The following is a 144,179-nucleotide window of genomic DNA, read 5'->3' on the forward strand; positions in this document are numbered from 1 at the left end:
CAATGGAGCCTTTGAATTGGGACAGCACTTGGCGCGCCACAATGACGTATGCACCCGACAAATCTGCCCTTCGGAGTCTGTAGACTCTGGATTGAGACACAACCAGGGAGCACAGAGCCCAGATCCAGGAAATGTGACTGCAAAGATGGCCGCCAGGGCAAAACTCTGATCAGCAAGAATGAAACTAAGGAAACTGATCACAAAATATATCCTGTCACAATACGGAAAAAGACAAAGACTTGAATTACAAAGAATTGCAGATAGTATGTTTAAATTTTGAAATTACTTCTCTATTATGTTAAATCTTTGTTCTCAAATTCTTAAATATAAAAAAAAGACCTGTAAACAAAAATATTTTTCAATTATTTTAATATAGTTTATGATTTCATTTTGATTTTGCTATTTGTTTTGTCTTTTATGCTTTTTACACCATATGTAATCCTTTTCATGTGTCGTGTAAAGCATTTTGAGTTTTCTTGTAAATGAAATGTGATAGACAAAAAAACTTGCCTTGCCTCTCCTTACTTGCAAAACTATTTGAAAAAAAAAAAAACGTTCAGATTTCTTTAAAAGTTTAGTTAAAAAGTAAAATAATTTCTCTAATTCCATAATAATTTACGCACTAACAAACTACATCTTTACATCTGGTTTTACGAAAGGAAAGAACAGCAGACCATAGTAAATCTTTCCACAGAAAAATACGCACAGTAGATACACTAAGTAGAAAAATTTGTTAGCTATCTAACTACTAGCTATCATTGTATGATATGCTTTTTGTAGTTACAAGATTTTTATTTTTATAATTACAAGCTGGAAATTTAACAGTTAAATGTACCATCCATATATAATATAATATAATATAATATAATATAATATAATATAATATAATATAATATAATATAATATAATATAATATAACTTTTTATTACATTACAATACATCATATAATATAACATTACATCATATTACATTATAATAAAGTACAAAACAAGATAATATAATATAAAAAAGATATTATACGCTGACATTTACTCCTACCTCTACCATGTAGAAAAACTTACATTTCTGTGGCTCATTGCATGGTTCAGGCTCTGAGTTATAAACAAACATCTGTGGTGCCTTTTTGTTAATTGGGCCTTAAATCAAAGGTCTTATAGCGAATAAAACTACAAATCTGGAGGGTGGCTAAGTAGAATGAATCAACAGCCAACGATATATAGATACCATAAAAGTGGCAGAGAACAGCGAGGCTCGAGCCGGTTTGAGTAATGAGAGTGACATGAGAACAGGGACTTTTGGAGTGAGCTGTCACAGTTCACACTTATTTTGCTTCAGAGCCTTGTATTTCAAAATGATTTTTTTTGGCAACCACTGACAGTTTTCTAATTTTGTTGTGAACATCTACGTCTGAATTAATGTGTGTATTTCCTCCAAACTGAGTCTGGCACTGCACACTCACTCTGAAAACACTAAAGAAAACTGGAATGAAGGCAGAAAGATCAATACTAGTCAAGCATTGTGGAGATTAAAAACAAAGTTGCAGTAAATTGAATTAAATTTTTTGTACAGTGTACACAGTCAATAGATGAGCTTGTTTTCATTAAAAGAGCTGATGAGAATAAAGGGGCTGGATTTTCAGTTCTGACACCTGAAAAGGCCAGCAGAGAAAAAAACATCCCAATTCTTAAGAGTTACAATTTGTGATATTTTTTAGGGGGGGAAAAAGAACAATTTATCAGCAGCTTTGCCTGTAAACACAGCTAATGAAGCATTTCTTATGGCCTTAATTGTAATGAGGATTTAGAACGTTCAGTACAAGCAGAACCGGCCTGACTCTAAGTATTTTTCTGGAAATATTCTCTGAACAATAACTTGCATGCTTGTTCCTTAAAAACTATCTTTATTGTAATCTGAATGAAGAGTTATTATAAGCTCTAGGTGTTCTGCTAACTGACCACAGACTGATTCATACGGAAAATAAATACACACAGTACTTTAAGTTTCTATCTTTTCACATTGTCACTCTGAAGTTGGGGAACTGCGGATCTTGATTTTGGATACTTTTATATGCAGTATGAGGAGTCCTACAAATAAATTGTGATAAATTAGATCACAATGTTGAGGCATCAGTTGGTTTTCATATACATCGAGGACTATGATGCTCAAAAGTTGCTCTTAGTGATTGTCTGCTTTCTAGTGTTTTTATTAAAAACCCCGAAAACCCTTCAATTGCAAATACCACAAAGACAAATTATGTCAAATAATGAAGCTGGTAAATGTGATTGTTTCCTTGATCACATTAAAAATCAGTTTAGATTTAAAATCAGTCATATTCTAGAAAGTAAAGAAAGGGATCATCTCACATCCTCAGATCATTCTGTATTTTAGAACAAAGGCCTGCAAAATGTTTTAACATTTCCTTCACTGAAGAAGGATGACTCGCTGCTGATGCTGGGGAGAGAAGTTGAAAAAAGTTGAAAAAAATCACATCTGATCTGGACATTTAAGGATTTCCTAAGGATACTTCATTAAATCAATTATGCCACCCAAGAAATCTTACACTCTTTTGGAGGTGGTCCAAGATTTGGCGCATTGGTGGATTGGAGAGATGAATTGATGATCTTGAACAATATACACGAATGGAGGACATAATTATGTCCAACGGATTGGAAACAAAACATCGAAGCTACACATGGATAGCTGCTGTTGGAACCGATGTTGGCTATTAGATTGATTAATATTGCACCTTATAACACAACTAGTTATTAACTATTTATTCAATCCAAATTTATGACGTTTCAGACTTGGTTGATTTCTATCCTACTAAATATATGTATCTAGTAAAACACAATCAAATTCCAAAATTGCTGCAGGCAAGTTTACAGAGAGGGAAACAAAATACAACTTAAGGGGAACTTTTACGTTTGATAGGCTAATAGAACTACGCTTAGGGAACATTGTTTATCTAATAAAGGGGTTATTTTGTGAAACAGTTGTTGTGATGGTTTAAAAAAAGCTACTTCCATGTTACAGTTTGAAAACATTTTCGAGAAGATAGTGATGGAAAAATATTTAATAGGTTAATAATTTTTTTTTTACCTCTTCTTAAGTGGAAAGTTTTGATCATGATGACAATTTTGTTGAATTTTTTTTTTTTTTTTTTTTTTTTTTTTTTTTAAAATATATATATGAATTATATATTGCAAACAAATCTCCAACCCATTCGGTACTTTAAATTTGGAGAGAATGGTAGGTATAATAAGCCTTGGCTTCTGCCTACACCTGGTCAAATGAGAATGAAACTTATGTTATTTTATGTAATTTAAATTTTGTTTGTGATGTAAATTCAACCAAACAACAATAAATAAATACAATACATAAATATCACCATGATTTCACCTGCTGTATAGAACTGAGTTTCCTTTCTTTTATTGTTTTATTGCATAATGTTCTATATGTGTATCAGCTCAGCATTGCAGGCAGGACAGTTTAGGACCCTGACCCTCGCATGAATATAGAGTGGGATTAGTTTAGTTGAACAAGCAGTGCTGCGCAGTTTTGTTTCTGTTGGGAGAAGCCTGGGCTACAGTTAAGGGAACAGTGCCAGATTAGGCTGATTACGTCAGGACCAAAAATGTATTTTTTGCTTTTTTTGTGCGTGTCAGACCATTAAAGCCAATCCTGACAACTTTTATATATACTTTCAGTTCAGCTCACAAAATGAAAGTAAGTGTGTCACCCACTTCAGACTTTACAGTTCTCAAAAAGACTTCCGCAGAAGTACACACTGGGGTATCCTTGTGATTCTTTAGCAAGCCTCCTCACTCTTCTCTGAATGAATACAGGCGTAACTGGCTGTGAACAATTTCCAGATCTCCAAGAGATCGAGGCAAAAAGAGGCGAAGAAACAAATTTAACAAATGAGATTAGCCATCTGACACTAATTTTGTGTGTGTGCTGTGAACTGTCCTATCAAATCAAACCAAAAAAAAAAAAAAAACATTCATTGCACTGAACTTGTGTGTGTGTTTGCCGTGTGTATGGGAAATAACTCTTAGTAACTGGGGCTTTACACAGAGGATTTCCCTTTGAAAGATGTCATTTGGGTGGTAACATATGTTGCGCAAAACTTTCATACTGTATATCACAAAGTATTGATAGTACTTTTACAGATTTGCTAGTTAATCCATGCCACGGACACTTCTATCCCCATATCTATGGCAGATGCTGGCTTCATGGTTGCAAACTGGTGGTCTCTCTGCTTTTGAGTAAGGAGAACAGAGCGTTTATGATTTCCCAAACAGACCACAGAAGAATTTTCCACCTCATATCATACTTGACGAAGCTTGGGAGAGAAGACCGCAGCATTTTTGGATTTCCTTTGTATTTTCAGAAGAGTCACTGAGCCCGTTCAGTGATCTACGCTGCAGAATCATATGATTAGAATGCAGCACTGCCTGAGAAACCAAAGATCATGGCCATTCTAGCTTTCAACTCTGCTTATGCCCCTTGCAATAACTGATTTCTCTGGATTATATCAATCTTTTTTGGTTGCCTACAACAGATGAGGCTATTCTTTGGAAATTTATATTTAGACATATTTTCAAATTGAGGAAAAATACCCAAACAGTCTTTTGCAAAGTGGGAAACCCTCAATTTCTGTATCCCACATCTGCCATTATGGTAATGTTGAATTTGTTCTTCCTGTCCCAAGAAGATTCATGTTCTATTCTACAGTCTTTAAAATCATGTAAGAAGTGATCAATTAACCATAGCAATTAACCTAACATGAATGTCATGTGGGCGGGAGAAAGCTGAAGTACTGGGAGAAAACCCACACAGAGAGAACATGCAAACTTTACACAGAAAAGTCACCGTTCAAACTTCCCCCAGCTGAGGCTCCACCAGTAACCTTCTTGCTGTGAGGCCGCAGTACTAACCACTACGCCGCCGTGCTAACCACTACGCCACCGTGCTAACCACTACGCCACCGTGCTAACCACTAGGCCGCCGTGCTAACCACTACGCCACCGTGCTAACCACTACGCCACCGTGCTAACCACTAGACCGTCGTGCTAACCACTAGGCCGCCGTGCTAACCACTAGGTCGCCGTGCTAACCACTATGCCACCGTGCTAACCACTATGCCACCGTGCTAACCACTAGGCCACCGTGCTAACCACTATGCCGCCGTGCTAACCACTACGCCGCCGTACTAACCACTAGACCGCCGTGCTAACCACTACGCCGCCGTGCTAACCACTAGACCGCCGTGCTAACCACTACGCCGCCGTGCTAACCACTAGACTGCCGTGCTAACCACTACGCCGCCGTGCTAACCACTAGGCCACCGTGTTAACCACTACGCCACCGTGCTGCATGTGTTTTTTAGTATCTCATTTAAACCAACTATCCACTCATCCTTCCACCAATTTTTATACTCACTTTACTTCGGTGTCCAAAGCGCCTAAAGGGATAGAACTGCATACTTAAACAAAAAAGGGTTAATTATAACCATTCAGAACTATTCAACTAATCTGAAATCCATGTATTTACACTGTGGGAGGAAATCACCGACTCCCACAAGTTCACACAATTCTGAAAACTCTACAAAGAAAACCTGATCTGGCCAGGAGTGTAAAAACCAGAAATTTCTCATGTTTACACTCTGTTTACCATTGCAACACATGTTGTCATTGTTGTAGGTATAGGTTTATATAGCAGATATAGATTTTTTTATTTTTTTATTTTGCAAAACTATACTTCAATGGTTTTGCTTTTAGTTAGTGTTTCTGTAACCTTTAAAAACCTGAGAAATCAAGACTTTTAACAAAAACAGCTTTCATTTATTGATTAAGTTTATGCACACGCTCAATAAGAATGTTTCTCCACACCTTCCTTCATTTTTTAAAGTGTTGGGGCTTTTACAATCTGCTATATTTTGCACTTCTGTTTTCTCATACTGTCAGCCTCATCTCATTGTTAAATCTTTTGTCACAGCTCTTGTCCACTGGTCTCTCCCCTCTGTTCTGTCATTTTCCCTCCAGGCTGACTTTTATGCAAACTTCTTTCCCCATTTCCATCTGTTTCATCTGATACCAGAGAAGCCTTGTCAGAAGTATCAGCCCCTTCCAGTCTCTGTTCATCCAACACCAGTGTCCTGAGCGCTGGAAGGTTGTATCGTGCCCCCAACATGTGTTTGTGTCACTGCTCCGTGAAGATTATCCTACATAGTCGAGTCCACAAAAATCCTCGAATTCAACTCTTGTAAAGTAATACATTTTGTGACAGTTTTTTCTTTGACTTCAATTTGCTGAACTAAGATTGGAAATGTTGAAATATCAAAGTACAGGTCCATCTCTTGTTTAAAATCACAAGTTTGGAGAGAAACCTGTCCTAATAATACTGGAGACAATTACAGTTGAGGAATTTTCATACAAATATTCAACTAGATAGATAGATAGATAGATAGATAGATAGATAGATAGATAGATAGATAGATAGATAGATAGATAGATAGATAGATCTTATTGTCTGATGAGTATAAAAGTTTGAGTTTTATTGTCATCAGTTTTTCAGACTAAAACTGAAAGGGATGAACTTGGGACTTTGGGAGCTTCAGGCACCATGTGAAGGTCTTCCCTTCCCTTTGTCTGATTGCTAATTCAGTCATGCAGGAATAAAATAAAATTCCATAGACTAATGACAGGATATGCAGCTCTCTACCATGCTTCAGGTGTTAAGGAAATGAATCTTCCCTGATGTCATTAAAAGCTCTATAAGTAAAAGTAGCAGGAGCGCTGCTCCACCTCAGGTGTTTAGCATATGATAAGCAGATAAAAAGGTGAAGAAAATGTGCTATTGCTACAACAAAAATGGCACACAAAAAAATACTGTACATAACGATGATAACTGCAGATTTTCTCACTGTAGATGGAAGAGTAAGGCACAATGGCAACTCAGCTCTGGCGCCTTTTTACTTTCCTTGATCAGGGACATTAAAAGTCTTGACACAATGATGTGGGCTACGTGTTACCATAGTTACAAGAGGACGTTTTATTGATGCTCAGGAAGAAAAGAAATGATTTGATGCAATGCATAGTAGCTTATGTTATGTTGATATACATGTTCTCATTCAAAGCTGCATCCTTCCTGGGTTTCCTGGTTTTCCTGCCAAACTGCAATTCCTGGTCAGGCTGGTTGTTTTCTTTATATCTGTCGTTGACAGCAAACTTTTACATCTGTTACATCCACAACTCAGCTACTCCGGGCAAATGTTTGACCTATTACTTTATCTTTTTTTTCACTATTTATTCTAAACTCTATTTTTTTTTCCAGAGGAATGCCACCAGTTTTACAAATTAGATGCAGCCATACACTCATAGGTCCACACCAAAACTACCATAGCACAGAGTCTTCACACCGAGCAGGCAGAGAATGAAAAACACTTCAAAATGCAACTTTCTTTAATGTTACAGCTCTTGACACTCATGTACAAAGCATATTTCACTACACACAGTACAAAAGAAAAGCTTTTTATTGCAGTATCTTCTCACTAAAGAAATAAACTTTTCTGGATACACACACACACACACACGCACACACACACACGCACACACGCACACACGCACACACACACACACACACACACACACACACACACACACACACACACACACAAATATCCAACCTGAAAAAAAATGGTGTGGATGCTAGTCTTGTTAGATTACAGAATGCAGATGTTGAAATGGAATATTTGATATTGATAATTTTAGTGTTTAGTGATCAACATTCCATTCATTATCCTAACTGCTTAGTCCGATTATCCCAGCAGTCTTTGGGCGAAAGGCGGGGTACCCCGGACAGCTAGCTAGTCAATCACAGAGCCAACACAAAGACAAACAACCACTCACACCTATGGGCAATTTTTAAAGTAACCAATCAACTGTATTTGGACGGTGGCAGGAAGCCAGAGTACCCAGAGAGAACACACGCATACACAGGGAGAACATGCAAACTCCACACAGAAAGGCCACTGTCTAAGCCTCACCCCAAACAAATGAGTTTTCTTTTAGTAATATGGTTTGTAAATGATGAATTCAGTATTTGTTAATGCTTAACTAATACTTCATAATTTGTAGTTATAAAGTTTTTCCAAAATATCTATTAAATTTATTTATAAAAAGGAAACAATTTTTTTTTAAAAATGTTATTACATGATAATATTTAATGGCCCATAAAAGAGGTAAAAACTAACAAATGCCAACACAGGAAATTAAACAACTAACTGATCTATTTAACTGACACAAGGGAAATGTTTTTATACAGCATAATAAACCAACATATTAAACTCCAACACTTTGACAAACAGGTCACCCTTCGTGCATCCAGACAGACAACCTTTTTGGCAAAACTTACTAACAAAATTCTAAATGTTTAGAGAAAGGGTTTAGTGTCTTTTTAAAGTGTTAATTATACATTTTTTAAAGACTGTTTAAAGAAAAGCGGACAATAATGGTTGCCAGTCCTTCATTCCGTGTGTGGTTGCTTACCTTACCATCACAGCTTTGTTGAAGTGTTGCAAAGGCACTTGTCTGCTGTAAAGACAGATGCTGTTTGCAAAGCCATGCGCACACAACGTGCAAATCTGTGTAAATGCATTTTGAAACCGTAATCTACACAGATGGTTTATCTATCTGCATGACTGATAAATTCAAGAGCATGTTAATAGATGATGAGTCCGGCTTAAACATAGATGGTAAATACAACATAGATATGTGCTGTCAGGCATGAAGAGGATTTTGTGTCTTAAAATGTGACAGACATCTCTTACTACAACACAAAAAGCATCTGATTGTATTCAAAGTCAATCATTTTTGTTTGATAAGTCACCAAGTTAAAATGTTTTTTTTTTTGTGAGAATAACCTTTGAATCGAATAGACATTATTGCTCAAAGAAAATGTTTTTTTTTTCCAATCAGCTTTCAAGGATCACTCTTCATGACCAACTAAATGTTCAAATTAGCTACAACAGAGGTGAATATGATGACTAAATGTTTCTGGTGCTTCAGAACAGGCGTTGACAAACCAGTGAGTGACATCATGATGACTCAGTTGATCTTTTATTGACAGTCTTGTGGAATTAGTTTTTTTTCTTTTTTTGGCTTAGTGAGCTCTGCATTTCTCATCAGTTACACTCTCCCTGTCAACATGTCAAACACCTCCATCGTTGTAGTAAGTTGCAAACACAGTGCACACACGGCAAAAAGCCTTGCTGATCTATAATGAAACACGTCTGTAAATTATTTAATTAACTGTGCAGACTTGAACAGGATGTGTCTGTCTGCTGTGTTGACTAATTATGCAAATGATATTTTCCGTTCATCAGAACTTCAGCGGTAGTTAACAGGGAAGGATGAGATAATTTGAGAAATCTCCACTTCATAATCCATTTGAATTTCATTTAAGGGTTCCAACAAGATCCATTTATTTCTCCCATAGCTGGATATTATTTCAATTTGCACTGGATTCAATGAGAACTTTTCCTGCTGCAGATCATCTGACATCTGTCACCATGCCTGACCTTTTGATATACTCATATTTAAATATTCTCACTACTATTGTTTCTTTATCTTTGTTCATTTTTCATATTCATAAATATGGATGGACATTTTAAGGCATATTATTCCAGGATGAAGGACAAATATGCATGATATGTTATATGTTGCATGTAATTTAAGGGGTTTTATATGGGAAATTACCATACTTACCATTTTTATGATTGACCACCCCATCTAGAAACAGTATCTTTCACAGGAGCTGGCATGTTTATAGCAGCTTTGTTTTGCAATTCGCAGCTTCACAATTCATTCATAAAGTATGTGCCTGTGTCTTGTCAGCAGCCTCTAAATTCAGGCTCTGTGCAGCTGTGTAATTTAAACAAATGGTGCTCGGCAGCATCAGCTGAGTATCATGGGGGCTTGAAAAGTCATGTATTTACCTCCATATTTCACTTTTCTGCTCCACTCAGTCAACCTTCTTGCTGTGGGAGAAACAGTGAGTGAGGAAAGTGAAGGTAAAAGCTGTTACATGTAAGAATCCCCACACCACTTCCTGATTTATTTTATTTGCTTTCCCTCAACTCCTCTCCCTGGCTTATTTCTCCTTTCCCGCTCACTCATTCGCCCTCTCTCGATGTCTTTCTCGTTCTCCCTTCACAATTATCTGTTATAGCCTGTGAGGTGATTAATGGGTTTCATTTGACGTCCTCTCTTACCCTTCGTAGAGCACCAACAAATAAAACCAGGGCCCAACGCACAAATTGTCCCTCAGAAGAGCAGTAAAACTGGGGAAAATACGGGGGTTGCAAAGACAATGAAGCAGGAAGATCTGGCCTTTGGAAAGAAAATATTTGCGGAGGAACGGCCTGGAACGATTTCCTCTGTAGCCTCTCTCCCCAGAGAAATCCCCCTACTGCTAATCTACAGTTATTGCTATTGCCAACGGCAGTCTCCAAATTAAAGAAGGGAGGAGGATAAAAACACTTAGACCTTATCATCGCTTTACTACTAGTTGTTACAAACACTTCTGAGTGTTTTGAGGCAAGCTTGCCAGCAGCCTTACTTCTTACATTACTGGTTTAAGATTCCTTAATGAGGAAAATCTAAATGTCATTACTAAATGGTTTTCTTTAGTCAAAGTGATCAAATGACAGTCTGCATCAGAAATCTATAACACTACAGACTTCAAATCTTGGCCCTCTATTTAATCTCAAAGACTTTGTGAAAGTCTTTTTCTCATAATTATTTAATTTTATTCTCTATTAACTAGTTGTAAGTGGAATAAACTACCAGTGGAGATTAAATTTGGAGATCAAATTCATCCTTTCTCATGCTCCTATGAAATCTGCACTGTACCTTTAAATATAGCTAGATGGTAGTTTGCCTCTAACCATTTTCATTTAGTTATTTCATATGATTTTTTTTTTTTTTTTTTGTTTTATGGTTTTTACACAAACTTTTAATTAGTCAAGTTTCAGAAAGAATTAAACAATGAGGAGCCGTGCATTACACGGTTGTAATGTACAACGCATAGTGGTGTTCTAGACTCCAGGTCATTTATTATAACTGTGTTTTACATGGATCCGAGTTGTTTAATCTGTTTTTACCATGGTCCCACATAGTAAACATTTTATTACATATGTTTAGTTCTTTTTTACTAAACTTTCTAAAGTATAGAAACTCTTTTATGTTGGTTTTGATGTACTTTTAATTCTAAATAACTGCTGTCTCATTCACCTGTCAAAAGCTAGCTGATCTGAATCAGTTGATTAAAGTGTTGCCATGGTGATGCCCACGATGGAGTGATATTACAGTGATTTAAGTCGACAAACTCGTGTGCGTATATAAAGAAATAATGCATACCAGTTGGCATTAGAATGCTCCCTGACCATGTTATTAATTCACCATATGTCAGTACATACGAAAAATCTAAATACATATTCTCTGAGGCCGTAGGGCCGTGCAAACATAAACCCAAGTTAACAGTAGTAAAAAGATAAAAATACAGCACAAAGTTTATAACAGAATAAAATCTGGACAGGTAATAATACACATGCCTTGCCTAAAAGAAGCTCAAAATGTTTCTTAAATGTTGTAAAACAGGAAATAAAAAAAAAAAAAAAACTTTATCCAAGAAGGAAAAATACTCAACGCAGCATTGGAGCCTTAAAGGTAACAAGCAGATGTAACATGATCTGCCTGTTAGCTTAACTGTTAGTTTTAACTCTACCGTCTGATCCCGCTCAAAGGAGAAAGCTCAGTATCTGACTTTGGATTGATGATAACCATTTGTGCCCATCAGAGCTTCACTCTTACACACTGTCATTATTGCTATGAGAAATCCTCCAATGGAAATTGCTTGTTCACACTTCTAAATGTGAACTACAAGGGGGTATAGCCTTCTGTAAAGCAATACCCCATGCAAACTGCTGGAGGGAAAGAGGTGAACAAACATCCCTCTTGCGTCTTTATGTAATTTTTTTTCAATCATAACAGTCACCTTTATGAATACAATTTTGATGGTTGCCTAGGTTACATGTGAAAAAACAAATTATGATAAAACGGTCACTTACTTGTAGTGTTTATGCAATAACGCCAACAGTGTGAAATGAGTTCAGTTTTGATCTTTTTTTAAAAACATGACAATCAGGAAATTGTTGTCATGACAACCAGATATCTCTTAACAATTATAGTTTAGCAGTTGAACAGACAAACACTGGACATCTATCTATCTATCTATCTATCTATCTATCTATCTATCTATCTATCTATATCTATCTTATGCCTATGCTAATGGATCAGTGTGTGGTATAATTATTGTACATTTCAACTATGTGTTCAAAACCTCAGGCCCTCATCCAGGTGCAGATTGTCAGAGCGAGGTTGATCTCTCTTTTCTTTTGAGGCCATATTCAGCAGTCTCATCCATGAACATGGGGGAAAATGCCAGCCAATGACATTCAGCTCTAGTAAAGGGTACATCATTCCATCTGCTTTGCAGTTCGCAGATGTCTGACCACTTACCAAACCCTGTCTGGCCATCATTACCGTATGCTTGCTGTCTTTACGATCAGTGTTCTCTATGTGAGACACATATAAAGAGAAAGCCTAAGGTCATCCAGGAGTGGGAGGACCAGTGAGGAAAAGGACACAACAAATGTAGCTGCCATGCTTACTATCCCTGCACTCAAGTATCTCAGCATACCCAAATAGTTCCTGTGCTTAATTAACTGTGACATTTCAGACATAACTGAAGGCTTTTCTTTAATCCCATGTCTTTTTGTTCCATGTGCAGATCATCATGTGGTCTTATTGTCCAAACAGGACAGTCCAGTAGTTCTCCTAATAACATAATGGAGATTTTCAAGAGAAAGTCATTCAGTTCTGTTTGAAGCAGCTGCTGTGCACACAAGCACAACATAGCATTACCGGCTTCCTGTTGAGAATGTATCTGCCTGGCTAGAAATAAGACGTAGAAACACCAAGCAGCATGTGATGCAAAATTAGACGGTAGAATCACTCTTTTCTTTTGCTTTCCTTTTTTTTTTTCTTTTTTTTTTTTTTACATACAAGATGAAGCTTGTTGTTGTGCAGACATCAGTATTGCGGATATCTGTACATTTAACAGTTGCTGAGAACCAACTGGTATTTGGTTCAGAAGAAAGGGTGAACTTAGTCACAAACACTCTGGAACATGTTGCTGATATTTTGTCTCACCTGAATAATCCTCCAGTCCAGCGTTTAGTGTTTCAGTGTGTTTTCAGTTTACATGCTGCTCACATGTGGAACAAACTCCCAGAAAGCTGCAGGCTTGTTGGAACTAAATGTTTTAAATCATGGTTAAAAAAAACTTTTCTGATTGCCACATCTTTTCAAAACAACTGTTTAATTCCTCAAACTGTAACTTTCTATTTAAGATTAGCCTTTTTGTTTTTGATCTAATTTCTTTTAGGTTTTAATTTTGTTTTTATTGCTTCTTGCACCCTAATGCGTTTAATAATTTTATGTAAAGCACTTTTAATTTTCTTTTAGGCTACATGAAATGTGGTAAACAAATAAACTTGCATTGCCTTAAGAGCAGCAATCCTTTATTTTGCTTCCCTGTAAGCTGTTTTCCATTTTGTTGGAATGAATATACATTGTATTGATGTCAGCTATAAAACAGTTATTATATTTGTTCAGTAAGGAACCTTCACCTTCTTCAAGATGATGTCTATAAAACCCTATAATTTCCACAGCAAACATTTTTTGTATCCTGTTCACTCCGGGAGGTGCCACTTCAGCAAATTTCTATTTGTTTGGATGCATCTGATGTGCAGAATCTCCTGCTGTCTAGAATAAACATGAACAGGCAGGAAGAGTCCAAACTTAATTCATCTAACATTGTCTTGTGTTTTTATATATAAAAAAACAACCATAAAAAAGGAGAAGAAAAGCTCTCACGGCTCTATAACTAACACTTTTCTCCTCATACGTTTTCCTCTTTTTAATAAAATCAACATTGAAAATGAAGCAGAACTTGGAAGTTTAACAATGTGATAATTTCAGACTTATTTTCACGCGGTGATGGAGCTCGATGCTGTGTAAATATTTTTATTTATTCGTCTGCTGATTTAAAATAATGATCCAGTCATGGTCTGTATGTTTTTGGTTTTGCATGTTGCTATTATTTGTTAAGTTCTGGTTGAGTTTTCTGTATAATGATTTGTTCTTCTGCGTATGGGTTAGTCATTTATCTTTATTTCTTGCTTTTGAAGATCACATTTACTGGTCCTGAATTATCTAATAGAACTTCAGTTATTGTTTTCTGTTCATTTTACTTCCTGTTCTTATTTTGGTGGATGGCTGAATTACCAGTTTTGCCTAGGAACCTTCCAAACTGAGTAATATATATGAGGTGCTATATTTGAAGTGCAGCCATGATGAGAGTTCCTAGATTTCTGCAAATACTGAGGAAATCAGCTTCCATGCTGTAATATATCTTTTAGCATAGGCAACACCAGACCATTTATAAAAGAAAGGAATTAACTCTGTCCCACAATTTAATTTGGCTGCAACTTTCAAAGTTATGTCACAGTAAAAGTGTGGTCAGATTTTCACAACAATGCAAGGGATTTATTTTAAAGGTACAGTTTGAAAAAAATACTGGCATCTAGTGGTGGAGATGAGCATAGAAATAACTTCAAATACAAAGCACAGCTGTTAATGGACAGTGACTGTTGTTGGCCAAAATCCTCCAGATCCAGGGACCACAAGTGCAGTGATGACTTTACTACAGGTAACTACTTCATTATGTACATGTATACAGCCTTCTTTTATGCTCCCTTTAAGGCGTTGCAAATCTGGTACAGCAGTTTTAAAATTTGAAGGTTTGCACTTCACACACAGTTGTTTGTTCATGCAGGCACACTGTAATGATGCCATGTACAGTATGTGGACCCACAGCAAGTAGGTATACATGACTCATTCTAGGAGAATTAAAAAAAATCACTTGCATCTTGTCATCATCTCCTTCAGTATTCATACGCCAGGGTTTCTTCTGTCCTTTGCCAAGTACTTGTCATTGTGTAGCCATGTTTTCAGTCCTTACTTTTTCAAGCTTATTCCTTGTCTTTGGTTTTCCTGTTTCTGGGTTTGCCATGCCACTGCCAGGATTTTGCCAAAGAGCTTATGTTTTCACAGAATGACTTTATGTATCACCAAACCAGAACAATAGGACATATCTCAGTAAATCCTCCACATATTCACTTGGTGGTAGTAGTTAGCAGATAGCTAGCTAGATAGATAGATAGATAGATAGATAGATAGATAGATCCATAAACCAGACTTGCAAATTCAGCACGAGTGGCTCTCCAATCAGGAAACTGTCAGCCATGATACAGTGTTTATCATTAACAAGAAACTTGAAGTTAATATAATAAGCAAAAATATAAATCATTCAAATCACCTAAAAGAAATTCATGGAGAAATGTGATAGGGAAGGTACCCATGGCATTATGGCAGGCAGGCAGGCCGAAACTAGAAGTTTCTAATAAAACATATCAGTAATTTTGAAAGCTTTGTCAGCGTTGTCCTGCTGTGCCTGCTGTGTTGAACTTTAATTGGTGCATGGGTATCATATTGAAGGCCACAGAGAGCAGAAGCAGTGAGCAAAGAAGAAAAAAACTGAGGGAATATTACGAGGTGATTAAAACTGTGTCACTGAATTGCAACGCTGGGAGGCTGACGCTGAAAGAGGATCGTGAGTGCACAAGAGAAAAGCAGAAGGTTATCTTTTAGCCCTGATTAGTTGAGAAAGCTTTTTTTTTTTCTTTTTTATAATGTGCAGACTTCAGCTTTTACATTTAAGCATTTGTAAGGCATACAATGAAAAGTGTTGTACATGCTGGAGGACTTATGTGTCAGCAAAATCATGACTGGTTTCTTTGAATGCAAGGCTGTAAAACTAAAGTTCTCCTCCATCTTTGACGAGCAAAAAGTGGTTGCTAAATGGTGCCTGTTTCCATGTATGTAAACTTTGTTTTTGTTGTGGCTTATGCTACACTCACTCTTAACCACAACAAGCTGTTCCAAAGTGTTTTCATTGTTCCATCTGGATCAGATGCTTCAAATTGAGAGGAAAACGTTTGGCTCCAGCCTAACACTGGATTAATCTAACCTTATTTAAGCCTTGGATGAATCTTATGGGATTTGTGATCCTCATCTTTCTACCTAAGCAACAACTGAGAGAGGCACAGGGGTTCTGAAGAGAAAAACAGGTGTACTGATGAGGGGCTACATGATAGTAGATAAATAACACAGCTTTAAATGCCCCACTTGAAATCCAGAATGACTAAATGTGAGCAAAATGACCCTCGAGATGGAATGTAGGCTTTAAGACAGAAAAGGGAATTTATTTTGTTTGTACTGTAAAATCCTTTGAATTGCAGATGAAAGCGAGTAAAACCCATTAACAGCATTATAATATGCTGATGGCACACAAGCCTTTATCTTAACACAGCATTATTCAGCCCGTAGGAGACAATAGGGTTAGAAGAGTATGTTACAAGCATGATTGCTGCTTTTGCTTCAAGGGTGGTGTTCTTTCCAAATGTCATATTTTGGTTAGCGTGAAAACAGAAAAATAAAGTTCATAGCCAGAGTGCCTTTAATCCATTGGTTGACATTTTTTATTGCTCAGCAGCAAAGTGATTTATACTATCCCAGCAGTGCAGCCTGAGAAATAATACCATCATTTTGCCCTAATTCAGTTTCAGTGACAAACCTCTCATGGTAAACCCATTCTCAGTGATCACTTCACTGTGAAAGTTGTAAGAGTCTTTAGCACAAACTTTAGGGTCTGCTCTCATCATGACAGTGTTTTCCTGGGTGAGATGTAACAATCAGAAGCTTTCCAAAGTCGAAGGCTATCTGTATGTATGTATAGTGTTATTCTCCCCATGTGTGCATGGCTCTCTCCAAAAACTGCATGTTTGGTTAATTATTACTATATTCACGTTTTTTTTTTTTAAAAACACCGTTTACTTGTGATTATAGGATAATTTATCTTCTGTTAAAACTCTAAAATAATCCGTTATCTTGAGAAAACAAACTTTGTTCCTCTCAAGATAACAGATTATTTAAATGCAGAATTGCTAGGAGGAAGGATATGTTGCTAGTTAACACAGAAACAACACAGAAAGACAAACATTCAGTCAGACCACACTCTGTCCAAGCGAGAATTTAGAGACTAAAATCAGTCTGACATATATGTCTTGGACTGGGGGAGGAAGCTGGGAAAGAACCACATCCATCCATACCACATTCCTCCAGAGACCAACTTGTTCTTAATATGTAACAATTATAAACAAAAGATTATGTACATGAATGAATTTATTGTGTTTTATTAGGAGTGTTTGTGGGGAGAAACTGGGGACAGTGCTGGTTTCCAGTCTAACTGCTACAGGAATCAAAGACCTGCAATAAGGCTCCTTCATACTTCAGATGCAGCAGTCTGTCATTGAAAAAGCTCTTCAGGGTTGTCATTGTTCAGGAGGGTAGGTGCTGACGTTCAACATGGACCACAGCTTAGCCATTATCTTTTCTCCCAACACCTCAACTGGTGGGTTCAAGGGGCATCCCAGTACAGACCTGTTCAATGGGATGCATCAGCCCAGTCACGCCAGCAACAGACACAAGCTGAAGTCAGGGAACAATGATCACTGATCGACACAATCGATTTACTTCTATCAAATCTGGCAAAAGCTGAAATTGTGAAGCTCTCACTTTGAAGTTTTACCAATCCTTTATTCACAGAATTTACCATATACACCATGACTATTGCCCCTTCCCAGCTGTCATGGGTCTATTTGGATCGAAATAGTAACTACTTCCTTTTGAGCCCATCCGTCACATTGTCTCGAGAAAATATTGTTTGCTTTCTTGAGATAACCTGATAAAATCTCCCGTTATCATGACAAAATGGTCCTTGTTATGTCGAGATAGCAAGAAAATTAACCTGTTATCTTCAGGTAACAATAGAAAAAGAATTATAGCCAAACACAGCATCTCTTGGCTTCCGTAGTTTTTAAATTCTCAGTAGGTGTATGTGTGATAATCAAATACAGCCATAAAACCTCTGAGCTTCCATAGTACTGTATTGTACTTTGACCAGACTCCTCTGAAAAAAGTTTGTTAGAAAGGTTAAGTCTGAGCAGTGCAGATTTGTGCCACCGCAGCAATGCATGAAAACCAGGCCTATAACCTGTTGGTATCAGAGCAGACATCTGGCATACCGCCCCTCAGCTTCATTTTCACATTCTTTCACACATAAAACAAGGAATATGACTCATTTTGAATTTGCATGTTTGCAATTGCAAGATTTATATTAAAAAAATGCATCTAACAAATAAAAATAGATGCATCCTCTTTGGTTTTAGTTGCAGAAATAAACAGAAAAACTGGGTGACCTTTTAAACCACTTGTACTTGACCTGTTTCAGTCAGTGCATAACAATTCCTGCACAGAGCCATGCTGCTCTTTCTGAATGATGAAGAGCACATATAGCTAGAAGGGAATAACTCATGTGGTGCTCACAATTATAATAAAACCATCCAGAAATCTTATATCAAACAAAACAAAGTGATGTAAAAATGGCCAAATCACCCTCATGGTTCTAAGGCCCAGGAACTGGAAAACTAAAACTACAAAACTTGGTTCATGTATGAACAAATTTAGGCATTTGATTTTTTTTCCTCTACATTACTTGCATATTATCCATGTATATAACTATTAATCTTCTTGCAGTACTTTAAAGACAAATATGTACAAAACATTATGGCAGATGTAAGATAGTTCAAATTTCTAACAATGTTCTCATGTGACCAGGAGAGTAGTGGTTTTCCGCTTCCCATGTCAAACTGTGAGTTATTATCACCAAGGTTTGTATGTAGGTCAGTATATGCACAGATTTTCCTTTGGTTATCATTGCAACAGGAAATGCCAAAAAAAAATAGTGACAGTGTTAACCATGTGTCAGGAATTTTTCCTATTTAGGCATAAATGTACAGTTTCTCTCGGACTATATGTGAAGAATGGGATGTGAGAATGTGCCAATAAGCTCTAATACATAACCAAATGCAGAGCGAGCGCCCAGTGTTGACATTTTCAGTTGAGACATAATTCAGTCTTGTGTAACAGCCTTGATAATTCATTGGTTGTTGCTGCAAAATGACAAGTTTTCTCTTTTTTTAATTTTTTTTTTTTTTTAATGAGATCACTTGTAAGTGTGGTGACAGAAGTTGCTGTGCATTGAACTATTAAGATGGCAGGGGGAGGTCATCAAAAGAGACACGCCTCCAGGTTGCAGATGGATAACTGGTGGTGGTGGTTGGCCAGTTTGCTATTACTTTGATTTATCACAATCCAGCAAAGTCTATTCTTTTTCCTGATGATTAAATGACAGAAACACAAACTACAAAGCATGGCAACCTGATAAACAACAGATAGTAATAATGCAACAGCTAGTCTTTTAACCACAGTTACAGAGCATGGAGATGTACTCATCAGGTTTAAAAGCAAGCACTTGGAAACATTTTGGTATTTATGGAAAGGGAAACAAACACTGCCTGGAGAAGATTGACTCTGAATGCAAAGTCTGTGTTACGTCCCCTGGGAACCTGGGAGGGGTTCAACCTGACAACCCCAGATGGAGACAAGACACATATAGAGGATTGTAGCATTTATTTGGACAGGAATTGGATGTGGCAGGATTATGGAAGCTGTGGGGAAGGATGGGACATGAGGTTGTGCCAAAATCAAGGAAAACAAAAAACAAGGCCTATCTCAGACTCTACCTGTAAACCAAAATCAAACCAATTAAAGTCCTACCTAACTACTCTAAGAAACAGAACTTAACCAAAACATATACAAGGGGTGGCGACAACCACAACTTTTTCTCTACATGTGGAAATGTAAAGCGCGCCATGACTCATCTGGTCCTCATGCCTCCCCACATACCTGTTCCACTATGCCATGAACAAACAAAGAAGGAAAACAGAAGCGAGTGACGGCCTCCAGGTGCTGCTCCTTTAAAGGCTGACCTCTAGTGCTGATTGGAGCACCTGAATTTGAAGCAGCCAATAAAACCCAGGGTAGGCAGATCTCCACTTTAGCTACTAGGAAACACCTGGGGAGATAAAAGGGATGACAAGTTTTTTCACAAGTGCAAGTGATGCATTTAACTACCTGCAAATGTGCAACAGCACCTTATGCGTGCCCACCCCATTTCAGGGGATTAGAAAAATGCCGCTGGTTGTTGTTCCCAACTATTGCTAGCACATTTTCCCTGTAGATTCCATCGGAAAAAAGAAACATGATATGAAAAATATGTTTTATATACGCTAGATTTATTTATATTTTAACATAAATAAAAGACAGTAGCCCTGCGATGGATTGGCGAGCTGTCCAGGCTGAACCTCGCCTTTCGCCCAAAAGACTGATGGTTAGGCTCCAACTTCCCCGCGACCCTTCATTAGGAAAATGAATGAATGATTGAATAAAAGATAATAGAAAAAAATCTGTTTTGTTACTTGAATTGAGTATAAAGACAGCCACAGAGAGAGGAAAAAAACCCTGAGTGAGGAAAAGAGATTAATTGAAAATATAAATTTACTAACTGAATCATAAATCATCATATCATCAATCAAATCATCAATCATCATAAATCCAAATCAACTGAACCTTGAGGTAAGATGGAGAACACCTAATAACTGGCAACAATGGAAGTTGCCAGGTCTCATGTCTCTTTATTCTCGTTTTACTCTAGTCTGTTAGAAATAACCTCACGCTTGTGCCATAGATAGTTGTTTCTGAACTGGCAGGAGCTTAAAAAGAAACAAATCCTCATGAACACTCACATTATTCTGGAAATAACCATTGTTGGCACTTCTTTAAAGAGCAGACCCAAAAAAGAGGGCGTATCCTCCAACACTGAGAAAGTTTCTTTGGTGCATTATCTTTACAGACAGGACAATTGTCTGTGAGTTCAAGCTTGTCCTTCATTTCAAAATGCCAACAACTGGCACTCTGTGCCTGTCCACTTTGGCTCCTTCTCTCCGTCTGTCCATATACATCCCATCCTACTTAATACTAAACCCAACCATGTGTGATATTGGCTGTGCTGGCTTTCTAGTGGCCGCAATCCATCCATGCCACTCAGGCAGCGTTTTGCTTCACCAGTAGTCCAGGGTTATGGTCAAATTTTCTTACAGGAGGACAGAAATTTTCAAGGGGAGAGGGGTGACTTGGAATAAATCGAATGACCCTTATGGTCATCCTGGTCATCATGCTCTGTTTCTCAATTGGAAGTGAGGAGCTTGTTTCTGGAACCTGTTTTTGCTTTACCAAAGCCTCCTTAAAATAACAAAAGAGCTCTTATTACTGCTTTATGTGATGTCTTTGTTTGGGATTTCATTTTTATTTATTAATTTTTATTCATATTTATTTTTTGCGTTTCCTTTTTGATCTTATTTTCTCTGCAGGATCCAGCTATAGCCCAGTAAAACTGGTGTTTCATGCTCAGAAGTGTTTTCATATCCCACAGACTACCATGACATGATCAGTTCATTAAGAGACACATCTGCCTGCACTGAATTTTCAGTGTGAATTCAGACCTCAGCTCGAAGCTGCTGTTCATCCCACTCTCACTTGTATGTGTTATCTCCTGAACAGTCGTTACCATTTGTTACAACAACTATTTTCTACTTAGAAAAAAAATGTGCTACAAATGTGCGACCTGAGAAAATGGGACAAGTTTTTTTTTTTTTTCTTTCTTTTGCACTTCCGTCAGTGATACTGAACAATCAATTATAGAATTCTTCCCTCCATGGTGCGATTTCTGCCTTAAGTAATGCCCTGTGTATGCTTCTGTTCTGGCACTGTTATGCTTGTTTCCATAGCAATGACTCCGTTGCTCCCACACACTCTACTTCCAGGTAGGCACTGCTGGGGTGACAGTGCTTCACTGAGGAATTTCTCATCATTACAGCTCCTCTGCTAGACTAAAGAGAGATATTATATCAGTAAGTCAATTGTCCTTGAGTATGCTCCAATAAATTTCCATTGAAATCTCATTGAAGGGCTCGGGCATTAACATTCAAAATACCAGAATGGATTTATACTTTCAGCTGCGTGCGTTAAGTTGACTAAGAAAGGGTGAAAACAGAACGGCACTGATCTATTTTTAAAAACTCTACATATGATAAATACCAAGGGAAATGAGAAGTTCTCCTTGAGCACAGCTCAGTATATTGCTTTTAATGAAACACATTCATTTTTTTCGACAAATTTAACATAATACTTAACCTGCAGGTATTGTGGCGTACTTAAGGCTTAGAAAATCTGATGCAATACCAGAATTTAGCCTTCATCTTCAACATAAAATGAACATTTATCCAAGGTCAACCCCAGACATTTTACATGACTGCACTGCCACTGTCCACAGCTCTGCTGATGTTGCTTAAATTCTGATTTATCTGGCTGCCTCTGAATGATTCAACGCAATGACAAAAAGTAAGACAGCAGCACGCAGCCCATGAAGACGGGACCAGTGCACTGCAACCTATAACAGTCTTCACAGCCTCCCACTATGATAATAACCTTTTGATATCATCTGTGTGATGGAGGATGCTTGCCTTTGTGCTTCAGTTTTTTTTTTTAGACAGTTGTTTCCATTCATGCATGGAAACAGTCTGCAGTCAGAATGCACATGGATAAGGGGTCGTGCAACCAGTCAATTAGCAAATCGAGCTTGATTTAATGTTTCTTCCACCATCTAATCATGTAATACACTTAAGAACGGCAGTGATTTATCATGTGCCAATCTTCTGCCTTTCTGGACAGGACTGCACAAGCAGGAAAATGGATAGTAAGTCCTTTTTATTTCCTCACTTTTTTTAGACATACACATGCACGGGCATCCCTGGACTCCAAATTAAACAAACTCAGCCTGTTTTACAAAGAAAGACATTCTAATGGATTTAAAACAATACTTATATGCATTGAATGGACAAGATTTACCCAAAGAGGCTGAAGGCTCTGGACTTTGTGGGCTTGCTTTAAGTTACATGCCTCTACAGTGTTGAAAGATAGTCTGGAACACAACCAGCAGAATGGGAGTTCAGGGTGGTGCTCCCAGTTTAGGTAGTTTAGATAGGTACACCACTCACGTCTCCACCTTTGAATCAGCTCTCTATTATAGTGACAAAACTGGGAAGTGGTCAGAATACTTTTCAGAAGAATGAAACCCGGGGTTGCTGGGCTCAGTCTCAGAGACAAGGTGAGCAGCTCAGAGTAGAGCTGCTGCTTCTCCACAAAAGAATCAGCTGAAGTGGATCAGGCATCTGCTCACAATGTTAGAAAGCCTCCTGGTTACATGCTTTGGAGTAAACCCAGCAGGGAAGGAACCTAAGGTTAGTTCAAAAACACACTACAGGTTTATAAATCCATTTTTACCTGAGAGCACATCAGGATTCCTCAGTAAGTCTTGGAGAGGGCTGCTGGGGAATGAAGGATGGATGGGTCTCCCTCCTGGACTTGTGTCAGTCATAACCTCGGCACAACTACGCAAAAGAAAATGTATGTGATGGATGAAAGTAACAGAAGCTTAAATCCGAGACATGCAGAGCTAGGATTTTACTATCAGCATCAAAGTTTAAACTCAATGGGTGACGGGAGATGAAAGTTCTGTATCAGGAAGACACTTGTTGTTACAGGTACACAGAACTTTCTCCTCCTCCTACTTCCATTCTGAGCAACCTGTCAAAAATAAAATTGCAAGTCTTTTTAAACTATCTTATCGCAAACAAAGCAAAACAAAGCAACAACAAACTAACAAAACAACCAGTTTTTTCTTTCACCACTAATGTAAATTAAAGGGTGAATTTTAGTCTTACTGGAAAAGAATCTGCTGCTTTCCTTTGAATTGAGAAGACATGACATTTCCCTGAAAATAGTTCTGTCCCCAGGTCTCAGCCCGCTACAATGACAGGATGTTTTTGTCTTTGTCTGTGCCTTTTTTGTGTGTGTGTGTGTGTCTGTATTTAATAAGCGACAGGATCAGACTCACTGTCCAACTTGACACTGGAGTCTTGCTGGGGAGTGTTGAGTATCACAGCCCTGGGTGGCAGGATATCACTGGAGATGGCTCATCCGCACACTCAAACAGCCGCCCTGCTCACACTTACTCATGCTTTTATCTCCTCACTCTCAAACCCTGCTAGCAAGAAGTTCCAGAAATAATGTCAAAGCAAGACTCAATCAGCTTAGACAAAGACTGCCGGGGGAAAATTGAGGAAGTTTTCAATATCATTTTGGAAAAAAGTAAAAATAAGTCAAGTATTTTGGTTTGATTTTTTTCTAAGATTTGTGAGTCAGGCTGTAACCTTCCTCTAGTGAAACACATTCAGCATCACAGGGTTTTAGACTGTGGACAGAGGAACAGTTTAATGCACTGACAGTTGGTTTTTGTCTGACAAAGGACACATACTGCTTTACAAACAAATTATATTACTTAAAAACAATCCTGTTCTGATCCATTTTTCCAGCACAATGATTCGGTGTCATTAAGTGCAGAAGGAGCCACGCTGAAATCTGATTCTGTTTGCAGCTTGTGTGAAACAAATAACTAAGTCGATTCTATATGTTTTGTAACTCATGTTCTGATTTATCATATCAGTGTTACAGCTTGCTGATCGTCCCACACTTTGTCCTATTATTGACTCCCCATTATAACCCAAATAAGCCCAGTGAGTAAAGAGCCTTTTACATAACTAAAAACTCAGTCAGCTGAGTCTGCCTGTTTTCTGGCATGAAATAAGCCCTGAGTCACACAGCTGTAGCTAACTGTCCATTAGCCTATTTAATGATGCACAGGAAGTTCAGAGGATAACATGATAACGGTTCCTCCACGCTATATTTATGTAAATCTCTGAAATCCAGAATTGCATAGCCTCTCCACCTGCTGAAAGTGTCAGACAACATCAGCCTTTTTGAAGTGGGAGGAACTGCTTCAGCCTTTTGGTTTGGCTCTAGTAACGTTTAACAGTTTCAGATACGCACTGTCATCTGAAGCTGTACTCACCAAATTAAAAGACCAGGTAACGACTGACTTATAAATTTACCTCTGTTAAGGAACTGGTGGAGGTTGTTGTTGCCTCTGTTTGTCTGCCTGTCCATTTGTCTGTGAGCATCTTTATGTAAAAACTACTGGATGAATTTTCATGAGTCTTTTTTTCTGACAATAGGTCTGTGTCTAACTTAGACTCCATCAATAGTCTAGAAATGACGGTACATGATTACAAGTTGAGATGTCAATCCAAGATGAGAAAAAGTCCCCCTGATTCTGGATTTTGATGTTGATTTCTCATGGCTCTAAAGCCAAGTAGGAGCTTGCCTAGTTCAGTGGTGAAAATGTGAAGTTTTTTTTTTTTTTTTTTTTTTTTTTTTATGTTTATAGGCTCTTGCAAGGTCTTGGTACTTTGCAAATCTTTTCATTTTTCATTCATTAATCTTTAATTTTCTATTCTTGTTTTAGTCCATTTAGAGTTACATGTAGCCAGAACCCAGCTATAACGTATCTATAGCAACTACCGGTAAGAAGTGTCCATCACAAGGCCAACACAGACAAACAAGGCAGAAAACCATGCACAATAAATATTTCACCTCCACGCGCTGAACAACAGATCCCCAGAATTCATGACTTAATAATACTTATAATGCCTTTTATTAAAAAGCACTTTTCAAGTCACTCAAGGACAATACACTGTACACTGTACAATAGAAACAGGCCTTAAAACAACAATAAAAAGCGATAAAATACAACATAAAACCATGGGACAGAGTGATTACAGAGACTATGCTTTCTTGAACAGGTGTGTTTTGAGGACGGATTTAAACAGACATGACATAAAACATAAACATGTAACATAAAAAAATGAATCTAGTCATGTTCTAAATAAACGATCTGTTCCTCTGCCAGGTTTGGAAACATTTCTTTGTGTTTTAAAGACTCAAAAATTGAAGTGTGAAATGCACCTCCAGGTTTTTTGGTTTCATATTAACACCTACCTTTTAGAGCAGAAAAATAATGTAGTTATGATCTGGATTAATGTCACTAACAGCAGAGCACAGAATGAAAAACTAAATATGTATCACGGAAACAAATCTCTTTAGGGAGATAATGAATGTAGGAAACTATTTCCTGTGAACTACTGCGTACAATGAGGACAATAACACAAATTTTATAGACATCTCTCAGCTTAAAAGACAACACTGATGCAGAATGCAATAAGTAAAGTAAATGTTCTCTTTAACAGCTTATTTAGCTCAGATACAGCTGTCCACACACTCACACCAGGGCAACGGTAAGCGAGGAGGCAACTATGATATAGATAGATGACTACGGTTGTATTATTTTACCTTCTCCTGTGGACATTTTCAATACTGGGTGGTTACCACATTGGAGAGATACTACCTTCAATTCAGCAGGGAAACATCTAAAACCTGTGGGACACTGGCCAAGGAGGTCTGGAGGTAGTCATCTATGCCTTACAGAATGTTGAGTTTTTCATTGTCGGGTTGGATCAGTTACGTTCAAACAGGACAGTTAGGTTTTGCAAAGTATCTCTATGTGGAAACATACTTATAGACACCATTAGAAGACAATAATTAATAAGTTCTGTTCTCCCTCACAAGACTGTAAGTAGGCTCCACTTGGTTCCTCTTTGTGAGTAGACCCTTATGGCCCTTTGAGTTATCCCAGCTATCCCAGCCACAGTAACAGAGTTGTTAATCGTGTGATATATGTAACTATCAGTTTCTCAATAAATAGGAAGGATAATACGCGAAAGATTCTGCATTGCTGCTGTGGTTCACCTGTGTATACCCCATGGTTTCAATCATCCATCCTGGTCCATTGTCATGTTTTGTCATGTTTCTGTCATGTTATTGTCAGTTTTATTTGTCTGGCTCTGTTTTGATGAAAACCCTTGTTCCTGCACCAGTCTGCCTCCTGACTTTTGAGCTTGCGTTTGGGTCCTCACAAATCCTGCACCATGACAGACTGTCAGGTTTCCATGAAGGATGTATGGTTACTATGGAAAAGAGCTGAATGTTGCTGAGGATTATATGACTTATAATCCAATATGAAGGACAGAAGTAAAAAAGGAACAAAAGGAAAAGATGTGGCACATTTAAAATGTGTTGACCCACAGAGTCAAGACACTGCTGTTGTGGGTGAGCTGCGTAAGACTTTGGATGAGACCTGTGACATTATGACGGGGAGATGAGGGGGAGGAGGATTGTGCTATGACAGTTTGAGAAAGAAAGACTGGAAAATTATGTGATTTCAAATAAGAGCAGTCATGCTGATTGACTCAAATAAAAGCTTAAAAGCTCAATGGAACAGATTTGAACAATCAATTAAGAATTGATGAAGTTTGACGGCATGAGAAAACATGTGGTGAAGAGAAGAAGAAGGCAAATAGAAAAACATAACTATCGGTTTGAATCAAACACACTGACCGATGGAAATAGGACATTTAAACTGGTTGAATCCCTGCTGATGTTGAAACTGTAAAAATGTAAAACATCCAGCACACAGACAGGATACATATGTGAGGGTCTAACACATTTAGAAATGTGTTAGACCCTCACATTTCTAAATTCCTTTTGAACAACCAGCGAGTATTAACCTAAAATACCAGAGGACCAAATCTGCCCAACTTCCATTACTATTTTGTAATCAACAGGTTTACTTGAAAATATTGCAAATCTCACACATCAGATGAACCATGGTCAGATCTAGAGCATGCACTTTGGGAGAATCTGGAAATGACAAACTTTCCTTTTATTAGCTAAAATATCAAACGTCAAAATATTTTAGCTCCTCTCTGACAGTCTGGTGGGAATTCCTTAAAATAAACAGGTCTTACACTTACATGGGAAGTAAGTGCAGGATGTCAACCCTGCAAAACAAAACAAACAAACAAAAGCCGAGCTTTACTCAATGGAACAACCAAGGACTTAGGTACTTGGATGGATACAATTGTAAACAAAACATTTATATAATTTGACATACTCACTGCACAATATGAAAGTAGCAGCAAAACATTTTGGGAAAATCCATTTCTCGGGGAGAAAGTTACTATTGTGCTCCTGCACCCCTGGAGCCTAGTGCCCCGGGGACTGTGTTTAATGGCTTCTGGGAGCCCTGGCTGAGTCTTTCCCTTGCCTCTTTCTGGGCAGATGTGTGGTCTTCCCTGTGGTGCACTGGCTGGAATATGTGCTCTGGGGTTGACCTCTCAGGCCTTGGGCCCCCCCTGGGAAACTGTAAAACACAGCTTTGATGAGTAAGCAGCCATTCTAATGGCCTTCTAGACAAATCTCCCTTAAAATACAATGTAGTAAATTGCATGAAACGAGAACTTGGGTCAGACGTTGTCAGTGACTATTCTTTTTTTCTGTGTATGTGGAGAAATCCATTGGTAAGCTGAATTATTCAAGCCTGGCAGAGTGAGAAGCATTAAGTGAACAATAGGTGGAACTTCACACTGCAGCTTTGAGTTAACTTTTTTGTAGTAAAAGCAGTAAAAATGTTTGAATAAGACATTTTTGTCTTTCAACCTCTGGTCTTACCGTTCATTTTGTAGTGTAAGGGCTCAGAACAATTTTTTGGATGTAAAAAAGTTGCTTGCAGGAATGCAGACTCCTGTAATACCTACTTTCTTTCTTTGTGCTTTAGAGAGAGACTGCCAGCTTTCTGATTGGCACCAAGTGGCATAAAGAGAAAGCTAAGAATTGCCACACTGCAGCCTTTGCAATATATATTTCATCTGTGCCTGAGATCAACTTAAAATTCCCAGAAGGCAAGACTTGGAAACATCAGTTATTTTGCATATATTGGTCAGACATTTAGCTTTGCCTGGGGTCTGAGAAGGACTTGCACTGCCTCATGAATTAAAAGTTAAAAAAATGTTTAATCTGCCTTGATCACCAGAGAACTGGAGGTTTAAAGGTCCTGAGCAGTGTTACACCTTTTCAAACTCACCTCTTCTAAACAAAACTGTCGCATTCATGGACTCACTTCTGACATCTCATTCCTCATTTGAGCTGCCTGTTTCTTTGGATATGGACCTGATTACTCTGGATGGATCTAGAATTTTTTATATGTGGTGGCAAGAGGTCTTGCTAGTTGGCATTGCACGTCCTGGACAGGATGCTTCTGTGCTTGATCACAAGCACACTATCAGTTCGATTTAGATGATTTATTCTCTTTGTTGCCCATTTGAAGTATTCTCAGACAGTAAAGATGTGATATGGTTTCATAGTGGAGCCTCATTGTTGTGATAATGATTGCTTCTCAGCTTTTTGCAGATGATGCAGACCAGTTTGCTTCATCCGGCCATGATTTTCAACTCTCACTGTGGTGGTTTATAACTGTGTAACTAGGATCAGGATCAACACTTCCATATCTGAGATCATGGTCCTCAGCTGGGCAAACAGTGATGTAGAGTTCTAGTATCTTAATATCTGGGTTATGTCTGTGGGAAGAATAGAGTGGAAGATTGACAACCAGACTGGTGCAACATGATGCATGCTCAGCATTGATCTGTCATGGTGAAGAAGTGTTATGTTTTTGCCACCCTGATCTCCTGGCGCTCATTGATTACTCGATCCACCCGCTGGCTTCCTAATTGCCTCTGCTACCTCATTCAGTTCACCTGGTTTCCTTTTCTCTCACTGCCTACTTAAGCTCCCTCCAATCCCTCCTTTTCTGCCAGATAATAATCAGACCTATGTCTAGTTTTGTTCCAGCGTTCTACGGATTGATCCTCAGTTGCTGACCTTCTGCTTTATGCCCCTGGATTACCCTCCTTGCCTTGCCCTCGACGGACACCGCAACTTTTCGGATCTTCTGGTTACCGACCCTGCCTGTCTTTGGATCTCTGAGCCTTGTCGTTGCCTGGACGAGTATTTTGCCATCCTGTTTACCTCCCAGCTGTTGCCTGGTTTCTTCTGCAGACCATTCCCCCGGACTGATCTTCTGTTCATACTCCTCCACCAATAAACTGGTCATTTGTCCAGAACTCCCTGTGTGTGGCTGAATTAAGGATCCTCAGGGTAACTCATTACAAGAAGGACTCTTGATTTACCAGTTGATATATGTCCATACTGTCACCTGTGGTCAGAAGCTGTGGTTAGTGACTGAAAGAAGGAGATTTTGGACACAAGCTGCTGAAAATGGTTTCTTCTGCAGAATTCAGGGCTATACCTTGGGTAAGTGTCAAGAGATGGATAGATAATAAGATTACTAAGCATCAACTATTTCTTTATCTTCTGATTATACATCCTGTAGAGGAGCTTGGTCTTCCGCAAAATTCTCTCTTTATCTTACTGCTGTATTTATTGGGTATACTTGTGATATTGCACATATTGCAGTATTGACATTTCTGCTATATTGATAGCTACATTACACAAATTAGTGTAGAATGAAAAACACCCACTTTTATTCTTCTCAAATATGTTTATTGATTTGAAGTTTTTTTTGTAAACAGCATAACAAATAAAAAACAAACAAAATGAATAAAAAGCACAGAAATATGTTCTGGGAACGCATGTCAGTTCTTTACAACAGAGTTGTTCCTTGCTAGCTGAGTATCAAACTAAATAAATAAACAAAATACAAGATATGAAAATGAAAATACAGATAACACTGATTCAACCAGGGTACAGAAAGGAACTCTACCAGCTGTTAATCTTCTGGATGTCCACTCTCAATTGAAAGAAACTGCATCTATTTCGTATGCTGTGTTATCTGTTCAGTAGTCTATAAAAGAATTTTAGCAGCTGTAATAAGGTTTTTTCACATTGTCTTAGCCTTGATGACGTTAGATTTGGATTTCTAGTGTCCTGTAGATAGCAATAAAATAAAACACTGCAGTATGTTTTAACCAACTCCTAACTAGATGGATAATAAATTGTCTGGTCTTCAAATAATAAATAGATACAGGTAAGATAAGGAGAAAGGCAAAAGAGACAGAAATGAATGGAAGACATCGAACTAGTTAAACATTACAAGCTTTGGAACGTCCAATCTCTTAAAGATTCTATCATCAATATTATTGTTTCAACAAGAGATTACAAGAGACAAGAAGAGATTTCACATAATTTAATATGTCATTTGTAGGAGTAAACATTATTTTGTTTTTTCTTTGTTGTTTCTTATAGATGCATCAGTTAATATTGGAAAACTCTTTTCACTTCTGAGAACTGAAAAGCTGTTTGATAAGAACTTAATTGTCCTCATTAAGAATCTCCATCAAATCCAGTTACTTTTTTTCCTATTAGACAATATACATTTATCTGGATGACCGAGCTCATGTGCATTGTTTCCTTTGTGCTCATGAACTCTATTTTCAGTCACAGAAAGCTACAGTCAAGCAGATGGTGTGTGTTTTAACTGCAACATGTGGCATAGTTTATGACATTCACACCTACTTGTACAATGCCTTTTCAAAACATGGAACTAGATAATTGTGTTTGTTTCATGTCCCTTAGGTAATGCACCTGTTTCACTTCATCTTAGCCTGGATAGTATTTATTGTTCTGCTAATTTCTCCTCACTTTTCTAGATTATGTCTTTGCCAGTTCAGAGTTGGCACAACAAGACAGTAACATATCAGTGACTTCAGGGCTTAGCTTCTGACAACACTACTTTGTCCATATAATGTTGTGCAGATTAGGTTGTGACAGGAGAAAAATATCAGCATTAAGTAGTCTGACAGCAAAATGAAAAAAAAGAATTGGTGCAATATTTCGTTTTATTCAGAAGTGCATAAATATGCCATTCTATGAATATCAAATCACTGGACATGGCCAAATTGACTAATAGTTCTTCTTGTTTTGTGTTCTTATTTTGGCATCTTCCAAAGTAAACAAAGGTCCTTTAACTGGACTCCAGTAATCTTGGAGGTAAGTACGATACTGTAACTAAAGTGTCATAAGGGGAAGTGTTGGAGTCAAAGAGCATGTGGGAAACTGGATAAGAAGAAAGAAGTTTATTGCTGTGCTGATGATGGTCCAGAGAGTGTTTGCTAAGCGGTGAGCAGGCAGACGGAGAGACTGAGTGCAGGTGTGCTGGCAAAGGCAGGTGTGGTGCAGACTGGAAATGTGGTGGTCATCCAAAAACAGTGGAAGGTAACAAGATCTAAACAGGACTTTCTGTAAAGGCAAAAACACTTATGTTTAACAGGTCTCCAAACTGGACAAAATCTAAAGATCACCAAGACCAGATACCACTAAACGGTGTGAACAATCTGGTGTCAACGGCAGGCTGAACTCAGGAAGATATACTGCTCGAGTAATGGCTTGATGAGTGGCAGCTGTGATGGGTTGATGGAAGACATCTTTGTCTGGGGATCTAGAATAAAACCATGGCTGTATACATACTCACACACATACATTCTGGGAAAAGGACAGACCAGGTCCTGAGACCCATGACATGAAGCAATTTTTATTCCACATTGACAAACTTTGAAACCATTATATAAATGTTTAAAGCCTGATAAAAATGGTATAAAACACAATACGAATTCAGCTTTCATATCAAGTGAATTCTTTGATGCTAAATCGAATGTGTTTGTATCAAACTTAAGTTGAAAGTCAAACAGTTTTCCAAGATAATTATTCTTACTTATAATTTGGATTTCCTCCCCATGTGTAATTCTAAGTTTGGGTTTAGCTGTTTTTCCCGTATTTGATGAAGTAATTAAACTGTTTCGAGCAGGTACCACCTGTGGCTGTGGTCGTGATTGCAAACACAACCATTTAACAAAGTGAGGTTGCTTCTTGCTAGTACAAGTATCAGGGTAGTAAAGTTTTACCTTGTATTGCTTTATTAACTTAAGTGTTTCACCAGCTGGAAATTGTTCAAGTTATCGAGTTGACATATGTGGCTGGCCCGGCTTGTGGCTTTAGCTGCTAGGAAGGTACAATAAGTCATACTTTGCTAGCAGATGAGTTAGAAGAGACCCACCTGGCCAGTTTTGAGTCAACAGCTGCGGTAACAAAATGACCGAAAATGTGCACGAATTTTGAATCAGGCTTTGCTTTGAGAACTTGTTTGGGAAAGTGTCAATACACAACAAAACCCTGATGCACAACATAAAACAAACAAAGAAACTGAAAACAGGTCTAAGTTTGCATTAAGGGCACATTCACATCAGCCTTTTTTAACTGAATTCTAGTCCGTTTGCTCGTAAAGTCCGCTTCATTTGGGGAAATGTGAATGCACCAAACGAATTCTGATTTGGATCAAAGAAGCAGACTCAGTCTATTTTCTTAAACGAACCAAATACAAGAAGTGGACTACAAAATAAAGACTTTTGGCGTGTTGCATTGTGGGTAATAATTGCGTTAAGGATCCTCTGCCTCGTCCGTTGTTCATTCTGAGTCCAGTGTTGCCGTGTATTTCTGCAGTATAAGACAAAATAAAAAACCCAAAACAGCGATAGTTTCATGCTCCATGTTTAGCTTACAAGGAGGACACTGAATTTTCCTCTTCACGCAGGTTTCTTCCTCTCTTTTGCTAAATACTAGTGCAGCGCCACCTTTGGTGAGAATGAGGATATTTTATTCTAATGGTTTGACTTGTTTGACTAAAGCGCAGAGTGAACACAAACTGGGTCCCCAGTCCCCAGTCCAACCGAGTCTGGCGGACTGTCCTGATGTGAATGCACCCTAAGTAAACTTCACACAGGAAGTAAACTACATAATAAAGTATAAAAAAAACGGAAGTTGCCCTGACTTAACCAATACACGAGCAAGATTTCTTGTTTGTTGTTTGTCTAGTCTTCTACCACAGTAATTCTTGATGCAGCATTGCCTCGGGCGAGGAGAGTAATACATTATTCAAAAAGTTTGGTTCATTTGACTGCAGTGTAGTGTGAAAACAAATGCAGACCATCTGAATGATGTAACTCTGAAATAAACAGGGTCTCCAATCATACTAAGTCTAGAGGATTGACTACATGGAAGAAGAACTTGTATCTCTCGGCTGAATCAGGAGTACCTATGTGCCATTTTGGCAGAGCTGGATAAAATAGCTGGGGAGATGGAGATTTGGACATTTTCCATCAGACTGGGTTCTGTTACATGATCCCAGATCAATTCTAGAAATAGATGGAATGGATAAATTATCTATATGTAGCACAGCTCATTTGATCATAACAAATCAAAGATCCTCTGACTGACAAAGTCATTTTAGTTTGTCTCTTGGCCGTCACTGCTTATGGCAATTTCAATTCCAAGACACCATAAGGAGTTTTTCACTCCAGGTTTTACAGAAGTGAAACATATTTTCCCAAGAACTAGTGAGCTCTTTCCTGGCGGGAGCAACTAGGTTCTTTGTCTATAACCTCAGCAAGACCACAGCCATTAACCGGCATCCAATCCACCCTGCACACATGACTGTTCCCAAAACTGCTTTTCAGAATGACTCAGTTTAGCAGAGACACTGCAATACTCTGATCGCTCTTCCTTTTAATGCACGCTCTCATGGCAGGGTGTTAATGGCTTATACAACAGATGTTTCTTATGCTGTGTTTAGATCCATGTGTGCCAAAGCCGCCTGCAGCTTTAGACATACATGACAACCTGTGACTCTGTCTCTGAGGCAGAATAAGCCTGTTCACACTTGCACTGGGTCATCGCATGAACATGGGCAAACATGTATGAGGACGGGGACACACACAAACATGAAACAGAATAAGACGACATGCAAAACCGTGAGTGTGAGAAATGGAGTGTGAATGAGAAGGGAACAGATGAAGGAAGTGCAAGAGAGAAAGAGAGCGATGACAGCTTCCATCTGCTGGAGAGCTGATGATCGCTTTCTCAGATAGAGACGTCCGTATGCATCAGCATGTATGTATACTCGGTAATGAAGTAATGAGGGTATTTAACAGAAGTATGTTTTATAGCAACAATTAGTGGGGGAGGAAAGTTGCCTCATCATGTATAGAGCAATTTTATGAAGAGCTGCATTTCTGACTAGACTACATACCCAACTGAGCTAAAGATCTGCACCGAAAGAAGAAAAAAAAAGCTTGCCTTTTTCCATTTTTAGAAATGGATGTTTTCATTTTCATTTTTGTGCACAGTCACACCAAATACTGTAACAATCTTTGTTTTGTTTTTTGTTTTTTTGTTTTTTTCCAGGAAACACTAGAGCATTTGCAAAGGCTAAAACAGGTATGATGTTTTCACTGGTTTGACACTTTGACCCTGAGGTGAACAAGAAAGGCTGCCCTTTTTTCTCTCTGTTTCTCACGCAAGACCTGATCTTGTCATGGATAATATTTTCACCTACCTGGCTACGCGGTCACATCAGTGCATTGATTCTAATGAAAAGGGATTTTGCCTCTCGCTAACTTCTTGTAGTACAGGTGTGTAAAGAGCCTCCAGGGTGACGGTTTAATGCTGCATTCATGTCAAACAGGAAAGAAGGTAGAAATGAGCCACACGCTAGAGAGTAGCTTTCACTTTGGATTCACCATCCAGCTTGCAAACATTACCAGAGAACATATTTCACCTCATCGCTATCAGTGCTCAAATGCTGACATCACCCATCAGTAATTTAGTACTGAATGCTTTTTTCTGAAAGAATGGCTTGAATGTTAGAAAAAGGGGCAAAATATAGAAGATGTTTCATGATTGATGACTTAAACTGTCAACTTAATTCTACTTTTCTTCTAGAAGTCATGTGTATTTTTGTGCCCATCAGATGGAATATAACATTCCATCTGTCCTTTCATTCATCCATCCATCCATCCATCCATCAATTTTCTGCCACTTATCCTGGGGCAGGTCGTGACGGAACAGCCTAAGCAGGGAAGTCTAGGCTTCCCTTTCCCTGGCCCTTTTTGCCAGCTCCTCAGGGGGAATCCCAAGGCGTTCCCATATCACCTGAGAGATATTATCCCCCCAGCATGTCCTGAGTCTTCTACGGGGTCTCCTCCTGCAGTAACATGGCCGAAACACTTCCCAAAAAAGGGGTCCAGGAGGCATCTTAACCAGATGCCCGAGCCACCTCAACTGGGTCGTCTTGATGCGGAAGAGCAGTGGTTATACTATGAGCTCCTTTCAGATGACCAAACTTCTCACCCTATCTCTACGGAAAAACCCGGCCACCATGCTGAGGAAATTCAGTTCATCCATTTGTATCTGCAGTCTAGTTCTTTCGGTCACTACCCACAGCTCGTGATAGGTGAGGATAGGAACATAAATCGACTGATAAATCAAGAGTTTTGCCTTCTTGCTTGACTCCTTCTTCACCATAACAGACCTGCGCAGAGTCTGCACCATCTTGTTCATAGTCACAAGACTCCAAGATACTTGAATTCCTTCACTTGCGGTAGGACCTCATTCCTGACCTGGAGAGGACACTCCGCCCTTTCCTGGCTGACGACCAAGGTCTCGGATTTGGAAGTGCTAATCCTTATAAAAAATAAAATACTAGCTCCCAATTTACATTGTGAACAAACTTGTATCAACTTTAAAACCCCAACAGACTAACTGTATGTGGAACTTGGCAGGAATAGTGCTGCTTGCGAAGACTGCCGAAATCAATCACAAATGACAAGCATTTGATGAGCCATTGTGTTCCATTGTGATTGAAAAGAGAGACAAAAATAGAGCTCACTTTGTGCTTTCTAGGCTTTTCAGTCATTTTTACGATCTTGTAGTTTGTATTTCAGGAGTAGGCAGACAGAATTTAAGCCACAGCTGAACAGTGGCGGTGTAGTTGGGCAGCCACCATGCATACAATGACACAAAGCAACACATATGTTCTTTAATTGGCTAAATTATGATGAAGTGAATAACTTTCTAATGCATTCATGGTGCAGTTCTTGAAAAGAAACAAAATGTTTCTTCATTCTTCAGCAGCAGGAAGAACGTTATATGGTTGCGTTGTCTCTGACAACATTCTGTCACAACCTTACCATGTGTGAGGGACCGAGCCGAAAAACCAGAAAAGCACAAGGAATGTTTTTAGAAAAATATGTCTACATTTATTTAACAAAAATAACAAAATAAATCTTTCAGTGCAATAACTTTGGGCCCATAAAAGCAGTCAAAGAAAACAAATGTCAATCTAGGTATTAACATAAGGAACTCAAACACTAACTGACCTACCTAACTGACGCACAAGGGACACATATGTACTGGCTGATCAAGCCATTTTGACACACGAGGGGGGAGACAATACAATACTATATACCAACTGTAACATAAACTTAACTTACCAAAAAGTGTTACATATAATCAGTTAAGACAATAAACTAAACAATCTGAAATACCTAAATAATGCAAATCAACTGACAAACAATCAATAGAAAAACCTAAATCCCTCCTATACTTCTCTCCTATAAAAAAAAAAAGATTGTTGTGCCCAATTAGGCCTCAGCCTGATTTAAGGAGCTCCAGTGGATCCAGGACTCTTCTTTGGCAGGGTTGGGAACACCAAGGAACTGGCAACTCAAAAGGAAAGTATATCAACTGAAAACAAAGCAAATTAATACAAAAAGGTGACAAAATAAACCAAATTAACAAGGTGACAATATAAGTTAACCAAATGTGTGCACCCAGTTAGTTAACCCCCTGTCAACCCAGCTAATAAAAATATGAAAATGATAAAGTATCTTTAAAGTGTTTACATAATTGAGAAAAAGAAAAAAGTTACCAGACCTTTACTGTGTGGCAGCTTATGCTGCCCTCACACCTTGTATGTTGAAGCTTGTGAAAGAAATGATCAGGCTGAAAGGGTGTTTTGTAGCCAAAATGCTTAAGCTCAGGACAGGACAGGACAGGTTTTGGTGTGATGAAAAGAAAATAAAGATGACGTTTATTCAATCAGAACTGAGACTTGAGTGCATGATGACTGTCACTGGTGGTTAGATGAGACAATAACTGCAGACGATGCAATCCAGCACTAACCCTTCCTCAGCTGATCTGACTGGTTGAGACCTACATTTGATGGACACATTTTATCAAATCAGAAAAAAGCATTCCTAATAGTTTTTTTTTTTTTTATTATTATTATTTTCCAGATCATTCTATGAGGAAAACCATCTAACAACCCTGGCTGATATTTTAAACAAATTGATATGACAGGATTTTCTGGTGGAGTGATGGTGAGGGATTTTGTCTTCATCTCTCAAAACTAGGCAAAGTTCTTCCAATGAGGGATATGGTATCTGCACGTAACATGAGCCATCCTCAACTGATAAATATGGCAGATGTAACATCATTTAAGAGAAAGAATGAGAAATAATTCTGAAAAAATATTCAAATGAATCTCCCTTATTTTTCAAAGTGCCATTTTCTCTGCCAACTTAAAAAACATATTTAATGTTAGAAAAAATAGTTAGAATTTTGACCCAGTAACCTACTTTGCTGCTTAATAAAACTCTGATTTTATGTGATATAAATATAAATAAATGTGAATATGTGAAACTTTGTGTTCAACTTTTAACATGTGGCAAAACAAAGCTGAGAACATCCCAATGTTAAAAGCCACAGGTGCTGTGCTTTCCCCACAGTGGTGGCAGCAGTTTACAATACTAAAGGTATGTTTTGCAGGTGGACAACGCATTTATTGACCCAGCAGCAAACCCCTTGCTAACCTGGCCGAGTTAAGACTAACTCTGTGGCATCACAATAAACTGTCAATGCAGATCTGGCCTGATTGACATTCAGTCTCTAAGTTATCTCTGTTCCTCTGGAGTTTGCTCAGTTGTAACATTATGTAGACTCATTTCATTTTGAGGTCTTTTTGCAGTTTTTAGATGTATTAACTGGGTTTGTCAGCTCACTTAAGGATTAAACACTGCTGGACTTGCAGGGGGAAAAAAAAAGGTCTGTTTAGTAAATGCATTCTAAATTTTTGCAACACTATCATTCACTGATGTGGTCACCCAGTTGTCAGATGCACCTCTGTGCAGCTCTGCGCTGTGCTGGACAGTGCAACGCCTTCCCCCACTTTGACAGACATGGCAGACATGAGCTGGCACCCATATGAAGTGAAACACTCCGGCACATGACATATTTGGCTTTAAAATGACGTCACGGCAGCGTGGGGCTCAGCAGGCAGGTCGTTCGTCAGTCTGAGAGAAGAGGAGCAGCAGGAGGAGACGGACCATCCTCCTCTCCTCTCTCTAATGACAAGCGCTCATCCTCCCCTCTCTCTAACTCCTCTGAAACAACCCTCTTCTTCCTCCAGGATTGTCCCTCTCCGCGTCCATCTCTTCCTTTTTTTCAGTTCCACCTATTTATTTGAAACTTTCCCCAACCCTTCACATCTCCAGATATGTAAGTAGATATGAGGAGCCCCTGCCATTGGTGACTTGAATCCTCCGAGAACCTCATCATCTTCCGCTCAGTTTTCTTTCAGATCTTTGCCCTTTTTTTTTTTTTTTACATTTATTTTCCTCCTAAATGTAGACGATGCTCTGTCATGTCAGCGACGAGGATGCCAACTACATGCTCTGTTTTTCCTCCCCGCATCTTGCCTCCCTGCCTCTCCAGCCGGGGGGATGGAAATGAACGATTTGCGTGAAGGCAAAGTTTGAGGACACCTCCTCTGGTTTCGCCCCTTGTGTTCACCTGTCCGCGTGCCCCCCGCCAGCCTTCACTGACAACAAGGGAGAGTGTCGCCAATAAAACAACTGATGGACAACTTCCTGAGAAAACTGATGTTGTTCTGATGTATCTTTAGGGGGATTTGGCAGCGATTCTTGGTAGAGCCTGATGTGCGCAATGGAGAAGGATATGGCTTAAACTATGTTTACATTGACAGCTGGAGTAAGATCCATAACTTGAGTGCTTTTAGAATCAGAATTAGTAGACTTTGGTGGAAACCCATCCAAATGGGAGGATACCTGGAGGACTGAGTCGGATTTGGCAGTCGAGAGAAAAATGTGGATAAAACGGAGTGTTGCGCGCAGGTAAGACGTTGTCATTTTAAATAACGAGCTGGTGATATATATGGATGGCAAATGCTTCTGCGAAATGAATCATGAAGATGTTTTCTGCTGTTTCACGTTTGACATCGATCTTCGACGACGTGTCTCAGTTTTTAAACCTACGCCACGGCAATTTATAAGAGTCTGCAGGGATTGATGATTGGATTAAATGTTAACAAAATGTTTGGAAAAAAAAAAAAGCTGCAAAATTACAAGAGTGTGGATCAAAATATTTCACAAAAATTGCCATTTTTTTGTTGCGTTGACAGTAATAAAGAGCGACGGCTGTGTGTAGATAGGCAATGTTTGGGGATTTTCTTGAGAAATATGACGATCAGTTCCCTACTTTGAACGCTAGGGGTCGCCAGCAGCTCGGTGCAAAGCCGCACGCTCAAGTCACAGACAGACGCGCGTGCTTCAAACACGCGCGTGCACAGCCTCAAGGTTAGATCTGTCAGCTCCTCCCCACTTGTGAAAACAAACAAATGCAACACGGACTTGAAAGGTAATTAGAAAGTGAAACTTTTGTTGGAAAAACAAAAAGTAAATTTAAGACGCTATTATTCTCGCTGGCCTTAAAATATAATTAAAATCCAATAAATTAAATGTGTAGTTTTTTGATTGGGGGGAGCGGGTGCTGCAGCCTGCAGCCTGAACCTGAGTTCATCCAGAGGAGATAGTGGAGAGAGCATGGCATGGGGCTGTTGGGGCAGAGAGGTAAGCTCGACCTGACTGAACTGCCATTCTGATAGAAATCTTAAGTATGGATATTTTTGATGGTGTCTCTGTAAGCTAAAGCAGTATGGAGAGCGGGTCACTGACTTCAGCTTTGCTGGGAAGCCTCCAAACAAAAGCTAAAATTCAGCACATTCATTTGCCTTCAAAGAGGTGCAGATGTAATGGCGTGGCATCAAATAAGCCCAAAACCTGCTGGCAGTTACAGTCGTTTGCCACCTGCTGGATCTCATTCCTGCCAGTATCTCTAATTCCTGCCCATTTGCAGCCGTGCATTGATTATGCATGACACACACTGTACATCTTATGCTGACCTCAGAGGGGTAATGGCAGTACAAGCCGTAGACAGAACAGTCGCGCAGGATGATGAAATGAAATGCTTTTAGGTCTCATATCTCTGGATGTATCAGTCTGAAGACCAGAGAAACCAATTTCCATCTGCAGGAATGTCCTCATCGCTTACTGACATGATGTGGAATGTCAAATAACTGCTGCTATTGATAGAAGCAGCTTGTTAATAGTTGTATTTCACAAATGTTAATTGTTTCCCATCACAGGATGAAATCTTGAATCATTGCTGCCAAGAGTTATCACTCAGTCATGCTTAATCTCAATGGTGACTCCTCCCTATGGTATAGTTTCTCCAGTATCTGTAGGGGAAAACATGTGTCTGTATGTGTGATATAAAAAGGGAGAAATGAACTCTGAGCATGTGCAGATAAATCTACTGTACCTGTTGGAACAGACAAAGAACAAACTGCCCACAGAAAACTGAAATGTGGGCGTATTTGCAACAGCACTGACTTTAGCGAGGCAGGAGAAAATCACTGATGGATAAATGAAGACACAACTGAAAACCAAGCTTTTGCAGATTCCAGCTGCCGTTACACATCGTGAATTCTGGGCAGACAGTATCATTAATGCAGCCTGTAAAATAGAGTTGGGCGATATTGCTTTATTATGATCATTATGGACTTTATAGGCTTGAACTAGAGCTATGTAATACTGCCACGCTGAAAATTTGTAATCTCGATTTTAGCCATTTAAAAACGAAGTCCAAATTAGGTTGAAAGTGATTTCATTCTGCAAGTTAATGCCATAAATATGAGTTTCAAATGAGTAATATTTAAACACAGTCAGCTCTAGATGTGAGTACATTAATAACAACAACAATGGTATAATCTGTGGAAACTGAAATATATTTTATAGTATAAGTAACTTCTCTATAATTATAATCTAGGAACCATTTTTGCTACTTGAATAAGAGTTTTCTGTATTGCACAAGTGGCTCATTTTCACAATAAATAAGATAAATTTGTTGTCCAAATTTTGGGAATGACTACATATTATTTATGTACTACAGTGTTTAAGTAAGTCAGTTGTTGAAACTTGTATATCTGAAACACTGAAATCTGTCCTTTGTTGCATAGAGTGCAGTGAAACACTCTGCAGCCTTGATCCTATTGCATAGGATGTAAGTAGAAAAATGTGTTTGTTAGTATATAAGGTTATATAAGGTAAATTCAGAATTTGTTCTGTAAGTGTAGAAGAAAAAAGCTCAAACCAGAGACTCTAACTTGTGGCCAGAATTCATCCCTGCTTCTACAAGCTCAATCTTTCATGGATGTCACACAGTTTTCGGTTCCCTGTGGTGAACTCTTGTCCCACCGAGGCAGAGGAGATGCTATCAGCCTTCAGTTTGCTGCTGCTGCTGCTGCCATTTCTGGCAGAGACATCAGTTTGTCTTTCACTAGCTCTTACCTAGAAGAAGATTGTGTGATGAAAGAAACTGGTTCTTCAGGTTTTTAGTTGTTTCTTTTTCTTATTTTTTGACTATATTCTAAAAATAAAAGAGTTGTGGGATGTTGTGTGTTCAGTAAATCAGCTTGAAATGCTGGTTTTATATGCAGAATATGCAGTGGACGTGCAGAGAGAGAGATATATGAGCAGCACAGCAAACAATATGTAGTCTATTCATATCAATATTTATGGAAATTGAGTATTCATGTTTAACACTGCATCAAAGAAACATGTTTGTTTCTGATTAATAGTATAAATGGATTTGATATAACAGGCTTAATGAACAGGGGTTTGTATGTGGATGACATGTTTAGCCAGAGAGAAGTTATTGCACAACATCAGCACTCCAGAGCTGACAGCGGTGTGATCAGCCGTCGCCCTCACAGCGAGTGTTTGTGAAAACTCCAGGGCTGAACATGGCATTACTGTGTTAGGGGACATCAGATATTCAGATATTCCTATGATTTAGGTGCCATCTTAATAGCTTCTATGAGGGTTATTAACTGGGCCTCTCTGGAGCGTGATTAACCTAATTTGCAGTGAAATAGGCTGTGTTGCTTCTCTGAGAGCCTTTCCTCTGGAGGCGTGTGTCTATGCAAGTGTGTCTGCGTGTGTGTTGTTAACACCCTGTGCTCAATAGTCTGTTAAATCCAGAAGGACCCGGACAGGTTGTCCCTGCGTAATGATGAAAGAGACAAAACAGACATGGCTGCTCGGTCGTCTGACCACTCTTGAAACAGAGAGATGAGAAAACATGGAAAAAAGATTTTTTGAAAAAAAAAAAAAAAATGTTGCAGTTTTTTTTAAAGACAGAGCTGAATTATAAATGACATTTCACTAAGTGGTATAGCATTGGCAGATTTGGATCATAAGCGCTATAGTGGCTCGCTTTCCCTCTATCACAGAAAACGGCATATTGGATGCTTGAAATGAGAGGTCTCCAGTTTTGTTCATATAGCCGGTGGGGAAACTAATAACAGTAAAATACTCAAAGTTAGACTCTGTGACCAAAGCAGAGAAGAACCAGTGGCTTGCATTATGTTTATATTGCATTTCTTTTATTACTCAGAAAACTCAGGAAATTGTCTTTGCAGTATAATGGGGCAGTGTTATAAACTAGAAGCTGGTGATTTTGGCCAACAGCCATAACAATTTAGTTTTGGGAGAAGAAACACAATTTTTTTTTCCTCTCCTAGTTGAACTTGTTTGATAACCTGATTCTGTGTATAAAGTCTCACTTCAACTTGAGGCTAAAGGCTCAACCTACAGATCTATGAATCCTGATTTCACTCGGATTGATTTACATTCTGCATCTTAACAAATGGGAAGAAATACAAAATTCTAGTCTAGATGCTTGTTCTTCAGTGGGGCTGGTCAAGGAATTTTTCTGATATGGCGAAGAATGAAGTAAAAGTAAGTAAAAATGCATTTATAGAACACCTTTTGCAATAAATATCGCAAAGCTCTGTATATAAAATGAGTAAAATAAAGCATCATAGTGATTACAGTACATGCAACAGAATAGCAACCACACCATTAACAAAAACCTTTATTAAATAAAATAAACGTCGGATGCTTCTTAAAAGAATGCACAGAGTCAGCCACACAGAGGGACAGAGGTAGGTCATTCCAGAGTTTGGGAGCTACCACCTGAAATGCTTGGTCTGCACGGGTTTTGAAACGAGTCTTTGGTACCTTCAAGAAGTTTGGACCAGAAGAACAAAGAATGCTCCCCGAAAAATAGGGATACAGTGGATCAGTAATACATGGACCTGGAAGAAACTATCATTTTAAAGTCAATATGAGATTTTACTGGTAGCCAATGCAGGCTAGCTAAAATAAGGTTGTTTTGGGTCTATCTATCGGTCTAGCAGCAGAGTTTGTACACACAGCAGCCTATTTAAAGTTGTCTTCTTTTGACAAGTGTACATAAAAAAAAAAAAAAAAAAGTATACACAGTTAATTTTAAATTGGATTATGCTGTGTTTTGACTTTAGAAATACTTTTCAAATAATAATTATTAAAAAAAAAAGAAAACATCAGTTGTTGGGAATGCCCTTCCAAAGACATTGCTTGGTCAAACACAACCCAAAGGTTTCTGGGGCTGGTTTGAACAGATGAGTCCAGACCACCACCATTTCTTTTTTTTTGATCACATGAATCTTTTTTTCTCAGGAGAAATGACCAGTTTCAGTTTTATAAGGCTTTTAACAGCAGCGATGGTATGACAGATGTTAGCAAAACTACTTTCACATCGAGCTAACACCAGTTAATCAGGTAAAGCTTTTCTTCTCTTTTTCTTTTTTTTTTTTTTTAATTAGGTGAATCTATAGACAGTTGCTATGGAAACATGAAATAAGGAATACATATGAAATATGTGTTGCTGCCTCTTGTCACAATCAAACTGCCATGATAATAATGTCTCAGATCAATGTGTGTTTATGTCACCTGGCAACCTTAAGCTGCAAGCTGGCTGCTGTTACACATGACAAAAGTTGGATGAGATCGTGTGGATGTCTTCATGAATACCACCCCGGGTTTCATTCAGCTGTAAAGCAGGAATGTCCAGTGTTGTCCTGCAGGTCTCAGATGTTTCCCTGCTCCATCTCACCTGATTCAAACTAACGGGATATCCTCAACAGTTTGTTGTAAAATTCTGCTGAAGCCTGTTAATGATTGTGTAATGAAGGAGGAAACATATAAAACTGGCAGGATGGTGGCCTTTGAGGGACAGAACTGGACATTCCTGCGATGTGGACAAATATTACATTGTTCAAAGGAGTCTTGTTAGAGACAACTGTTGCTATGATGGCAGTTGGTCTTATAATTAATCTAACTTTTATTTTCTTTCCTTAAATTACAAATGCATTTGGCTTTCACACTTTCCAATGCGCCTACAGTCCATGGTCCTAAGGACAGTCAAAGCCTCTATGATGCTGTGAAGGACTTCGTTTAAAGGATGTGAACAGAAGACTGTGTAACAAGACTGAACAGTTTGATTTATTTTTATGTTTACAGTTTTTTAAAGATTTTATTTATTAGTGCCACAATGGCAGAGATATCAGGAAAGTCACTTTTACAACATATAAAAAAAAGAAATAAAGACCACCATAACCATGAATCATATAATTTTCCAGTGTCTCTATCTCTGCTTTCAAAGTGCAGTCTTAAAGTCTGGAACTAATTACAGCATTTGCAACAATTACAGGCTTAAAGTCCCTTCAAAGATAGCTGCCTGCCACTGGTTCAGTCCTAAAGACTTAAAACATTTTCACCAAAATGCCATGTCTGCAGGTTTATTTATTTATTTATTATACTTATTATTTTCATGTGAATCAAGACCTTTTCCTCATTTAGCATCTGCCAGGAAAAGAATATGGCCAACGTCTACCTTAACCTGGCTGCTACTGCTTATCCTGCGCAAACACGTGACTTCAATATGACTGAAAAGGGGTAACAGTTTGTTGCCAAATGGGGGAAAAAAACTTGGATAGCTCTGACACGTCCCACCCTTCAAGTTCTTTTGACCTGATTATCTGAATATGTATTTTAGGGACTGTCATTTGTAAAGTTTCAAAATAAAACATTCACAGTTTAAAACTCATATATTTTCCAACTTATTTGAATCGTAAGGTGATGAAATCTCCAGCAAGGTAGTTTTGGTGGAATACATCTGTTAGAGGTAAAAGGAGAAGCCAACGTAGCAGCCAGTGTAAATACTGCCCATATAGTCAGAATCTACACAATCTGATTAAGATTCCCAACAATGCTTCTTTCGGCACGTCGATCCACTTCCCACCATGCTGTCTTTTGTTTACCAGATAAGTTCCTGCTCTGGTATGCATGGCGCATCCAGTGAGTGTCATCCTGTGTCACAAACAACTTGTGTGGAGAAAAAGCTTTTGCACATCGCTGTTATCTATTTCTTTAATTGGATCGTTGAAATTCCCAAATTTTCTCCGGATTTAACAGGAATTTTACATCTAACTTTCCATCGTACTTCCAGCAGCAGCTTTAACTCCCATCTTGTCCAGTCTGGGCAACATGTGAAGGCGCATCCATCTTATAAAGGAACTAAAGTTACAGCATGAAGCTCATACTTGATTCATGTAGTGAGCTTTTGCCAGATCAATACTGCCTCTACAAAGGATCAGATTTATCCATCATGGTGCTTGACACTAACTGGCTCAGCATGGGGGAATCTCACAGCATTCTTACATACTTCTTAATAAATCATTTATTTTGCTTTAGCTCCTCAGTGGTAATGTTACAGACTCTGGCTGAAGGCACAGTAAATATTCTGACAGGAAGGAGCTGTGATGATTGTCATGTTTTTTCTTTTTTTCTTTGTTTTTGTTTCAATTTTTCACCCTATTTCTTTACAACCCTGCTCATCTTTCTGAGCATGTGGGTCATGTACACCGCACTGGAGGACATTGTGCAGTGGGAGTAATTAATGGGATGATGCAACAGCCAAGGTTGTTGCGCCGTGAACCCCCTCTAACTACACACATGCACAGTTTTCCTCTTGAAGAGATGTTTCTTACGCTGCAGCCAAAGTAGAAACAACTGCAGCTAAGCCTTGAAGGTGTAGATGGAGTGAGTGTATGTGTGTGTGTGTGTGTGTGTTCATGCACACATGCATTTGTATGTTGCACACTACTGGGATATTTGGGAGGTTTCATACAATATTTGTGTCCCTGCGGACTGCTGCAGAGAAGCAATCCATAAATCTCTGGAACACCGAGGAATGCCGCTGTGCTGTTTATCTGCTAAATACTGGCCGTTTAATTAGGAAGGCTCATCTTCTCCACCTCTGTCAGGAGGTTTAATAGCTACATGCATGTGTTAATCATCAAACCAAACACAAGAAAAAGAACATATAAAAAGACAAAACCGATTAGAAGAGACGTTTATCTTGGAGATCAAATATAAGAAAACCATTGTGCAGCAGCACATCTGTAACCCCTGAAGTAAAATGTCACAACATATGATGTGCATTTACAAAGACACTACTTAGTATATCCATGCTGATGTTCTTGACTTGTTTAGTCCGAGTGTTTATTTGGATGGATGAAGCATCATTGGAGATGTCACACCAGAGTAATAGACGACATGATACTACAGTCTGTCTGTGTCCTGGGGACGGTGTTTCTCGCTTTGAGCAATAATCAGAGTTGCATCATTGCAGTTAATTGCTATCATTAATGTTTATGCTAAGAAGGAGTGTGATATGTCGGTGGGAACACTTTTCAGCGCTTCTCAACGTCATTTAAAAACAAGGATGTTTTACTTCTGCAGTTTTTACGCATGCACAGCTTTTCTAAAAAGAAATTCCAGGGTGTAAATACTAACAGCCCCCCCAGATGTGCTGTGAAGGTTTTCTTGCCAATCCCCTTGACAAATCCCCAGGAGACAGTCAAATGATATAAGATACACACTTGGCAGTTTTAGCCAACTAACAAGTTGACTGCAAAGCACACTGTGCAACCGGCATTTGCTGAATATGGCTGTATGATCATCATGTTTTATACATGCAGTGTACAATAACGATACCTGGGAGTCATTTTGAGCTGTGACTTGGAGGAGAAATGCAGGTTCCAAGCATCGCATAAATGTGAAGAAGGTTTTAATAGCTGACATACCGAAAAAAAAAAAAAAATGGCTGCGCTGTTCATTACAGTGTTTTTTACTGACCTAGGGAGAGTCCTTATTTCTTTCTTTTTAAGTTGTGCCTCTATGGTTTGAAGTTAAGGAAATATCTCCTTCAGATGCAACTTAACCTGATAATTCCACAAGTCAGCTTACATCTGCACTCTTTGGGTTTGTTGCGTTTGGTTTACGTTGCGTTTTTATACACAGTGACACATCCATACGTATTTTCCTTACATTCCTGTAGGTTGGTTGGGAAATGTAAGTCGCATGCAGAGAGATCCTAAATTCTGACACAGTCACATTTATTTATGTCAGGTTGCACCAGAGGTTTATGTCGTTCTTATTATTGAATGTATGACTTCTTTGTGTTTGAGACAATGACAGATGTAACCACAATTCTCTTACGTGAGAAAGCTGGCTCATACAGATTGCAGCTGCCTTCAGAAACCAAACTTTTCAAAAAGTGGAAACCTTTTGTTTGTAATGTTAGCACTAAATCAGTCTAGAAGGAGGCTCATAGTCCAAAAATTCCAGTTATTTTTAATGCATGTTCATGTGCATCATATGTTGCCTTATTTGCACTTTTACACTTCACACTCTTCCTCATATTTCTAGCTCAAGGAGCGCATCTACACCACATAATGTCCAGCTGGGAAGTACACGTGTGAACAGCAAGCACGAAAAAAGTCTTGTCTAAAACTGTCCACACACTGTCCTGAAAGATTCAGCTAAAAAGCTACAAAGCTTAAAATTTTCTGGTTTCTAAATTATTTAGTTATTATAATTAGGATAATAAAACAAACAAGATGGCCAGAACAGGTAATCAGGCCTCCGTGTAATTTTTTGAGCTTGCCTCGTGTTTGTGGTGCTTATGTGTGCATTTATGCTGGGTTATACTTGCTCATGCGTTAGTCTGAAAGCATGAGCACACATCTCATCTCACTTTCAATAAAGGCATGAATACATATTCAACAGGCTGAATAAAAAGAGGCTAAGCAGCTCTACCTTTAGGTGAATGCAGGGTAAATCTCCTCAGCTGTTAAATATTGCTCATAAAGTATCACGGTCACTGGAAAAACTGATATAATCCTTTTAGAACAGAGACTGACAGCGTTGATGTCGTTGTTAATTTTTCTCTGTAGCTTTGTATGTAATGCACTGAACTGTATAGTTGAAAATCTAATGTAAAAGTTGGCTTTCAGTTTAATACTTCGTAGTACCATGAGCAGTCCAAAAAATTCTAAATACCCCATATTGTAGTATTTACTCCTTTGTAACAATACATGGTTGCATTGCTCCCCTACGAGTGCATTATTTTTACTTGCAGGAACATTTGGTTGAACATGAACATCCAGAATATTGAAGATTTTTTCTCTTTAGGAAAAAAGCAGAAAAGCTTTTGTGTTTGTGTGTGTGTGTACGTGTGTTTGTGTCATGGTATTTTTGTATGCATATAATACGTATTGACAGTTGAGGTACTGCTAAAGCAAAATCTGGCTCTGAAAAATAGGAACATGAGAAATGATGCGCTCAGACATGAGGATCAAGCTGTTAACTTCTATAATCTGCCATCCTCTTGATCTTTTGTCAGAGATAACACAAGGAGAGTGTGTTGGGTCCTTGTCAGTGGAAAAGTGCTCTGCACAATAGCAAAGAATGGGAGGGATGGCCAGCAAAGGAATAAAATGAAGACTAAAACCAGATTAAAGTAACAATGAAGCATGCATTTTTATTGTTTTTATTATTATTATAAGTTAATTCTCTGCTGAGGTTGCAGTATTATACTGCATGAGAATTATGGTTGATAAGAAAGGTGCTAAAGAACTCCTGTGCATGTGCTGAAACAGATGTACCATATGCTCATTTGTTACCTCATTAACATATTAAAACTGGAGGATCACAGATAACTGTGCTTAGCTTTGAGTGCTTTTTTAAGTTTAAAGAATAACTTCAACAATGTGTTTAATGTCACCTTCACTGTGTGACAACAGACTGTATTATGTCCCCGCTTGCTCGGTTAAACCGAGTTTAAAATGGAACAATGAGGCAATCCTTGTGGCATTTTGCCTCATAAATTTCCAATAAGCAGTCGTCATTCATCACAGTTTCTTTTAGCATTTTGCATACCTTGTGACATTTTCAATTAGTTTTTTATCATGGAGAGTTTGAGTTTATTGAACTGGAAAGTCAGTTCAGACATTTCTATGAGATGTGCAGCGTTTTTAATGGCCGTATACTTTCTCAAATGACAGTTGGGCGTTTCCTTTAAACTGTTACGCACAATTAATTTCCTCATGGGGGTTTTTATTTCCAAATGAAAGAGGACATCATCTCGGTTCATTTTAGTTTTCCCTTTCAAGAATGACATGCAGCAATCTGGCCTGGACGTCGGATTTGTCTTGTTGGTTCTGATATATGCAGAAAAGCATAACATTATGCAGTGACCTCAGATCAATTCAGTTATCAGGAGATGTTTCTTGCTGTTTTGGATGAAGTAAAAATCAAAAGAAAAAATAGATTCCTGCAACTTTTGAACTGGGGTAGGTAATGTTTGGGAGCTAGCAAGATGTGAAAGTGGTGCCCTGTCTTGGCCCCTCCCCCTTTGTTTTTGCTCCTTGCGCGATCCAAGGCTTTTTTCTTACCTCTGCCAAGGAGATTATGTTTTTACCAACGTTAATCTGTTTGTGTTCAAGATAACTCTAAAGGTTATGGACGGATTTTAATTCAATTTTTAGGAATTGTTGGAAATGTAAAAAGAAAGAACAGATTTAATTTTGGTGGTGATTCGAATCACCGTTTGGATCCAGGAACTTTTTAAAAGCCGTGGCAGAGGTTTGCGCTCTCCGATTGCTTTTCTAGTTTGCCGCTTTTTCCACCATCGATTTTCTCGGCTGTTTAGCGTGGAGAGGCAAATAAACCGGGCCGGGTCAGAGAAATCCTTCCGGCATTTTCTCAGCCATGAAGAAGCTTACGAAATATAAGAAATGAACAACTTCAATTCGGCCCGAACGTTTTGATTGGTCAGAGTTTTTACAGATATTCAGTAAACTGAGGGGTCTAACTATATTTCTTATTGTTCATGATTAAAAATTGCACAGACTACTATCAGGACGAGGAACCACTTCACCCAGAGCCAAAAAATGTCTTCAAAATTTCAACACCAGGCCAACATAACCCACTACTTCCACTGACACAGAAAAGCTTGTACAGTATTGTGCATCCTCTGGGTCAATTTCCCAGGAGAGATGAAATACAATAAAAGTTTCAAATAATTCTTTTTCACTCATTGTTTCATTGTCTTTGTGTCCCCAGTGAGCAGAAAACCATGCCAGTGGTGAATAAACACCTAATCAACAGGTTTATTAATCCTCGAGAATGGCCACAGGGCACTTTTTGTGTTTTTGTTATATTTAAGTAAGTGTTTCTGGAGCCTGCTAAACTGAAGCTGCACATACTCTTACTCTTACCTTTAGGGGTTTGCAGTGTGCAAGCATTGCACAAAATACAATGTTACCATTTAATTTAGTCTGATATCATATGTCTGCAGTTGTATCATTTGTATCATGTAACAATCAGCCACCGTTGTCGAGTTATACTTTGGTTGCAAGCGGGTAACAACTGAAACACGTTTAAACAATAAGAGTTTTTTTTTTTCCTCATTTGCTATATTTGTAGATTTGTGATGACTTCAAGTTTTTGAAAATCACCTTTGCTAGTTTGTTTTTATACTTATAAATGGCATCCAGTTCATTGACTTTGACCCAAGCATATCTTTTAGTTTTGTAAGAGTGCAAGAAAGTGTAGTAAACTCTGGCAGCATTGGAGTAGTATATGATAATCCGTGTTTCTCTATGAGCGTATACTTCAATTTTCTGAATTACTTTAGAAATATAAAAGCAAAACTCATCAAAAATCTTTGCGGGTTGAATTGTACATCTTTGGAGAAAATAAAACAAACTCTAAATATGCCAAAATAAGCACTTTGTGAGTTTAAAAGTTAGTTGCAGAAGCTAGTGTAAACACAAAATTCACAGTATAGATCTGATGTAACAACTTTTATTTAACATGTTTAGCAAAAACTCCAATCCTTCTTGAGATGTTTTTACTTTTTGAAATACCATTGAAACCTTTTACCAAAATGTGCTTGAAGCTATTTTTCTTTAGAGACTGGACTACCGGTTCTGCCTTCAGCACAGGAGGAAATAAGGAAATGTGGATGTTATTGCTACATAAATGTCACTTTGTTTCTAATTCAGACCATTCATCTATAAGACATTTTGGCTATTTGCCGTCCAGAAGAACGATCTCTCTGTCAGAATCTGTGTGTAATGAGGCATCTCTTTTTATGTCACGCTGCAGTGCCGTGCAGCACACGACACCCTGCTTTCTGTGACAATAGCAGAGAGATCTAAACACTCAAAAAAAAAATGCGTGCTTGCTGTCAGAAATGCTGCTTCCTTTATGTTGCACGCCATCATTAGATACCTTAGAGTACATCACATGGCAGCAGAGAAGCAGCTATCCACTGCCCAGCTCCTAGATCCTCTCTGATAGCTCCTGATATCTTATGGATGCTAACAGCTCGAAGATGCGAGTTAATTATACAAATGTGGATTAATGAGTAAATCAGGCAGCCAGTCTTTTAGCTTTGAGCATATTTAGAAATTTATTCTGAAGAAGTGAGAACTTCAGCTGAACTGTAAAGAAAAGCATTTTTCCCACATGCTCAGAGGAAAGATGCTTGAGTTATTCCAACGCTGCCGGCAAACTAGATCTCGCTTTAGAGGAATCCTTTTCTCAATACCAATGTTCCTAAAGTAGAAAACTTTTAGCATGTTTACTAAGTAGTGATGTTCACGCTGCAGTGTAGATATACTTTCACTGACTGAGAGCTCAAAACAGAAAAATGATCCAATATTTACCAGTTTTCAGAACACAACTGCCAATATTTTCTTGCAACGGCTTCGCAACCATCCAATGTGCACACACACATGCATACATAAACTTTGTGTGTGCAGCTGAAATCAAAGCGCTCTCTTCAAGTTTAACAACTTCTCTAAAACATAACCAGGACTAAATGGGTTTTATATTTGTTGGGACAATTTTGTGCTACTGCTATGGAGAGGAAGCTGGAGATGGAGAATACGCCTAATGTTGGAGTAGAAGAAGAGTTTCTCTGTTGTGTTTTGACTGGGTACAAGCTGAGATTAAAGCTGGATCTTATGTTTAAGCCAGAAGTCATTATGGTTGTGAAACAAATGCGGTCAACAGTTAGGATGAGCTGATGATGAATTCAATGTTACACTATAATCCTGCAGACTGAAGCGCTCTTCATTTGACCGAGTTCACAAGGAGAAACACCAATGTACCTTAACTGCTAATTGATTGATGAAGAGTGAAATGTCACGGTACAGCCGAGTACGGTCCTCCACCAAGCAGCTCATTTCCACCCATGCTGTGATGTCCAGTCTATGTTATAGTCCTACATGCATTCTATGTGGATACACTATATGATTCCTAGATACACTGATAATGAATCCACAGTGCCTTGGCTATATTGTGGTGTTTGTTGTGTGTGTGTGTGTGTGTGTGTGTTTACGTTTTACTGTTTTAGATGGTAGTATCCAGAATTTTGCAGGATCCAGATCTATTTTTGATATCTTGTAAAACCTGTTGGGACCTTCTTTTGGATTTTCAGCTAAACACTGACAGTTTATTGTGGAGTTATATGCATGTATACTGAAAATGTCTCCATCTAGCAATGATAAAGAATCCTTTAAAAAAAAAAAAGTCCTTGATCTAGATCAGGGGTGTCAAACTCCAGTCCTCATGGGCCAGTATCCTGCATACTTTTGTTGTTTCTCTCCACCAACACAGCTGATTCAAATCAAATGGATCCAGCAGCTTCTCGTCAACCTATTTATGAGTGTTGGTTAGGTGTGTTGGAGGATGGAGACAACAAAAACCTGCAGGAAACCGGCCCTTGAGGACTGGAGTTTGACACCTGTGATCTAGATAGTGATCTGGATCACTCCCAACATGAAATTAGAGCAAAACCCATTAAAAAAATATAAATAAAGAAAAACAAAAAAATAAAAAATTTGTCCAATAGCTTTTGTGTAAAATTGCTACAAAACAAACAGACAGACAAATAAGCAGATAGATGCCAGCAAAAGCATAGTCAGCTCCTTTGCAGAGGAAACAAGGGAAGAGAAACAGAGCCATGATATCTAGCAGAGGAAGATTTGGGATGTGATGATTCTTCTGTTAATATTTAATTCTGTTAAGCTTCCATTTCACTCATTAGTTAGATCAAATATTCGGTTTTATTATGAATAAATGAAAACAGAGATAATGTTCAAGTTCCATTAATGGAAATATCGGCAATGTGAACATTTTGTTAAGAAGTAACTGAATAAATACTTTTCCGAGTAATTCCTTACTCTTATTATTGTTGTACTTTTTTCAAGAAGTAACTTGTACTTATAAAAAATCTAATTTTTAAAGTAGCATGGTAACCTTGCTTAGAGAGTCAGATGATTGACACAGTGATGGAAGTCATGTCTTCAGTAATTAACATTGCAAGTTAGATAACAGTATTAAATCAGGATTTTCAAGCTTTCAACAACCGTAATGAATTATGATGTTTTTATGTTAAGCACTTTAAATTGTTTTGTACATAAAATGTGCTATACAAATAAACTTGTCTTGCCTTGCCTTGCCTTGCACCAAGCGGCAACCTCCAGCAGTAGAAAGTGAAGCTTATGCGGAAGTGCATAAAATTGCAGTTCCCCCTTCATCCACTAGGGGCTACACAAACGAGCGAATCCCCATAGACTTCCGTGTTAAAAAGACCAACTTCATGGCAGAAATAAACATGTTTACAGCCTGGTTCAAAGAGCCATTTTCGGTTTAATAGGTCAGGTTTACCTTCATGACAACTGTGGAGGGAGTGAAATTTTTTCCAACTCGCTCGTTTAAAAGTAATTTAATCTCGAAATTTGGCATATTTAGGGGCGTGTCCTTTTTATTGACAGGTACCAATCTCCCCCTTCAAGTAAGAAGAACGTAGAACGTAGAACGTTTTTAGCCGGTTAACAACATGACTTAGCTTTAGCCCGCTTACCTTCGTTAGCTGGTTAGCTCCTGTTATCTCCGGGTTAGCTCGGTTAGCTCTTAGCTACAGGCAGCTTGGAATTCGCTCCATGTCAAGCATCCACCATGACACTCACAGCGCCCCTCTCAGCTCCACATCATTGCCCATAAGTGTATTTTCCGGGCAAGACAACACGCATGCCCCTGCCAAGATGGCAATGGAAGGAACTGCCCACCGAGCTTCAATTCAGCCCTTCAGAAACCTATGGGTGACATCACAGAGGCTCCGTCCATCTTTTTATATACAGTCTATGCCTTGCATATACCTACATGTTATTCCGTAGCGTGGTCCTCCAGCTCAAGTTCATAACCATCTTAAGAGCCTCCCAGAGCAGATTCAGGAAATTTATTAAAACAAATTCACATGAAACAACATCAGAACAGTCTAATAACAACACATAACCCAACCTGAGCGGTGATTTTCAGCTCTATGTGGCTTTTTTTCCCTTTCTTCTCTTTGCTAGACATGCTTTCTGATCAAAAGAATGAATCTGACTTCTGTTCTGCATACATTTATATGCAATGGACATAATGAGTTGCCTGTTGAGCAAGCTGAGCACAGGCTGGTAGAACACTGACCTGCTTTAATAGCATATACCGCTTTTTTAATTTTATTTTAGTGAACATGGAGCTAAAAGCATGTGCTGAATGAGGTGAGTTTAACGTGTTACATAAATTGGTTTTACTGTTTTAGTATTCATTCATTCATTATCCGAACTGTTTAATCCAGTCAAGGGTCGCGGGGTAGCTGGAGCCTATCGCAGCAGTCTCCGGGCAATTTAATTACTTTGACAAGACAGTGTTTGGGCTGAAAACTTTGTATGAGCAGATATTGACACCTCTCTCTGTGGCTGCTACTGCTTGTTGATGAAACTGATGTCTACACAGCAACATGTCACAATTTGACTCATTACTGAAAAACTACAATCACACAGTGACAGGATCAGCAGTAATGGCATGACGTTACTTTTGTTCAAGTTACCACAAGGGAATTAGAGGAGAACATTATTTGTCCACATGCAGGACATAAGGTCTGCACATGTTAACAGATGACGGACAAAACTGTGGTCAGAGCAACTAGAGTGTCACTTTAATGAAATACACTAACACCTGCATCAAGCTGAGTGATTGCCAGAAGAGAAAAAAAAAAAAAACGTTTTAGAGCAGATTTATGGTTCGCAAACTTAATTTAATTTCTCCCTCCAGATTTTGTGTTGACATGGGATTACGTGAGTGTGCATATTGTTGCTCAGATAGTGTTTCAGCAAACTTTTACATCTGTGCATTGTGTTTGTGTTGAATTTTAACTTTCTTTTTTTTTTTTTGTTGGAATTGATCTCTCTAATACTTTTTTATGACAGGTTTTGCCCACTTGCTTCTCTTTTTGTAATATCCATGTTGTTATAAAACAGCTTGTCATGTTGCTGTGGTGGTTGTCTTTTTGCATTTCCACGAGTCAGTGGTTTGAAAAACAAACTGCGAGAGATGCTTCTATCACAAGCATTTTGGCACAGCCCTTATTCACATCGCTTGGCTGTGAAAGCTCCACTTAGTTTCCTGTAATGTTAATGATGGGGAGGGCAGTATGCCATAGGCAGTGATTTCAAAATTTTATTTAAAAATGTGCATAATTTTACATTAAACTGGCTAATGTTTAATGGAAATCACGCTTCTTCTCCTTTGTCATTCTCTTCCTGATGCTACATTTCCTGCTTTGGTCTTCCGCTTGTAGACGGCAGTCGGTAAAAAGGTGTTCGCACTCAAAACTGATGTGAAGAACCAGCGGTGACAAAAGGCCAACTGCTGTGTTGCCTTACGTACATCTGGGCAAGAAGTAGCATTTGAACACCCTGCATAGATGACACCCAGCTGCTAACAACCAGGATGTATGCTCAAAGAGTGTGCAATTGGAAACAGCTCTCCAGGGCAGATACAAGCTGTAGTCTATACATAATTTAATACAACAAACCAGAATACTACACAGATAAACCCTTAGCAAATTAAGAAAGGCTCTCGCTCAGTTCAAGGGATTTAAATGCTTTTTGACAAACCAAAACGTTTCAGTTGAAATTTACAATAAAACTATAAAAGTTTAAAGTTTGTGCATGAAAAAAAATGCATGTGCATTAAGTTTTAGGTGCATGTTAAGAGCTGAATGTAGCGTAAACACTAAAATAAACAAAGGTAACAGACCGTTACCAATGTTTCCAGCAGCTGACTGATGACTTGGTGTGTCACAGCCTGAAGGTTTAGGACAGTCAGGCAGCGATTGGGGTACGAACTGATTTGATATCCTATTTCCTCTCAAAGTGCAGGTGATGAAAACAGCTAAAGCGTATCATGAGATCCTTTTCACAACCTTTGGTTCTATTTAGTTGTTGTACTTCCTGACCGGTAGATATGTTTGCGATCCTCCAAAGAAGTGATGGTTGGAGCATGAACCGTGTTTCTTTCTTCTGTTGAGCGAAGCATTAAACGCTTAACATTCAGGGGCGAATATTTGATTGAGTAAAACATTATGTAGTATTAGAAAATAAATAACTAAATATTGACAGTGGTTGCGCTATTTATATCCATAGCTGTCAGGTTAGTTTGATAGCGACTGGTTTGAAGTGAGAGCAATTGAAACACGCGGTTGGTTAGACCAGACCTTCTGTGTTTGAGGGCGTCCCAGCTTTACAGGCCATCTCTGCTGACCTCTCCTGAAAACGGTGATTATTCTGGGTCAGAGTCTTTTAAAGCTACATGGTGAAATTAATGGAACTGAGAAGGGCAAAGAAGGACTGTTATCATGCCCTCATTCTCACGATGCCCTGCAGCCGAAGGAGAAGAAAAAATCTTCACTAAACCGAGAGGTGTCTGAGGCATTTTCTGAATATATGAGTTTATGTTTTCAACGAGAAAGACTTGCACTTGTGGCTTTAAGGTTATATTAATATAACATGAATCCTCCCTGTTAATTAAAGACTTTTTTTTATTTAAGTTGGCATATGTGTGGTAGCATTTAAGCATGATTAAGCCATCAGTCTCAGCTAACCAAACATTGCTCTACAGAGCAGAAGGAGGACATGTTTTACTTCAAGTACAAATTGAAAGCTCACTTCGATGGAAATGAGTTCATGGGTTCAGCACTAACATCATGTTGCATCAGAAAACCTGCCTGCTTTACTTTAAGGAGAAACATCCCAGTATCAAAGCTACATTACAAGTTTGGATGGTTCAGACATGAAGAAAACATGAAATACTGAATCCAAAATGTAACGTGTAAATTTCTCGTCTTTTGTCTTTTTTGATGGAATCAAACCACCCAAAAAAAAACCAAAAACTAATGAGGTGATGTAATCGTCTAAAATCAGTTACCAGACTTAGTTATTTAAAATAAAAATTCAATTTTATATATAATTGAAACCTTATAAATGTGCTTTTTAACAACTTTAACAGTAATGACAGAATTATAGCCAAAAATAGCTCAAATTCTTAAGAAAATTACATTAGGTGGGATTATTTTAATGCCAGTTTTTATGTCGTTTTCATAAGCTAAGTAGCATACCTGCAAGCTTTTTAAAGCTCACAAAGTTTTCAGTTTACTGAAGCAAAGTTGCAGTAAGCATTATGATTATTTAATAATAATAATAATAATAATAATAATAATAATAATAATAATAATAATAATAATAATAAATTAATAATAATAATAATAATAATAATAATAAACTTCAGAAAATATGTTTAATTTGTTGGAAAAAAGAGAACATGACAAAACAAATCAATTTCTTTTTATGGCAGGCGCGATATCTCCATTGAGTATGAGAAAGAAATCTTGGATGTTATGTTGTAGTTTAGCATTTCATCAGAATCCTTTACAGCCATCATAGTTGGACGGACGGACGGACGGACGGACGGATAGATAGATAAAAATAAGAATAGGGCAAAACAGTATATATCTAAATAAGTAAACCAACAGAACAGCTTGATTTACATTAAGCATTTCAGCTCTTTTGAATTCAGGCTTGTACAAATAAATATACTGTAGACGGCTAGAAAACATCGTGTCATTGTTATAATCTGGTGAAGCATCAAATGCTGCTTGCTTTGCCACTGGGGTTTAATCTGCTCTTCAACATGTATCACAAGTGTCCTTGTTCTTCGGCCTGGACGTTAGAGTTTTGACCCCCCCAGAGGGGTGAGACGACCACACAGCTCCTCTGCTGTTCTCTCTTTTCTTTCTCCATCTCTGTCACTGTCTTTGGTAAATGCAAATGCAAACTCCCTGTCCTTGCATTTCTATTTTAAGACTTTCCTCCCCAGTGTGGACGTGCCATGCTCTGGGCTGGCAGATTCGGGGAAAGTGGAGTGAATGGAAACATGGTGGATGAAATCTCACCAGCATCCTACTGTCTTGGGTGTATTCTTAGTCCATGATCTTAAAAGGTGTTCAAGCAAGCAACATGGCTACTGGAGCTATAATCGTGGTCTCAAAGTGCTTGACTTAAAAAGAAAACGTAATCCACAAATCCCCTGAAGGCTGTTGAGGAAAGCCGTAACAGCGGCATGCTTTTTAGAAAACATGGCTATAAATAACATCCAATGCGAGGAGGCGCTGAATACCACAATGAGTGTTTCCAGTTGGAAAGGTATCTGATTGAAGAGGAAGCATTGCTAAAAAATATCTTATTCTTCTATACTGTACGTTTTCAAAACTATTTATCAGCATTTAATGACACATACTTTAAAAGCTACAGTTAATTAATCAATTTGTTTGTATATTGCTGTAAAACCTCTTGCTACAAAAGCTATATCCATTCTGGATTTTATGAAGCCAAACAGGTCCAAAGAGCTAGGCTGACATGGATACTTGTGCATAGAGACAACATACAATTTGTGACAGCATAGGAAATGTAAAATTTAATTAAAACCATCAAAAACTTGATCACTGCATGGCTTTCACACAGCTTACCTGCTTTAGATAATTCCAGTTTTTCTTGCCTCGGCAACGTTCATGTCGGTGATTACGGCGTCCACTGCCTCAAATCTTACTCACTTTTAGTGGGGCTCTGTCCTGTATTAGGGAATTGAATTCTCAGTCTGTTGTTTTGCTTTGCTACAAACATCTTGTGGTGGAAATTTAACAAATGTTTATTTGTGCTTAAAAAAATGTTCAGTCTACTGAATGTTGAGCTTTAGAACAAAATGTTATGTAAATCCTACATACCCCAGAAAAACAGGAAAATGTCTTCATTTTTCTTGAGGTGGATAGAAGAGGAACAAAGTTTGTTCCAGTTTGTTTCATACTAAAGGAGATGTCTCCTCCATGGTGTCAGGTGAGGGAGTTGGTGTTAACAAGGAGGCAAATGCCCATGTCTTTATTGACCTCACATAATGTTTGTACTTCCTTGCCGCCTTGTCCACCTGCTCCTCAAAACTATCCAGTCAAGCTTTGATTCTCATATGAGGCCAGACATAGGGTCTTGTGGGGTCCCATAAATGCACATAGCCTGCATAGAGCAAGAAATGGCTTTTTCCTGCAACTCTGTGAGACAAAAGAAATTTTTTCCCCATTGTTGCAGTATAAGTGATGGCTTTAAGTCTGATGATTATATTGTTTACATGTGTGTAATGAAGATCTAGTATCAATTTGCAAAATAATTGTTTCAATATTGATCACCAGCACACTGTTTGGTAAGTGATAAAAATCTGTTTAAAAATGTATTGACTTGTTATAAGTAATGTTGATGTTTGCTGAAAATGACTTGACCAGAGCTGGAGAGTTTGAGCAAAAACTATCACTAATATATATTACCCCTTAAATGATTTAGTTATCATTATTATAGACAAATTTGTTTAGTTACTATTGGACAAAAAACTTATATATCTGAAACTGAAACTTGTCAGGAAAATGAAGTTTCCAAAAGTAGCGACAACTTTGTTTTAATATTTGTTTCAGCTTTATTATGGGGCATGATATTGATATAATCACTTGTTAAACTGTCTAACTATGTATAAAGATGGAAAAAGCATAGGAAAGCTTTTGCCTTGATGATGTTATTGTAGTAAATTTTCCATTGACCATCAACAGAACATCTGCACGTCAGAAATAATCACAAACTTACATGTTACTGGGTTTGTTTATAGTAGCTATGCTGTGTTGAGTTTTAGTTTAAATAGAGTTTATGACAAAATGTTCCTATGTGAGATTAATTAAATACCAGGCCATTAATTACAGTTATTCATTCAATCATGCATAGACACAAAACTATCAGACTTTGTGTGCTAGAACTGAACTCCACTCAACAGATTTTGTTGGTCTTGCATAATAATAAGACATGTTATTATTTTAAATGAGACGCTCTTTACTTAAGAGCCTAATATATAACTTATAACTTATAGCTCTATAATTCAGTAGTTTACTGAAGCAACAATTGGGTATACTAAATGTCTTAAATAAATAAAACACTTAGGCAAAACAAACAAAAAAGATTTATTGATTAAAGGCTCACAGGGCTAATAAAATGCTTTGCAGACAATCCATAACATATCCAGAAGCTCCCTTCTTAATGCTTTTCATTGGATCGCTATGTTTAAACAACAGAAAAATGCAAATAATTATAAATAAAATTAAACAATGAAATATAGTCTAAATAAAAAGAGCTTCCTTCAGACATTTTCAGAAATGACTGCTACATTTGTGTAGAAAAGAATTGCTAACTTTCCAATATGGTCAACAAAAGTAGAATTTGTGTAAGACCGTAAGTCGTGGCAGGAAAATCACTAACTTACTCCTTGCTGGTATGTTTAATCTGTTAGAAAAACTCTTGTTTATCTGTTTCTGAACTCTGTTTAGTCATCAGCATGAACATGGCTGAGTCTTCATGTGGTAAAGCCTGCAGAAAGCTCCCACCAGCTCAGTGCAAGTGTTTGGTTAAGCTAAGTTGCTGAAGTATCTCCAAGTGGTGAAAATACAACTCTTCAGCTGCAGCGCAGAGCAAACCAAGCAATGAGCAGGTTCCTTATAGTTTGATCTTTCATTTGCAGGCAAGAAAATCTCTGGGTTAAAAGGAGAAAATGTTCTTGTCATGTTTCTCTTACTTGATGTGGTGGCGACAGCATCAACAGCACAGTGAAAACAGGCGGAAGAACAGTCGGCGGTTTGATTCCAGGCTTCCCTGACTACATACCAAACTATCCTTGGGCAAGACATTAAAGCCCACGTTCCCTTCCGATGTGTCTATTGGAATATGATTGTGTGTGATGGCGCAAAAAGCACTTAGTTTATAAAACATACAAGTGTGTGTGTGTGTGATAAGGTGAAAGTGACATGCAGTGTTCGAGTGCTTTGAGCGTTCCAGATGATTAGAAAAGCCCTATATAAGTACAGTCCATTTACCATGTCATGTTTAAACAGAATGATAAAAAAAAGAAGCTGATTTTTTGCTTATAATGTGTGTATCAATTTATTGCAGCATCATCGTTTTAGAATGTTTTGTAAAAAGCATCAAAATATGAATTAGCTGAAATGTTCAGACCATCTACTCTGGAAAAAAATTCTAAAAAACAATCTGAAAGGAACAGATTGCTCAGATAGTGAATGGAAATGATTGATTTTCTGCTTGACTGGGAGACAAGGCACATGTCTTTACTGTAGAAGTTTTATGAGAGGGTAAAGACCACCTTAAAGACCACCACCAGTGTCTCACATGGAGGCTGTAAAAGCAACAGCAACAACTCACAGATAAAAGGAAATGTGACAGATTGATTTTACCTTCTCCACCGCAGCCACAGCTCCCTCATAGTCCTGCAGTGATGGACTGAAGTCCAAGATCCAATCAGAAATAATGAACTATCTTTTGAGACATTTGTGCTCATCAGAAACAGTCGTCCACTCTGAAAGGTACAGTGTAATGCCACCTCTTCATCTTGTCATCAGAAACACTTAACCTGCAGGCGATGGTGATGGTGGTGGTGGTGGTGGTGGGGGGGGTATCAAAGCCTAACTGCACCGCTTTCAGCAAACACAATGTTACTACCTATAGATTTTGCAGTTACAGCCACATTTGATATTTTTCTGTCTTTCAAGGGCAAAAAAACTCTGACAGATAAAATCCTACAGTTAAAAGAAAAACGTCAAGTCAGTTGAAACAAGAGTGTTTCTGAGATGCAGTGCTCTAGTATGTACTCACAAAGTCTCATTTTAACCTCTTCCTGTGCCCATTTGGGCCCACGAGAGAAAACCACCCACTGCAGCCTGAAACTTTGTGACCTGTAGCTGGTAAACCTTTTCCCCAGTGAATCTTTTTTTTTTCTCTTCCAACCGCTGTTTTTAGAGGCGAGTGGGAGAGACACGGATAGCACGGTTCAGCCTGTAAATACTCACATCAATTGCCTGTGCTACCCTGAATAAATGGTTACTTTTTGTACTCTGAAACTGCTAATGCAAAGCTTGAATCACAGCAGCTTTCCAGGAACAGAAAAATCCTGCTGATAGTTTTATAATAAAAAAGAAAAAAAAAAGAAAAATCTCTGAGTTTGTCTTAATCCTGCCTGGCAGATAGTACTGAGCTTTTGCAGCTGAGGTGGAGTCACCTTCAAACAATGCTCCTTCTAATGACAGTGTTGGCTGGGAAATGATGTGTACTCAGTGTCAGGCCTGTTGAGACCACGCTGATAAAATTTCCACCGATGGCAGCCTGGGGACACAATATGAGGGGAACGTGGAAGGCATGCCTTTTTCACCTCCCTCAGGTGGGGGACCCATCTGCCGAGGCCTCACTTCTGCAAAGTCCCAACAAGTTCTAATTAAGACCTACTTTGCACAAGTGATCACAGTGTGATGATGACACAAGAAATGGGCCAGGGAAACTGTGCAGAGACAATAATTAGGTGCAATATCTGATTAGCTGCAGAGATAATAGTTTTGTTTTACTAGGTGTAATATGGTGCAAAAGATGAGCTCAGAGTCAGATAGTCCTTCATTAGCTCCCTTTATCCTCAGAACAATTAGTTATGTACACAAGAGGCATTTTAGCTGAAATGTAGGCTTTTTAAAAGCATCTCTGATGTGCAACTAAAACACAGTTTCAGTCATTCATTTTCTGAAACTCTTAGTCCAGTTAGGAGTCGCGGGGAAGCTGGAGCCTGTCCCAGCATTCACTGGGCGAGAGGCTGGGTACATCCTGGACAGGTTGCCAGTACATCACCAGCACAGAGAGACAACCATTCACGCTCACACTCACTTCTAAGGACAATTTAGATTAACCAATTAAACTTAGCATGCATGTCGTTGGACAGTGGGAGGATGCCGGAGTACCTGGAGAGAGCCCATGCATGCATGGGGAACATCCACACAGAAAGGCCACTGTTCGAGCCCACCCCCCAGTCGGGGTTCAAACCAGTGGCCTTCTAATTGTTAGACCATAGTTCTAACCATTAAGAGACCATGCCACACAGTTTGAAATATTATTTCACTCAACTGTTTTTTTTTCTTTCATTTTTTGATTTTTTTAAAAAACAACAACAACAATAATAATAATAATAATAATAATAATAATAATAATAATAATAATAATAATAATAATAATAAAAACTAAATGCTTTTTTTTTTAAATTAAGCTTGACTTATAATAAAGCTCTGTGAATGCTTTTTCTTTCTTTTGGCCTTATTCGCATAAACTGTGTCTTGTCCTTTGATTCTTTGTTTCTCTGTGTCCAACTGGAAAAGTGTTTGCAGAAGTGAGGTGCATGAAGGCCTGTGCTGCACCAAACCAGTTTGATCTTTTGTGGAGGAGGGGCAGAATCATCAGGCACCAGGCATTACTCGCTTCTTCTGTGATGCTTGACATGTTGCAAGCCTTTAGGATGTCATCACTTTCCTCTTTGATGATGCAAAAGACTGTTTGAAATTGATTAAAAAAGACTTTCACATTGAGTTCAGTGAGATTTTATATGTAGACATGGTTATTTGATCTGTATTAAATGCAAGTATTATACATGTCATAGTGCCATTAAGCTGTATTTTAGCCATACAGATGTAAAATATAGAAACATTAATATCAATAACAGATCATAGGTGTTTTATAATACATGGCTGAAGAAGATACCTTGCTGTAAGTTATGTTTTAGCTAAAATAGTAACTAATTAAGTAGCAACAATGTTTTATGTTTAATCTATAATGAGCATATAAATGATTTTTGTTTAATTTTTGCTTATTTTTTTTTAACTGGACATAGAAAGCACATAGAAGACATGAGCTTAGTGTGTTGATATGGATTTCTTATTGGCTACAGAACTGAGAGAGTAAATATCCAAGGAACACAGCTTGTCAGTACCCAGTGGTGTCAGTGAGCCATCAGGAAGATGATGATTAGGATTGGGATCATGGTAGGATTTTCCTTGCAGCAGACTTGTAACTGTTGAGCAGGCCTGAGGTAATTCATGCTCATTTAAGCATTTACTGTTTTTTGGTGGAGTGAGTCAGAGCTAAGAGTGCAGAGATGCTTTGAATAATGTGACAAATCTGACTTTAAGATAAGATCAGTTTAGACAGATCCAGAGTTGTGCTGTCACTGAGTGACATAAAGCTAACTTAAAGGTTGTGTTTGTGAAGCTTATTCAGAGATTTGTATTGAAACCAGTTATGCTTTTAGACAGCAGCTGCTTGAAACATCTTCAAAGATTCAGGCCTGTATTTTACAGAATTGTAGTGTCGGACTATTAAACAGATCTTCATCAGGTCTCTGATGATGGATTGTTGTAAAAATCAGACAGAGAGAAAGAGAGAGTGTACATAAAGTAAGAAAAAGTCACCACAGCCCTTGGAACATTATATTAACAGCTAAACAATTATTCTTCATTCATTTTGCAAATAAGACTTGTCTGGGTTCTAAAATTGTTTACTTAAACTACAGAAAAACAAAAATAAGAAGAAAATATTGGCTAATTTTGGGAAGAATGAAGACTTAGTGCAGAAACACTGATACCTGGCATCTGACACCTTTGAAAGTCAGGAAATACCGACCATCAGAATATCACTTTCACCAGTTACTGGTAAATTCATCCACTGTTGTGACCAACATATTCAATATCCTGAGTGTCTTTTTGCTTTAGTCAAAAGACTTGGATTTTGCTTGGAGGTGTGTGATAAACTCAAAGCATAATTATTATTATATGTCATTCATATCAGCACAGTTAATCTAAGTTAATGTTTAAGAGAAAACACCTAATCGAGGTTGTTATGCAGCTGATCACCAGAAACTTCATTCAGTGCTCATGCTGGACTCACAAAAAAACAAAAAAAAAAAACATGCAATAAACCCAGTGATCATATAAACTGTGGATGACTGCACATATCACCAGTCTGACATGCTGCCACATTTTACTTGCGCAGACCGACTCTTTTCTGATAGGACACAACACATTGTGATAGTTGGTTATCAACCACTCTTGCTCAAGCATTTCAGTCAGGATTATGTTGCAGATTTTTTCCCACATTAATTCTTATACTTTCCTTTCTTTGGATCTTTGGATTGAAATGTGAAAGTTCTGGTTTTCCAGCCCAGGTAAATGTTGCTAATATGCAATGGATATGTTCAACTAAAGGTTACATTGCACAAAAACACAAACAGTGAACAGGAATTAAATGGAAAATGCTGGAAAATGAGACAAATCTAATATTTTAATGAGCATACCAGTGTTGGTTTAGACAAACATTTTGTAAAAAAGCATTTCTTTTTAATTATTGACATCATGTTACTTATTATGATAATACTCAAAAATATAAATCAATCACATTGACAAGACAGGAAAACCTGGTTATGATCTTCAGGCGGCAGTTCTCCAGCCTGGGGATCACGTGTTTCATATGGTGTGTGTGTCAGGACAGACTAATCCAAACTGTCCTGACGGTGGCATTTGTAAGAAGCTGCAGAATAAGTTGGAAGTAGATTTACTGAATATAGTGCGGCTTAAACTGGCACAGAGAAAAGAGAGAAGTCAAGCTTGGTGAATCCTCCTCCACTGCTTTTTCATATTCGGGCTGGAAAGCATAATCTAAATATATTGCTCTGAAATCACATGTTACATATACTGTTACATCACCAGCTTTTCTGTTGCAGCTGAACATCGCTGCAGTTTGATGAACTGTAGCAGGTTGGATCCGGATCACACACTGTACATGATGATACTCTGACTACTGGATCAACAGGTCCAAAAACAAAGAAACAGTGAAGGAAAGCAATGCATGAACATATTGCGCTTTGTGCATGCATGATAATAGAGAACAAGTGTTGATGCTCAAAGATTCTGTTTGTCTTGATTTAACTGAGTCAAATCCAAGGTGTCTTTTTCATCTGCTGTCTGTCAAGTCCGGGTTATTTCATCATTCCAGTAAATCTTTATCTGACCTTCAAGCCCAAGTCCCCCAGGCCAACAGACATGCTAATTAACACTTTGCTCCATAACTTTACAAATGTATTTCATTCCCAGTATGTCTGGCTCAAGTATGGAATTGGCATAATGAGATCTAGGACTTGAAGGCAGCCCGTAAGGTCACTGAATAAAGGCTGAATAATGTATTTCAAGTAGTTTACAGGCAGTTTTAATCTCTATCAGTGCTGCACTAAACAGGCATATAAGGTTTGCCAATCCCAGCATATATTTTTTTTTAGATTAATGTGATTTTTCCATCCAAATAGAGAAAGAGAAAAAAAAAAAAAAAAACGTGTCTAACTCAAAAGGACAGAATGAACTATCACTTCCTGATGATATAAAAGGGCGAATGGAGCAGTGCAGGCTCAGAATAAGTAGCCACTGCAAACTTCTCTAAAGGGATTTCCTGCCATATTGTAAGGGCTTACCTATACTTTGAAGTTAGCAATGGCAGTATGATGTAGCATGTGCTCATAAAATAGGACACCAGACACACATTCCCACCAGAAAGCAATCTGGTTTGTTCACGCCGTCAATGCTGCGCCACTTCTGCCATCTGTGCAGTGTACTTCCAGATTATATTTTCATTATGAGGGATGTCGAAATCTGTTAGTGGGTCTTGAGTTATGAAAACTGGAGTTCTTAGAAAGTATTATTCACATTCAGGCCACTTTATCTTTAACATGTGACTGAACTTACATAGGTGGTTGTATTGTTGTATGTTGATACTATTTGAAGTAAAACTACTTTGTGTTACCATATAAAGTGAGTTTTACAGTATTCACCTCTGCTGTGTAGTTTTTTTATATTTAAAAAGTAATTTTGGAATAGCAATAGCATCAATTCACAGCCTGTAATCAACATTATTCTGCTCTAAATAACAACTTTGAATATATAAAGAACAATAGAGGCAGTGATTCAGAATGAAGTCTGTCTTTTCAGGAGAAAATTGCAGTTTGCTTGTGTTTGTATAATCTGCATTGCAATTTTCTGGTTGGTTATAAGCTATTTATAATGTATGTAGGCATGATAAAGTGGCAGGTGCCTCTCTTTGTATAGAAGAAAAACTTATTCCTCCAAGAATTTACTAAATACAACATTGGGTAAGTAAAATAAAAATAAAAAAACATCCTCACAAGATAAGAAAAGTAATATGGCTGAAAATTGTTTTCTTTATGTGATTTAAATTTCAACAATTCAGAGAAATTTTGTTAGATTTAAGTTATATTTGTTGTCCTGAGTGACTGATGGGATTTCCTTTTGAGATAACCTTTGATTTCAAACCTCCTGCTCTAGTCTTGATATTAATCTGTGTGTCTTGACATGATCACCTCGAACAGAAAGACCCACTCTGGGCAGACTGCTCTTATAAGGGGATCTGCGCTTGTGGCCAAAAACAGTGTAATAATATCAGCTGACCTTAGCAGATGGTCCTTCACTGTTTATCACAGGCCACATTGAGACAAGATGAAGGTGCTGAATTCACATGAATGACTGTTCTTAAAGCCCTTGAGTAAATTCACTTCAATTATTTGTATAAATTTTGTTTGATTATATATAGATATGTCAAATACAAGATGCACTGTTGGAATCAAAGTAATTAGGAACAAAAAAACATATAAAGACAATTTAATAACATGGCCTGCAGCTGCATTAGTCTTTCTGCAAATTGATCATTACAATTACAGCTAAAATATTTACATTCTTGTAGGCTGCAGATAAAAGCAGCAGTTTAATGAATTAAATTGTCTAAAATTAGTAATGAACAATGAGCAAAGCAATTTATCATGTCGACACATCATAGACGTATCATGTCTAAGAACGGTTTCATGAGAAAATACTAGAAAAACAAATCACTGCACAGCTTTATTTTGGTGCCTCCTGTCCATATTCACGTCTCCCCCAGCTAAGAATGAATAACTCATCTATTTTTTATAAATAGCAGTCGTTTCTGTTACATTTTCTTGCAATCTTCCCTCAGGCACAGGAGTAAAAGCTAAGTGTTCAACAAACACGCTCATTAAACATTTACAGGTCTACCTTTCCTGTTGTAAAACAATATTAATGATGAGCAACAACCGCTTTCCATATCGGATATTGCCATCATTTGGCCCGTGCTGTTAAAAACGAGCCACCCTGATTGTGCAGATTGGGCATGTGCCAAGATCTCAGTCCGAGGTCAGGGCCAAAACTTTCGCAAGACAAATTATCACCCATATTTTCACTTGTCAATAATATACTGACCATGCCACGGATCTTTCAGGATCACATTATTCACCATTTATAGCTCAATTAAATTGCCCTTCTAAATCACTTCTCAGTCAGTGCCTCGCTGGTCTCCACACCTCAGACGAGAGGCAGCAGAAGATGTAAAAAAAAAAAAAGGCTTTTTTAACTTCACACACCTTATGTCCACACATATGCACATTCACAAATCTTAAAACGCCTGTTTTCCTCATCCTTAGCCAGATTTCGCATATTATGATGCTAAACTTGAACAGTCAAGGTTTGATTATCATGTGTCCAACAGATGTCTCTGTGATGCCTCTCACAAATGATGAACCCATTCACACATTTCCATCCATCATCACCTCTGTGATGCTTCCAAAACAAGCCTTCCTTGTGGGCTTAAACTGGCCAAGGACAGCAAAGATGAAAGATAGCCCCATAATGAGCTTTCTCCCTCAGGAATCAATGTGTAGCTTTGTCCCAGGGGCCACTGAAGGTTGTCTTTAAAAACAGCCCACTGCCGGGTCACAGCCTGAATAAACAGCCATTCGATCAGCCCGCAACCAGAAGGGGAAGTTTTCACTCCTACAAAGACCGTGCATTGCTCTCCAATAAATTAATGCTCTATCTATATAATAAAAGATTTCTGCATTATACTTGTTATGCTGTATTGTCTGCTTTTATGGCATCATACCTCCATAAACATTGGTCTGCATAATGAAATTCCCCTTAGTGAGTCAGATGACTTTGTGTCTGGGGGAGATAATACTGAATATGATGATCAGCCAAAGCGGGCCTGACCTTGGGTGTTGTCGTAATCATCCCTGGATTGATATGAATCTGTTACATCGAGGATAAATCCTTATTGCTTGTGACAGCTCGGAGCAAAGAGCACAAATCCAAAATCTTTCTCTCGTTTTACAACATTTAGTTTGTGTCTGTCCTTTTTATTACAATTCAAGAGACGTGCTGCCAAACTAATTATTACGAAAGCTTAGGTGTTTGAGGCGTTAGAGTTTAACTTTTGTTTTCAACGAGATGATGAATACAGCTGCATTATTTTTACAGTAGACCAGTAACTTGAAGACTGGAAAAATATGATTCCAATGTCTTTTCTCACTTACACTCTGTGTTTTTCTCTGCAGTACGTCTGCTTGGCGACCAGACAGCTGTGTGGGGCACCGGGTGTGGATACTGCTGGCAATGACTCACCTCACCCTGGACTTCTCTGTGTGCAGCCCCCTCAGTCAGGGTCTGGGGATCAAGCTCACTGCTAAATTGGTGCCTCGCTCCCGTCCTCGCCTGCAGCCCCTTTGGGACATTCCCAACAAGGTTCACTGGAGAGCAGTGAGCCCGCTGGCTCGCCTCCTCCTCAACCCTATCCCTCCACCCCAAGATAACAGAGCAGGGATCGGACCAAAGGTCAAAGGTCAAAAGCATCAGAAGCCAGGACGTAGAGGACAAGCGGCATGTCAGGAGTGCTGGTTGAGATACTCGCATATAGACAGAGGCGATTCTTTGCCTGGAATAGCAGAAGCTCCAGCAGCTTTATCAAGCAGGAGGATTTTAATTAGAGCCAAGAGGCAGCTCAAATGGGACAGCTATGACAAGTCTCAGGAGGGCCGGACTACCACAGTGGCTGGATTTATTGACTGGGGACCTACAGGGACCGATAGTGTAGATGATGATGGCAAAGCGGCGCTCAATGTAACGCTGTCTACCAGGGCCTCTACTACCACAGAGGTTACAACCACTAGCACTACAACCAGGCTTTCCCAAAGGACGTTCACTGTGGTGACCACAACAGAGTCCAAGACCACCACCAAGGCCAGTAACGACAACACTGAGACTGTCAAACCATCAATACCAAAAGGGGGAACACCAGGTAAGACAAAAAGAAAAAGAACTTTTAAAGTAAGTGAGCTATTAGCCTCAGTTTCTTTTTCTTTTCGTTCACTTTGACACACTCAGGAAATAATTTCACTACTAACAATCAGTGTTGTAAATATGGCTCTTCAAAGTCAACAAAGTTCTTTTTTTTAAAGTAAAAGAAATGTCCAAATTTTCCAAAATTTCCTCAGTCGGATGATTTTCACAAAAACAATTCAAAGTCAACCTTTTAAAACAGAAAATGAGAAATGTATATATATATATATATATATATATATATATATATATATATATATATATATATATATATATATATATATATGTATACACATGCATGTTTAATAATATGGCCAGGTTGTTGTTTCATTTCCATAATTGTGCACATCTTGATCTTGTCTAAAATACTTTCTTGGCAGGTGAAAAAAGATCATCAGTAAAATGGGAATCAACAATATTCTTGTACATCACAAGCATAAAGTTGTCTTATACTTCATGAGTAATAATATTGAAACACAAACTCCTTATGTCCCTTTTATTAATAAAATATCACAACTTTGTGAAACACCCCCTAATTCATTGACTCTGACCTTGATCATGGTGTAGCACACACTCCTGAATTATACACAGGGCTGTGTTTAACTTTTAACGACGGCCCCTATGTGCTGCCAAAACTCTAACGTCTCAGCCAGCCATATCAGGATTAACGTTTCATTAGATTTATGAGGAACATGACTTCCTCATAAATCTAATGAAACATAAGTCGTGTTTAACATCTTATAAATGCAAACCAAGCTAAATGAAGTTTTCCCATTTGGAGCAATAAGAGAAATGTCAGAAAGGTACAGTTAGGATTATTAAAAGTGCTCTGTCATATCACACTTGTTTAAAATAAGTTCTCAGAGATCAGCTGCTGCACAACGTGTTGTGGAAAACGTTGATCAGCCATTAATCACTGACAAGCATCACTGCTCATCTCGTTGTATTGCAGTATTCTATAAAAAAAAAAAGAAAATGCTGCATCTGGAGATTCACATGGAGATAACTGGAGGTTTCCCATCAACACCAGTCTGCTATAGTAGCAGCCTCCCCTTGCAGGACTTATCAGGCCTGCTGAAAACAGTTGAGGAAGCACTCAAAGAACATGAGAGTCATGTTCACCTATTTTCTAAACTCTCCAGATACCGATCTGAAAGTATCTATGTGGGATAGAAGGTCTCCACTACCCACAGTAGAGCTTATTTCTCCCATCCTGGTATCAGACCAGCACACTCCAACATGTCTTTTATCCACATCTTTGCTGATCAGAGCTGTTTTAGCAGCACGTGGAGGACCTACTTAATTTTAGATGACTGGGTTTAAAGTTATGGCTCTTCAATGAATGTTGCAATACTTTAGTTTGATTTCCATGATGAATTAAACATTAAATTATATCATGATTGCAGATTTCTGCAGCAGAGACTAAACCAGGACAACAAATGCACCTGGATCTCATAGATTAATTTTCTTCTTGGTTCTGTTTATTTTTACAAAAAAAAAAATGAAAGACTCAGCTCTCAGAGGAACAGAGATGGCTTTGAAAAAAGGTTTTAATGTTAGAGGCATGAACTGCGAGCTGCGCTGTTGTGATTTAACTATATATTATGAATGTAAGACTGCGGGGCTTAATTGTCCTGTCAGTCTTGTTGTGATCTCTTAATTTTCTCTTGATTGGGAGGTGAGCGTGAGACCACCTGTGATTCGAATGACGGCTTGATATTGTATCCAGGAGGAAATCAGCGAGGGCCGCCACCTGAAAACTGGAAAAGAGAGAGTTTTCCAACTCGGTGCACATTATTGTTTAAATAAGCAGTTTGTTTGTCATTAAAGCAGATGAAGACAATCACTTTTCAAAGGAAAAACTGCGTGTTTAACTGCTGCAGAAGACTTGTTTTTGCCTTCACAACACATTAACCCATGTCCGCCTCAAATTAGCCCCAAGGCAAGATATAATTACCACACCAGCAGCACAGCATTGGATTGCTGATGAAATGAAACTATTGCAAAAGGAGAGATGCTTCGCTTCATATTTGTATCTTGTGCCCATTTCTTTGCCTTAGAGGACGTCTGAAGCGGCATTACATTCAACAGTGTGATGAATTCAATCTTAGATGCAGAAAAAACTTTAGCAAATATTCTAAATAAATTTGTCTTAATCTGAGGAAGGCCACAGTCAGAGTTCTTTTCACAAATTCAATTCACATCAATGTGTGTTCACTAAATTACAAAGAAAAAAAACACATCTCTGAAATTACAAAGTTAATTCAACTCGCTTTTCTTGAATTTTTATTTATATATTTTTTTTAGTTTATATGTCTAGGGAAATGTATTGCAATAGATACTTGGTGCAGTAAAGGATAATTATGATCCTTACGAACTAGGACACTAATTTTTTAAATTTGGGTTATAAGACAAGGTTTATTCTCTGACTGTGACAAAATGCATTTGTCCCAATTCGATTTGATTCAGATTTTTTAGGTGCCAATTCGATTGAAATTGCGATTCTCACAATTCTTCGATATGTCTGATTTTTGTAGATTAAAAACAAACAAACAAAAAAAAGTATAAAACTTTTTTGCTCATCATTTTTTTAAAAAAATTTCAATTAGAAAAAAACACAGTAGCCAGACCATCATTCTGCTGCTACAATGCCAAAGAAGACAAGTAAATAGAGCAATAAAATAAATAAAAATGACAAAAATTTTATCATGAATTATTTTTATTTATTTGAAAACATTGATTTTAAAATTGTGAAGCAAAAAATCCCAATAATTGATTTTTTTCGATTCGATTTTCCCACCCCTAGTTTATACACACCAAAGCTATTTCTAACATCAATGTCTCCTCACTGCAGCAGCTCCTCATGGCACACTTTCTGACACTCATTCAGTAAACATGGAAAGGTCAAAGGTTAAATGGAATCTGAATTAAAAATATTTTAAGACATTTAAATTTGCTTTTAGTCCACAATAACCTACAGATGAACGTTCAAGTTTCAGTACAATAAAACGCTGTGGCCTTTATGTTAAGTGCCTCATCCACGGGCTTGCATATTTAACTGCAGGCTCCTTTCTACTCTCTTTACATATGTAAATAGGTATGTCTGTGTCAAATGTTGTCAAACATCACCACTCACATACTCCCATTTGTCCTTTAGATTGGCCCTGTTGTTAGACAACACTTCAACGAGAGTTCACTTCACATCAGTTTCAGGCAACAGCAAGCGGTGCAGGATGGAGGAGGACATCGTGATGATGTTCATTCTCAGAAAGAGACAAATGGAGGCAACAGTACTCAGCGGTGGTCTGGGTAGCCAATAAATGCATCACGTAATGCTGCTTCTTCTTGGCTTGTTTTGACATTTACTCATTAGCAACAGTATTAGCCATAAGATTGAATGGCTAAGTGTGCCCAAACTTTTGGTAATGCTGTATTTCCTACATCTGAGGGACACATCCCCAAGTTCTCTGAAAATGGACTGAAAAAAGCACATAGTGAACTGAGCGTGGATTGAATGAGCGAATATTTAGTTATCAAGATTAACATGTAATAACTAATGCTTAACACAAAAATAATCACTGGCAATGCTTAAGTATTCCTGTTGGATCAGCCAGAACAAGTCTATTTCATGTTTAGGTTTAAATAGAAATATACCAACTTACATTATAGGTTGTTTTAAAACTGATTTACTTTCACACTTGGTCATAAACATTCGGTGGTTTTTAGAAAAAAACATTCCGACCACATGCGTTTTATTTCCTTTTTCTGAACAAAATTAGGAATTTTGAGATATGTGTGTGTTTGGTACCCAGCTGGTACCAACTGTATGTGTTTTTCTTTCATGAGATGTGATGACTATCTTAGGTGGATGATTCATAATTTAATTCGACACTGAAACTACAATCAGCACATTAGACTTTATGAACCTCCTGGAGATCTGTCCTCAGCTAGATTGTTATGAAGCTTTTCACTCTTTATTGTATTACATTTAACAACAAAAAAACAACATACACAGAACATTGGTAATTAGAGTAGCAAGTTCACATTGTGCCCTGCGATGGACGGGGGAGTTGTCCAGGATGTACCCTGACTTTCACCTGAAGACTGCTGGGATAGGCTCCAACTTCCCTAGGACCTTTCATTGGATTAAGCGGTTAGGATAGTGAATGAATGAATGAATGAATGAATTTCACACTGTCTTGCTGTTTGAGTAACTGCATGCAGTATTAGCTTTTCTCTTGTCCTGTGTTGGACAAAGACATCTCAGCTCAGAGAAGCCAACACCCCCAATAGTCTGACCATTGACTCTTAATAGGGCTTTAAATTGTATGGCTTCTAAAGATGTTTACTAACGTTTTTTTTTGTTTTTTTTTCTTTTTTAAAAAAATTATTTTAGAACCAGAAAACCAAAAAATTATTTTCTTTTACTTGCTCTTGATTTACATAAAACTTTTAGCTTTAAAAATGTATGAGTGCTCAGTCTTCCCTTTGCCAATAGGGGAAGGCAACTGCAGTAAATGGGATACAAGCATGGACTAATTTACTGTGACTCATGGATAATGTTGTTGTTGTCAGATGGTAGAAGCTCAAAGCAGGACACGGAAATAAACTTAAGGAAGGTTAAGAACAGCATATTGCTGAACTCACGGGAGAGAATGGAGGTAAGAGCAGGCAAAAGCATAAGCCCTGAGGGAAGCTGATTGTGCTGCAGTTTGGAGAGGCCGGCTGCAGAGAGAGCGGAGCTTGTGAATGAGCTGTGACCAGTCAGGCTGGAGCAAGGGGAGAAGGCAGTGGACTTAAAGCACAGGAGTAACTCAAACAGACAAAGTACTGAGAATAAAAAAAAACAAAAAAAAAAACAAAGCTATGAGGCTGTAGTTTTTGCAACACGACATCCTGAACAGTCTGGTGAACGGTGAACACATTACGCTACATTTTGCTTGACTTGAGACTTGAGTTTAGTTGTGGCTGTATTTATATTTACACTTCTAATTAATGAGTTGTTTCATCAAATGATTTTAAGAAGGAAAAACAACAGATGTTATGCTGCATAAGGAGTATTAAAGTTTATAAGCTTGATCATCAGATATGGTGGGCTTTAACATCATTTGTCATTGTCAAACTAACCACTTGCCGTCTAGTTTAAGTACTTAAATATCCGAATGAATTAAAGATGTTAACTCCAGTATGGCGGCCTGAGGTAATAGAGACCGTCCAAACCACTGCACAGTGATAGAATAACACTTTTACTTTTTATTTACTGTTTGTTCTGCTTGATTTGGAGATTAACATAAACTGTGGAAGAGATGCAACTATTGGTGATGTTTCCTTCGCTTTCTCTCAGTCAGAGGGAGAGAATTAGGAGCTCCCAATTTGCCTTAAAATAGAAACTAAACCCTTCAGAGCTGATGGGATAATGGGAGAAAAGCAGTCGGGAGGTGATGAGGAAAGGTAGAGACAGGACGATGAAAACAAGAAGCAAAGTAAAGGAAAAAATAGAAGGCAAGCCATGAGGGTCCCGTTCCCATGTGGCATGTGTGTAATATGACCATAACCATCTCTTGAGATCAATCTTAATGCAAGTTGTTGTGTATGTAAAGAAGCGTAATGCAAAATAGTGTAGAAAACCCCCCGAAGCCTTTAGATACTGACAACAGTCTGAATTTTTTAGTTTCTTGCTGTAATGTGGTCAAGTAAAATGAATATTTCATGAGATGATGAAACCTGTTACCCTTCTTTCCCCATGTGGTCTGGAAATAAACCAAGAAATGCAAGCTTCACAGCACATTGGAACAGTTGTCAAAGTCTCCCGTCTTCTGAAATAAAATGTCTCCAGGCGTGAACTCAGATGTTTCTGTTTCACAGTAAACACACACTGGTCAGATATAGACTGTATTTTTGTGCAGATTAAATACACTTTTTGTCTTGCAGAGGGATGACAGATAAAAGTCTGTGTTAATTCAGAAGGAAAGCGGCATGCGGCCTGATGTTAAAGTTGGACTCTGGTTACTGTGTACCCAAATAAACCCAGTGAGGGTGGTTTACTTTTGAGAATTTGGGAATACTACAAGACAACATGTAGAGCCACACATTGGAATGACCTGATTTGATAAAAAAAAAAAATAGTCAATATACTCTAGCGGGCTTTATGTTGCCATGCCCGCCATCAAATTAGATGACTTCTGCGTTTGTTTTATTTATTTGTCTTGTGGTATGACATTTTGGGAAACAGTTGGCTTTGGTTGGAAACCTGCTATGTAGTGACAAAGGAAAAGTACCCGACAGCTTGCCACAGCATGCATGAGTTGCACTTGTTGACTGTAAGCTATGTGTCTTTACTCCTACTCGGTGCTGGCAGGGATTGCACTGGACAACAACGACGACTCTTTCACTTTTTGCTGAAAATTCAACAAGAGATAGAAGTTGCTCTGCATCCATTCAAAAGCCTTTATTAAAGAGCTCATGCATGCTTTCTGCCTCATTAAACTTGTTTGAACTATTCTCCGACATGTCATCTGTCAGAACATCCGCTCAGGTCTAACGACTCACCGCCTGAGGTGACTGTAATTCTATAATTAGCTTCTGTCTTGCTGCAGGCCACAGCATGGGGGGAACGTATAGAACATAGCCGTGGTTGTTAATAACTGGAAGGTGATGTGTAATTTCATGCATTCAGACAGCGTGCCACCAGCGTACATAATCAGCATCTTGCATATCTCAATTAGTCTGGTGGGGGGTGCAGTGTGGATGCTACAGCTTTTAGTTGGCTGATCCTGTTCTCCTGGTGCTCTGGTCATCATACAGGTGGCGAGGGAGGAGGAAGAATGAGGGAGAGGTGGGCTTGGGCGTTTAGCTTTGCCGACTCCAGCTGCTCCACTTATTGTTCTCTGTGTTTGTGCCGCAAGTAACTCCGACCCCCCTCGACTCGAGGCAGATGGAGCTGTCAGCTCTATTATGGGTATGAAATTATTAAAACTCCAGTCTGGAAATCACTCCTGATAACTTGGGTCTTGTTAGCTGGTCTGAGGGATGTAAGACTGAATGTTACAGGTTTGTTTGGCGCATGTAAAAACAAAAAAGCACCTCACACACCTGAGCCGTATCTGTTGGACTTCTGCAACAGAAAGTGAAGGTTTTAAATAAAAGATTGCATTTAATCAAGAAACTAACAGGTGTATTAAACAACTACATCCATCTGGCAACAGTTTATTAGTGTAAATAAGTAAAACTGCACCCACTGCAGAGCAAAGTGAGCACATGTAGGATGTATGTTAAGTGTTTCACAAATCATTTTTTAAAGGCGTTAGCTCTGTGAACATTGTAATGCAGCGTTTCGACCTGTGGTAGACCTGTAGAGGCGTTCAGCACAGCCTCTTCATCAGGGAGAGACACACACACACACACACAAAGACAGAGAAGCCACTTTTTCCAGCAGTTACCATGGCAATCCAATAAAATTGCCATAGCTCACAGTATTGACTCACAATAAAGTGGGTAAAATGAATCTCTTTTTCTCCAGCGTTAAATCTGGACTTACAGACTGATGCCTGGTGACAGGCGTGCGGAGTCGAACCCTCTGTCCCTGATTTACAGACAACTCAGCCAAGAGGAGATGAGCAGGCGAGACTGAACAGATGCTGCTTCACTTTATTTTACTCTTGCTTTTTTTTTTTCCTTTCCTGGCTTGGTACATCTGCATTGAACGAAGAAAAGTACAGATGTTGACTGAGACAGTGTTCCGGATGTTCTGAAGTCGATTTTTATCCCAGCTCGTCTTCAGCATCTTCTGACAAATCACTCTGTCACCTTAATAACAGATAGTTAGATACTGAAACACTGCGAGTGTTTTCCCCTGCTGAAAAGAATCTGGTTTTTAAGGAAACATGTCGGTGCACAGACTTGGTGATGATCGTCTGAGCCGCTTCAGAGGCGATGCTACTTTCTGCCCACCTGAAAATTGCGGTCATTTTCATTTTTCAGTTGGCAGGATGAGCTTCTGAGTGCTCCCCGCTGTTTCTAATACAGACTCAAGATGAGCGTATCTTCCTTTATGGGCGGCTATCATTGAGGCAATATATGGTGGCTGCCCCATTTTTGGCTATTTTAGCATTTGCCGCCCAGACTGACTGAATTATGCAGCAATGCCTTTGACACTGAGTGAAAAGGCATTTAGAGTAATTGCGCCTGATTTTGTCCCGCTTCGACTTTCCTCTTCTCTCTGTCCTGCTCCTCTTGCTCTGCCTCTTCGGTAATAAGTGTTTTATATTGCTTGGTTACGCAGTGGAAATCAGCCTGGATTGACACTTTGACACCAACATTAATTGGCAATTCCTCGCTATCAGCAGGCGACCTTTGACGGAAGTCTTCTCCAAACATGCCCTGCTCAGGCTGCGGGAGAGGCAATCTCGGAAGGGTCATGCAACATATTAATGTGCGTTGAAATTGCCTGTAAAAATGCACTCAGTGGTTTGTGGGAGTGAAGAGGCTCAGGCTGTATGAACTGCAACTCTCATACAAATGTGGGGCCTTTCCCACATTTTTCAGAAGCTTTTAAGCAAACCCTGTGTGGGTGTACAAGCCATTAGCTCTAAATGGTTCTCTGCTAAGAATGACTGATTCTGCTTCATACGGTCGATTCAGCACGCGCATGCCCACACAATTACGCATACTTACATGTGATATAATTAAATAGCCACTCAATGAGGACATCATTTGTCCAGCTTTACCTGCTAGAGTTTTCTCTCTAGGAAGTCAAACTGTATCACATGCTTTACGTTCTAGCTGTAGATATCAAATTCCAGGATTTAGCACAATAAAAAAGAACAGCAGTTTCCTCCAATCAGAGTCTATCAAACACTGGAGGTTAAGATAAAGATATAGGCCTATTTGTCCCAAGATTTTCACATTTTCACAATGTTGGAAATGTGGTTATGATCAGCATGTAGCGCTGGTCACCGATTCCCAAACCATTGTTAGAGCGGTTGAAGCCACACAGAGGCTTACATTGCAGTTTCTCTGCCCTCTAAAGATCAAAACATGGCCTGGGACAGAATTTGACTAATTTATTGCAGTCATCTGAGAAGCTACTCATCAATGTATTTACTACTAAAACTTTCCATGAAGTAAATGTTATCGAGCCAAGGTTTCAAATGGGAATGGCTATTTCATTTATGCAGCACATTTCATTACATCTAAAGTTAATGTGCTTTACATTTAAACAATAAACATAAATACACAAGTACACAAGCATGTGAGTATAAAAATACACATAAAAAATAATCAAATTAGTGCATATTAACAAACAGACACTACAGTATTAAGTAAAATCCTGTGAGTATAGTAGAGTTTTAGAGTTTGGTATTAAATGTATAAATAGGTGATCGACTTCTGCTCAGCAGGCAGCTTGTTCTGGAGAGATGGACCACAATAATTGGAGGCAAATGGATCATCCAACAAACTTTTTTGTGATATTTATTATTAGTTTTGCACTTTTAAAAAATACTTCAAAATCTGTGGACAATACTGCATGTCCAGATAAGTTTAAATAAGGCTTAGCAGTCAGCTATGAAAATGTGGGAGTTACTTCTTGTCAGAGTTCAAGACCTCTGGAGGTCTGCTGTGCAATGGGTTGTTGGATGTTAGGTGTGATGTATTGATTTCTGTTGCATAGCTCCTTCTTTTGATGTTTGGTTTTCATTTGATCTGTGGTGTATTTGTGCATGTTGGGGCGTAACAGTTGTTCAAATCTACCCCATCAGGTAAATGATTCACAACTGGGAATAATAATTATAGTTTAGGGCACAGACAGATTTATTCCCCAGTGTTCACTTCATGGAAATATTTTCTAATGCATTAAAATTGAAGTACAAAGGCAGTATATTTGATTTAACTGCTACAGTTTTGACCCCAGTCAGTCAGAGCAAAATACATGTTTTTAAATAAACCTATTTATGCAATCCCATGGAAAGTCTTTATTATTTAATATTGAGAAAACATTGTTCAGTTCTCTCCAACGCTGAGTGCTGTGATGAAACAATGCTTTACTTATCTCCCATTCAGGCCTACGGCATTCTGTTTGCAAGGGTTTAGGTTTGATTTTGACATTGATAGAGATACTGGCAATGTGACTGCAAGCGCTTATCAGCGTGCTATTTAAAGATTTCACCTAAAAAATTGCAGCATAAAATGTAGAAACAACTTATATGTAAATGTTTACTTTTTATGATCATTTTTGCTAAAACGGGTTATGCAAAAAAAAAAAAAAACATGCTGTTTATTACAGAGTATTTGGGTTTAAGCGTTACTGCCTTAAGTTTCTTGATTACAACACTTCAAAATGAACTCCTCTTGAAGATATTTGTTAAAACCTAATTTCTTTTTATTTTAATGGCATAAATATGTTAGTTTACATGCTCAGATCGTCAATTTTGCCTGCTTTACCATGCGTATAAATGTGCCTCTCCTCTCAACTGACCGCTGGGCTGCCTCAACCTCTCACCCTCAATCCATTTCAAACGGCTTTGGCCTTTCAAGTTGACTATGTCAGCAAACAGCTAACAGTGTGTTTCAGTCCTATATAAGGCTTTTTTGTGGTTGTCAACTCTGATGTTCTTGCCTTAGTTGCTTGTGGGGATTGGTTCCTAAGTACACATGAGACTGGCTGTTTCTGAAAACCAGCTTGTTCAACAGTTTCACAATATTACTGGCTTATTTGCCCCCATCATAGGCCTCCTCCTGAAGTGGTAATTGATGTTGGGTCCAAAGATCGAGAACCCCAGAGTTCACAACGACTTTACAAGGCTTTAACTTAGGTTGTAATGTTAGAATTAGGTGTGAGGAAAATAAAACACATTTACCTGATTGAAATAAGTCTGTGTACAGTGGTATCAGCTGTTACAGGGTTGTGTTGATGGCTGCATAGACAACTGATTGTGATCATAGAATTGCTGTAAATGTAGAATGCATCTTTTATTTTTAATTATCCATGTGTGGAATCTGGAAGACAGAGTTGGAAAACAGAGAAAATAGGAACTATAATTTTCCTTGTAGGGTGAAAATGTTTGGTGGTGCAGTGTGTCCATCTTTATGCACAGATTTACACATGCTTATATTTTATGCTTGTATGTTTTGTCTCTCTTATTATTGCAAGGCCTGTCTTGTTATGCCAGATTTCCAGCGCATAGTCTGCGAATTCACAGTAGTAATCCATCCATCCATCCAATTTCTTAACTGCTTATTCCAGTTAATGATCATGGGGAAGCTGGAGTCTATCCCAGCAATCACTGGGTGAGAGGCAGGGTACACCAGTTTATCACAGGGCCAACACAGAGAAACAAACAGCCGCTCATAATCGCACTCACTCTTACGGATAATTTAGAGTAAAGGTTTAACCTAACATGCATGTCTTTGAACGGTGTCTTTTACTGTGCAGCCCCACATAAATCATGTTATCTTGATTTCTCCTAAGTGATTTTATGTGAAAAAAATGTTGTTGAATGTTTTAATTTGTTTAGCATATTATTAACTTGCAAAAGTGGAGAGTGGCAGAGGTGGTAATCGGTACAGTGTATAAAGCACACTTTAACACCCACAAGACTCAATCTTCAATACTATTAATAGTATTAAACTGTTTCAGCAATGAACTATTCAACAGGATCCATAAAACATCCACACAGTGGAGGTAACTATTTTTTAGTGCATGTAGTGTCTCCCTTTCTTCTGTCATGTCCTCTAACATAATTTTACACAGTCGTAGTGATAAAAACTAACCGATGGTAGTGGCTAGCAAAGGGACGATTTTGACCGAAAGCACCTGGAACTTAACGGTCTGGAGTGCCTTTCTTTACAGGCGCTAAGAGATTATTTCATCCCTGGATCTGTTGCATTTCCACTGAGGCCAGAGGTTCATGGTTGATTTGGCAAATTAAGTTTGCTCAAGAGTATCACTCCACCCCATCTGTGCTTGCTGAATAATCCGCCTACTGCGCTGAGCCAACAGTAAAAGCAACTCAGTATGTCCCTGTAACACACTTCTATGGGGTTTTGGATGTAGGGCATTACTGTTTAGAAAAAAACAATCTAAGCTTGACATTCGATTCTGGCAACTGCTACCTGCCTTGACCTCCACAGAAATCTCAGTGTCTCACAGACAAGATCAGCCACAAGCAAGAAAAACATGCAATTGGAACAACAACAAAAAAAAGCTCAATGTTACACATTTCTACAGGGTTTTTAATGAACTCCATGGAGTACAGCTGCTGTGAAACAATCAGATATGAATGCATTATTGCTCTGATTTACCTGCTTTACAGCATCCATATGAGTTCTGTCTCCTCCTTTATTTTGTATCTGCTGTTAATTTCTTTAGCTGTCTGACTTTGAACGTCTTTTTATGAACAGTAATAACTATTCCTGTTACAGATTCAACAGATTTACTATTAGTTAATATGGATACTCAACCTGAGAGGACTGAGACACAAAGCTGGAGCAAAAAAGCTTGGATTATCCGACCAAAAGACACGTTCAGTGCTACGAGCCGCACCATTAGCCTGTTAGACAGCTAGCCGTCTCAACAGCACTGTCTTTCCCAGGTAACTTTTGAGGGCTGTTACTTCTCCTCTACAACTTCCTGTGGTTGAAATTACTCCCATAAAGAAGATGATTCCTGGAAAAATATCCAGAGGTAGATGCAGTTAGACACTATGGTAGCTATTTCCTAGTTTTTGTTCCCTTGTTGTACCACAAGTGTAGCAAATGTTGCTAGGTTGCAATATTACTTATTATTTTGTGTCATCTAGGAAGTAACTGCTTGTGCATTATTCATGACATTATCATTTCCCTCTTATATGCATAATTGAATTTACATTGAGCCATTTTACAGTTGTCAGTAATATCAGTCATTTGCAAGACTTAAGCTTCTGCATACATAAAACTGTTGTGTTTTTGTGGTTATCAGTTGGCAGGAATCATTATCATAGCATTACTTTAATGATAACTAGTGAGCACATACAAAAAGCCATGAATTAATGCAATTTCCAGTTATATATGTCCCATTTCTCCTTCTTCTTGATGTTGCAAGATCAGATTACTATATTAACCAAAAACCAACCTGTTTGTTGAACACTGTCACTCTCTTTCAACACTTGGAAAGGAGAGGTGGGAGGTATTCAGTGAGGCCTTGCTTGTCAATTTCACTACATCCTACACGAGATTTAACGAGATTTAAATCTTGATTTTCATGGGAACCGATCTTGCAACTGCTTGCATCATTTTGCCTTTCTTTTTAAAAACCAAAGATCATAACTGAAGGAAACTCGGCTGTATTTAACACTGAACCATGACCCATCATTTTCATCCATAAAGGGCAGGCATAATGAGTTATGTTAAGGGATAAATACCAATACATTATAATTTATCGCATGCCTAAATAAGTAAAATACCACTTTCAAGCCTAAGAAATGACTTTTAAACTTAATATTTTTCTCTCGCTTGAGTTATAATGCTTATACCACTGTTACACACTCACTATGTTGTTAATTCAAACATCCATCCATCCATCCATCCATCCATCTTCTGCCGCTTCTGAGGGTGTGTTCCAATTACAGGGGAATCACACTCCTCAGCCTCCCTGGTAAGGTCTATTCAGGGGTCCTGGAGAGGAGGGTCCGCCGGATGGTCGAATCCCGGATTGAGGAGGAGCAGTGTGGTTTTCGTCCTGGTCGCGGAACAGTGCACCAGCTCTATACCCTCTCTGGGGTCCTGGAGGGGGCATGGGAGTTTGCCCAACCAGTCTACATGTGCTTTGTGGACCTGGAGAAGGCATTCGACCGTGTCCCCCGGGGGCTCCTGTGGGGGGTACTCCGGGAGTATGGGGTACCGGACCCCCTTGTACAAGCTGTCCGGTCCCTGTACGACAGGTGTCAGAGCTTGGTCCGCATCGCCGGCAGTAAGTCGGATTCGTTTCCGGTGAGGGTTCGACTCCGCCAAGGCTGCCCTTTATCACCGATTCTGTTCATAACTTATATGGACAGAATTTCTAGGCGCAGCCGAGGTGTTGAGGGGATCCGACTTGGTGGCCTCAGGATTGGGTCCCTGCTTTTTGCGGATGACGTGGTCCTGTTGGCTTCATCTGGTCGTGATCTCCAGCTCCCGCTTGAGCGATTCGCGGCCGAGTGTGAAGCGGCTGGGATGAGAATCAGCACCTCAAAATCTGAGACCATGGTCCTCAGCCGGAATAGGGTGGATTGCCCTCTCCGGGTCGGGAGTCAGGTCCTGCCTCAAGTGGAGGAGTTTAAATATCTCGGGGTCTTGTTCACGAGTGAGGGAAGGATGGAGCGTGAGATCGACAGACGGATCGGTGCGGCGTCTGCAGTAATGCGGACTCTGCGCCGGTCTGTCGTGGTGAAAAAGGAGCTGAGCCAGAAGGTGAAGCTCTCGATTTACCAGTCGATCTACGTTCCTACCCTCACCTATGGTCATGAGCTGTGGGTCGTGACCGAAAGAATGAGATCTCGTATACAGGCGGCTGAAATGAGTTTCCTCCGCAGGGTGGCTGGGCTTTCCCTTAGAGATAGGGTGAGGAGCTCGCTCATCCGGGAGGGGCTCAGAGTAGAGCCGCTGCTCCTTCGCATCGAGAGGAACCAGTTGAGGTGGCTCGGGCATCTGGTCAGGATGCCTCCTGGATGCCTCCCTGGTGAGGTGTTCCAGGCACGTCCCTCTGGGAGGAGACCCCGGGGAAGACCCAGGACACGCTGGAGGGATTACATCTCTCGGCTGGCCTGGGAACGCCTCGGGATCCCCCCCGCAGAGTTGGCAAATGTGGCTGGGGAGAGGGAAGTCTGGGCTTCCCTGCTTAGGCTGCTGCCCCCGTGACCCGACCCCGGATAAGCGGCAGAAGTTAATTCAAACAGGCATGCAAAATATTCAGTTTTTATCAGCACATCGTAAATCCTGTATTTCTTTCTTTACTTTAAGAGCTGACATGATGTCCGCTGTCTCTTGAGAGTTGGTCTGGTGTCAAGTCAACAATGAGTGTTCGGTATAGTAAACAGGACTAACACTACTCAGTCTGGAGTCTGGAGAACAGTTGTTTGTCTTTGATAGAAACGCCAAGTTACACATTATATTTGATCTGACATTATATTTTGTTTGCAGGCATTACTTTGACAGAAATTAAATCTAAAATGTTGTCAATACAGTTTCCTTTCATCCTGACTGTATTTTTTTTTCCCTTTTGACCTTTTTGCTTTTCTGAGGTAAACATTGTTTTGCTTGATCAATAAAAATGCATTTGATATGTTCAGGCTAAAAATTACTACAATAATGTAGAGGGACATTGTGTAAGGAATTTTAAAAGTGCAACACTGCAAACCACAGATTACCTGCTATGCATAATTACGGACCCCCCCCCCCCCCCCCCCCCCCCACGGACTTCTTCCTTACAAGCTGGTTCTGTCATATTAGAAGTATTTTGCAAAAGCAAGCATCATCCAACCACATGCTTTCTGTTGATATGTGCATCAAAAATCCCAATAAAGCCTTTACTAGAAGCCCTGATGGTGACTTAAACCCCACTGCCAGCAGTTGCACACTATCTGTCCTTCCCTTCATATCAATTTCTCTTCTTTTTCTCCCTCATTTGTTCCCTCAGCTTGTCTTTGTTTGACAGTGATTTGACCAAACAAAAACTCACCGGGTATCTCTGAAGCAAGGTGACTGCCAAAGGTGATTTTTTTCCCCCTCACTGCCAGGACACAATGAGTTTTAGATTCCCAGGCCAAATTTTCATCCCTCCAATATGCAGCCCTGGATGGAAATAGAACTGGCCTCTGCACTCATATTTGTCACCCATTCGTTCTATTATCTCTGCACCCTTAACCGTTGTGCCTTGGAAATTAGCTTATAATGGGCTTAATGTTGTGTTTGTGTCACCGGGCCCCACGTTCCTGGCCTCATTTGTTTCATTAGAGAACTGTACCGAGACTGTGTGTAAATTTCGGCCGTGCATTGCGGTGTGATGCAACTCCTAATGAGCTCCTTTGACTTAAATGCCCTGAAATTTGTTGCACATTATCACTTTAATGCACAACTTGTTTACCAGTTTAGCCAGTCAGATTCTGCTGCTATATTTGACCAGTGTCCATTAGAAGATGGAGTGGGGAACAACATGATATATTTTTATATTGTGATTAGATCTGTTATGGTTTGACTGTTTAAACTTACAAAGTCCAGTTTGATTTCTGGAAGAATTTCCTTTCTTTAATCTGACATGAGCATCGGTCGAAACAAGCCTCAGCAGCGACCTCAGGTATTGATCAAGGTTAGAGGGAAGCTCTATTGTGCCTCAGCCTGAACAGGTGTGAATTTATAAGTTAATATTTTCAATTTCACAGCTTCAAAACGTAAGGCCAAGATGGCCAGAGAGGGAAATGGAGGATAGAGAGGGGATACGCGGGCAATGCAAATTACTTGCCAGATAAGTTAATGTGCCTTTACCGTGGCAAGGGACTTTGATTGCATTGGGAAGGTGAGGCTTCCCAGAGCCAGGCGGAGATATCATTAATCCAAGGTTGACCCGGTCTGTCTTTTTGCTTAGCCCTGCCCTCAGAAGTTTATTATCTAACATGAGTCTGTCCAGGCTGCAGGGAAGCAGAGAAGAGGTTGTGTTCTTTTCCAAAATAAGCGAGCAGCACTTCCTTTTGAACGTTTCCAGAAGACAAATTGGCTTGGATCAGAAGCCAGGCAGCTGGCTGATGGAGAGGTGAGATGTATAAGGCCCATGTGGGCATTTTCATTATGATGGCTTTTCTTTTCTTCTTTTTTATTTATTTATTTTTTGTCCTGCTGCAGTATGTCACCTGCTGCAGTGTGTCATTGTGTCGGACTTGCTTTATCACTCACCCACACAAATACTCCCCTTAAACTACAGTGCAGTGGGCTCGAACTAATCCTCACTTTAGACATGTACTGCACAGGTTTGTTTATGGATTACTGTCCTGGGATTAAAAAACAATACATAAATCAACACACAAGACAGTCTTTAGGGTTTAAATAGGAACACCGTCTTTAGTTCTAAAGAACAAATGCTTTCATTTGTTTTGACTGATCACACAGAGGTTGATGGACTTTGTAATCTCTCTTGAATTAAAAAGCAACAAACATTGAGATGAATTCTTTTGTTATTCTCTGTTGTCCAGTTTTGGTTTGATAAGAATGATCATTCTGTCAGTTGCTCCCTTATCCTTTGGGTTTTAATTTCTCTTATAATGACATTTGAGAAGCAAAGAGATGAGCATGTAACTCTAACCAACCCGGTTTATGTTAAACGGGAACAGTTGGTTGCTATGAGCTGTGAGCTGTGGACAATTTCTGGCTGGAGTTGCACTTTTCCCGCCTGTCCCTTCTTTTTTTTTTGGTTCTGCTCTAATGTAGAGGCAGGGTTTAAATACTGAACAAACACTTGAATAAATAACTTTACATCAGTTTTTTTTTTAATATATATCTATAAAGAATATATAAACAACTAAAGTTGACTAGAGAGCTGTAAACAACATCAGGCCATTTAAGCCAAATTAAGTTAAAAATGAGATGACAAGACTGTTATAAGAAGCTAATTTGTTGCAAGTTACTTAAAAAGTAAAGACATCAATAGCATGAGTTTATTCACCAAGGCAGATACCAAACTATAGAGCTGCAAGGTAACAATAAATCCAACATAGATGCAACAAGGCATCCATAATTCCTTGCTGCACTGTTCGTTATTTTTTACATTTACAATGGATCCGATGGCTGAACATAACGAATTTCACTGTAAACAGCTGCATTTTCTGATGCCTCACACATTACTTTGCACTCTCTCTAAGAAGCATCTACATGTTACCTGCTACGAACCAACCGGGAGCCAAAGTTAGCAATAAGCTGCCGTACATTACCCTCAGGTTTCAGCGGAAGACAGAACAGAGCTCAAAGAAGAAATTAAATCAGCTTCTAAAACTAAAAATAAAAGCCAACTATTGATTTCAGTTGGATTTAACTGTTTGCTGTTCTTGATGAATTTAGAGCTGATATACATATAAATTTATACACAAAGAAGATAAATGGGAGTCTTAGATGTCAGTGAGTTAAAAGGATACTTGACAGCTGTTTGGGTTTCAAGGCTTTTTTTCTTCAATGGCCCCAAAGATCAATTAATCTACCTCTTGTATCCATTCAAAGGGCTTGCATTACCTTTCAGCATTATCTTTTGATCTGAAATTTCATTTGATATTTCATATCATTAAAAAATTACTTTTACTTAATGTTCAGATTAAACCTTTGGGGAAAATCTACAGAGATACTACGTAAAGCTAAAAACCGAGCAGGGTTTGATGTGAGGAAAAATACAGCTTTGTGTGAGTACTAATGAAGCTTTATACAGTACTGTAAACTAATTAATCGACTCCATTAATTCCTAAATGTGTTCATTTTAAACACCAAGATGTCAGAAGTTGCAATACTGAGCAGACGTTAATCTCAGTCTTGTGCAGGAGTTCAACGCCGAACACTAAAAAGAAGCACAGAGTGTAATCTGCAGCAGTGAAAACATTTTCTACATAAATGATTGATTCCTTCTTTGTGCTTTTCTTCCTCTTGCAGGCTTGGCAGTGCACCAGATAATCACAATCACTGTGTCTCTCATTATGGTTATCGCAGCCTTGATCACAACACTCGTCCTTAAAAACTGGTAGGAAAGATTCCTTTACTTTTGACGTGCAGCTCAATAGCTGCAGGTTCTTACGATTGATAAGAAATCCCAAGGCACAAGGTATGATTTTATGTTTGTTTTTTGTCTTTGGTGCGTGTTTTTGTAGCTGTGCGCAGTCTGGAAATGGTCGTCACAATAGCCATCAGCGAAAGATCCACCAGCAAGAGGAAAGCTGCCAAAACCTGACAGACTTCACCCCGGCCCGGGTGCCCAGCAAAGTGGACATATTCACTGCCTACAACGACAGCCTGCAGTGCTCACATGAGTGCGTTCGGACTGCCGTGCCAATCTACACTGATGAGATGATCCAGCAGACACCTGTCTACAAGACTGCTTACAATGGAAACCGGTACGTTGGTGGGAGAAAGGTGGATTCACACTGAAATATTTCCTCTGCTGGTCAGGCAAATTCCTAATGGGGAATCCTTTCCCAGTGGACGCCAGTCCACTACAGACACCAGATGTTGCTGGGGTCTAGTGGCTTAAATATTCTGGAATCACAAGCGGATCACAACCCAGTGGAGCATTGATTTTTCTTTTAATTTATTTATCTTGAAAAGACATTAAATAATCCATAGCCATACACCTATATTATGTTTAAAAGTGAAAGCTTTTACATGTTTAGGCCCCGATGAAGATCAAATATTTGTGTCTAGCCCAGATTTTACTCGGGTTTGCAATATGAGCAGCCCTGAGGGAGCTAAATTAAGAAAGTTCTGCTTACAAGCATTTCTTATAACCTACTGAGCTAAGCAGCCTGTTAATAAAGGACAGCAGCATGACATGATTATAGTTCTGATAGAAGAATAAAAATTCTGTACAATAAAAGTTGTAATTCCCAAATATCAATCAACTGATGTATTCATCTGTTCCCTTAACGTTGTCCTGGAGCTATTCTGTTGGCACTATATGCAATTTAACATATTATATGAAAATATCCATGCATAAAAGATACTTTTTCACGTGGACTTTATAACATTTATCAGTAAAATTTGAGTTAGTAAACACTATATTAACCAACAACTTCTCTTTTAAATTCACAAATGGAGCAAGTGAATTCTGAATTTTTGTTGACACCTTGATGTTATGATACATTCTCAGTAGCAGACAGTGAATGACTCTGACTAGAAGCAACACTGTCTGGTGCATATTTTAAAAGCTAAATCACTAAAAAAGGGTGCATAAAAAAGAGCAAGAATAAATTTGTTTGTTCATTCATTCATTCATTATCATAAACGCTTAATCCAAGTCAGGGTCAAGGGGAAGCTGGAGCCCATCCCAGCAGTCTTTGGGTGAAAGGCAGGGTACACCCTGGACAGCTCGCCAGTCCATCGCAGAGCAAGAATAAATCTATTACCTGATTAGAATAGTTGCATAAAGAGATAAATGTTCTAATAAGTTGCACATTGAACTCATAAGGATGGAATAATAGCAGAAAAGCAAACAGATGAGATGGAGGACTCTGAAATGACAAGCACCGATGCGCACATCCTTCTTCTCATTTAAAGGATTTGTCTCAGCCCCAGTTAGTCTAATGCTGGGCGGACACTGTGCGATTTTAGAAGTCTGACTGTCGGGGAAATGCTCCCACTGCACGACTTGGTTTGTCCCTCGTACTCTATTTGACCCTACGACATGTGTACTCATACTGTACGACTGCTGTCAGCCACGATTATTGACAACCACAACTACTTGTCGGCGTCAGTCGGTGTGTGACGGCACGATGTGCTCGAGTGTGAACAACGAAAAACAAAGGTTCCTAGTTCCTATGACAACCACAGCGTGCCTGACAACAAGATGGCGAGCAGGCAGCAAGTTGTTGCAGTTGTGTGCGCTGAAACAAAATAAAAAAAGAAAACCTCGTGTTCTCTCCATAGCTCTACTAATCTCTCTTCTAGCAGCTGTGTCCACCGCACACATCTGAAGTTGGGGTTTCCCACCATTGTTTAAAGCTCCACCGGCGTCTTCTGCACATGTGTGAACGTAGAATCGTGATGTAACACCACTCACACTGTACGAGCGACGGGGAAAATTTCTGACATGCCAGAAGTTTGATCGGGAGGTCGCAGCATCATCGTTAGTTAGAACGTAGCAGCAACATGAGTGTTCTCACACTGTACGGCTTACGACCTACCGACCGGACATCCCGACGCTACGTTTCCACGATGACGCAGCGTGGTCTGCGACGGCAAAATCGTGGTGAAATCCCCTCAAAATCGCACAGTGTCCGCCCGGCATTACTTAGATGTTTGTTTATATAAATCTATACAAAAGACTGTGTGCCTTACACACTAATGTTTGCCATCTTGTTCTCTGACAATGTGCCTGAGATTCAGCTGAATCTCGTGTTAAAAGACTCTCAAGCTGCGCATAAAAAGCATGTTCATTGCTGGATAATAAGTTTATAGATTCATGGAAAAAAAGATGTCTCTTCACTGTCATTTCCTGACATATTTTATAGGACACACAGATATCTATGTGCTTGGCAAAATCTACTTAAATAATGATATATTGGTATTACGGTGTTGGTACTTTACTCGACAGAATCAGGTTAACCTGCTTGGGTGATCTATTTTCTTTTTTCTTTGACTTAAGAAACAGTCAGGAGAGTTTAAACTGATCCTCTCTGGGGATCAGGACATGTCCCTCTTTGGGATTTAAACTGACAGGTATGTTGACAGAAATCACGTACGCATTAAGTGGGTGGTGCGATGGTATTATTGACTGCGTTTATTCTCTGAGTGAATAACAGTCCCAGTCATCTAAGCTGCAGCAAAGATGGTCACACTTACTCAGTGTATCCAAACCCTGCAGCAGATTCATTACAGAGTGGAAGCAGGGAGGGCTGGATGATTCATTTAGTTTCTGGTTGAATTTATGATCAGGAATGGAAGAATTTTATTCGGTACATTTTTCAGGTTTGATGCCATTTTTTCTGATGAGTAAATGTGTGTTTGTTTGTTTTTAGTTTTTACTGTGTGTGACAGTATTACTGTGCTAACTGCGGTAATGCAGTGTATGAGGTCAGTGGGGAAATAAAGATGCTTCTCCTCTGCACTAATGTCCCTTTAGCGTCAATCAGCTTATCGTTCTAACTGCCTGTGTTTCACCCAACAGGCCCTCCCCCACCGAAAGACAACTGATTCCCGTGGCCTTCGTGTCGGAGAAATGGTTTGAGATCTCTTGTTGATGAGCTGAAGGCCTTCTTCATGTTCTGTGGGTGGAAAAGACTTCCTGAATTCATGCTCTGGTGGGTACTGTTCCACTTTACCCCCCTCTGAAAATCCTCGTCTGAGCCTTAGCCACCTCGTTCCCTGTGGTAACGCTGCCCCACTTTGGGAATAGAGGGAAACTTGGCATATGTTTGTTATTTGTGACATGATTATGCTCCCTTCCATCTTCTGCGCAGTGATAAAAATGGGATGAGATATCCAGTTCAGAGCAGTATCACAAGTCTTTGTTAGAGATAAGAGACTAATTATGCATATATCAGTAATAATAAACGGTATGGTCACAGTTAATTATTTTTCCGATGATATCCGAACTTCTTCATTAATATTTATGGTGCCATTTTCATTCTTACACCTGAAGTAAAGGAGGAGTAAAGGCGCTTTTTACCAGAGTAAGATGTTTTTGTGCACGACTAATTCTTGTCAGGATGGCCTTGCATTTGAAATTGTGGAAGTGTTAGCATTGAACACATGCTCCGGCCTCACAGTTTTACTGGAAGCCAAGGGGGAGGCGTAACGTTTGCTATTGACCCAGATTTTCAAAGGAATATATTGCCTGCAGGTAGTGTAGTGAGAGGACAGGGCCTTAGTGTTGTCTGGACACACATTACTCAGCTAAGCTCTCCACAGCATGCTCTCTATGCTCCTCGTCATTCTGCAAACGTTATGTATTTGTTTGGTGCAAATGTTGCCTTAACAACAGATTTGCTTCTGAAATAGCATGTTTCTTCAGTCTGTTTTAAAAAGCAGGCAAAACTTAACATGTTTTTAAGGCCAGACATGAATCTCAGGCATGAATCTCCCTCCTAAAATAACTAGAAAGTAGGCTAATGTTTAAAGTCTTGTCTTTGCTCTGGTCCCATACTGAGGAGTAACTGGAGTTTTTGTTTTCTGCATCTTCACAGGAACCCACTGGAAACAAGAAACACACAAAACAGCTTCTTTTGTAAAATAGTCTGATCACTCCTTGAACTCTGCTGAAGATATTTATTTTTCTAGAAATAACAAGCAGGGCAGCCATAAAGCTGCCATTCCATCGTTCCAGGAACTTACATCCATTTAGATATAGATTATATACAGATATATTTACAGGACATATGGAACAAGACTGTGGACGTCGCGGATGTCTCAAGGAAATCATTTGACTTTTGACAAAGGAGCCCACGGAGCTGCTTTGGGTGGAAGATGAACTGTTTTTTCTGAACAATGTGCCAATAATGCCACTATGTGCCACAACCTGAATAGATGGAAGTTTGAAGAAAAAAAAATATTGAAAGACTAAACAAAGAGTGTTATATTAACTCTGTATCAACTCCAATTACGTTTTTTTTTTCTTTTTTTTTTAAAGAAATGTGAAAGTTTAAAAAAAAGAACAACAAATGTATTTGAATATGTTTTGAACTAGTTTAAAGAAATGTGTTGCAAAAGAGTCTAAATGATATTTATATGAATCACTTCTCTATAAAGCTAGGAATGAGAAACAGTGGAAAAATGGATGGTATATGCTTTATTGGACATTTGACTTTAGGAGATTGTTTCTATTGGTCCCATTTTAAACCAGAATAGTTATGTCTATTTTTGTATAAAGAAGAGAATGCCACAGCTCTAACAGTGGAAGTCCAAATCACTGAACACATCACAGTTGAAATAGTCCCACCCTTAACTGAGATGAGAACAGAGTAATCATCTGGAAACTAATACCCATGTCAACTGCTAATTATGTGAGATTTGTATTTGATTTAATATGGAAAACAAAAACCAAGAGGCTTCTGTGGTGCAGGCAACAACAAAGCCACAGCAGCAAATTCATATCTAGTTATACTGCATACGGCGACAATATCATGCATGAAGCTAGACAGGACATTCATACCGTCTCAGGTCTGTCTAGCTGTCTTGCACATGTCATATTGGTCCTTAACTCAGCAACTGTGTGGGATAAATTCACTGGTTTACATGCAAGTATCCATGATAAAGGGTGGATTAAATTCTCATGATTTATGGTGTAGTTTGCATAAATACCACAGAAGATGAAAAATTGAATCCACTCTCAGTAACTGAACACCCAGATTGGTTCACTTTTAATGAGTTCCTTTTGAAACCTAAAACTCTGCAAGTCAGAAACTTGAAAAAATCTGAACCAGTTTTTTGGAAGATGGTACATAAAGTGACTGAAGAAGAAGTCGTCAGATGTTCCAAAGGGATGTCCCTCAGGATGTCCCAAATGATTTCAGTCATGAGTTTTATAATGCAGGAGCTGAGCAGGAAGAAACTCCCTCATCAAATGTGTTGTGATCAAATGTGCAGCTCTCTCCAGATTCATTGTACTTGAGGTTAATAATTCGAGCATATCAGAATTTCAGCTGCCACAGAAAGTGTTTTGAGACAGTTAAAATTAAGATTAAGTAACTTATAAATGTAAAATTTTGCATTTCCTCTGTTTTCTTTTTTAAGGGAAGGGATTAATACAGTACATTAGCCAACACCAAATTGGTCCAAACTATTCTGTAAATTTCAGGAAACTGTGTAGAGGAAAGATAGCAAAGCTCTCCTCAGATTTTTCTAGCACCAATGATTTTATCATCAGCTCCAGGCTCTGATTAGCTTTGTGCTAGGAAGCTCCAGTGGAAGTTGTCTATTGATATATCTTTGATTGTGCTGTGGGTTTGTACAAAGCACAAATACAATTGTTTAATTGTAAACATTTTTGGCTGCAGACAGCAATATGTACAGATTAAAACAATGGCTTCCACTGAGTGCTGACAGATAATTTGCATTCATGCACTTAAGTGGTTTTTAGCCTCGGTTCCTTAAAGAAATCTCGAAAAAGATTGTCCAAGTGAGACAAGTATGTATAAATATGAGCCATTCAGAAGGGGTGAAGATAGTTTGATTCAACACTGTGGTGCAAAAAAAGAAAAAAAAAAAGAAAAAAAATCTGCTCTGACTCATTCACGACATAAAAACCACTTATAAATGACACACACCAGTTCAGCCTCACATGCGTCAGGCTGTGTTGCTTCTTTGACATAACATATATTTTTTTGAATGAAGAGAGTGCTATCTTACCAATCAGAAGGTTATGAAACTAGCTGTATAATATACACGTGTAAATGTATTTTCTATATATTTGCTTCTATTTGTGTACAGGTGTGTTCTATTTTTCAAGATCTCTCATTTTTTGGGAAGGTTCCAGCTAGGTCGGGGATAGTGTCTTTGTTTACATGTGTATCTACAGTATTTCTTTCAAAACACAAAACTAACCTTGTGCCAAGCTTCTTATCTGCACTTTCAAGCAGTACTTGTATTATATCTTTAGCTAACCAGTATAATACTTCAGTAGACGCTGCAATAGTTCACGGGCTGAAGAGTGATTTCCAGGTGGAATATCTGAAAGTAACATTGCGTGTGGTTTTACCAAGTGTTGTGATCATATCTGGGGTTGTTGTATTCATGGTTGGCTGGAAAATCAATTACTTACTCTTCTTAAACATCATTTTTACGTGACTTTTAATAGAGTGTCTCATCACATTAATGAAAAAATAATAATTATATATACATACAAAAATACTGTAACTCCAACAGTAGCTGCCAAGAAACTAACCTAAACCTGATTTTGACTGGGTTACATCCATTTGTCAAGTTTCTCATTTTGTATTTGTTTCTACATGTTGCTACAAATGTCCCAGAGAATCTAAGATTAGTCACACGTGTAACTGGAATTACAACATTAAAAAAATCAGGGAAATAAATTGTTGAGTACACTGAAGTTGATCAATGTGACCCCTTCATCATCATGGTAAAAAAAGAAACACATATTCAAAATAGTTACAGCTTCACTCTAATTTTTACATATTTAGTGGCATATCTCTTGTGACAGCAGTGTCACAGTGGCCAGTGTGTTACAGAGGATCCTCCCAACAAACTGACATGCTAAACCAGGATAGTGAATAGAAACACTATATCTGCTGAACAACATGCTAGCTTGCTAACAATGTTAGCTTGCTAACATTTAGCTTCTGCTGTACCTAACCACAGCTTTAGCCCGAAATAGTTTTGTTGTTGACTCCTACTTGTGTTTTGTAGCTTTGGCCAACAGTTTTTTCTGTTTTTTTTTTTCTTTTTTTTTTAAATGTAGTACTTAATTACAACCAACATTGCTTAAAATAAGTCATACAAGCTTCCTACCTCTTCTGCAATTTGTGCGTCATATAGTCAAAGACTATATTAGACCCATCTGAATAATCGAACTATTGTTTTGTAAAAGCATGAGTTGAGCATTGAAGTTCTTTATATTATGTATTCATTTTCAATTAAATTAGGATGATATAATTTTTTTGTGCTCCTTTAGATGGAACAGATGCTAAAAGCTATTCTGCAAAAGAAATACGGGTGCATCACCGATGATAGCTCCTTCAGCAAGTCTGCTTTCTCCTTCCTATGCGTTTTAGGGATTGAAACATCCTTCAAAATGTCTTTCTAAGACGCTTTTTGATGTTACTGGCTGTAGGCTAGAGGATAGAGGAGAGGAGAGTAAAACAACCTCAAGAATGCATGCATGATTACATAAAGTGCAGGGGTCAAACGTGTCTCTGAAAGATGTGACATACAGGCTTTAAGGGGATTTGTGTTATAGGCCTTATGTGACCTACCAAGCTTATTTTTAGCAATGTTGTGAACTTACTGAGTGCTGTTGTAGCCAAATCTATGAAAACAGTTCTGTTTCTCCTTCATTTCCAGTTGTGCTATAAGCTTCCATGAGCCTTCTGATGATTGTAAGACCATTTGTGACCATGCGAGTTCTCTGGATTGCTGTGAACCGTTTTATCAATAGAAAGTATCTGCAGTTGCCACACATTTGAGAGAAATGTGAAATGTCAGTGTGAAGCATCCGAGTATGTTACTTATGAGTTTGTTATTTATAACAAAACTCTGAATGATAGATTTATGATTCTTTGGATGTGAAAAATTAACAAAGAAAAGAAAAAATCTTGAAGAGGTTTTCACAAATTTTGCCTTGAAAACCTTGTTTTGCTGGGAAAGGCCTACTAGCTACAAAAAACTTCTCATCCAAATTTGAAATTGACACAAAGAATAAACAAAAATAGCAGCTATTAGGCATTTAAACAAGCAAGAATGTCTTGCGACATCACCATAAAACACAATTCTTCTTTTACCTCTCTCTGAAATCTCATATACAAGCAAATATTTCATGCTATCCTCCCATTTCAGCTTATCTTTCAGGAAAGCTGATGAGTCTGGTATGCCATGGCTAAGAAGGAGGAAAATTATTCCTTTTGCTTGGTCACATTTAATTCAGGGGACACCATATGAGAGCTGTGCGGGCAGAGGCAGGAGACAGTAGATGATGGCGGGGGACTTGACATGCCTTTTTCACAACAATTTTTGTCTTTTGCGGCTCCCATTTCTGTCTCTTCAGCAACCCATGAAAACGTCAGCACAAACAAGCTATCAATCAGCAAGGCTTTTCCTGTCAACATGAAGGGATGTGGCACATCTACAGGGACCATAATTCCTGTTTGCATGTCAGACATATGGAGTAGAACTTATTGACATATGTCTTTTTTTAATCAGACGTTGACATCTTCAAGGTCTCCTTTTTTTCTTTTTTGCCCCCACCTTATTACTGGAAACTTTAACATGCAATGAAATGAATTAGTGTATCAGCTCCGTTTAATCATGTCTGTTTGTGTGTGGTTAGCCATGAAACACATTACACATGGCACTGAAGGTGACAACATTGGTTTCAGATTCAGCGAAATTGAAAGGATGCTCAATGAGGTGAGACTGCGAGAAGAGGGAAACATTTGTTTTGACAGCAAATCTTACGGAAATAATTTCTTAACAGTCAGGAAACTGTGGCTCCTCACTTTGCTTTTTATCACCCATTTTTGAAAGTCACATACTGTGCGCTTATCTATCTAAAGCGGAGGGCTCTGACTCTGCTCTCGGGTCATGTTTTTACTTTTCTATTCACAAGAGCTAAAGCACTGTCGCTGTCAGTGCCTACCCAGACTTGAAAAAAATAGAAACACATTGCAACACCCATAATTTTCCTATAATCCCTCTGCCAGATGGAGAGTAGGAACTAGCGCTGTATGAAGACAGCAGGAAGTACCACTGTACGGCATCGAGTGACATATTGCTATTGAACAGGAAAGGGATAAATGCAGTCATCAATCCCTTCAGAGACAAAATCAGAAGATTTGGGTGTCAAAAAACATACATAAAATATATATTTAAAAAAAAAAAATGGCAAGAATTATAAACTGAGTTTAAGTATCATGGGGTGTGGAGGTTGTAATAAAATATTTATTTTCACTTGGGGTTCGGGGGTGGTGGGAGGGAAGGGCTTTTCACCTGGGAGCACACAGTGGTTTGTTCATAGAAGCTGACTTACAATCACAGTTCATACCTACCATGAAGGAACCTGAAGTTGTGTCGTTGCCATAAAAATGAAGAGTTTGTACTTTGTGACTCTTAAACTTTTTATATTTGTGTTTAATATATCAATGAGTACCTCTGTTAACTTTTGTATAAGACTAGTATATACAGACACACACATACACACCTCCACAAAAAGGGACTCCAGTCTGTCTCTGTGACGGCTAAATGTTGTATAACTTTTGATTTTGTGTCTTATGAACCACATCTCTTCCTTTTGTAGTTATTGGTAAACGTTTCAATTTCGAGGTGACTTTGATTTGGTTACTCTTGTACTACTAAGATCTGTATCTGCAAGCACTGTAAATGCGATTCTCATTGGATTCGTCCTCTGTACATTTAGTACTCTGATGTTGCTATTAATAAAATGTAAAACTTCATGGGTTTGTGGTTAAAGGACGTTTGTCTGAGTTTGGGGCTGAGAAGTGACCGGGCCAAACAGCACAGAATAAAAGATTTGAATATGACTACGAGCTGGGGTCTGATGTGTCTGTCAGATTGAATGACATTCAAGCTGCTCAGTTAGCACTTAAACGGATACACAGTTATCATGCTAATTTGGATATGTAAGAATCAATGTCACTTTTATAGAAATTGTATCAGCCAGGTGTTTGTGTCGGTGTGTCCTGGATAAGCTCCAAAAATTGAGGTGTCGAGTAAAACATGAACAAAAAAAATGCAGTGAGTTGCAAATCCTTTCAACCTGTATTCTACTGAATGCCCTGCAGCAGAGGTCGCCATCTGCGGTCCTGCAAAGGTCGGGAGTTTCCCTGCTGCAACGCACCACACAACACAGCACACACCACACATTACACAACACTCTCGAGGCATGGAGAATCCTGCAATACAGTAGCAAGATATTAAATGTTCAAACAGATAAAAATGTCTTTTTTTTGTGCTAATATTCCCTCATTTAGGATGTGTTGCCTGCAACATTGTAAAAACAAGTTAAGGAAAAGCAAAAAAGGAAACACCTGTTTGCAATGTTCTCATGTGTAAAAAGTTGCTTGGAAAAATGTTAAATATCGGCTAAAAAAAGATTTTTTTTTAATAAGATTTAGACTTATGCGTGTTTCAACACTTAGATGTGTTTAAGTTCATTTCATGAATCCCAACAGATGAGTTATAATTATCACATTATTATTTTAAAAAATATGCTGCTGCGATGCTTTCCTGTCTAAAATCTGATCGCCTTATGTGGCTTAAGATGTGATATGGCTGCATTATGTCAGTTTAATAGTATTCATGATTTGCTAAACACAAACTGTAACCATTAATATTGAGTCTAAATCAGATCAACTGGAGGTTTGTTCATGTCTTTCAAACATTATTGGATATTAAATAGAAATCAGAGCAAAACATCTGATGTACATCATCTTATTGGCAGTATTGTTATGGTTATTATGATCTCATCACTGGTCTTGGTGTGCTATTGCTTTCTAAACTGACAAAAGCAACTGTGGCACTGTGGTCTGCCTGGATAAAAAGCCCCAAAATGAGCAGTGACATATTTGTAGGCAACGCGGTTAGTGCTGCAACAGCCATTTTTCAACCTGATTAAGGTGTGAAATGTCTCTGCAGCTGGCTTTTCTTTCTGTCTTGAGCAGTCAACCATTAATAATAGCATTGATTAAAGCTTAGTGAGCACAGCCTCTATTTGATTAGTATTCTCTTCGCAATGGTCTTTGAAGGCTGGTTAGAGAATCCTGTTTAATGTTTGCTCATAGTTACAACAGATAACATAAAAAATCACCAACCCCAGTGCTGCCTGCTGGCAGCTGCTACATCTCATTAATGTGAAACTTCATTGTTCTGGTATTTGACTTACAGGCAACACATTCTTGCTACTGCAATACTGAACTTATCATCCATCCATATAGATACATTTATCTCAACACCTACTTCATCATGAATTCCTGGTCCTCAGGTGGTCAGCTATAATAACATGAGGGCTTTTGGGATCATTTTATGACAAAGACAACAGAACCCCACCATCTTTCTGTTAGATTTATTAAAACATTTGCAAATGATTAATTAAATCTAACAGATGATGGTGTATTTGCGGTCTTCCAGCCTCATTTAGGAAGGGGGAATTCTCAGTTTAATTACATTAATTGTTTACTATAGACAAAGGCTGAAAACATTTGTCTGAACCAAACAATACGTTATTAAAATTTGACAGGTTCAATGTCCACTTTTTTTTAGCTGTATTGGTTCATTATGTCTACGATGGACCGGCGACCTATCCACAGTGTATCCGCCTCTTGCCCAGTCACTGCTGGGATAGGCTCCAGCTTCCTGCGACCCTGAACTGGACTAAGTGGTAAGAAAATATATGGCTAGATGGTCCCTTTCTGGAGGCATCACTGTCCTGAAGCTCACCACAGGAAAACCTGCCTGTCTGCAAGCATGGACTGTCTTCATTTCACCCATCAGGTTGTCAGTAAATCTTGCCATCGATGTACAGTTTCCTCAAACTTTTTGACTGTTTGAACATGAGGAAAATTTCAATGTCAGTAATTTATTAACAGAAAAAAAAAAGATTAATTATAAATATAGGCTATAGTGCTGGGATCCCCAACTCTAGTTGTTGAAGGATCATTTGTCCTGCAGACTTCTGATGTTTCCCTGCTTTAACACACCTGGCTGAAATTAATCTGGCTCTGGCTAAATAATAGACTAGTACAGAGCTTGTCAGACATCCATTTAATTTGGATGAGGTGTGTTGCAGCCGGGAAACATGTGAAATCTGCACGATGGTGAGCCTTGAGGACCAAGGTTGGGGATTACTGGTAAGAAGAGGACAGTTAAGGTTAATAAAAGATGATTAAAACGTTTCCTTTGTCATCCAGCAGAGTACACACATTTGTTTCCATTTGATCAAATTTAAATGCTTTTAATCTCTCTGTAAAACACATTCATGTTTTACAAGATTACTGTAAAAATGGGGGAAAAACTGATATTTCAACTAATTCTAAGAGTTATGTGTTTATTTTAAGTTTCTTTAAACTTTGATTGGCGCTACCAGTTGCCAGCTTGTTCAGGGGACAAACTCATTTCTTGCCCAAACAGACAACATGCACTTGTCTGTTTGGGCAAATGAATAATGCAATGTAATTATTTTTCCACAGTGAAACATTATTTCTGTTTCCACTGTTATTAACTGTCTGCTGGCCTTTGATGGAGGTTTGTATCGAGTGTCTCTACCAATCAGAAAGTGTTCAGCACCGTATGGACCAATTAGAGCCTTTTGTTCTCCTGTCGTGGCATTATGATCTCAAACACTGCATTGAAATTACAAACTGCTGGCTGAATCTGGGTTAAAAATGTTTTCCAAATACCCAAGTTTTGTATAATTACCAGAAAAAAAAAAAAAACAAGTCAAATTAAATGCAATGTGGCCAAAAAGGTGAGAAATCACATGTTCCCATCGAGCAGGTCAGAAGGTTTTCCTGAATTGGCTTGGACAACAGAATAACAACACCATATTCTATTACACTAATACATGTCTGGAAGTCCTGACAAAAACGAACAGAGCTAACTTTAGATAACACCCATTTCTAAACTTACTTTGTATCTTATTTGTTGGTTGATAATTGTTAAATTTAGTATTGATTGTAGATAAAAACAACAACAAAAACAGAATTGTCAAAATTCCTCTCCATTCGGATAGATCAGTCTGCACTCACACATACAGCAATAGAAAATAAACAGATGCTATGCTGTGCAGTATTAATGCTGCTGTAAATATATTCATGAGACTAGTCCAAAATGTTTGCATCTTTAAAACTGTTGGTACTTATATACATGTATTTCTGGAAAGCAGAGCAGCAAATTGGCTTTTTCCTTTTAAGTAAGTAAGTAAGCTTTAAATCAGGTAAAAGTTATTTGTAACACAGTGGTGATGCTGCAAAGAAAGTATTTTACATTTTTTGTATTTATTAGTAGCTATAAGGTGGATAAAAGCTGACACAAAAATAACTTGTCAAAGAAAAATGTCATATCTGACAAGAGAAAAAAAAAGCAAAAAATAATCATATATGCCATTTTAGTGTTCTATAGTTCAACAACTTTCCAAGTTTGTCCGTCACTGTGCTTTCATCATAAAAACAAATGTCAAAAAAATGTTAGAAAAAGCTGTTATTTTTAGTGTAATTTACTTCAGGCAGATATAAGTTCTGTAGTTCCCCACATATACATGTCGATGACCTTATTTCAGAACAGCTTACTTGCACAAATAGTCACAGCTGTGGTATAATTTAAACAATAATAACTATTAATCTGCCAAATCGGTGTTCATTTAACAATAATTATTGGTAATATGAAGTTTGACTAAATATGAGAAAAATAATACAATTAATATATAAATATATAATTAATATAGTTACCCCAGATACTTATTAGTCTGGGATAGGATCCCCTCTGTAACACACATCAGGTTACTGACAAAGGTGCAGGTAGTCTGATGCATGGACTGTCTTCATTGCACCCTCCAAGTTGTCATGATTGGCTTGTGAAGAAAATTGTCAAAAAATGGTGTCAAAGCCAATGTATATGTAGGCTATATACAGTTGTGCTCATATGTGTTCATACCTTTTCATTAAAGAAGGAGAAATAAAACAGCTGCCTGTAAAATAAGCTGAAATTGACTAAAGTAACAATAAATAAAAATTTTATGAAAATCATCACATTATTTTCTAATTCTGGTTCAATAGAAATATTTTTTTAAAAACGCAAACAAATAACATAATTTATTACATATTACATCACTCATAAACTAATATTTTGTTGAACAATCCTTTAATGTTTCCTCTACAGTCAAGTGTTTTCTGTTCCTCCCAGTCAGACCTCTGCACCTGTTGACAGGTATTTTGTCCCACTGTTTAGTGGGACAAAATAGCAAAGTGCTCTAATTTGTCCAGGACCAATTTGTTTGGTTTTTTTTTTTTTTTTTTTTTTTTTTTTTTTTTTATTTCTATAACTCAATTAAATGAAAAATTGGTGTCTTATATGACTAAATCATATTTTTGCAATTTTTTAGTTATTGTTCCTTTTTTAAGTCTCCAGTTTTTTGAGTGACTGTTGTAAATTCAGCCTTTTCTGTAATGAAAGGGTATGAATACATGTGAGCATAACTGTATGTGGTTAAACCTCAGCACTTTTTAAAATAATAATCTTTTTATTTATTTTTGGCATCAATCCAACCAAAGAACAAAAAATGACATTAATAAAGTGTCTTACATACTATACGAAGCCTTGTTTCCTAATATTCCCAACCTTGTAGTGAGGACTCATCCTCACCCTGCAAAATGATACTGTGAATTGATAACCATTAAAAAAATGATGCCATACAGGTTCCTCTGCACTTGATTTGCTTTGACTGAGTTGTAAACAGAGAATCATGTGTTTTCAAAGGCTAAAAATCAGAAGATTTGCAACTTAAATATGTGTTTAAATATGTGTTGAGGAATATATGACACTTGAATGTACATAGTAGGTGTTTAAAGGGTTAATGTAACAAAGAGATGGACTTTTTTTGGGACTTTGAAACGTAAGTATGATTTATATGTCATATTTCACATCAATAAGAAAGGCCCAAAAGCAGCAGGTGCTTGCTTTCCTTTTAACAATCAATAGGCATCCCTCATATTCTTTTGTGATTTCTTTTCATCTGTTTTTGGGTTGTCATCTTCTTTCTCCCTCATCCTCTCCGTCTCTCACACTGTCTGCGGGTTTTTTCAGATCACCTGGAGATACAATTCTGCCATGGTTTTTTTTTTTTTTTGACAAATGGGCATGGGCAGAATGAGTCCGTCTCTGTGAACCCTAAAACCACATTGTGCCCTCAGGGCGACCTGCCAGGCCACATTAGCTTGAAGCCAGTTGGATCGGTCCACACAGCCTGTGACAAGCCAGGGACCTTCCTGCTCTTCATACATTAAATAGAATTATGCAGTTCTGCCTGCACAGACGGACACAATCAATGGGGTGGACAGCACACGAGGACAGCTGCCAAGGAGATACTTTAGTACAGTGAGATTAATCCCTGCTGCAAAGCTGTGCTCCTCAAAGAATCCGCTGCCACTGATTCCAGGCAGGCCAGTCAGAGTTGATTAGCTACCTGGAGGTCTGGTGGGGAGTGAAGCACCCACACTATCTGACTGGCAGGGGAGATAGGTAAAAGCACAGCTGAGAGGAGTATTAAAGTATCCTTTTCAAAGTAATGTTTTTTCATGGCATTATTGACATTGTGGAGGTAATGGGCAGTTGCTATCAGATCTAAGCCTTGTCAGTGTGAGGCTATGTTCATCTGTGTCCTTCTGCAAGGGCTTTTTTGACAGCTGACAAATTAGAAGTGGAGTAGCCAAACCTCTTGTTCCCCACAACAACTGGAGTGGAAAAGGTAGGGGCAAACGGTTGATCGTGTGCGATATGAAATATAGTTAAACTATCAAAACATTCATGATAAAGTCCAAGCTGATTGGCCTCTCAAAATGTGGTTTGCATTCTTGCTGTTGTGCATCCATTAGAAGATCCTCAAAGAGGCTCTTACTCATTTTAAAGTATGTAGAGAACCATGTACTGTGAGCACTATACCGTGCCCTCCAAAGTTAAGTGTATGCACCCAGATGCAGGAGGAAAGCATGCTTCCTCATCCCATTCCGTGGAAGAGCTGGATGTTTAATTCTTTTTTTTCTTTTTTTTTTTTTTTTTCTAAGGGCAGTCACTGTTGTTATGGAAACTGTTATTTAGGGCAAATACTGCAAGAGATTCTACTTGCAAAGAGAGAGAGAAGAGAAAACAGAAATGCTTTTTGGTGTTTTTTTTTTTTTTTTTTTTTTTAATAAATGTTGATTCTACTTCTAAGGAAGAGGGTTTCCCTTTTTAATCAATTTGTATTGTGAGAAGCAACAGCACCACCTTCAAGAGCAAAGCAATCTTCTGTAAGAAAGCTTCAGCAGCTGTCATTAAAAGGATCCTGACTTACTATCAGTGCAAAGCCTGCTCATGTTTCCAACAGTCTGAGCATGCTCCTTCAGGCCTAAACATCAGCAACATGATAAAGAAATCCCAACCTTTGCTTTAGTCAACTTGACGACTCAAGGCATTAGGTGATGCTTTGCTGGCACTAAATTCTGGCTAATGACTCAACTTTAAGTGACTACACATTTGATAGACAATCTTCATATGCATTTTTCTTTGGAGAGATTATTTTTATAATGTAGAAAGGAAGCAATGTAGAATTTGAACATTGGGACTTTTGGGACCTTGCTTTGGTCTTTTAATGGACTCCATGCACTCTTCTTCTGCTCTGAGAAATAGACGGTGATCCCCTTAAAATACTAAATAACTTCCATCCATTATTGGTGAAGTTAACAGCCCTGTCCATCTGTTTTAATTCTTAGCTCTACAAAAGCAGCCATGTTAAGAAATCTTTTCTGCCCCCTGGTTGTACACGTCCCTCTGTGATGATATTGGACGGAAACCTTAAAATGGTCCCTTAAAAGAGGTCAGTGTGACACAATCATTCAAATAACTAACCCTAGACAATAAAAAGGGCAACCAGTGACTGACAAGACACACAAAAACTGACTAAAGCTAATACAAATAAAGCCCAGCAACCTTTTGGAGTGCACATCTCCACCAAGGCAGATGTGTCCATGTTTCATATGTCTGTGTTTGACTCTTTCTGTGCAGAACCATTACAAGAGTCTGTCCATGTTGAGCAGTTTGGATGTTCGTGCTAATTGGGACTGTTGTAAGAGAAATGCACAACAGCATCCTTAATAATAAAACAGCATATTTAAAAATATTTAAATTTTTCACACTACCAGGCAAAAGTTTGGACACACTTTCCCATTGGGTTTATTGGAAAAGTGTGTCTAAACCTTTGACTGTTAGTGTACATGTCCACATGTCTTTTTGTGTATTCAAAGTTTATGTTTTTAAACATGATTAGTTCCATTCACAGTCATCTTTTCTACTTTCTATTTCAGTGTCCCCAGAGGCATCCATGATATGTGAAGCAAATATTCTCAATGTGGCACAAACATTCTTGCCAGTAAAAAGTGCAATTTTCATATTTGTGATGTAATTTGTAATGTTAATTTAATCTTATATAAAATGAAGTTTTAAAGTAATGCCATATATCAAGAACATGATTTCACATGAGTCAATCATTACTTTTTTTTTACATATTCATACGTGCATGCAGGTGTGTTTTCAGTTTTACACTGAACTATTAAAGCAAATGTGTACATGAAATGGTGCAAGGATTACTTCTGAACTTTTTTTCTTCTGTTTTTTAAATATTTCATAGTATTTCTAAAGCTCCTAATGTTACTTTGTGTTGAAAGTGTTTATTTAAGTGGTAACAGTGACATGTTTTGTAGCTGTGATATTTTTGGTTGGTCCATTTTGATTTGTGTGGCCACTTGAGTTTGGTTGCATGATTTTATTTTTTTTCTGTTTGTGTGGACTTTTGATTTTGACTGAAGATTTCTGTTTGAGTGGAAGCTTTTAAAGCTGTCATTACATCAGTATCTGTGTGAAACTTTGGTGTGTTTGACCACGCTTGTCTGTGTGCAGTTTTTCCTTTGTGTGGCCTCTGAAGTCTTTTGCACAGTCTTTTCTGTGTGTGTGAACTTTGAGAGAAGACCTCTGTTCATGTTGCAGCTTGTATTCTCAAGCTGACCGTATCTGTTTTGGTATCTACAGCAGGTTTAGCTGAAATGATATCGGCTTTCAAATTGTTTTCCTGCAAGGCTTTTAGCTGCCTGCTGAGTTCTGAAGCTGTCCACTTCAGAGACTCTGTCTTATCTTTTACATTTGGAGTTGAGTGTTACATCAGATTTTGTTGAAACTTTTTTTTTTTTTTTTTAACTTTTCTAGATCTTTTAGAGTTTTTATTTTCTGAAGCATATGCTTGCATATGAATCTGATCACATTCTTTCTCCAAACCCTTGATTTGTTTTATTCATAATGAGGTCTTTTCTTTGTGCTGCTTTTTCAGTTTTCCATCTCTAAGAAAGATGGTGGTGGCCTCTCTTTTACATCTTTTGTCTTATTTCTTCATTTTCATCACCTTATCAGAGATGCGCAATATTATTAGCATGATATCAGTATCAGCTGATATTGGCTTCAAAATTGAAAGATGAATATTGGCCATTCCACCAATAAAAATATTGATAACATAACAGGCCGTGGCAGAACATAATCCATATTTAGAGAGTTTTGAGACCCCTCTGGTGACTTTATTTAAGAAATCTAGTGAGAAATATGCCAACTTTATCTGGTGGAAAGCATCATACTTATAATGGCACATTAACACCAGTTCTGCTCAGTCTTCTTTACCTTCATGTCACTTCACGGTTTTTTTTTTCTTTTTCTGCTGTTTTGAATTGAAATGCAATTAAAGGCTTTTTTCCATGCAATGGTTGAGTGTGCACGGTTAGCATCTGCTTGATTAATTTGATTCAATCATTTAAAATCCATTAAATGAAAAAAAAAAAATGTTGCTTTTGGGTGGCAACTGAAGTCATGGAAAAATTGTTAGACCCCCCTTTGTTGACCAAAATCTCATGTTCAGTTTTAATGCAGAGCACAAAGGTAGATTTGTTTGGCAAACAAGGCTGGTGGAGAGACTACCTTTTAGAACAAACAGAGATATTTTTTTTTGCAGGAAAGTTGGATCTTCATACTGCTAAGTTCATCCTTAGACCAGACAGCTCATATAAGCCACTGAGACCCCCACGCCTCCATGCTGGTGGTGCAGGTTTAAATCTCAGTCCAGTAATCTTTACTGAAGATCAGCTCCTCTGTCGCTGACCACTTTTCTCTTTCAGAAATTCATGAAAGTGTCTAGAAATAAAATAATATCTTTTAAAAAATTATATTTTTCAATTTAATTGTTAAATCTTAATAAATTTTGCACATTATTCTGTTTTCCCAAGGAAAATAAGAGGTTACAGAGTAAAACTCAGAATTAAGGGGAAAAATTAACAACAAAAAGGAACATAAAACCTAATCTGGAATAAAAATAAATCAGATATTGTAGGGCCCAGTAGAACAGGGAACAGGGATGGATGACAAAAGCAAGAGATATATGACTCCCAACGTTAGTCACCTTATCTGTAAAGAAGAGAAGAAAGTTTTAATCTGCCTCAAATGATGTTCAGTGCAGACAATCTATTTATCATTACCAGCAGTAATTCTAAACTATATCTGAGGCTTCTTATAGTTTGAAACAATAATTTTTATAAATATTTTTATTCAGCTTCCATTAAAGTAATGATTTAAAACCTGAAATGATACCTGAAAGTTGTAGTTTTTCCATTTTGATTAATAATTTTAGTGTTCATGTCTAAAGGCCCGAGTTTTCCTCCAACCACAGCTCACAGTTACTCTCTTTTCTGTCAGCCTGGATTTAAATAGAGCCACTACTAATACTATGTGGTGGAGTGAAACCAAGCGCTGAGCCCATCTGTATCATGACAGTCAGGAATGACAACATTTTTATGAAAGTTGAGAGCTGAACAGCAGTAAATGGACAAACAAGTTAGAAAAGTATGAACTTCAAAGCTTGAGAAGAGGACGGATGAAAAAGTTTATAGTTGTACATTCTCTGTTTACACAGGCATTATTCTTCCTCCTTCTCCTCCTCCTCCTTCTCTTCTACTGAAGAAGAAGTTGTCACCCTGAGCTTCTGCGGGGGGGGCACAACGAGTAAGGATCATGATGCTGATACAACTGCTATGGGCCAACAACGGGTACCATCCAGGCATTGATGAACCTTGGTGAGTGTTGGCATGGACACAAACAGTTCCATGTGTGGCCACACACACCTGCGCCATCGTGTCCTTGTGACACTGACATTGTGTTTAAGGTGGACCCAACCTCTCAGACTTTGGCATCTTGGATCAGTTCCAGTCCTATGGAACTGATAATAAAAGGTGAGAAAGGCAACTCCATCCCTGACCTTATAGACAGATGAGGATGCACTTAGCCTCAGTCAGCCAACTGTTCTTTCATTTCACAGGAACTTGATAAACTTGGACTTAAACAGCAGAGGAAGAGTGAGAACAAGAAAAAAAAGTTTTGTTTTATGAAATGTAAAATACTGCAGGACTGAAACACATTAGCAAAGCCAGAAGCACATTGTGGAGGTTTGAGGGCTGCACTGCTGAAAGTACTGATATTTCAGGAGTGAGGAAATGAAATGGGAGACATGGTGGCGTAGTGGTTAGCACTGCAGCCTCACAGCAAGAAGGGTGCTGGGTCAAGCTTCAGTTGTGGGGAAGTTTGAATAGTTTCCATTGCATGTTCTCCCTGTGCATGCATAGCTTCTATCTGGTACTCCACCTTCATTCCACCCACCAGACATGCATGTTAGGTTAATTGATTTCTTATCACATGTAAGTTGCTTTGGATGAAAGTATCTGCCAAATGACTGTAGAAAAAAATAAAAATATATAAAATACATTTTAAAAATGTATTTATCACCTGAAGAAAACTGTAAATTATTATTATTATTATTATTATTATTATTATTATTATTATTATTATTATTATTATTATTATTATTATTATTATTATTATTATTGCCCTGCGATGGACTGGCGAGCTGTCCAGGGTGTACCCTGCCTGTCGCCCAAAGCCAGCTGGGATAGGCTCCAGCTTCCCCGCAACCCTGAATTGGATTAAGCGGTTTAGAAAATGGATGGATGGATGGATGGATGGATTATTATTATTATTATTATTATTATTATTATTATTATAATTATTATTATTATTATTATTATTACTATTACTATTACTATTATTATTATTATTATTATTATTTATATATTATTATTATTATTATTATTTTACAATCTAATTTTACAATCTTTCACTGGGGAAATGAAGGCTTAACAGATAAGATACCATGAAGTGACCTGACCATATTTTAACAAAAGGTATTATCAGCCAATATAACAATTTTATCCAGTGTAAATATTATAACCAATATGAAGGTAACTGTTCAATATGTTAATTAGAAAGCTTCAGAACAGAACATATTGCATACAAGGCAGTACCTCTGATGTATTTGACCAGGTAACAAATGTTTTTTTGTTTTTTTTCCCCACAATTTAAGATTAAAACCTACTTCAGCACATGCTACTTAAAAACATGAAAATTTTATAGCCCTGAAAATGGCCAAAGACTTAAAAAAACAAAAGGAGTACCGGAGTATTACACAATTTTAATGCTCAAATGGCATGCTGCAAAAACACACTCATCCTTAGCACCCTTAGTGATGCACTGTTAAGTCTGCAAATGGCAAAACATTTCCAGGTGACAGATTAGCTTAATGTCTGTCAAGAATACGAGCTGTGAGAAACTGAAAGGTTTGGCAAGCCAGATAGACACACACAGAGTGACTTACAAAGACTAGAAGGATGGGGCGTCCTGCTATAAACCTGAAATCAAGGTTCACCATAGTGAATAAAGATGAAATCTTTTAACACAGGTTAAAACATGCAGGCTGAGGTTGCCAGAGGTGATTTGAGTGATGTCATGTAGCTAAAATAGCTCCTCATTAGCACTTCTGAAGCAGGTCATATGATTAATCATCACCAAAGATTTACAATCCAATTAGAGGGTGTCTGGTTGTGGAATGAATGACTCACCTTTGAGGGAAACACATCAACGAAGGGACCAAAGGGGCTTCTTTGTTCGGTTTCAAGCCCCCAGGCTGACTGATGCTGAAGTAGATGGGCAATATCTTTGGGACAGAGGATATTTGACCAGTCAGTGGAAACCCAGTTTCTCTTTTTTATTTCAGACATTTTGCTGAAGTGTTTTTCTGTAGACCAGAAAAAAAAAAAAAAAGAATTAAAAAAAAAAAATCTGGGCTTCTGTGTGTGTGCTTCCACACACATCTTCCAGCAAATACATTTTTTCTGGGAATGACTAATTTAGCAGAGAGCTCTTTCCCGCTCTGCAGCCTAGCCTGAAGTTTTAATCTCAACATTTGCATGGCTAAACATAGATCAGCCTCCTCACATCCGCTCTGGATATCGACTCGAGGAATATAAATGCTTGTTTAGACTGCACATTGAAAATGCTGATTAAACATTCATAAGCTCACTTTTTCTCTGTCTCCACCGCAGCCTCACTGACGCGACCTGTATGATACAGCAAGCCCGTATGTGTATAAGTTCCCAACTAAAGTTAGACCTGACTACTTTTATTATTATCTTTGTCAGGGACGGGCCGCTCACTCTTCCACAGAGTGATTCAGTTCCTTGCAAATGGGCTTCAGCGAGAGTTTCTTTGCTGACAGTATGAAGAGAGCTTATAGATGCAGAACGGATTCAGTAGCTGCCGACTCGCTGGCAGAGAGAGCAGCTTTATCACACACTACTTGCACTGTGGAGCTGGACTTATCTATTGTGCTGGTGTTTGCATGCACAGGCAAATGTGGCGCTTCGTAAGAGTGGCGATGAACATGGCAGTGAAACAAGGTGTTTGTCTAGTGCTACACCTACTCCACAAAGTCAAACCAGCTTCACCCCTATGTAGTCAAACACAAGGAAGGCTGTGTGTGTGTTTGTGTTGTGTCTCTGACAGTAAATCAGTCCCAGCAGCTGTTCAGTCCTGTTTGTTAGAGCATTTTTATCAGACAGTGTCTGAAGTTTGCTGTGGCCGGTGTGATTGTTTTGGTAAAAATAAATAGGACTGTAGACCTTTAACTATCTGTATTTTGTTTCTTATGTCAGATACAAAGTATTTATTTTGACATCGAGGTGAAGACTGGAAGAAAATAACTAAAAGCTGTTTAATCCGTAACAATAATCATCTGCTTTTGTCAAACTACAAATGTTCTTCTTTTTGGCTTCATTTCCGTTTTATGTCTCCGTCTTTGCTCTAATAAAGGTCCTGACGTTTCATGGTTTTGCTTTGTCTTTGTACATCTGATATTCTGGGATAGTATTCAGCAAAGCATTTTTGACTGATATTTACCTATTTAGAAACAGTAAAGAGGTGAAGATAAAGTTGAAGTCCAATTGTAACTTTTAGAGTAAATATAGGAGCACATTTCAACTTGCTACATAATTGATAATTTATTTACTGAAGTAAATGATACAGCCTCACATATCTGTGAATGACAAACATGTGTCATGCTCCTCAGGCTGACAATCAGGGTTGAATCTGAACCCCAGTGACCTGCTGTCTTTGAGAGAACAATGAATTTTGAATCATTTCAGCAAATTTTCAGTTTGCATCCTGAGTGCTTGATCATTCCCAGTACACCTCCTGCTATTCTTGTTGTCACACCTTAGTCAAGTTCATTGTGAGTCAGCAACATATCAAACAATACAGGTGAAACCTAAAAGTTATTCAGAGCATTTTACTGAAATGATCTATTTTTTCCCAGCAAACATGAAAACCTGTCAAATGAATTATATATAGTACAAGCATAGAGCCCTATGTGTTTACACAAATAGAGGAGGAAAGCACCACTTCATAGAACATCTCCTGTGGGCAAGACTTGTGGACGTGACACACAGGGGGTGACAAATAACTGTGACAGGTGAAATCATTGCCACCAAGGTAAAACCTGACATGTTGGACCCGACAAACAGCAATATCAGAGGCAGTGTCGTGCATCACACTCTCGGAGCGCTTGTCTCCAAGAAATTTGATTGGTTATGAAATTGGGGGGATTCTGGCATTTGAAAGCAGTACGTGACAGATAAAGCATCAAGGATGAAAGTCGGGAGATTTTGCTCGAATTGACAGAAATCTTGGGTTCATCCTACTTTACAAACAAGGAAAAATCATGGCGAATATAATCATTTGATGCAGATCTCAGGCTGATCCGGATAAATTCATGATTTGCTTGATCAGTCTCTGAAACCCTCGCTGATTGATTACAGAACCATGCGACAAAAGTCGGAACATTTTTCAACTTTTGTTGTTTTGTATCGCAAACCTCAGTGTCTACATGAATGAGGGTAAAATTTCACGTACACAGCTAGAGGGCCGCAGAGATTTTCATCTCATCACACAGGTTCCACAGGATATGAAGGAGAAGAAGCGCCGTTGCCCATTGTGTCTGTATTAGTCTGAAACCCTAAAGAGTGACGCCTACAGGCCACTAAGCTCACTGCACTAAATAATTAGAACACACCAGATCAGATAAACAGAAAGTAATTAAGCTTCTTGCACACATAAATTCAAAACAAAAGGCATGTATCCCATCTGATGAAGCATCCTCACTGTTGAGATGAAAACACACAAATATTCAGGAAGAATATCTGTAAACCATTTGGCTTAATCATAAAGGTTGGTGTGAAATGTGAATTTAAAAAAGCACAAAAGGTAGTCCCCCAGTCAGCTCTGATTGGTTGGCTTTGCTGGCCTGAGCAGATTCAGTACACTATTCTACATTAATGTTGCTGACATTTGAATCAGAAAAGCAAACATTTAACTATGTACAAAATCAGTTTTTGTGTCTGCATGCATGGTAATCAGGAAAGATCATTTATCCTCCTAGAAATGAAATGGCACAGGAGTAGAAGGCTAATCAATGTTTTATTTATGCAAAGGTTAAGCACATAATATAACAGTAAAGAAATAACATGTAACATAAGATATAAAATATGAAGTGAACAAGAAATTTGAGAAGTAACTTTTGGTCTGATAATGGTGCTGTGTGAAAAGTATCCAGTTCACCAACGTATTTAAAAATTATCCTGAACACAAAACAACTCAACTGCATTCAAAGTCAATCCATTGAGCTGTCAAAGCATTTCACACCAAACGGAAAATGTCAGCGTGTTGGCACCAGATGAAAAGTCAGGCGCTCAACAATGTCAATAAGATTCATCCCCTGGTGACAGGAGAAGTATCTCCACCAATTTCCATGGCGATCCATCAACTAACTGTTGAAATATTTTACTCTGTTCACACTCTCTAGAGTCACTGGAGCATCACTTTAATTTCATCATCAGTGTCATTTCACATCCATTAGTTACTAAGTGAGATATACTTAAAAAAAAAAAAAAGAAAAAAAAACGTTTGCTCTCTGGCAGTAAAACCGTAGGATGACATCAAAGCGCCACCGTTGTAGAAACTGCTGGTGGGTGGACAAAATGGAGAGCTTGAAGTATTCTTCCTTTGGCACTTTGGAGTCAGATTGGTATGAATATACAGAAAGTGTATGTACGTTGAGCTTCCTTTGGTTGTCTTACATTCCCATAGTTCTTCCTGTTGGCAGCGACTCATCTGAAGCGGGGAAGTCACCTCCTGTGGTTATTGATTTTGCTCTTTGAGAATCTTAAATGTTTATTAAAAGAGATCAACAAAGGAGGAGGTGGAGGTGGAGTTCCCTGAAGTGATATCCTTTTTTTTTCTCACCCAGAATGCTTATCCCCCCACACTTTCCAGCACTATCACTTTATTCTCCTCACTTTCTTCTCTTCTTCTGAGTGAACAGAGATTGACTTCAGCACTGCCCAGATCCGCCTTTTCCCATCTATTGGTATCTCAGGGGCACAGCCCACTTTCCCCATCGCAACAATGTCCTTCTTCTTGTATACACTGAACTTTTGATTGCCTTTTCTCAGTCCAGTGGCTCTGAATGGGCGGACTGTAGGTCAGAGGTTCAGCTAACAACAACACAGACAGCAGGGAGGAGAAAGAAACCTGAACGAGCTTCTGCTAGATTCATTGTCTGCCAAAGGTGCCTTGTTTTCTTTCACCTGAGAGAAGATGACTTCTTTCTGTCTCACTGAGTTCTATTTAAACCAAGCAGAAGAACATCAAAGAAGCCAAAGTGACAGTGAAACTCTGACTGTACAATCTAAAGTATTTTCTCTTTTGATACACAACTAAACAGGCTAGATGTAATCATTTTGTCCCAACAGGTTACAGCAAGTTTATAGCAGAAGTTAGTACAACTCAATCTCTAGAGGCAACTCATTTTGAATAAAACAAACATTTAACCCCAATTTCAACTTGAAAATGTCATTTAAAATTCAACGCTAGTTCTGAAGTTAATTTTTTAAAGAAGAGTGTAGAGAAACCGTACATCGCTTTGAGCTAAAAGTCCTGCCTGTTTTGTTTGCTTGTGATGACAAAAAGCCACTAGGAGATTATGAAATTAAAAATACTTACTAATGTGTGTGTTAGTAAGCGTTTTAAGATTACAGAAGAAATATATGTGAGTGGTGTGAACAATAATTCACAGAACAAAATAAATATGATGTTAATAAGAAATGACACCATGCTTTAACTGTAAAAGTTTACATACTGGTAAAAAATGGTTGGTTTTTTATCAGGTATTAAGAGAATGCAAAGACAACTTTATATACTGGTCAAAAAAAATAAAGGGAACACTAAAGTAACACATTGTAGAAATGAATGAATGAAACATTTTTTTATTAAATACTTTGTTCTTTCTATAATTGAATGCTGACAACAAAATCACACAAAAATTATTAATGAACATCAAATGTATCAACCATAGAGGTCTGGATTTGGAGTTATACTCCAAATGAAAGCAGAAAAACACACTACAGGCTGATCCAACTTTAACGTAATGTCCTTTAAACAAGTCAAAATGAGACTCAGTAGTGTGTGTGGCCTCTGTGTGCCTGTATGACCTCCCTTCAACACCTGGACATGCTCCTGATGAGGCTGCGAATGTTCTCCTGAGGGATCTCCTCCCAGAACTGGACTAAAGCATCCGCCAACTCCTGGACAGTCTGTGGTGCAACTTGGCGTTGGTGGATGGAGCGAGACATGATGTCCCAGATGTGCTCAATTGGATTCAGGTCAGGGGAACGAGCGGGCCAGTCCATCACATCAATGCCTTCGTGTTGCAGGAACTGCTGATAAACTCCAGCCACATGAGCCACATTGTCTTGCATTAGGAGGAACCCAGGGCCAACTGCACCAGCATATGGTCCCACAAGGGGTCTGAGGATCTCATCTCGGTACCTAATGGCAGTCAGGCTACCTCTGGCGAGCACATGGAGGACTGTGCAGCCCTCCAAAGAAATACCACCACACACCATTACTGACCCACTGCCAAACCGGTCATGCTGGAGGATGTTGCAGGCAGCAGAACGTTCTCCACAGCATCTCCAGACTCTGTCATGTCTGTCATATGTGCTCAGTGTGAACCTGCTTTCATCTGTGAAGAGCACAGGGCGCCAGTGCTGAGTTTGCTGATCTTGGTGTTCTCTGGCAAATGCCAAACGTCCTGCACGGTGTTGGGCTGTAAACACAACCCCCACCTGTGGATGTCGGGCCCTCATACCACCCTCATGGAGCCTGTTTCTGACTGTTTGAACAGACACATGTACATTTGTGGCCTGCTGGAGCTCATTTCGCAGGGCTCTGGCAGTGCTCCTCCTGTTCCTCCTTGCACAAAGAAGGAGGTAGCAGTCCTGCTGCTGAGTTGTTGCCCTCCCACGGCCTCCTCCGCGTCTCCTGATATACTGGCCTGTCTCCTGGTAGCGTCTCCATGCTCTGGACACTACACTGACAGACACAGCAAACCTTCTTGCCACACCTCGCACTGATGTGCCATCCTGGATGAGCTGCTCTACCTGAGCCACTTGTGTGGGTTGTAGACTCCGTCTCATGCTACCACTAGAGTGAAATTACCGCCAGCATTCAAAAGTGACCAAAACATCAGCCAGAAAGCATCGGAACTGAGAAGTAGTCTGTGGTCACCACCTGCAGAACCACTCCTTTATTGGATGTGTCTTACCAATAGCCAATAATTTCCACCTGTTGTCTATTCCATTTGCACAACAGCATGTGAAATTGATTGTCATCAGTGTTGCTTCCTAGGTGGACGGTTCCATTTCACAGAAGTGTGTTTGACTTGGAGTTAAATTGTATTGTTTAGGTGTTCCCTTTATTTTTTTAAGCAGTGTATGAAAAAAAATATATAAAATATCAAAACTAGGCCAGTTGTGTGCTGCTAATCAAATACACTGACTTCGTCATGGTCTGTGGGTTTTTGTTGGGTCTTTTGAATTGTGTCATTTTGGGTTTCCCTTTCTGTTTTATTTTGTTGTCCCTCACCTTGAGTTTTATTTCCTGTTCATTAGCTCAGCTGGTTGTGATTGCTAACCCACTCCACCTGTTTTTCATTCATTTTCCACCATTATATACCCATTGGTATCAGACTGTTTATCAGGTCATCCTGTTGTTTCCCCAGTTTCCTATCAATGTAGCCTTTAGTTTTGATTAAACTTGTTAGTGCATTTTGTTGCCAGTCCAACACACGGCGAGTCCAGAATCATGCAGTGATAAAGATTTTCAAATCTATAAAATGTTTAAAAAAAAATTGCACATCTTCCTACAGGTAGACATCCCAATCTGTTCACCCCTGGATCAGACATTTGAATTACATTCAAACCAGTCAACCTGATTCCACACACGCCTCAATTAGAAAGTTTGTACTAGACATACACATTTGAAAGAATTGCCAAAAAAAAGGAACTACTACAAAACTTCTGGAACAATGTTTCTTGGACGTATAGGACCAAAATAAAGAACCTTGGTCATAATGAAGAGCATCGCTTTTGAGGAAACTCAAATATATATTGGCAAAAATTCTTTAGAAGAGCTGTGAATAATAAATCCCTTCAAACCTTAATGAAGTGAAACAATGCTGGAAAGATGAATGAACCAAACAAAGGTCACAGAAAATAATATTTTAAAGATTTGCTGATAAAAGTTTTCTTGACAAGCCACTGAAGACCTACTTAGACTGAAACTGCAGTTTCTCACATTGTTTCTGGATTCAGATTCAGTAAAGTTTTAAACCTAGAAAATGGTCGATGCTCCATCGCAATCACCGTGAGACCATCGCTTTAAATAATTCTGTTTAATACATTTTAACTGGAAAGATATATAACTTGATGCTTATTTACTTAATGGATTACTAAATTGTTACATTTCCCGGTCAAGTAAAAGATCCTGACACATAGTTTTGCTTTATTGGTTCAGTTACTTCTCCTTTGTTGTTTTTTTCTCACACCCACATAATGAAACCAGCACCAGAGGTGTTCCCTGCCTTTCATTTTTGTTCTTGCTGTGATGTTTTTGGAGCTTCACATCGTATTTACTTGGACTAGTGTTTTTTCTCTTCTTTTTTTAAAGCTTTTGAGAGCCTGTTCTTCGTGTACCTAAAGCAAGATCTGTAGGTCAGAGTAATGAATGTGTGTGAATTATCAGCATCTTATCCATCAATTTCAGTGCTTTGCTGGTATTTTTGTATGATCTACGTGCCTTACTCCTGTCTGCTTTCTTTCTTGGATGTAACTTTTTATTTTGGAGCACAGTCCCGCATCTTTCACCAAATTTAAATGCTCTTAATGACCAAGTCCACTTTTCATAATAAAATCCAAAACAAACTCCTTGTATGATTTTTTTTTTTGCCTTTTTTGGGTTTTCACTGTCAACATTTGAAATGTCTACTTCACACTGAAAAGTCTCAGAATATTTCAGCTTCAAACAACTTTTCCATAATTCGATAAGCTGAAAGCCAACTAAGTTTTTATCTCTCAAAATCAATGAAAAAAAAAAGGCGTTGCATTCATCTCCAGTCTTCATCTACCATCTGATCACAAATAATCTTTCCTTCAAAATAAAATAAGTTCTACATGTGTATCAAGACCCTTCACATCAAGATTCTTCTCATTAGGATTCCTCTCAACCTTCATATCTATGTGGTGTTTCATTGGATTGACTTGTACTGGAGTTCATACGACTCTTCATCTCTCTGTTCTCTTTTCATGTTCATGCCTCAAAGTTCTTCCTAAATGCTCTAATTTGGCCGAATAAGTTTTACAGTTTGAGCTTGATCAGTTGTACAATCTTCTGAAATGACCTGTCTCAGGTTTTTATACATACTTTAAAATTGTGTGATACTTTCTTACATTCTTGGTCTAATTAGGGAAAAAGGGATGATTATGTTCGCCGTAAAAAGAGTTTTCTGTGTTAGTCTGCTTTTTGTGTTATTATTCAGCATGCTTCATGCGCCGCTATGGAATTCATTTGCTCCATTTGACATATTCCCTTCCAGATGTGAATCGCCTGCAGGCAGCAGAAGAAAAGACAGACTATATTACAATTACAGAAAAGTTTGATATTTTAATATTTTGCAGACATAGTCCCGCCGGCTTGACCTTTCAGCTGTTTTCATGGGATTCCCTGTTTATGATCGATACAACAGCTGCCCCACTGAGAATTGAGCCCAGTGCCCAGAATCTTTTATTTCTCTCACAGCTTGTTCTGCTGTCATTATAACACCATCAACATTGATGAGAGTCCGAACTTTTCTGTTGTAGACGGTGACATATAACATTTTTTCCCCTCTAAACAAACAAAGTAAAAACACATGGGCCTCTTGTTTAAAGGCTAGTTTGTATTATCCTGATTTTACAAACACCTGCTGGTATTGTACACATTTTGTGGTGATTTAAAGAGCAACATAAAACTTGATGGGGGTTTCAGGGTGTCTTCAGCTAGAGGATGGAAGCATTGGGCTTCTGGCTATTACAGAGCAGAAACGTCTTCAGCAGGAAGGCGCATCAATGGATCATAAAATTATTGTTCATAAGCTAACCTAATGATTATATTACTGAGCAGAAAATAGTTTTATATCAGACCAAAATAGTAGTTTTAGCTCAGCTAAATGTTGTACTGAAGCCATTTCCATCATGTCATGAAGAATATTTGTAAATGTAATAATTGTACATTTTTTCAGTTCTGTAAACATGTTGAGTCCCGTTTACCAATTTTTTTAATTTTATTTTTATGAACAAATCTGTTAAAACTCTTCATAATTTTCATGAAAATGTTTGTATTTTAGGCTTGTTCTTAACTAAGACAATCCTTCAGACATTCAGGATTATTGATGGCCATTTGAGTGGAAAGAGACATCCTATGGGAAAAGATGTTAGCCTGTTACAGAAGGGTTAATTATTAGCATGAGTCAAGCAGAGAAAATATCTGAAATTGTGTAAATTACAACTAAATTAATAATTGTCTGATGTATTCTGAAAAAAAAAAAAAAAACCCTACACAAAATAAAACCAAAAAACTGGAAGGATGGAGCGTGAGATCGACAGACGGATCGGTGCGGCGTCTGCAGTAATGCGGACTCTGCGCCGGTCTGTCGTGGTGAAGAAGGAGCTGAGCCAGAAGGCGAAGCTCTCGATTTACCAGTCGATCTACGTTCCTTCCCTCACCTATGGTCATGAGCTGTGGGTCGAGACTGAAAGAACGAGATCTCGTATACAGGCGGCTGAAATGAGTTTCCTCCGCAGGGTGGCCGGGCTCTCCCTTAGAGATAGGGTGAGGAGCTCGGTCATCCGGGAGGGGCTCAGAGTAGAGCCGCTGCTCCTTCGCATCGAGAGGAACCAGTTGAGGTGGCTCGGGCATCTGGTCAGGATGCCTCCTGGACGCCTCCCTGGTGAGGTGTTCCAGGCACGTCCCTCTGGGAGGAGACCCCGGGGAAGACCCAGGACACGCTGGAGGGATTACATCTCTCGGCTGGCCTGGGAACGCCTTGGGATCCCCCCCGCAGAGTTGGCAAATGTGGCTGGGGAGAGGGAAGTCTGGGCTTCCCTGCTTAGGCTGCTGCCCCCGCGACCCGACCCCGGATAAGCGGCAGGAAATGGATGGATGGAAGGATAGTGGAGAGCTTGCATCTTCCAGGAAGAAATGTGATTGGAAATAAAAAAGTTGGTGATCACTGTATGGCCATAAAAAAAACAAAAAAAACAAAAAACAAACAAACAAAAAAAAAAAAAAAAACTAATCAGTGAAGACAAACCAGAGAAACAGGCTTTGATTTGTTAAGGAGCATAAAGACTGGGCTCTGGAAAGTCTTGTGGTCTGATGAGACCAGATTCACCCTGTTGCACTGTGACGGGTCCATCAGAGTAAGAATAGATGTGCTGACTAAATGAATTTTCAGAATGAGCAGGTTGTTTTTCAATCAATTGATTTTTTTTCTTCGCTGATCACATGGGTACATTTCAAGACCATAATGCCAGAAAGCTCATTGTGTGAATATTTGTAACCAAGTGTGTCAAAAAAGAGGACTAACAAGTCTAAACACATTGCAATGAAAAATACTTAATTTATCCCAGAGGGAAATTATAATTAATTTCCATTCATTGTTTTGGCAATGTGTTATTTTCTTTCATCCCTGTCTCTGTATTTGCACACAGCAAATTTTAGAAAGATTTTGGAGAAGATATTGGTAAAAGAGTATAAAACTGTCGGATTTGACCTGCTGATCCTCATTGGTTGGCTATACACTCTGAGGACCAGAAGAATTTGTCGATATTTCAGAACTTAATGAAATGGATGACAACTGAATGAATTATTACTTGTTATAAATCAACACCGGTAAAATGAATAGTTAAGAGGACTATGTGTTAATCACTGCTGAGACATTATGACATGCACATCAGAACTGCATATCTTCCTTAAAAAAAAAAAAAAAAAAAAGCACTGGCAGCTCCAGCGCCAGTCCTGCTAAAAGTTTTCAAAGTCACATCAGCCTGTTTCATCAGTGGCAGCTGGTGAGAACATTAATTGCCAATCAGTTGATCCAAGCAGTTTGCAGGTGTTATGATCATCTCATCCACTTAATGTCACCCGCTACTTCTCCCCCCTCACACTGATCGAATGTTGTTTAATTACCAGCCAACTGTAGAGACTCAATGAACTATTAAATAACTTAATGATTTGGCACTTTCAACCCAATAGATGGGATCCAATGAGGCGGCTCTCTGCCACAACATATAAATGACTACTGCTGGATGTGTGTGGGCCTTGTGTTCTTGCATTTGCATCAAATCCACTGTAATCCCAATGCTTTCAGCAGCAGAAGCCATGAGGACACCCAGGAGACTATAAACACCGCATCGGAAATTTCTGTCCTTCATCTGTCCATTGTGCTTTAAGGCACATTCATTCAATAGTTTCTTCCTAAGTGGTGACACTGGGTCTTTCTTACATTGACTTGCATTGCACTTTTACCCTTTTCCAAGCGAACTGTGTAGCAAAACTTAACAGCAACATTGCAGGCTCTATGTGAGCAGGCGACATCAAACCTGCCAAGTCAACAGTCACAGAGCAGACTTTAGTTGCTACCTGCCATTTCTAAAAGCTGAAGTGGGGAACTAAAAGTTGTGGATTATTAAAGAAAACTAAAAGGCAGCAGTAAGTTGATGCCGCTTGAGAAATGTCAACTTAATCTACACAGTGGCCAAAGGCAGCTTTCATCTTGCTAAAGATTCTTTTAGTGCTTATCAGCCTGGAGCCTGGAGAGCTCACATGAAGGGTATACAGCTCCGCGGCTATACTGCCTGCCTGCATCACCACTAACAGCCACTCAAGGCGAACTTACGAACAACTCCACATAAATGATTTACACATCTCTCTGATCTTGCCGAGGACTGAAGGGAGAAAGCACAATGTGAAAGCTTATTAAAGGACTTTACAAGTTAAGTATAAATTGTATATTGAACGTTACAACATTTCATCTGACCACTTTCCAAACTCAGTTTATTAAAATGTAAAGCTTCCTTTTGGCTAAACTTGTATTAATATTGCATGAAAAGGCTGCGGTGAGAGGGCACTGTTTTTACAAACATTTTAGCAGGAAAGTTAAATATTTTGATTATTTTCTATTTATTAATCTGGTGAGAGGAAATTATTTTTTTTAACTACTGAGCAAAAAATGCATTACATTTAGTTTTCTATCAGGCACACGTGATATTTAAATGTCACACAACCGAAGGGTAACCATTCAGCCAAGTCCTGATAATCCTGCAGGGTCTAACACTATTTCAGTTGTTTGAATATTTTTGTTATTTTTCTTTCTTTTTTATTTTCTTATTTATTTTGCCACGTTTCTTTTCTTCCCACCTGCACAACATCGGCCACACAATTAATCTGGTAATTATTTTTTTCACTTTAACCTGCTTTTTTAATGTATTGGCCTCCCAAATGCATAAATGATCACATTTGTGTATTTTTGAACACAACTTTTAAAAGTTTAAAAGGAGCAGGACCGTTATGTCTCCCCAGTTTTTATGGTCTGAAAGGCAAACAAATACTAGAAAGAGTTTCAAATCTGCACTTTCCAGTGAAGCTGACAGCAGCTCTGCAGATGACCCTCTTTGATTAAAGAAAAAAATAAAGTGCTGTGAAAATTTCCCATCATCAGATCATGCTGTATCTTCCCCTCTTACACTGCACAGCATTGGAAAAATATCTGGTTACATAAAAATCAAGTGATCAACAGCAGATATGTTAACCAAGGAGCCTGATGGTCACTACGTCTGTGAACACCTGGTCAATAGATGCTGACTTCAGTCTCAGACCTGACCCTGTCCGTCCTTCTGGTTCTTTTTTATGACAAGTATGGAGAAGTCTCTTTGAAGTCTCACAATTCACAGATTAGAGTGCAAAGGCAGATACATCCTTAGATCTTTGATCACACTGACACGATCAGATCAGGTCTCATGTTTAGTCGCTGTAATAGAAAAAGTAGGTCATGTGTACTGCTGTCGCTGTCGCCTTCACTAGACAATGCAGATCTGAAACTCTCCCAGTTTTTATTGGAAGTTGATGGACCACGGTAAACCTGGAAATATTTACACATTATTCAGGGCATAATTTGTGAAATGGCTCAAAAAATGATAACCCCACCCACCCCACCCACACCCCCTCCACATCTTAGAGGCTGCCACCACAGGAACAGCCCAGATCCAGGCAGGGTACACACAAACAACCGGGGCTGCTGCTGGCCTCCCTAGTCACCAAGACAAGGCCAATTTCCATGGCAAAAACCTAATTTTGGTAAGACCAGCTGGGAGAGCATTTCAATATTTTACCAGAAATAAAAGCATGAATCAGCACCTTTTACACTGGCAAGAGCGAGACATGGGTGGATTCTGGCTATGTTTCTAACATGATGAAATGCTCTTATCTTTCTAGCGTGTAAAATAAAATGCATAAATATGCATGTTTGGACATAGTTGTTTGAGGAGCCACCAGAAAAATCATTCTCGATCTCTGTGTAATTGTGAAACTAAAATGTTGGACTTCTTTCTACATACACTAGAGGTGACTTTGTCACAGCATGCAAGAATATGAAAAATATGATGACAAAAAAAAGAAAAACAGAACAAACCAAATGAAGAAAAACCCTCCGGTTATCCTGTTATATTGTGATAATACAGGTTCATATCCAGCTGGGAAACATCAGCATAATCTCACAGTGTCTGAAGTGAGGAGTTCATAAATCTTGGCGCTGCTGAATATAACACATGTCAAAAGAACATGGGTAGATGCTGCTCACGGCTATAAACTTGCTTACTTTGGCTTTTATGTACAATCTGGCAACAAAGAGAATACAAGTAGGTGACTGACAACAAAGCATGAAACACGCATGTTTGTGCATTCATTTAGGCCAAAACCTTGCAAAGAAGCATTTCAACACCATTAAGGTTTAAAAGCAAGGGGAAATACACTTATTTATTCAGCTTGCACATGGGTAAAGCTTGTGGTGGCATAGATTTTAATGGTCTCAGAAGGAATGGAAGCCAAAAAAAAAAAAAAATGTGTGCCAAGAACAGAAACAATAAAGGTTGTCAATGGCTTTCAGTTCCTCAGTCACTGTAACTCGTTTTGACACCACCACGAAATGTAGTTTAGACAAAACAAAAAGAATAAAGAATGTTTTCAACCACAAAGTTGACATCTCACAGCAGAGGGCTGGAAAAGTGGTTGTTACTTGCTTTTGTGTCTGAAGGCTTTGCAGCTAAAGCTGGAAGAGACCCAGATGTGCTTGTCCCACAATCCTGAACTGTTGTCTTAATTTTAAAGCACAGTTTAACCATCATCCCTTATTTTTGTTGTGTGCAAAAGCCATTTATACATCCACGTGATGTTTCACGTGTGTCCATCATCCATTTTTAACAGGATACAACAAACCATTAGCATCATCACATCATGCATCTCTGAGGAAGCAACATGCTCTTTCCACATTTGGCTGAAAAAAAAAGTTATAATGTCATTTATTTAATTAGTTTTTACTTCTAAAACCAATTACACAGTCAAAACTTTGGAAGTGTGTCCAAACTTTTCCAATCCAGTCCAACTTTATTTTTAGCACTTTTAGCACAATATAGTTGACCAAAGTGCTGTACCCAACAACCCTTACAAACATCATACTAAAGAGTAAAATATACTATAAAATCATTAAAATAACTAGTAACAGTACAAAAGGGAAAAAAAAAAGTTTAAACAATAAATCAGGATAAATAAAACATGAAAATAAGTCTTGTCACTGGTCCTGTATTTGCTCATTTAAATGAAGCAGATGTTCTGAGGGGAAGAAAAAAAAAAAACTCAGGGAGTACAGAGTCACTTACTGCACCTTCTGGGAAAACCGAAGAGACCCCAGTAAATCCTACGGCAGCCCTGAAGCAGCCCACCATAATTTGCATACTCAATATATCACCTTCAGTGTTTTTCCTTTTTTTCCTTTTCTTTTTGTGGTCTTTATAACACTAAAAGAAGAATGTTGATGTGACTGATGAACCCTGATGAAACGTAGAACTGTCTGAAGTTGAAGGTAGGCTCATTAACTACCAGCTGATCACAGGACACAACAGTCCATAATTGCAAGTGTACATTAGGTGTATCTATTTGCGTGTGACTATATGGCTTACATTCCTGTATATATGTAGGCAGCCCATCCTCCGTACATACCTCAGCTGCAGCTGTGTTGTCTCATCCTCAGCTCTGTAATGACAGACTTTGCATCTACTCTCAAGAAAACATGGAGTTGCAGTTATTACACACTTAGAGAAAATGAAGTATTTCATGTGAGAAACTAAGCTTCTCAAGCTTCTCAAAGTAGTAAGTACGCCATTTAATACATTTACCCCCAAATATTTATTACACACTCACTGATGTGAAATGCTTTCACCAGCTAGCTTACTAAATTTAATATTTAAATATTTAATATATTTGTAAAAAAACAAGCAAACAAATGAACAAAAAAAGGAGAATGCAATCTATTACAGGAATAATGTTAGAAAAGAAACTTACCAATATTTATTGATTAAAAAAATGACAGAATGTGTTTTGTGCATAGCAACAGTCTCATTAAACAAAAAGCTGAGGTTGTAGTTTCATATTCTGAATGATGAAGGACTGTTAGTGGAAATAGCCAGCACATCACAGATCGAAAGAAGGAAAAGATAAAACAAACTGTATGAAAAAAGTAGTATGAAAAGGTTATTTTGTTTCTCATTAAGATTTCGTTCAGTTGGGTGGAGACGAATCAGAATTATGTTCTCCAGACCTTTTGGTCTGATCCAGTTTGGTTGCAGCTTCTTAAAGCCATGTAGAGACTGTTTTATGTAATTTCCAGCCCTTATGCAAAGTCTTATTGCATTTTTCTCTAAAGTATTTGAACTAGGTCATTCATAGTGTGCCAAGCAGGAGGAAAATGGCCATACAGCTTGATGAAAAACACTTAAAATCAGCCCAGAGGGCAGCAGGTTCACAGCAAAGAAGAACCATCAGGTACATTTAGTGAAGAGTTATCCAACGGTTTTGCTTACCACACTGCAGAGAAGGCGCAAAGCCAGTAACATGCAGTTCTCTAAAGTGAACAAATTGCTTAAAGGAAGAGAAGCAACTTTGTCCCAAAAAAAACTTTACTTTGAGCTCTACTTACTGAGCCAAAGTCAGACAGATTGCAAGACAAGACCGCGTAGACCTTTTGCCTCTGAGCAACACAATCAGAAGTGCAAGCCATTTGAAACTCGCATCAGACACTTCAGTGCATAAAAAGTTGGGATTACCAAAGTATCGTTCCCTCCCCAGCATCATTCCCCAAAGATGTCCTGGTCGTGCCTGTGTACCCCCTTTCATCATCCTCCTAAGTTGACTCTTTAGCCTTTTACTATTGTCATGCAAGGAGAGAATAAAAAGTATTGAAAACCTTGTTTTCAGCAGCTGCTGTGTGTGTTTCTGTTGAGTTTTTCCTAATTACCTCCCAAAGGACCTTTACTGCTGTCAGACGGAGAGAGAGAGGAGGGCGAGAGGAAGTGAGATAGAAAAGGGAAGATGACTTAGGGGGGAAAGGATGGAAAGAAAGACAGAATGTCAACGGGAACAAGAAGCAAGCAAAGCGGAGTGAAAAGTGGAGAAAAACAAAGTGGGGGCAAACTGAAGGAGCTTGCATGTGATCTTCCATTTAGTCTGACACTGAGCTGACTGAGACCTCTGCTCTGGAAAACAGGTGTAACAACATGCACGCGTACGTCTGCATTATGCATAATGTATATACATTTTTAGCATAAAAGGAACTTTTCTTTCTTTTTTTTTTACCGACTTAAAAAGTCTTTTAATCTGTAACACATGCAAAATAATACCCAAACACAAAAAGGAATATTTATAACTTTTAACATTAATAGTACCTCACAGATGTGCAAATAACCCAGACAGTAATATACAGTGATGTACGTGTATGTTCTTGCACATTGACTACATGAAATACTACGCTGTGTTTGATGTTCAGTGTTTAAAGATGGCTTCAAGTGGCCTTGAAACAAGATGCTCTGTGTTCTCAAAGGTTGCAGGCAATTTGGTTTGCATCTATTTCTTAGCCTACCTTATGCACAACTGTGTAACAGTTTCTAAAAAACAACCCATGCACTGAAGGGCTAGCCTTGTCATTGAAATCTGTTCAGATCAAAAAGCAGATTAAATGTTTGTTCTGAGGTAAACATGCAGACAAACAAATTGAGGGTCAGAGAAAACCCAATTTTTGGGAAAACTACAACGCTCAAGAAAAGCAAATAACAGCAGAAGACACAAAATGAACATTTAGAGAGCAAAAGCTAGTCAAGCTAACATGGAGGGAGCAGTACTTCCATGCTCTGGTGAGATATTACAGATTTACTCTTTACTTGTAATAAAATGATTGAAATTGCTTCTGTGGCATGTCAGTTTTATAGGCAGAGACGGACTGGCCACCAGGCACACTGGGCAACATGTTGTTTGGGCCAACAGAGTTGTATTTATTCCAACTGCTCCGCACAACCAGTAGATTGGCCTGCCAGCCCGCTCCAATTTTTAAATGCCTCCCCTTTTGGCACGGTCCCTATGCCTGAGTCAATAATTTCCAATTAATCAATCGTCAGCGTTGAACTTCCTTTCTTGACCAGTGGTGCTTAACTGACAGCAGGCTGACTGAATCTCATCTGTAAATAGACATTATGTAATTATGCATTTCTGGAGCCATCGTTACCCAGCAGCATCTACAGGCTGAAAGCAGCTTTTTTTCTTCTGGGATGCCGCGTGACGTTGCAGCCTAGTTTCGCCTTACACATCACATACTGGTAATCAGATGTCAACATGGTGTTTCAAACACACACACTGTAGCTGATTCAGCAAAGACATGCGAGAACACTATTAGAGGAAAGGAGGAAAAGAAAGCGAAAGCGACAGAGCAGAGATAAGACTATAGTCAAGATCATTTACTGGCTGGGGAGAACTCACGGTCCAGGTAGGATTCAAGGTGGATGCTAAATTAAACATCAATAGGGGGTGCATCACTGGAAAAAATAGCAAGTTCTGCAGTGCAGAAAAGAAGGAAAAAACACAATATAGGTGTTTATTTTATGATGCTTTACAGCCACATTTGAATCTCTTCAAAATGCACCTAAAGTTTGCCTTTTAATTCAAAGCATAGTTCCACAGTGGTTGTCTGCACACCTTCATGTTGGGCATCGTTTAAAAGCTCCAAAGTATGAACCATATGATCTCATCCAAACCTGAAAGCTCCCCATGGATTACCTACTAAATGGGAGAGTAAAAGAGAAGGTTTCATGCTGAGCACAAACTCTTATCGCATGTCTCAATTTTAGAGGTTTAAGAAAAGGCAGAAAGAGATCAGCTGATGAAATGTCAGTGAGGGCACTGGCACAGATCCGTCACTCAGAGCAGAATCACGGTGACGGCTGATCAGTGCGCAGTGTCTCACAGCTCACGGTGTGCATTTGGATGGACTGATCAGCGAATTGATTTGTCTCAACCGAGCAGGGACTCAGAGAGGAGAGTTTGCCTCTGAGGTGCTGTCTCTCTGAAGGAAATCACAAAAGTCTATCAGTACATGTGTATCGTCCTTCCTGTCCTCAGATCGCAACAAAACACATCAATGTGTGCATGGGACTCTAGGCCCATGAATTTGGATTATATGCAGCCCTAAAATAAAAAAAAATGGTCTTGATTGTAGAGTCTAATGTTGGAACTCAAGCCGGGTCATTAGCTAAGAGTACTATACAAACTGCACAACAAGGGAAAGAGGATCCACTCAGTTTATGAGAAGCTGAAACAAAGACTTTTCCTCAAGATTATGATGTTTTTATAGCTAAAACAAGCAACAAAAAACTTGCTTTTGATATACAGAAGGTTAAATGGTTAGTAAAGTAATGCTTGAATTTGATTATAGACAGAGTATAAAAATTATTGCAGGGAGGATTGGTGACTGGTAAAGGCCTGAAGCAAAAGATACAACTTAGTGATGGAAGATAAAACCAGGAACTGAAAAGAGAAGTGACAGCTATCAATCACAGCCATAACCTGCTTCAAGAGCCGTTCACAGGGAGACAAAATGACAGGAATTTCTTCACCTGTCCTGTAAATATACACTTTGATAGGTGGAATTGGAGGACATGAGGCTTACCTACTCATACATAAGCTCAGGAGGGACATTTCACTACCAGCAGCATTGAGCTCATTTTCTCAGGTCTACTATTAGCATGAATGGTAAGAGTTTGTGTTCAGATAAAGATAAACAGATAAACACATGCTGTGTTGTATGTTCGTCTTACGGTGTGTTCAGACCAAACGCGTTTTTAGCGTCAAAAACACTCAAAACGCTGAACGCTCAATGCTGGTCACTAAACTGCCACTTTTGTGTCCGACACCCAAAACGCTCCTGACACTCCTGACGCGTTTGCCACTTGTTTGGAACGAGCGGCAAACGCGGCAGAAAAGAGAGGGGGGAAAGGCGGAGCATTCCCTCTGGTCAGTTTGAATGATGGCGGATTCAGTAGAGAGATGGTATGGTTTTATTGAATAAATAAAGCTAGAGAACATAGGGTCATAGGGTAGTGATAGTCACTGTTAATTCAACAAGAGCTGCACTGAGCAGAGAGCCCCCCCCCCAAAAAAAACATAGCGCTGCTATGTATGTATCTACATTGCAAAATCAGTAACATTCATCTTTTTAGCAAGGAATGGTTATCCTAAATATTGCATGGAGTGATGGCATTCTTATGCAACAGTATATGGTGGAAATACAATAATGCCTCCAGAATATGGGTGTTTCTTTTTCAATATATATACGGAGCTACCGACGGAGCAGCCCTTTGGGTTCGATGCAGCTGAAATCAGGCAAAACTGGCAACTCTACAGGGTCAGTTAGGGCCGTTATGACAGCAAAGTTTCTGCAAGCAGCCTGCAGCTCTTGTTAGTGGAGAGAACTACAGCGTTGAGGATCATTATGACTTGTTTAGATAGCATTTTCAGAAATCCAGTGGCTGCTTCACAAGTCACAAGTGAGCTGCATGCGATGAGGAACACTGTTGTAGGGCATGTTTGCCCCGTGTCTGGGTTCACCACAGAAATCCTCCAGGAGCTGCGAGCTGATCGCTCTGATTGGTTAATGCCCCACGTCAAGCGGCCAAAGTTCAGATTTCCATCTCTGGCTTTCGACACGTGTTCTGTGCAAAATGCTGACGCTCAAAACGCGACGCGAGGAAGCTCGACGCCCCCTTGCCGCGCCTCCACATAGACTTTACATGGAAACCTGCCGCTCTTGATGCTCAAAACGCATTTGGTCTGAACACACCGTAACAGATGTTCTGCTTTGTTTCTTTCAATTTGACTGTATATAACGTCTTTAGACAGTGTTTAAAAACATGAACAGGTTGAATTTTAAAATCTAAAAACTTGAAAGAGTGTTTCGTCAAAACGACTACAACTCCCACAACACTTTAGCGTGGCATGGCTGAAGTGCGCAGGGATATCGGAGCTGTTTTCCGAACATCACATGGTACACTCTAGCAGCAAGGCTTCAGACATGATTATTAACGTCCCTCCTCTGATGATGATGGTGAGCTTTGTGAGAATACATCCTGGATAACTTGACACACTCAGAAGACTCAGCGTAGTATGTCCTGTCCTGAGTTGACCTTGTTTTCTGTGTCATGGATTTGTGCATCAGCTTTGTCCCTTGTTTACATTCCGCATCTCTGTTGACAACCTTTTACCTGCCTGTTTGACCCTGCTCTTTTGACAAACTTTGTAGGTATGGACTCTTGGACTAACGTTTTTCTGCACCTCGATCTTGCACCTTATGTATCTCTGATTAGATATTGTTTGTGGATTTTCCATCCATCCTTTTGGAATTATTATGCCTAAAATGTAAAGTCATTATGTCCAGGCTCAGGAATCAGGTTCAAATAACGTTTAGTTTCAAGTAGGACAACAGATAAACATGTTGTGTTTACTTATTAAAACAGCATATGTTATTTTCTCCCCTTTGTCTATCTGAACAAAAATCACCTTAATGACAGTCAGAACATTTTTTTTAGTCATAATTAATCGGTCAGTTATCTTTTCTAACATTAAAAATGCTGCTTCAGTCTTCATTTATACCAGCTAGAGGGTAGCTCATTTGAAATAAAATGCATCCATAGCTACTGCGTAAATATGCAATTGCTGTGCAACTTTTTTATTTCACTAAAAATAAACAAATAATAATTCATGTCAAGCCGGACACAACAAGTGGGACTCCTGTCTGTTTTAGTTTTACTTAACAGTAAAAGCTAAATCTACTCTACAGCTGTTCAAAGCTGCTGTAGATGTTTACATCTTTACAAGTCGCTAAAAAATTGAAAGTTTAGACAATTGTTTGTGGTTTGATATAATTACTATGTATTTTGTATAAGGTATTATTGATGCTATTGATGTTATAAACATCAGTACATAAGTACATTTATGTCAGTATGGTTTTATTAACTCATTGGCTGCCAGCCATTGTTTTTCTTTGCAATCCTAATGTAGCTATCCATGGTGCTGAAAAAATACAGCAAGTTAAATCAGCCTACATAAAAAAGAGAAGCCAATCGTATGAACATATGCCTAATTATTACCTGGAGTACATTTTGAAAACAGCCGGCAGTCAGAGCCTTGAGCATGCTACCTTGTGTACATTACACAATATCACCAAACCAAGCAGCTTCCTGGAGAATAAGACCCGCCACTGAGAGACTTAGCTACAGTTCTGTCACTTCTCCATTATATCATCACTCCTATTGATGGATGCCCGCTGAAAATGTAGAACATTCATTCTTCGGTATAAGGAGAGAGAAGGTAAGGTGAAAACCAGAGAATAAAGGTTTTTTTTTTTCTTTTTTCCTCTATTGTGAGTAGAAAGCTGTTCCCTAAATACAACTTCCACAGTGGACAGGTGGACTTGTCGCCATAGATTACACAGGCCATTACTAACCTTAATGATGGCTGTGCCTTTTCAAATGGCATTGCCCCGTAAATATCCTGGACCTGGGTATTCAGGTACTGATTTGATTAGCAATTACCACATGGTTTGCAAATACTGGCCACTTCATCAGGGTATTTAATCATCGAGGAAGAAGGTTTCGTCTTTGTAGTTTCCTGGTAGTCATGGTTGCAATAGATTACAAGTAAAATTTGAAATGAACAGACCATTGAGACAGCATCTGGTTTAGCCTGATATATATATATATATATATCAGGGAGTATGGGGTACCGGACCCCCTTGTACGAGCTGTCCGGTCCCTGTACGACAGGTGTCAGAGCTTGGTCCGCATTGCCGGTAGTAAGTCGGATCCGTTTCCGGTGAGGGTTGGACTCCGCCAAGGCTGCCCTTTATCACCAATTCTGTTCATAACTTATATGGACAGAATTTCTAGGCGCAGCCGAGGTGTTGAGGGGATCCGGCTCGGTGGCCTCAGGATTGGGTCCCTGCTTTTTGCGGATGACGTGGTCCTGTTGGCTTCATCTGGTCGTGATCTCCAGCTCTCGCTTGAGCGATTCGCGGCCGAGTGTGAAGCGGCTGGGATGAGAATCAGCACCTCAAAATCTGAGACCATGGTCCTAAGCCGGAATAGGGTGGATTGCCCTCTCCGGGTCGGGAGTCAGGTCCTGCCTCAAGTGGAGGAGTTTAAATCTCGGGGTCTTGTTCACGAGTGAGGGAAGGATGGAGCGTGAGATCGACAGACGGATCGGTGCGGCGTCTGCAGTAATGCGGACTCTGCGCTGGTCTGTCGTGGTGAAGAAGGAGCTGAGCCAGAAGGTGAAGCTCTCGATTTACCAGTCGATCTACGTTCCTACCCTCACCTATGGTCATGAGCTGTGGGTCGTGACCGAAAGAACGAGATCTCGTATACAGGCGGCTGAAATGAGTTTCCTCCGCAGGGTGGCCGGGCTCTCCCTTAGAGATAGGGTGAGGAGCTCGGTCATCCGGGAGGGGCTCAGAGTAGAGCCGCTGCTCCTTCGCATCGAGAGGAACCAGTTGAGGTGGCTCGGGCATCTGGTCAGGATGCCTCCTGGACGTCTCCCTGGTGAGGTGTTCCAGGCACGTCCCTCGGGGAGGAGACCCCGGGGAAGACCCAGGACACGCTGGAGGGATTATATCTCTCGGCTGGCCTGGGAACGCCTCGGGATCCCCCCCGCAGAGTTGGCAAATGTGGCTGGGGAGAGGGAAGTCTGGGCTTCCCTGCTTAGGCTGCTGCCCCCGCGACCCGACCCCGGATAAGCGGCAGAAGATGGATGGATGGATGGATATATATGTAATATGTGCGTGTGTTTAAGTCAATTTCTGCTTATGTGTGTATATATTAGATGGAGAAATAAATTATTGTCTGTCGGAGTAGCTATGCAATGAGTTTAACTGGGAGTTTATCACCACCACAACAAACAAACCTCTGCAAGTTTACATTGTCTGTGCGTCCATGTGGCATTTAAAAAAAAAAAATGCAACTAACAAAGCAAAGATTCGCTAAATATTTTGATTGTTTCTCTTAACTTTGATTTTGAGCTGCCCACTGTCAACACAGATCCTTTTTTGAAGGTGTCTTTTTTATGATTGTCTGAAGCATCATAAATAGAGGCATAGAAACACATTTTGAACAATGAAACTGTGTCATCCCAAGCAAGCTGTTCAAAAAAATGAAACAGTACACAAAGTTCTAAGTATAAAGCACTGGCCAAATGTGATGCAAGTTGGAGACATGCTATAAGTGTTTTGATGTCTTAGAATAGACTAAATAAACCTGATTGTAAAACTGTTCCCTATCCATGTTTGGACCATTACCGTATTTTGATCCAGATAACAATAGAATTTATTCATTATTAATATATTGGTAGAATTATTTTCTAGCACATTGAAAAAAAAACAACAAAAAAAACCCAGATTGTCCTGATATCTGATTTGCCTTTAGTTATCACTTTAAAGATCCCACCAGCCCTTTGGCTCATTATGATGATGCTCAATCTGCTTGTCCAAACGCAGCTGTAGTTGTGAAATACTGCAAAGATGGAGAGCAAATGAGTGCCTGGCTTCTGAAATCTTGATGTATTTTTTCTGTTGCGCATAAAATCTGTTCTGTTTCTGGGAGGTGTGGGACGAAGCAAGCAATAAAAGGTGGAAATTACTTAATTTTAGCATTAAATACTCGATGGAGTTTCCACGGCAAAAAATTTCTGTTGTTTGAAGGAATCCAAGGTGGATTTCTCCTTTGCACATTTACTGATGAAAATGAAATGGGACTGGGCAGAGGTATTTATTTATTAATACATCAAGCGCGGGGCATTACCTCGGTGGCATATTATTTTCCCTTCTCCTGGTGCCCCCCCTCCCCTCGACAGGCAACATTAGTAAATGTGTGCTGACAGCAGAGGTTACCTTGAGCAGGCCGCTGGACCTGGGGGCTGTATGTCTTCATTTTCCCCCGAATCTGCAGATGCCAAGGAAAAGGGAAAGTTATTTTCTGTGTCTTGCCCGCGGGGAACGCTGAGGCTAATGATCTTGGCCATGTTGATTGTTACCTTGCTCCTAAAATAGCACTTTACTTTTAGGAGCATGCGCCAGGGAATGCTAGCGGGAAGGATGAGGAGGGATATGTGGAAGTGTGAGCCTGTGCGGAGGAGAGGTTTGCGAGTGGACCGGCTGGACTGGACACACACGAACTCAGGTGTCAAGAATCAGGTGCATGGTGTGATTATACTGAACCTTTGTTTCCACTTATTAATCATCTGGATTATTTAGGTCAGTTTTGACACACAAAGAACACCTACTATGCATTTAGTGAAGAGCACCTCGTTATATAGAGTGTTGGTTCGTAAGGAATAAAGCAATGCCATAAGTTAGTTGTGGTGTTGTCACTAAAACAAGCTGTAAAGCAAAATAGATTTTTGTGAATTTTACATTCTAACCTTTAAAAATCATTTCACACTAAATTAAAATAAAAGTTATTTTGTATTTCCTGTTAACTTTTTTATGCTAGTTTGTTTCCACAAAACTATGTAAACCTATACTTTGCAATCGTCCTCTTCTCTCTTCTAACCCTAGCCATTCTTTTTTTTTTTTAATCAAGAAACTACTAAACTTCCCCCCGAGCCTTTGACTGACCATGTTGGAGTGCACCAGTGTATGTGGGAAAGAGAGAGAGATAGAGCGAGTGAGCAACAGAACAATTACAGAACAGTCAATCTGGTGTGGAAGGAAGGAATTGCATTTTCACAGCATTTGTACAAACTCTGGCATTATTGCACATTCCCTCAAGCATTTTTCATTGTCCTTTACAACACAAACACAGCAAAACAATAAGAAAACAATGTCTTTATTCCTCTAAACCCCTGTGTTGTGATGATCAACACTCTCATTCATTTCCCCTGTTGGCTTGACCACGGCAGTCGGCACGGGGGGTTCCCTGCCTTTCCTCTCCTATCGAACCAGGCAGGAGTGGTTTGAAGTGTGAAGATTGTATTTCCACTAAAGACTTCTGCTTAAAGTAAACAGATTTCACAACTTAACACTGATTCTGACTATAAGATGAAAAGAAAATATTTTATGATAACATAAGGTTCAGCATAAAATCACTTTTAATACAACAAGCAAATGTTTTCAGTGGCGGCCTTAAAATCATGAAATGAAGAGTTAAAGTGGAACTATTATGTGCATTTCAGGCTAATTTATTTTTATTTCTGAGCCCAGAAGGGCTGGGATTGATCGAGTTATTGTCACAAATGGCTTTATTTACTTCAGACCGACCCTCTCCGTCGGCTGTCAGATCAGCCTGTGAGCAAAACGAGTGGATTGAGACTCTTCCGCATTAAGCCCCGCCTCCCGCCACCGCGCCACATTGGGAGCGTGCACCACACCTGCTTTCGCCGTCATTGTAACATCTCATAAACAGAAGGATTAAGTTAATATGAACTCAATAAAAAAACAAAATACAATGTCAACACATAGCATACAGTCCTACATGTTGGAACCTGAATCAGATCCTGAAAACGAAGTGGAAAACAACAACCCACAGCAACGAATGCAGCAGGATGTCTCTCTTTGGTAAACTCACCAGCCATCGTTGGAAATAACTTTATCCGACGTTTTCCACCCGCCTGATGTATTTGTACATTTCCTAGTTAACCAGTAGAAGGAAACCAATCACCGAACCTTATACCCCGGAACGTCACAAGGATTTCCAAGTAGAAAAAACTCTCTAAAATGACGCGTTTTTCGTCGCCATGGAAACCAAACGGAGAGAGTGCTGGAACTCAAACTCAAACATGCGTTTAGGTGATAAAAAACACGTTCACATGTCTGATGAGGATTCAACACTGTAACACTGTAGAAAGCTCAGAAAACTCCAAATACCATCATAGGACCCCTTTAAGCTAAATATCTTAAGGACCCCTTTAAGCCTTTTTTTTTTGCCTCTGTAGTTTGGATAGATGGATGGATACCCGAGCAGTGGAAGTTTAAACAGAAACTGATATGAATCAGGATTTGATAATAATGTTAAAAGTGTAATAAAATGAGTAGAATCTGGTCCAATTCTATAAGTCAACTGAGACTCGGCTGCAAAATCTGAAATGCACAAAACTGATTACTATTAATGTGAGGATTCAAATTAAACTTGGACCTGCAGCATTACTGCTCCAGGACACAATGGTTTACCAGCCAAATAAGCAGAAGTTCAAGTGGCAATAATCTCCAACATTCTTACTTGTGGGAACAACCAACTCTGATATGGTTTATGATGCAGCGCCAAGTCTAAAGTCAAGAGGTAATTTGGCATTGCATAAAACATAAAGTCTTGATCAACAAGTAGCATCACAACAGCTTGAAGACTCACTTGGTAAGACATCATGGTGGATTCATCAGTGCTGTACGGCTTGTAAAAGCAAAATCAACACAAATGGGCCTGCATGATATAAGGACAAGTAGAAGACTGTTTCCAACCATTTTTTTTTTTTTTTTTTTTTTTTTACAGTATCTAACATATCTACATAACTTATAATTTGAACATTGATTGTTATTACTTGTGGGTGTAGGATTCTGTTACACAGTAGTTAACTTTAGATCTTTTCAAAGATAATGATTAAACAGCATCAACAGTTTTCTTCTTCACGCTGGTCTTTTGCTAAATACTAGTGCAGCGCCACCTTTGGTGGGAATGGGGATATATTATTTAAAGGTTTGGCGTGTTTGTCGGCAGTGCAGCGTGAACACAATCTCGGTCCGCATGGATACACCCCGCTACAACTGAGCTGAGTCCCCAAGTTTGGCAGACTATCCTGATGTGAATGCACCCTTAAGCCTGTTACATACTCCACGAGAAGCAAGAACTGAGTTCTTGTTCTCGAGGCTGCAAGAACAAGAAAAAACATCTTGTTTGTCAGGTCCATACATACTCCACGAGAAGCACGTCTGCAGCGGGGAGGGATCACTGCGGGGGGGTGATGTCTGCTTTCATGTGTGGTTGTTACCTCCGCCAACTTGTTTTTGCTCAAGATAACTTAAAAGGTTACGGACGGATTTTTATAAAAATTTCAAGAGTTGTTGCAAATGTAAAAATGAAAAACTAATTAAATTTTGGTGGTGATCCGGGTCACCGTTTGGATCCAGGAATGTTTTAAAAAGGATTCTTTAACATTGTGCTTGGTGGAGGTTTCCACTCTCCGCGTGCTTTTCTAGTTTCATATTTAACGAGCAACTTTGTCCGCGGCAGGGCGGGTCGTGCACGCGGCTGGGTCTGAGTGTTTTAATGCTACATGTAAAAATGTTCGTACTTTCTCAACACCTCGATCAGTTGCTTTGTTCGTGTTAACCACGCCCACCTCACATGTCCGACCAATCACACGATACTTCTCGCAGCCCCGCAAGAAAAAAGTTCTGCCAGCCCGGTGTGTCAACAACTGTCTTCAAACACGTCCGCAAGAACAAAATGACATCATTTTCTTCTCGGAACCTTGAGAACAAGGAAAAAGTTTTCACTTCTCGTGGAGTATGTAACAAGCTCAAATTAGCTGAACTACAAAAAAAAAAAAAAAAAAAAAAAAAAAAAAAAAAATTGTATTAAAAAAGTATCATATCCCTGATTGTACCGTTTTCCATATGTATAGAAACATTGCAGATTTTGAAAACAGAGATACCCATCGTAGATAGACAGCTAGACAGATTGACTGAAAGCATGACGGTGTAAGCTCCAACTAAATCCTTGACATTGTCTCTTGTTTTACGCTGACACATCCTTATCTGCCCTAAGCAGAGCCGTGCCCTCCAGCTCTTTCAGTTTCATCATAATGAAATAGATAAAGAGCATATATGAACTGTAGGGAGCAGGAGTCGCAACCACTGAACCAAAATGAAGGGTTATTGCATTTAAATACAGGCTGACACTAATACATTAATCCTCTGGTGGCCATTTTGGAGAAAACTAATAGGCACATCAGTAACCATTGTCTCATCTCAGCCTGGAGTGCACTTCTAAATAGAACTGTACCAATCATTGTTAAACATCTCTGCTGATGTTTAGAGAAACATTGAGACTGCATCAGTGGCACTTTAGATTTTTTAATCCAGAGACACTCGGATGATGCTCTTAAGGGATGATGATGATGATGATGATGATGGCACATACAGAGACAAAGGCTTTTTTTAAGATGTGGTTGAGATGGAAGGTGATTGGCTGTTGCCTTTTTATTTTTGGAGAGCCATCTTGTTTGTTTTTTTAAACAATTTGAGGAATAAGTTTACTGACCTGCTGAGAGTTCAGATCCTAACCTCATTTGTTGACCTTTGGATGAACTGTGAGAGTGAATGAGGCCCCATGATCGACCCACATCAGTTGCTGACCTTGCAGATGAGTGGACATGAGATCCTGTGGCCAAGTCCTACAACCTTCCTGAAGCTCTCCGCTGAAAGAAAGACATTTTTGCAGAACACAAATAGTAATCCCATATTTCATCCCTCCACTTGCCAGTGTAGGTACAGCAAGATAGTTTTAGGACTGGGCAAAAGGGAAATGAATACAAAAACAGTCTCTCTAACACAACACTAGGTAAATATTCAGTTAATTTTTGCCAACAATATGGACAAAAAGAGTTCAAATTTTCTAATTGCTCTAACATCTAAATGATATGAAAATGTCAGGGTGGTAAACAAAAGATGCACAAACACACACAGCACAAGAAAGTATACATCATTCAAATCAACCTTGATGCACTCCTGTTAGCACACTCAATTTATTGAATCCAGTTTAGTTTTAATTTGCATCCTAATTTGACCCTGGCACCTCTTACTGATGTATGCAGTGCTTTTATTGCTCCCCAGTTTCTAATCACTCAGTTGTTCTTGAGTACTCTGAATGCCGATGGCGTCACTCCTCTTTCTTGTTGTTTAGGGGCTGAAAGTGTGTGGGGGTCGGTGTTTAATCTCACACTTATTCTGTTGTGAGGGAAACAAAAAAAAGACAAAACTGTGCACATAAGCTTTTTTTTTGTACTTTCACTCAACTTTAACTTACACTGGCCTACATTTCCCCAGAATGGCCCTTGGCAAACCCACAGTGTGCCTGAATGGATGATTTTAAATGTAGGTGGAGGATGCAACTGTTCTGCTGGAGTTCTTCCAGCTGAAAAAGCAAGAGTCACCCTTCCCACTCAAAATGCGACCTGTCATCATGCTGCATTTCATTCAAGGGTTATCTGGCGGTTGTTTATAGGGGAAATAGATACTGTATCTCTGCTTCTTTTGTGATGTATGAGTAGTGTGCACCTTTTTGGTTTTGACACAGTTGGGATGCGGTTCCAGGGAAGTTAAATCCTGCTTGTATACCCACAGCACGGATGTGCAAATAAGCACAAAACCTAGAAAATTAAAGACATTTCACATTGTTTTCACATGAGGTAAATCAGGCAGCAGCCATAGATGCCGTCTTTCTCTAGTTATTGACGCTAATAAATGTGGCCTCTTGTTTTCTTTTCAACATTGATGAAATATTTTTAGTTTGGATTTTTCCTTTGATCATTTTGCAGCCAGCCGAGCGTGAATGCCTACTTGTACGGTTGACTGCAGAAACCCTCAGCTGTAGGTTCCCCTTCAGGAAAATGTGAGTACATTTACCCTCATATGAATTCCCCTTTGTACTGTCCAACTCTTTCAGTTTTTGGAATAGCTTCACTTGCTCTGTGTATATTTCAACTGGATCAGTGGGAGTAAGGTTGCAATGTGTTTTAGTTGTGGGATGCCTAGATAACATAGATGACTTTGGGATCATGCATATATTTCCTTTGTATGATTGGATGTGTTTTGGACTCACAAATTTTCATGTCTCCCCAGTATGAGACAAGGTATTAAATGACATGAAAACTCCCTTCACATACATAACTGCTTACATCGCTGCTTTACGTCTGACTTGAAAACCCCACAGACCATCCCCTCTGAAAAGCTATGTCAGGCATGCTTAAAGACCCTGTCCACTCCTCCCTGGCATTTTAGTGACTTTGTCCTTGTTCCCTTTCTGGTTTTACATGGGTCCCCTAGGCAGTGGCAGGTGCACTTGCAGTGCTATGTAGGATTTTTGCCAGGAGGTTGAATGAAGTCTTTATAGGCTGGCTTTCAATGTCCCTCCTGTTCCCCGTTGTTATCTTAAAAAAAAAAAAAAAAAAAAAACTCAGTATCATCTCTGTTATGATCTACAACCCCCCCACCTCCCTCCCTCTCATTTGTGGCTTCTTGATGTCAGACTACAAGGGCTCACATAGAACTCAACTGGGGTTGCTCAGCTAAATATTGATAAGGCTTATGAGTCAGATCCTACGCCAACACAAACCCGTACACAAGTCCTCGCCACAGTGACAGAAACTGCATGTCAGGCAGTCAAGCTACAGTAACAGCAAGCAAGACAGACACGAGAGTCTGACACCACTGCTTTCAGCAGAATTATCGCAGAATTAGGTTGGTGAGCTGTGAGGAAAGAAAAATGAGTCAGCTTGGCCTGTCATTGTCGCTGGTGCAGCCTAACACCT

The 144,179-nt window shown here is 38.9% G+C and overlaps 1 protein-coding gene across 1 annotated transcript; it reads left to right on the forward strand.

The window, feature by feature from the left end:
* Window positions 1-40,073: 40,073 nt before the first annotated feature.
* On the forward strand, window positions 40,074-93,973 carry ajap1 (adherens junctions associated protein 1; the record flags this gene model as incomplete). The annotated part of the gene is made up of 5 exons (XM_079239406.1): window positions 40,074-40,102; window positions 71,261-72,000; window positions 90,675-90,762; window positions 90,890-91,132; window positions 93,901-93,973. The coding sequence occupies 5 exons, from the start codon at window positions 40,074-40,076 to the stop codon at window positions 93,971-93,973; spliced, it is 1,173 nt and encodes a 390-aa protein (XP_079095532.1).
* Between the last annotated feature and the right edge of the window lie 50,206 nt (window positions 93,974-144,179).

This window comes from Telmatherina bonti (genome assembly GCF_933228915.1).
Source record: "Telmatherina bonti genome assembly, chromosome: 4".
Classification (NCBI taxonomy): domain Eukaryota; kingdom Metazoa; phylum Chordata; class Actinopteri; order Atheriniformes; family Telmatherinidae; genus Telmatherina; species Telmatherina bonti.